We start from the raw sequence: 139,107 nt of genomic DNA on the forward strand, positions 1-139,107 counted from the left end.
GGGCTGTCCTGCGCTCTGTGGAGTGGCCCGGGGTCTACAGGCCTGTAGTATCGCTCACCCCTCTGTGCAGCCTGCATGTCTCCAGGCCCGGCCAGCATCCTCTGGGGACCTGGTGGAGGCAGACTCACCTGGGGGAGGGACAGAGGTGCTCTCGGATCAGCTGGTCTGCTGCTGATGGAGGCCAGGGCTCGGGGGGAGGCAATGTGAGCTGGGACCAGGCCCCGGGATGCCAACAGCCTGCACAGGCCCTGCGTGCCCAGCGCTCTGGGGATACCAGCTCCAGTCCGAGGCCAACGGGCCAGGATGTCGTCCCTCACATGCAGGGATGAGGTCTCCTCACTAGGATGCCGTGGGACCTATATTGAACAAAGCCGGGACCCCAAGTAGCAGGTGGGGTGTGGCCTGCCCAGGGGGACCCTTCCACCCTGCTACAAGACCCTCCACTCCTGCAGCAAGCGCTGGGTGCCCGCACTGGGCCAGGCGCTGGGCTGGGTGGAGCCGGGACGCTCGCACAGCAGTTGGGAGGAGAAGGCAGTAAAATCTACTGGGAGGATAGGACGTCAGGAGACATTGAGGGCGGGTGTCAGGGGCTCCGATGGCCAGGGAGGCCTCCAGGCAGTGCTGGCTGTAGGACCTGGGGGTGGAGAGGAGTGCTGGCCGAGGGGGCGGGTTCCTGGGCCTGACGGGGCCTGGGGGAGCGGTCAGACAGTCAGCGGGAGCCAGGGCCCGAGGGCTGCTGGGCGGGCGGGAGCTTGGCCTCTGTTCTGAGGGCAGCAGGTAGCCGACCACGTGGAACAGAGGGTTGATGTCTCAAGGTCCCCGTGGCTGGAGGGCGGGGAAGGGCTACGGGGCGTCCGGAGCAGACACCGGACCTGTGAGCAGGAGCCCAGTGGCTCTGCATGGTCCTCCCCATGACGCCGCGTCCCGGGCTGCAGACTCTCCGCCGCCCGACAACGCTCCGCTGGCCACGGCCCCTCAGCCCCGCAGCTGCCCCCGCCCCACCTCGCTGGCGACGGGAGACCCCTCCCAGCAGCCAATGAGCGGCTGTCATCAAGGTTCCCTGTTAGGTTTCAGCAGCGTGTCCCCGTCACCCGGGCAACCGCGGGGGCCTGTCAGTCTCTGCCCGCCGCCTTTCAGAGCCGGCCTCCCGGCTCACCATGTGGCGACGTGGTGAGTTTCCGCTCACGGGGGATTCCGCCGGACGTAACTGACCTGCCACAGAGCCTGGCGCTTCTCATCTGCCCCCGCCCACCTGCAGCCCCCCCATACCTCCCTGGTCCTCCCGTTCTCAGCCACTCCGGGCCAGGCAGGCGGCAGGGCTACTGCCCTTCCAGGTGCCGACGCGGCCACTGGGAGCCGGGGACCCGGCTGGAAGGAGCTTGCGGAGCGGCTGTCAAGAGCCCTGGGCCTCGGGGCCCCCAGGATGACGGGCCGGGGGCCCCCCGCGACTCAGCACAGCCAGGGCTGCCCTCGTTCTGCCTGAGGACCCCCGGGGGAGCCCCGAGGAGCAACAGCCCCCAGCGGCCGCGGCAGCCTGAGTCCGGCTGGGCGAGCCCCGTGGAGGAGTGCCTGGGCTTTTGTGTGCTCCGCTCTTTGTATCTGAGGCTGGCGGGCCGGGCCCTGTGAGCGGGCCCCAGGCGGCCGCGGGGAGCCGGGCGGCCAGTCCTGCAGCTCCGTCAGCCCTCCTGTAAGTCCCGGCGATCGGAAGGCGAAAATGCTCAAGTTCAAGGCCTTTTGCCTGGATTACTGGCAGTTTCTGTGCCTGCAGCCTCTGCACGGAGTCTATAAAAGGTAGGTGCCCAGGAGGGCCTCTGCCACGGGGCAGCGCAGCTGGCAGGACTGTGGGCCCCCGTGGACAGCCGCGGGGCCTCCCTGTCCCAGGGCCGGCCCCCACGGGCATTTGCTGAGGACCTCTGAGGACCACGGGCCAACTTGGCTTGACTGTGCTCCCCTCCCCCTCCAGCCCTGAAACTGGTAGGATTTCTGCAGAGGAGGGGTCACCCCTGAGGCTCTGTGGTTGCGAGCTGAGCGTCATTGTTCTTGCTGCTGGAATAGGTCTGGAGCCGTCCGATCCCACCCTAGGGCCGTCCCTACGCTGGCCCAGCCATGCCGCTGTCCACTTCCTCTGACCTTGCCGACCCCCCATGTGACTCTGGAGTGTGACGGCTGCATCCCGAGCAGAGTTCTGAGACTTATTTGGGGAGTGGGGAGGCACACTGCGGGGTGGGGATCCCTGGTCTGGAAGTAGTCAGAAGACCCTGGAGTTCAAGTTCAGACCCCCGCCTCCCACTCGCTGTGTGACTTTGGGCAGACGGCTTTCCCTCTCTGAGCCTCAGTAGGCCCCGCCTGTAGGGGTTCGGACCTGGTGACGGGGGTGGCACTTGGGGACAGCTCCCTGAGGCGGCGGGGGTGCAGACGTGAGCCTCTGCGGGTGCGTCGCACCCACACACACACACTGGCTGAGGAAGGCCAGTCCCAGGCCAGAGGGCCCCGCGGGGGACAGAGGGAGAGCGCCAGCCCTTCCAAGGGAACTCGTTTCTCCTGATTTCACACTCAGCTATTGGCATGCGAGCAGTTCTGGGAAAGTGTGGGAGCCTTTCTTCTCTCTCCCAGGGCTTTCTGCGAAGGCGGCGGGTCTGAGGGTCTCACAGCAGCCTCAGAAAGGAGGTCCCTGCTGTTGGGTGGGTGCCAGGGAGGGCGGCCCGCCGTGCGTCTGACCTGTGCGTCCTCCACATGTGCAGGTGGGCCCACCCTTCCCGCAAGCCGGGGAGCTTGTTCTTAGGGGCCTGGGGCTCCTGGAACATTCCAGCTATTAGTGATTAGGTGTCTGCAAGGCTGCACTTCAAGCTGTGGTCCGTCCTCCTCCCCACTACAACAGGGGTCCTGAAGCTCCCCTTTGAGCAGCTGAGACCCGAGGGCAGGCAGCCAGGTAAGTGTGACCACGGGGTTTGGACCCAGGCCTCTCTGTTCCAAGGTGGACTCTGTCTCAAGTGCTCTGCAGCTCCGACGAGGAGGGTGCCAAGGTCCTGGGGCGGGAGGGATGATGGATCCCGGCCCCACCCCGCCGGGGTCAGGCAGACACCGTGGGAGGACTGGATCTGGGTGTGGGGCTGCATGGAGGAGGTGACAGCTGAGCAGATGGTGACGTGTCTGTGGGAGTTGGCCGGGCCCAGAGGGGCGGACGGGTGTTCTGGGCAGAGGGAAAGGCTCGTGGGAAACCCCAGGGGCTTCCAGGGGGCAGGGGTCTTTGTGGGGGTCAGTGAGAAGCCATGGAGCTGAGAGGGGCGCCAGGGACCCGAGTCCAGGCCCGGGGCTGGGCCTCCCGCTCTGCACAGTGGGGAGCCCAGGAAGGCGCTGAGGGTGGAGTCGTACGCTTGTGAGAGGCACCCCTGGGAGTCACGTGGTCCCCATGAGAGGCCCGGCTCGGCCTCCAGGGCCAACCACTGAGAGCCCTCTTGGCCCCGCCCACCATGGGAGGGTCTTAGAGCAGGTGCGGTCTTCTCGAGGCGCAAAGACAAACAGGACATCGTCCTCAAGGAGCTCCCAGCCTGCAAGGAGAAAGAGACCCACTCACAAGCCATGACGGTTAAGGAAGGGGATAAATAGCGGGAGCACAAAAATACCCACAGCATGATGGAGACATCCAGGAAGGCTTCCCACAGGAGGTGTCATCTGAGCTGGGTCTGAACGTAGGAGTAGGATTTTTCAAGACAGGGGAGGGCGCAGTAGGTGGAGAGCACAGCGCAAGCAGCCATGTGGAGGTGGGACGCAGCCTGGCATGGTTAAGAAATGGTCAGGGCCTGGCGTCAGCGGGGAGGTCGGGCGATGCGGCTAGAAAGGCAGGCAGGCTGGGCCACGATCTGAGACTCATGGCGCGCCTGCTGCACGGGAGGCGTAGTTCTAAGCCCAGCAACCCCAAGAAGGGGAGGATGCCATTGTCCCATTCTCCAGGTGAAGAAATCGAGACTCGGGGCAGACGTCGCAGGCCCAGAGTCATACGGCCCGTCTCGGGCCCGAGGGACTTCACAGGCTGCACGCAGCCATCCAAGGAGATGCTCAGGCCGGGGCCGGTCCTCTCTCCACCGGTTCATGTCCATAAATAATGGTGACCCATCAGTCAGGGACGAGAGTCTTCGTGGCCAGACCGCGTCCTGGCGGGGTGCTCACTGCTCCCCAAGGGTGGGGGAGGGGCTCGCCCACCTGCCATGGCTCCTGGGGGATTGGCAGGGCCAGTGCCAGGGGAGCACTTAAGATGCCTCACTTAGGGGGCTTCGGGAGCCGTGGTCGTCCCTGCCCAAACAGAGCCAATCCCAGGAACTTGGCACACGGAGCCTCTTGGCGTTTTTCCTGGTGCCATATCCCGGTGTTTAAAACAGCGACCCAAAACTGTGGAGTATGAAAAGGCTGTTTTGCAGACAATGCATAATTAACCACTTCTAAACACAGGGTGTGCCAGGCTCCCTTGAAGCTGTTAATTATTCTTCATTAGTGATCTTAAATTCATGTAAAATAATCCTGGAGCCCTGCCAGAGGCTGGGGCTGCGGCAGAGCGGAGATTCTCATTCCAGCGAGAAAGCACAGCAGAGCGTTCTCGGCACCTGTGCCTTCTGCCTGGGCGATGACCATCCTGCAGAGCCCCTAGCTGTGACTCAGAGGCCATCGTGAGAGGCACGGGGCCCCGTCCACAGGCACCAGGGCCTGGCGGACCTCAGGGGACTCTCGGCAATGGGACAGTTCAGGTGGGCAGAAAAACGAGACGCGTAGAGTGGTATACCCACCACCTGGCTTTAGAAATTACCTGTTTGGATGTGGTGGGAGGCCCTGTGCACCCCCTCAAATCCCGCCCCGATTCCCCAGAGCTAAGCCTCAGCAGCAGCCCCTCCCTTGCCCGTTTGGTGTGTTTATTTCAGTTAATTTCAGTCGCTCAGTCGTGTCCGACTCTTTGCAACCGCGTGGACTGCAGCACACCAGGCACACTCACATTTTTATACTTTTGCTAACACAGAGCATCGTTCTACAAGCTCTGCAAGTTTACACGCATGATGTCGTAATCTGCAACTTACTGTTCCTAGCTTTTTAATTGTAGTGAAATACGCATAACGTAAAATTCACCGTCTTCCACGTTTTGCCGTGTCCTGTTCAGTGGCATTAAGCCCATTCACAGTTATTGTAACCATCACCACGCCATCGCCAGGACTTCTTCCCAAACTGAAATGTGGTCCCCAGGAAACGCTAACTCCCCGCCCCCTCCCCAAACCCTGCGCGCCCCTGATCCTCCTGTCTGTGTGGCTTTGACTCCTTTCAGGGCCTCATGGGCTTCCCAGATTATGCTAGTGGTAAAGAACCCGCCTGCCGGTGCGGGAGAGATAAGAGACAGGGTTTGATCCCTGGGCCGCGAAGAGCCCTTGGAGTAGGAAATGGCAACCCACTCCAGTATTCTTGCCTGGAAGACTTCCATGGACAGAGGAGCCTGGCCGGCTACCATGCAACCATGCGGTTGCAAAGAGTTGGCCACGACTGGGCACTCCTCAGCAGCAGGACCTCATCTGAGTGGAGTCATTCAGGGTCTGGCCTTTCGTGGCTGGCTTGTTTCACGTGGCTCAGTGTCCTCAAGGTTCATCCCTACCGTAGCTTGTGTCAGAATTTGCTTTCTTTTCAAGGCTGTGTAATATTCCACTGTCTGCATACATCACGTTTGGTTTGTCTCTTCATCTGTTGATGGGCTCACGTTGCTTCCACCCTGTGGCTGCTCTGAGTGATGCCGCGGTGAACGTCGTGCAGGTATGTTCGAGACACATCTTGCTCTTTTCGCTCCGCTCGTCACTGGTGAGTCACCGCTCGGCCATGTACAGCCCTCACGTTTGTGTTCGTTGGTGTGGAGCATGCGGTCCATTGTCCTGCGGTTGATATGGAGTTTGGTGGTTTCTCACTGCTGATGCTCCAGGCAGGGCTGCAGTACGTGTTCCTGCACACTCTCCTTGCACACGTGTGTGAGTGTGTAGGGTCCTTGCACACATGTGTGAGTGTGTAGGGTTTGTCCCCGGGGCGGTGCGTGAGTCTCTTCAGCTCTGCCAGGCTTTGCAGAGTTGCTCTCCCAAGGCGGTGTTGCAGGGCGTATCCTCAACAGCGGGCGGTGAAGGCCTGAGCCTCTACATCCTGATCTACCCTTGATGTCGAAAGCCGGCTGATGTTTTTCATAATTAAAGGAGAGAAGGAGACTGTGAGTGGTGTGGGCCTCCACCCCAGCTCTGCGCAGCATCAGGTATCCTGGAGCAGAAGCTGAGACACGCGCGGCTGTTCCCTCGGTCTCTGTAGTCCCAGGCCCTCCGAGGTTAGGGACTTTCAAGGGCGGCGACACGTGTGGGTTTCCTCTCCCCACAACCTGACTTCGGAGCCTTCCCTCCGAGCGCACGCTGATGCCACCACTGGCTTTCAGATGTAGGACTAACTCCAGTTAGACCTGCTGCCCGATGGGCAGGTTTACCATCCCCTTGTGCCAGATGTGATGGCGGCCAGGTGTGTGGAAAGCAGTGTGCAGACACTGACTCTGGAGAGAGGTTTCCACCCGCGGCCGCAGGCCGTGAACGCCGCGACCTGGCGGCTCCAAGCTCCCAACCCGGGAAGCTGGTTCAGCACCCGAGCCTTTGCGACTGGAGGGCACAGTGTGGGCTCTGCCGTCTGGCGGGCTGGGGGTCCGATCCGGCCAGGCCTTCGCTCATCATTACTGTCACTTCCTTGGCTGCTTGTTTAGGGGCTGGATGCCACCTGCGTGGTGCCTCCAGGAATCTTCGCGGCAACCTCGCAGAACAGAACCTGTTTTTCGTCATGTTTCAGTCCAGGAAACGGCGGCCCCGAGAGGGCAAGTGACCCTCTTAAGGTGACGGAGATGGGGTGTGGTTGTTGCAGTCCACGTGACCAACTCCGCGCAGCGGCAGCCACACCCGTGGTCACCCCGGGCAGCCCATCTTGACCCTGTGCAGCTGCTCCGCCTACCGTGGCTGTCACAGACCACCCCCACTCGCCACGGCTTCCTTCCCTCAGGGCCAGTGTGCATTTTCCCATCTGGTCTCCTGATTGATGTCAGACGGGGCTCCTTGAAGATGAGGGACTGGATCCTCAGGGTCCTCACCCACTCACCTCGCAGCTGCTGCAGACTGAGAGCTGGGCACTTAGATGGGGCCTCCCCATGTGGCCTGGGCTTCCCCACAGCTCGGTGGCGGGGTTCCCAGACCAAGTGTCGGGAGAAGAGGGGAGTTGTTGTTCAGTCGCTCAGTCGTGTCCGACTATTTGCGGCCCCGTGGACTGCAGCACGCCAGGCCTCCCTGTCCTTCACTAGCTCCCTGAGTTTGCTGAAACTCATGTCCATCGAGTCGATGATGTCATCCAACCATCTCATCCTCTGTTGTCCCCTTCTCCTCCTGCCTTCAATCTTTCCCAGCATCAGGGTCTTTTCAAATGAGTTGGTTCTTCCCATCAGGTGACCAAAGTACTGGAGCTTCAGCTTCAGCATCAGTCCTTCCAGTGAATATTCAGGACTGCTTTCCTTTAGGATGGACTGGTTGAATCTCCTTACAGTCCAGGGGACTCTCACGAGTCTCCTTCAGCAGCACACAGTTTGAAAGCATCAATTCTTGGGCGCACCAGAGCAAGTGACCCAGGGAAAAGGGAGTGGGGGCAGACAGAGCCAAGTAGAAGGTGCTGACTTTTATGATCAGGCCTCAGAAGTCCCTTGGCTTGCCTGCATTCTGTTCACAATTGTGAGCGTCTCGGAACACCATGATTCCCAATCATCACCTCTGCTCTCTGAGCTGAAATGGACTTAGGAAGAGGACCTAATGGGCATGAGGGCGCCCGGGACACAGTTGGCTCTCAGCAAATAGTGGGTTTTCTTTTTATGTATTTATTTTTTTATTCATGAAGTAAGTTCAGAGAAAGCGTGGACGTGACTCAGGAGAGGGAGCGGTTATTTCATCTGGGAGAACCTGTAAGAGCAGACACGGGCCTTGAGGGCTGAAGAGGGTTTTCCCACCTCCGCAGGGGAGGTGAGGCTCTCAGCAGAACAGGCACGGAGCAGAAGTGAGGATGTCGGAGCATGAGCGTTGATCCCGTGGAGGCTTTGCTGATGAGCCGCAGAGGTCCCCTGAGGCCAGAGTTGCAACGCACCCTGTGCAGAGAGGCAGTCCCCGGGGGACACGGACAGGCAGCAGGAGCGGGTGTGTGTGCCAGGCGGGTGCGAGTGTGCCCACTCGCCACCCCCTGCACCCCCCACACCCCACCTAGGTGCTTCTGCCGGACCGGTGAGAGGCAGGAGCGAGAAACGCCAAAGGCTCACTTTGTCCCCATCACCGGAGGCCTTGAGAAGCTTGTCCCTGGCTGAATAATAGGCACAGATTCAAGAATCCAGCAGCCAGAGCTGAACCCGGCCCAAGGCTCGAGAGAAGAATGAGTGTTGTTGGATGGACGCCAGTGTGTCCTTGCTGGGCATCCGGAGGGCGTTTAAAGCACAGCCTCGCTGCAGGGCTTCCCTGCTGGCCCAGTGGCTAAGGATCCACCTGCCCATGCAGGGGACACAGGTTCAAACCCTGCTCCAGGAAGATCCCCCTTGCCGCAGAGCAGCTAAGCCCGCGCACCACAGCTGCTGAGGCCGGCAAACCCTGGAGCTGTGCCCCGCAACAAGAGAAGCCACACCAACGAGAAACCCCCCACCGCAGCCGGAGAGTAGCCCCCCTCGCCGCAACTCAAGAAAGCCCACGTGCAGCGGCAAACGGCCAGTGCAACCAAAAACAAAGACACAGCCTCAGAGAAAAGGCAGACGCTGCAGGGTCGTGGGCTCCGGGGCTCCTGGCCTTCGAATGGCCGCTTCTCCCCACTGGTGGCCTTAGTGAGGCCCCGCTGGCGGCCGGAGGCTGGGGGAGACGGGTGTTAGAGTCACACAGATTACTCAGGGAAGTGTTGCTGCTGGGACAAGACCCACTGGGCTCTCCTGACAGACACCGCCTGCCTCCAGCGTGGCTCCTGGACTTAGCACGTGAGATTAATCTGTACTGAGCCGCGGTCTGCACCTCAGCCGGGCCTTGGCGGCCACTGATGGATGGGTCAGCCTGCCCGAGGGGCTCCAGGAGCCCAGGCGACTCAGAGGAGGGGAGAACTGGGCCCACGTGCTTCTGAGCTGAGACCCTTGTCCTGTCAGGGCCTGCTACGGGCAAGGTCAGTGGTGAAGCTCTAACCCCGTGTCTCTGAGTGTGCCTGTGTTTTTAGATGGGGCCTCTAAAGAGGCGATTCAGGTGACATGAGGTCACTAGGGTGACCCTTCTCCAGTGGGACAGCTGTCCCTGTGGGAGGCGGAGATCAGGACTCACACAGACACACAAAGACGCCTGGGTCTGATAGTTAATTTCACGCGTCAGCTTTCCCGGCCGTGGGGTGCCCAGATACTTGGCTCAGCGTTATTCTGGGTGTGTCTGTGAGGGTGTTTCTGGATCAGATTAACACTGAATTCAGTAGAGCAAAACAGACTGCCCTCCCCGATGTGGTGGGCCCCGTCCAATCCGCCGAAAGCCCGAACAAGACCGAAGAGCTGCGTGAGCGTGAACTATGACGCCTGCCTGGTGGCCCTCGAGCTGGGACACCGTGTTTTCCTGCATCGGGGACTCACACGGAAGCTTGGGCTCTTCCTGGACATCAAGCCTCCCAGCATCGGGACGGAAAGCATTCTATCAGCTTTCCTGGCAGTTCTGAAGTTCCAGGTCTCCAGCTCTCCAGCTGCAGATCTTCTGGCTGGTCAGCCTCCACAGCAGTGCGGGCCAGTTCTCCCTGTAATAGGTAAATGTATTACGTGTTTACGTGTGTGTGTGTGGATAATAAATATACACGTTGCGTATGCACGCACACCCTGATGGCTCTCCTTCTCTCGAGAACCCTGACTAGTGCACCTCCTGGGACGCGCTGAGAAGGGGGCCGTGTGCAGGCCGAGGATGGCGCCCTCGGGAGAAGCCAGCCTTGCCGGCACCTTGGCCGCAGAGCCCTGGCCGCTGGGACCGGGAGGCGATGAGATCTGTCGTGTGAGCCCCCGGCCTGGGGCGTCTGTGATTGCAGCCTTAGCCGACTTCCCTAGGGCCTCCCCTTCTTCATCCGTGCAGCGGGTACAAGGACCCAGTCTCAGGTTTACCGTGTCTTGTTGGGCACAGAACGCGTGCCCAGCAGCAGAGCCCATGTGTGTGGCGTGTGGTGGGCAGGGCTGGGACCTGGGCGAGGCCAGTGAGGCGTTGGCTCGGGTGTGAAATGTAAATGGGCAGCAAAGAAACGCAGCAAACAGGTAAACAAAACGTCAGAATTGCATGTCAAGACGGGCTGGCGTTGGTTTCACGACCCTGTGTTGCTATGCGGCCTTTTCCAAGGGGCTGTGCCGTGTGCCCTGCAGGGTGAGTTATGGGGGCTGATGGCAGCATGAGCTGTCTTATAATCATCTTTTCCATGTAAAGTGTTATTCACTTCTCCCCTTGGGTCTAAAATAGGGAGGCTGTTTTGGTGTATATAAGGTGCTCGTTTCCTATTGGCTTCATTCAGGATCCAACGCGCACGCCCTGAGCGGGCCAATCCAAGGGCTGCACGGTCCGGCTGCAAAGGGCCAGACAGGTCTCCCCTCGAAGGTCGTCTGGGAAACACAGTGCCCTCTGTGTGTCTGAGAGGAGCTTAAGATCAGGGACCGCTGGCGACTCGGAGTAAGATCTAAGGATTAGGTGTTAGTGTTGAACTGACGCTGGACTGGACTTTGGTTATGTCGGGGAGCATCCTTGTTTTGAGGGGAGACGCGACGTAGCAAGGACTCGAGGGGGCAGCTTCCTCTCAGGCAGCTCTGACTGTAAGCGTGTGTGCATGTGTGTGCACGCCCACAGGTACCGCGAGGAGTACGATAGTAGACAGGACACAGTCTTAACGTGAGGAGTCTGCATGAAGGGCGTGCAGGACACTCGTCTTGCAACTTCAAGTCTGAAATTAACTCAGAATACAAAGTGGGGGGAAAGAAAAAAGCAGCGTCAGGGGTCGCTGAGGCCCTCGCCGCTCCTGGGCCCCTGCCTCCTCCTGGTGCTTCAGATCGCAGCCTGAGGGACACCTCCCCCGGGAAGTCCTCCGGCTCCTGGCCCAGCGCAGCCCCGCCTCCCGGTGCCCTGCCGCTTGGTTTCCTCAGCGCCCTCACCGGCGCTGGAAATGACCCCTTCGCTGGCTGAGCGTTCGCCCTCTGGACCCTGCCTCCAAGGGTCAGCTCTGCGGGACTTTGTCTTGTTCACCCCTGCACCACATCCCCAGTGCCTTGCATACAGTCGGTGCTCAATAAACACCTGTAAACAAGGGAAGATTGGACGATCATGGGTTGTAGGTCAGAAATCCAGGAGTCTTGTCACTCCTGGTTCCCCCGCTCAAGACGTTCCACATGACCTTGGGCGGCGGCCACCCCACCTGGGCCTTGGCTTCCTCATCTCTGCCGGGCGCTGAGGCTGCGGATCGCGTGACGCAGGGCGGCCCTCACTGCCCCCACGGCCATGTCCCGGCCGAGCCCCTCTGTGCCGGCCCCCATGCCTGCTGCCACTCCCCACTGGTGGAGAAAAAGGGGAAGGTGAGGAAGCGTGGCTCTCGCACCCACCGCGGCCCAGTGTCTGCCTGCAGGAGGGCCTGGGACCAGCGTGCGGGCATTCAGCTCTCTCCCAGGCTCCTTGGAACAGGGCCGGGCGGGTGAGCAGACAGCCTTGGCAGGACACAGGATCTCCCTGAAACTGGATCACACTGTCTTGTTTTCATGGCAGCCTTCTACTCACGGCGAGTGATACTAGTTTTCCATGTAGGGGGGTGATCTAAAGTTTCCTTTCAAAATACTCGTGTTCGGGGCGAACGCCAGCTTCTTCACTTGGTGTTGTGTCCTCGTCGCAGACTTTTCATGCTTGCAGACTTAAACCTAGTTGGAAGCAGGTTCAAAGCCCGCCCCCCGTGAGCCACGGGCCTGCGCCAAGCGCTGCTGCCTCGCCATCCGGCCAGCTCCCTTCCGCCCGCCGCATGCTGGTTGTCGTGTCCAGCTTTCCCAAGTGATCTCCAGCAGCGTCTTTTTATCGTCACTTGGCTCAGATCGGGAGCCTGTCGAGACCCACGCACCGCAGGGGCCGCTCGAGCCTCTCTCCCTCTGGAAGCGCCCGGCCTCCGTCAGCCCGCAGGTTGCTTGTTAGAGACGGCAGCCTGCTTGCCTCTCGCCCGCCCCCACTCAGAGCCCTGTGGTCACTGCCCCACGTCCCCTTTCACCTGTTCCTCTGTCTCCTGTACTAACTGGGAGTTAGACCTGGAAGCTTCTTCAGACTGTTGTTGTTCTTCAGTCGTGACCCCGTGGACTGCAGCACGCCGGGCCTCCCTGTCCATCACCAACTCCCGGAGTTTACTCAAACTCACATCCATCGAGTCGGTTATGCCATCCAGCCATCGCATCGTCTCTCGTCCCCTTCTCCTCCCGCCTTCAATCTTCCCCAGCATCAAAGTCTTTTCCAATAAGTCAGCTCTTCACATCAGGTGGCCAAAGCATTGTAACTTCAACTTCAGCAACCGTCCTTCCAATATAGGGTCCAGCTTTTTAAACCAGTTGATCTTAAAAGCAAACATTAGCTAGTATTCAATGAAAACGCTGTAAGGGCCTTGGGAACTGTTTGTGACTAGAGGCGGGTGACGGAGAAGGTTCAGGCCCTGCCCAGACAGGTCTGGGTGTTGGGAAGCAGGTGAGGAGGTGAGGGCCTGGCCCGGGGTGAAGCGGTCCTCACCAGGCCTCTGCACACATGTGCGTGCGTGCACACACACACACACACACAGTTAAGGGAAGGGTTCCTGACTTGACCTGCATGCTGGGACCCAGGGAGCTGGGAGCCAGCTAAATAAGGCCTTTCAGCACCGAATGGGGCTTGAATGTGCAGCTGTTCTCCTTTGCCTAAGAAGGAGCTGGGGAAGGGCACAGCCTGCAGGGAAAAGGGTTCAGGATAGACCTTGGGAAGGACTTCCGTGCCAGCCCAGTGTCGCGAGGTGGTTGTAACGGGTGCTTGCGGGCAGAGCCGGTTCAAATCCGGGCGCTCCCATTTCCCGTCTGTGTCGCCCTGTCTGTCTGCAAGCCTGTCTGTGCCTTGGCTTCCCCGCCCTGCAGATGAAGTCACAGTAGAATCTGCCTCTCTGTGGAGACCCCAGGGCTAGTATAGCTCAGCCGTCTGGACAGAATACTGGACTCAGAGCCAGGCGCCCAGACCCACCGCCCCTATGCGTGACCTGAGCTGGCCGCTGCACACCCCGAGACTCGGCTTCTCCATCTCCCAGAACTGGGGCCCGGGCCTCCGGCCCGTCCGTCTTCTGAGTTCCCTGCGTGGCAGAGCTGGGCACACACCCTGAGGGTCCCTGGCATTTTCTGCCCTCCCAGCGCCCCGGGGAACGGGGTCGGGACTCTCAGGAGAGAGCCCCGGGGGGCTGGCTGTCGTCTGAGTGACCGCCGGCATCAGGCCCTGTCCTCGGGGCTCCCCCTGCCCGTGGCCAGAGCACCTGCAGCCACGTCCAGGCCTCGGGGTCTGGCACTGCCCTGACCCCAGTTGGTGGCCCCCGTCGCCCTGGAATGGGCTCCCTGGACACTCCGGAGCAGCCTGGGACCCCGTTTTTTCCCTCAGGCGGCGGAACTTGGTAAGACCGCACAGTCATCTCCATGCTTCCTGCTCGCCCGGCCTGGGGGCAGCTGACACACAGGCTGGACCGTCAGCAGCCCCAGAGCCCACCGTGGACAGGTCACCTCCCTTCTCTGGGCCTTACTGTCCTTATTTGCAAAACGAAAGGCCGGAGGACCAAGGGAGGGAGAAGTTCGTTCATTCAGTAGGTGTCCGGTCGTTAACACTCCCTGTTGGCCTGAGTGTCTGCCGGGGGCACGAGACGTTGACGAGCAAACCCACACCCACGCTCAGGTCACTGCTAGTCTGGTGGTGTTGGTGCCGTGAGGAGGCACACGCCTCGCTGGAGCTGGACCACTCACGGCGGCTTCCTGGAGGAGGGGGCAGCTCAGTGAATCTTGACGGGGGAGAAGCAGCAAAGGGTACAAGGGGCCCCGGGGCCGGACAGCCACGGCTCCGCTTTATTTGCTGTGCCCAGAAAGAGCCTGGGCTTCCCCGGTGGTTCAGCTGGTAAAGAATCTGCCTGCAATGCGGGAGACCTGGGTTCAATCCCCGGTTGGGAAGATCCCCTGGAGAAGGGAGAGGCTACCCACTCCAGTGTTCTGGCCTGGAGAATCCCATGGACTGTATGGTCCATGGGGTTGCAGAGAGTCGGACACAACTGAGCGACTTTCACTTCACTTCACTGAAATAGCCCACATGGCCTTTTAGATTTGAACTTATTGGCAACATCTAAAATCCAAGAGTCTTTATGAAAAAAATCTGGATTTCTGACTAGTGAAAATCCAGAGCCCTCGTTCCTACAGAGCAACAGTTTTCCCTTTGGACAGAGTGTGGTCCTCCCCACCCTGTCCCACCAATCGCCCCTGCCTGCTCCCCCGCGCTGTCCCACGTCCACTGTCTGTGAATGGGACGTCAATCTGCCCGCGGTTCAGCCCCCGTCAGGCCTGTGCCCCCCACCCCCCACATCTGACCAGCAGCCGTCCCTGCTGCTCTGGGGGATGAATGGCTGTAGAATCTATCACACGTTCCTGCAACCGGAGCCGCCCCCTGGGCCCCGCAGTGTCTCCTGGCTCTGCACTCGTCCCCTCCAGCCTGCTGTGTGCGCGGTAAGCAGGGCCAGGCCCTGCACACACGGGCGGGGCTTGCATGCTGGCCTACGTGCCCTTCCCCACCCAAAACCACGGTCTTGGTGAAGTTCTTCTCTGGCTGCCCCCAAGCGACCCCCCAGGGCCCAGGAGGAGAAGGCGGAACTCAGGTTCCCAGTTGACCCGGGCCACGGAGCAGCCTTGGACCTCCACTTTCCCATCTGGGAAATAGGCGCATCCAGGGCTCCCTCCCTGCAGGGCACCGCTGCTGGGGGTGTGCAGGATGGTCAGGGGACTGGAGGCGGCTTGATTTTCAGCCCGCTGCATGCGGGGCGCTGCTCCAGGCCTCGCTGGGAGAGGCTGCAGAGACAGAAGGCGGGGCTGTGCTCACCTCGCTCTCAGCCTGTGCGCGCCCAGCCGTGGGTCAGGCTGGCGGCACGGGGCTTGGGTGTCGTCCGGCCCAGGTGTCGGAACCCTCATGTGTCTGTAGGAAACGGACGAGGTGAGGACACGACTTGTGTGGTTGACGTGGGGCCGACTCGGTGATGTGCAAAGCGCAGAGCCGCGTGGACGTCCTCCCTGCCCCTGCGGGCTCTCCGAGCAGAGACCACAGACTCAGGACCACAGACACCAGACCGCAGGGTGAGAGAGGCCGCAGCTGGCTCACAGGACGGTGGATGGAAGTGGGAGAGGTGGGCCAGGGCCGGTCATTCCTCTTCAGCCAGCCCCCGCCACTGCCAGAAGGCATCTGAATTTTCTTCTTCCTTGGTGCTGGTCGGCACTCCCACCAGAGAGCCTGCCACGCTGCGAGGCTCCCCAAGTCCCCACGTGGCATCTGGTGATGAAAGCGTGTCACGTGGATGGAGCAAACACACAAATAACTGGCTTCCTGGAGGCGGTGGCCTGTGAGTTGCGCCTGGAAGGGCAGCGTATCAAGTCCTGGCAGAAAGAAGGGGTTTGCTGGGTTTGCTGCAGCGTGCTGGGCCGTGAGCAGTTGGGGGCCAGGTTCAGGGAGGTTGCAGGGGGCAGCCTGGCCCCTGTGCTGGCAGTGGTTGGGGGGTGGGGGGCGCTTACTTGGGCCCAAGGTGGTGGGGGGAGCCGTTACATGAATCCAGAAATAGAGAGCTGTGGGCAGAGGTGCCCACCAGGCCCCATGCCTGCAGAGACGGGGCAGTGAACCCCTGCTGGGGTCTCCCCCTGTCCTCACCCACGGGAAACAGGGCCCTGGGGAATCAGCCCCTGGCCCTGATCAGAGTGGAGGCTCTGCCTGCAGCCCAAGGGTGCAGAGTTCCCAGCCCAGGGTGGGTGGGCCTGGGGGTGTGGCTGGAGTGGGGGCCGCTCGCAGGCACCAGGAAGCTCCGTGGAGGTGGCGGGGGGAGAAGGTCTTGCCCGCCTGGCCGAGGTCAGCCGCGGGGCGGGAGCCAGGTGTTCAGAAAGATGCTGGGGGTGCTGGGGAAGGCTGGCCAAGCGAGCGCTGGAGAGGCCGTGCAGGGGCCTGGCCGGGGCGGGGGGCTGATCACCCCAGCTCACCGCCAGGGAGCAGGTGGGCACCCGTTTGCTGAATGAGACAGGGGTGGGAGTTGGGGTGTTCGGAGCCTGAGGAGCACAGGCGCTCCTCAGCAGGCCCGTAGAGGGGTCAAAGCCCACTGGGCCTGAGGCTGGCCTGGGGTTCCTAGACCCTCCCTCGGGCCCCAGAGGTAAGGCCCCTCACCCATCCTGTTCCTGACCTGCTCCTCGCACACTGCCCTCCCCACCCAGCTGCTGCCTCCCACAAGCGGGCACACACCCCCGCAGGCCCAGTTCCCCGTGGCGTCGGCATCTCCCAGGAACAGATGCATCCTTCCCTCCACCGGGGCGGCAGTGACCTCACCCCCAGGGGGCGGGCTGAGTCACAGACTGAGGGCGGCCGGCCGGCCAGCTCTCCGCAGAGCCTGGCTTTGGCCGCTGGTGAGAGAGACCGCGGAGGGCGTGAAGGCTTCCATGCCCCTTCCCTCACCTCCCGCAGCCCCGGGTCCACGGGGTGGGAGGGGGACAGCAGTCACTGGGCACCCACACTGCCCAGCGTGCCAGGGGCTCTCGATAAGACACGCGCGCCCCGTCCTAGAGGAGATGGCCCTGAGAGCCTGAGTCCCGCGCCCAGGGTCACACAGCTCATCCCCCATCACAGCGCAGAGGGGAGGGAGGCCTGATCCGTTTTGCAGAGGAGCAAACAGACTCAGAGACAATGAGTGTGGGGACAGGGGAGTCAGGGATGGACCAGGCCTCTGGCCCCTGTACTCGAGCACAAGCCACCGAAAACATTCAGGAGACCTCAGGGCACTTGGAGCCTCAGTTTCCTCATCCATAAAATGGGGGCAGTGACACCCACCCCTTGGGGATGGGGGCGGCGTGAGAGAGGACAGGATGGGGCAGTGTGGGGATGGTGGGGCGGCCCCCGCACCCCCAGGCACCCCCCCGGGCACTCTGCTGTGTGACAGCCTCTACCCCCGCCAGCCCGAGGCCAGGGTCGGGTGAGTGCAAGGCTGGATCCCCATGGTGGCCGTGGACTGGGGCTGCGGGGCTTCAAAAGGCAGGTCGTCAGGAGGCTCATGGGAGACGGCTCCTGGCTTGGCCCACTGGGTGCGGTCACCCCAGGGGCTCCCCACACCCTCAGACAGCCACTCCAGCCCATCCTTGCCAAGGAGCAGACCTCCAAGCATGTGATGCCCTGGGCGCTGAGAAAGCCTGGCCTCAGTTTCCTCTCGGTAAGGCCAAGGGAGGGAAGCCCCGCCTCGGGACAGCGTGTCCTCCAGGACGAGCGGAGCTGGGGAAGGCCCCCCACGGGTCCTTGGCACAGGGCGCATGTGTGAGGGGCGCGAGACAGATGCTCCTTCAGCTGGGGGTCTGGAGGTCTGCACCAGAGCTGGGGTGGCAGGACCTGGGGGACATGGGAACCCAGGAGACATAAGAACCCAGAGCCTGGGGCTGTGGGACCAGGAGCCGCAGGGACCCAGACCTGCTGGGCCACCCAAGCGGTGGGGGGCAGGACTAGACGAGGCTCCAAGTTGCCAAGGATGCGACACATCGAGCATGGAGACCTGGGGACCTAGTGAGAAGCGAGGGGCTGACCGGGAGGGTGGGCGGAGGGTTCAGGATGAGGGGAGCTCGTTGCTGCCGCCTCTCACAGCTCTTGACCCTGCAGGGACGCAGGACGCCCAGGCCGGGGGTGGGGTGGTAACTGAGGCGGTGGTGACTGAGGGGATCAGTGACGGATGGATGGATGGTTGGCAGAGAGGTTGGGGGAGGTGTGTGGCCATGTGGATGGATGGATGGGTCTGTGGATGGTTCATGGGTGGATCTGTGAGCACAAGGGTGGGTCGAGATGTGTAAACAGGCTCTACCGTGCCCACAGCAGGTGTTGAGAAAACTCCCACCCGTAGGATGGACCAGATAAGCCCCTGAATGGAGAGCTTGCTTGCTGTGGGGAGCAGCAGCGGGGCTCGCCCCAAGGGAGAGTTTCCTTAGGGCGCTGGAATGCCCAACTTTGAGAGGTAGTGAGGTTCCTGTCGCTGGGGGCATCCAAGGGCATTCAAGCAGAGAATGGGCCGCCACTTCCTCAGAGTGCCGTGGAAGACTCCTGGGGCAGGTCGGGGCCTGCTGTGGTGGTGTCTGATAACAAGGAGAGAGAATTTGGATTCTGAGGCCCGCAGGAGGCCGTGGCCTCTGTCGAAGCCCAGCTTCCTTTCGGAGAGAAAGTTCTTTGCTTGTGTAGGGGCCAGACGAGCATGCAGCTGCTGTCCCCACTGTGGGAATCGGGCTGGAATCCGCAGCAAAATTCCCCATCCTGCACAGGCCAGGGCCAGGGCGGGCGGGGGGCCAGGCCCAGAACAAGGCTTTGACCCGGAGACCTTGGCAGGTCTGGCCCCAGCCTCCCTGACCTTCTGTGGGCAGGTGAGGCCCTCCCTGAGCCTTGGGCCCCTTGAGGAGGAGATGGGAGCCCCGGCGGCTGCTAGGCAGCAGCTGTGTGTGGGATCTGGGCCCACCTGCTCTTGGGGGCTCCCTGGGGGCCGTGGGTGGGAAGAAGCCGTGAGTCACAGCTTCGCCTGGGAAGCCCCCACTGACCGCTGTGGGCTGGACCTGGGAGCAGCTGGCAGGGGGCGAGGGCGGGGCACTGCATCCAGCGGGGGTCCCTTCCGGAAACAGCTGGGACCCGACCAGACCCCACAGCGGCTGAGGGGAGCCCGCCCTGCGTCCCTTCTCCGGCCCACGGGGGCCAGGAGAGCTGGTGATAAAATCGCCTCCGTCGGGCAGACGGGAGAATGAGTGAGTGAGTCCTGGACCCGTGCTCAGGGCTCCGTGAGGCTGGGGTGGGGTGGCTGGGGGACTGAGGCCAAGGAGGGGCCAGGCACCCCCGGGTCATCTCACGGCGAGGGGTGGGCTGGCCGGGGCTGGCAACCCCGTCTCCCCGGCCAGACGGAGACCCCCGGGGCGGCTGCGCACCCGGGCCAGCCGCGTCTTTGTTCCCCGTTCACCCAGGCTTCCTCTGGGAGCCGGGGCAGACAGCCCCCTCATCCTGGCCGCGGTGGGCAGGGCCGCAGCGGGCGGGTGTTGGGTTGAGGCCTCTGGGGAGCTGACGAAGGATGCGAACCGCCCTCGCCTCCCGCCCTCCTCCCTCCCCGTCCCAGGCCGGCCTCTGGACCGAGGGCCAGCCCGGGGCCCTGGGTGGACGCCCCTCACCCGGCCCGCCCAGTGACTCACTGCTCCCCTGGCCCAGGGCCACCGCCGGCTCCTGGCGGGAGGCGAGGAGAGCGAGGTTGTGCCGGCGGAGCCGCGGGGTCGGGTGCGCGAGCCCCGTTCGGCCGGGAGGGGCTGGAGCCGCGCAAGGCGGAAGGCTGGGACCTGCGGGGGTCCGAGACGGCCGCCCCCTCCCCGCGCTCCGGGCCTTTTCTGTCTCCCTCCCACCATGGAGAAGAAAGTGACCTGAGAGCCAGCCCCCCGGCCGGAGCCGCCCGGGGCCGGAGGGCAGCGCGGTGGGCCCCAGCTGCCCGCTCCCCACTCGCCAGGCATGAAGGGCGGCGGCGGCGTGTGGGGCCTCATGTGGAAATACTGCATCTCCGTGAGGACCCTCAGGTACCGGGGGACGGGCAAGTGGACGCAGCTGAGCCCGGCCGTGGTCGGCGGGCGGGGGCGAGTGGGCACCGGCTGGCCCGCTTCTGTTGGCTCCGGGAGGTCCAGGGCAGCCCAGCCCGAGGGCTGGAGGCAGGACGGGTCCCCCGGCGCCCTCCTCTGGGGCTCTGGGGTGCCCGGGTGCCCTGCAGGATGCCAGGCAGGCTCGGTGTGGCTGGCAGCCTCCCCGGCGGGCACTTGCCACAGCACACTGGGCGCAGTGGGGGACCCGGGCCCTGTCCCCAGCCCCCTTGACTGTCTCCCCGGGTGAGATGCGCTCAGCACTCAGCGGAGGACTGTTTGCCCCCGTGGGCCACGTGCGGGCCCCCGCGCTGAGCCTGCACTCGGGCCCCAGGCCCCCGTTTCACTGGCCTTGGTAGGTGACGAGGCCTCACCTCTCCAGCCAAAGGTTTCCACCTGCAGATCCTAGAGGCTTAGCGGGAGGGCTGAGGGAGGGAGCAGTGGCGGGGCTTGGCTCCCAGCCAGCACGGGGTAAGCTGACTCCCCCCTCCGCCAGCTGCGGGGTGCCCCCGGAACCAGGTGTGATGGGGGTGGAGACTGCGGTGCAGCAGAGCTGGCCCGGGGCGTGGGCGCCCCCCTCCCCAGCCTGTCCTGGCCCCACCCCGCCCCCGGGGCTTGGTTCCAGCCACCACAGCTGCTGAAGGGGCTCAGAGCTGGAGCAGCCAGGGAGCTCGTGTGACCTCAGACAAGGCTGGGCTCCTTGGCTATAGGGGTTGGGCAAGACTTTGAGACCCCACCTATTTGGATAACACCTTGGGGCATATTTTTTACTGTAAGGGGAGGTTTTAGGAAGAATAAGGGGTGGGAAGATCCTCCGTCTTTCTTCCCACCCTCATTACCTGGCATGTAAACAATATAAACTCTCCCTTGCTTCCTCCCTCTCTTCCTGCCTTCTTTCCTTCCCCAAATACTCGTGACCACTTAGATGAAATGCCTACAATAAAATAAACAATAAAATGTCAGGATCAAGAAAATCACGGTTTAGGATATCATGACTTGGCAGGGGAAAAAAAAGCAGAGCAGGAGAGAGATGTGCAGGATCCTGGGGTCCTTTTGTGGAGATGAAAATGGTTGAGCTTCCCAGCAGCCAAGGGGAAAAGGGAAAGCCAGCCTCCCCGGTCTCTCTCATCGTGAGAAGCCAGCGTGTCAAGGACCTTGGTTGTCTCTGCTGCTAGGGGAGAGTGTGTGGGAGCCCTGGGCTTCACCCTGAGTGGACGGGAGGGTGAGAGCCATTGCAGGGCCAGGCTGAGGGCAGACAGTGAGGGCTGAGACTTCTCTTGGGTGGGGAGGCCGGCTGGCTGTGGGAGCAGAGCGAGGAAAGCTCCCCCCAGTATGAGTCAGCAGCTGCCTGTGCCTCCTCAGCCCCTGGGACAGACCTCCCCGGGCGGGCACCTTGGAGGCCGGGCCGGGCAGAGGGCGAGTCCCTGCGCGCCCTTCCCTGTGGCCACAGCGGGGTTTTCCTATGTCCTGTTCTCTCCCGTGGTTTCCGGGGACTGGCACTTGGGAAAACTCAGGGCTTGTTTACAGGATGCGGTGGGCCCAGGCCTTGCGGTGGGTACTGCCTGCCAGGGCCTCACCCCTGGAGAGGAGCGGCCCCTCCTCAGTCCCTCGTCTTCCAGGTGGGGGTCATTGCACAGCCACCCGAGGCTTGGGGGGCTCGGTCAGTGCCCCTGGTGTTTGTGGGCCGTATAGCGGCGATGGCCGGCAGTGACAGAGGACCAGCTCTAGCGGGGTGTGGGCACCACAGTTGGCACTGGGTTTGCTCCAAAGCCCCACTGAGCGCCTGTACGTACAGGGTGCTGTGTGGTTACTTGGGAGGATAGGCCTGGAGGCTGGGGGGCAACGGGGGGCTTCAGGCTCCAGCAGACGCGCTCTGGTCTCTGGGCCCACACCCCACTTGTTTGGGGAGCCCCCAAGAGAGCCAAGACCATTCCCCGAGATAGACAGACGGACAGAGGGGGCCATCCCGCACTGGGGTGGGGGGATCCCAGCCCCCGGGCCGCAGGGGAAGAGCTGAATCAGCAGGCGGGCGGGGTGGGCGGCGGCCACAGGGACAGACTGCGGTGCTGCGATGGACGCGCATACTTTCCCACTTGCGTCTTCAGATTCCGCGCCTCGTGCGCCTGTCGCCCTGGCTGGGCAGCTCACATCTGGAGAAGCGCGAGGTGTGTGGGGAGCAGGCTGCCCAGCCAGGCCTGGCCCCCCGCCAGCGCTTCGGGGGCCGCAGGCAGGGTCCCGGAGCCTCGGGCTGAGGTCGCTGAGCGGGGCCCCCAGGCTCGGGGCGAGACAGACATAACTCCGGGGAGCGGGGTGCAGAGCCCCCCCGGCCCGCGGTGGTGGGCGTCAGATGCCAGCTGCTGAGCGTCTCTGGCCCGTTTCCTCGCCTGTTAGATGGCGGGGTGGTTCCAGCAGGGCAGGCTTCTTGGGGCGATCCTGAGGGGGTCCCCGTCAGCACCGGAGGCCGGTGACACGGTGTGGGAAGTCCAGGCTCGTAACTCGGGGCACCCCCCGCCCTGCCACCGCAGAGTCTGGAAGCAGCTCAGCCCATTCTATCGCGTAAGTGACTTACGGTTGTTCTGAGATTAAATGGGTCGGAGCCTGTGGGCCTGCAGGCGGGGTAGGGGTGTGTGTGTGTGTGTGTGGGTGTGTGTGCGCGCGCGCGCGCGTGTGTGTCACAGGTCAGGCAGGAAAATCACTTGTGCATCTGGCATTACTTGGGGAGCGAGAGATCGGTTTCTGCCCTGGGGGAGCCGGTGGGGCATTTGAGCTGCTGTGGAGGTGGGCGGTGTTGGAGCTGCCGGTTGGGGGGCGGAAAACAGGGCAGCCCCTTTGGGGCGCAGGCTGAGGATGGGGCAGTGAGGAGCCTGGCTGAGCAGACCCCGCCCCTGGCATCTGGGATGGAGTGCTGGGGCGCAGCTGGCAGCCGGGCCCCGGGGGCGTCCAGGGAGCGTCCCCGACAGTGAGCTGTCCAAGGCCCCTGCGCGGGGCCTGTGTGGACACCTCACGGGCGGGGGCTCGCAGCCTACACTCCAGCCCCTCCTGACCCCCCTTCTCTGGGCAGCCGGGGCGGGAGATCTGAGCTGCCCCTCCGAGCTCACGCAGACCCTCAGGCTTCAGAGCCCCTGAGCTTCAGCCCCGCCTTCTTCCCTCCCCTTCCCGTTTCCCCCACGGAGTCTCTGTGCAGGACTTGAAGACCTACTCAGTGCCTGGCGTCTACCCTGGGAGGGGCACTGTCTGCTCCCCCAACCACCACCGAGGGCAGAGGAGGTGCCAGGGCCCTGAGGATCTCCCGTTGTTAGTTTCCTGTGGGGTCACTGGGGGCCCTTCTTGGTGGGGCAGCTCTCACCCTCAGGGAGCTGAGTGGGGAGGTGGCAGAGGGGGGCACAGGCCTCCCCAGCAGGTGCGGAAAACTGGAACACCTACTGTGCGCTGGGCCCCCAGCAGTGAGGACTCAGATGGCCGGGTCTCACGGGGCTAGAGCTGAACAATAAATAAACAGATGAAGACGTCTTCAGACAGGGACTCGGGGAAGAGGGTGAGACTGGGGGGAGTGATGGAGCAGCCGGGCAGAAGGGGCCACGTGACCTGGTGGTCCAGAGAGGCCTCCCCAGGTGCCCTTCAGCTGAAGAGCAGGCCCGTCCCTGCAGCGGAACGTCAGCCGTAAAAAGGGAGGACACGCTGGTACACGCTGTGACACGGACGAACCTTGAGAATCGCAGACGGGGTACAGGGGCCGGTCGCGCGAGGCCACAAGCGTCTGGTCCACTTACACGAACGTCCACAGGAGGCGAGTCCGCTGATCCAAGAATACACGGGCGCTTGTCCAGGCTGGGGTGGGACGCAGAGGGACTGCCTAACGGGTGTTTCTTTCTGGGATGATGAAAACATTCCAGCCTCAGATGGTCGTGATGTTTGCACAACTCTAAAATACACTGAAAGCATTGACTTGCTCGCTTTATTTTTTGAATTTTTATTTTGGCTGCACCGCGAGGCATGTGCCCTCCTAGTTCTCTGGCCAGGGATTGAAGCCTCGAGGTGCTGAGCCTAGCCCTGGGGCCCCCCAGGGAAGGCCTGTGAACAGCACACTTTAAATGGGCGAATGTTACGGAACGTGAGTTCTATCTCAGCGAAACTGTTTTTAAAACAAGACAGAGGAAAGAAACACTTGGGTTAGGGGGTGGCCTAGACCTGAGAGTGGCAGGAAGGAGCGAACTCAGCAAGTGCCAACACCCTGAGCGGGAGCAGGGCGGGGAGGGGACGGAGTTGGGGATGGATGTGCCGTCTGCAGGGCCCCAGGTCAGGTCGAGGACTTCAGAGTCGGCTGAGACAAGGCAGGGCACGAAGCAGGATAAAGCTGCAACTGTGCTTTCTGTGTCAAAACAAGCAGGCTGCCGCGAGGAAACGAGATTGGGGGGGTGGGTGGCACGGTGTGGGCTGGGGGGACTGGCGAGAGCAGTCAGAGATGGCCAGGGGGCTGCCCCAGGGGACAGACTGCCCCACGGGGGACGACCTCCTGGAGGAGGGGATCTGGGCATGGCCTCCAGGAGTGGGGGATGGGCCGGGCAGTGACCGGGGGTGGCCAGAGGCTCTGCAGGTGGGGGACCGGGAGCTGAGTGCGAGGAGGCCTCGGGGGGCCCACCCGACCACAAGGAGGCCAGCTGACCGCCCCACGCCTGGTCCCCTGTGGGCCAGAGCAGCTTTGAGACTAAGCAGGGCAGAGTCCGCCAGGCCGCCTGTCGTCTGCCTTTGTCCTGCCTGCCCAGGCTGGCCCGCAGCGAGAGGGTCAGTGCCGAGTGGCTGAAGACCCAGCCGGGCCCCTGTGCTTCTGAACAAAGCGGCCTCGAGGAAGCTCGAGTGGCCCCTGAAACGCGATCGCCCGGCCAGCAGGAAGCTGTATTATTCATTGAGCGGAGTCCCTGGGGCCTGTCTGGTCTCCGGCCACCTGCAGGGCCCAGACCTGGACGGAGCACCCCCAGGGCAGTGTCCGGCCGGGCTGAGGGCGCCGGGGCCGAGGGTGCCCGGGGCGTGGTTTCCTGGATGCGGGCTGAGCCAGGAGGAAGTGGGACTTCAGACGGAGGCAGGCGGCCTGCAGCTGGCGCCCCGGGGCCACGGACGCAGGCAGGGCACAGGAAGACCCCCGCCCTCTCCCCAGGGACTGTGAGTACACCCCCGCCCGCCCCAGGGGGCAGGGACAGGGGCTCCGGCGCCCAGGGGACCCGCGGGGGCGCCGGCCGTCCTGGGGCAGCGGCCGGGAGGAGGGCCTCTCGCGCCCCCCACCAGGGCTTTGGGCTGCTTCCTGGGACTGTTTGCTGCCCCCGCTTCCCCACACCTGGACAGGGTGGCATGGTCGGTGGCCCTGGTGCTTCCCACAGCGGCCCGGAAGGGCGGTCACAGCTGCAGGAGGGAAGTTCGCTGGCTTCCCCGGCGTTGAGACCGCCCCATGGCCTGGAGAGGGGCGATGGCCAGAGCCCCTCAGCTCACCCAGGCCAGGGTTCTCTGCCTGGGGCCCCACGACCCCCCCTAAGAGAGAGAGAGAGACTCTGGGCCGTGCCCATTTCACAGCCCAGTCAACTGAGACCCCAGAGGCCCCGTGTGTGGTGGGTGGAGCCCCCATCCCCTGGGGAACACACGCTCGGGGCACTCGTAGGCTGCGGCAAGGGGGCAGAGGACGTCCCCAGGCTCCGGGACCTGGGTTTCCTGTCCACCCATAAGTCCACTGGGGTCCAGTTTGTCCTGAGTGGGCTCTGCCCCGGGGAAGCCCCGCCCGCCCCACCGACAACCGTGGCTTCTTTCTGAACTGGTCCAGCGTGGAGCCGTGAGGCTGGAGGGACTGGGGACAGTCCCAGTTGGGAGGGCTGCTCTGTGCGCGCGGAACAGCAACTCGGCGAGCCACGGGTGCGGTCCCTCAGGAAATCCCCGGGTGAGGTGGGACTGGCCACCTGCCCTCAGGGAGATTCCCCGCCCCGTGCAGCCGTCCCCCCTGGTGACCTGAGAATGTGTGTGCAGCATCCCGGGCCGGTGTGTGAGGTGGACCTGGGGTTTGGACCCAGAGCGAACCCCAGCCCCCAGTGCGTGGCACCGCCGTCTGCAGGGGGCAGGGGTCAGTGCTCCCGTGATGACCCCATCACTGGGTCCGCTTCTTCCTTTGCAGGCGGTTGGACTCCAGTCCTAAGGAGGGGGTCTCCACCCCACAGGCCCCCTGGAGCCCGCACTGGGGTGGGGGACGCACGGCTGAGGGGTGAGCTCCATCCAGGGCTGCCCTCTGAGCCAGGGCGGACAAAGGCTCCCCCTGACGCAGCCACAGGGCTGCCCGCTGACCCCCTGGGCCAGGGGCCGCGGCAGGATCCCGGTGGTCAGGCTGCTCAGGGCCCAGGGCTCCAGCCGCAGCTTGTCAGGCACGACCTGCCTTTGCCGGGTGCCAAGGTACAGTGGGGGGGCCTGGCCAGGCAGATGGACCCCAGCTGGCAGAAGATCAACGTCCCGAGGGCAGGCAGGAGGGGGTGATCCGGGCCGGGACAGCAGGGCCTGGGTGGGCACTGCGGTTGGCTCTCGGGGAGGACCCTGGGCAGGCGCTGTGGTTAGCTCTCGGGAAGCCTCGGACAAGCTGCTTCCCCTTCCGAACCGCCCATCCTCGCCTGCCCCGCAGGCCCCAGAGTCGTGAGCTGAGGCCCCTGCAGCTCCACACTCTCTCAGCACCTTGCGCGTCCCTAAACCCAAGCATTCCACAAACACTTATTGAGCACCTACTGTGAGCCAAGCACTGTGTCGTCTCTGGGCGTCAGAAAGGGTCGAACAAACCGGATTAAAAGGCACAGGAGGGGGTGAATGGCAGGGGAGGGGGGCGGCCACTGAGGCTCATGTGGCTTAGTTTCACAGATGCGTGGGGCCCGTTTGACACAAAGCCACCGGCAGGCCCAATTCACGACCTCACGGGTGTCAGAGCTCAGGGACAAGTGGAGCTGAAGCATCACGAAGTAGGTAGACCGAGGGCGATTGGAAGAGCGGGCGGCAGGCAGAGGGCCACAGCGGAGCAGGCCTGTGGGGGCCCGGGGCCCTGAGCTGCGCGGCGCAGGCTGTGGGGAGCCATGCGGGACGTCCCGCCGTTCCCTCTCCTGAAAGTTCCCCAAGTCCCCAGACCGAGTCCCCTCTGTCACGTGACCTCCTCAGCCCAGTTCTGCTAAAACAGGGGCTCGGGCTCAGCCCTCCTTCCTGCTGACCCTCTGAGGCAGCGGGTCACTGCTGTGTAGACGCCTGGGTCTGTCAGCCCTGGCTCTGCACCCCGCCCACGCGGGCCTGGTCCACTCCGCTTTCTCTGCTTCGCAGTCACCAGAAAAGTTCAGGTCGGTGGGGGTACCTTCCGTGCACACCCTGAAGAGTCCGAACCCTTGGGGAGTTTTTCCCCGGGGGCCTGGACACTCATTTGCAAGTGACACTTTCCCCTAAGGGCTTCCCCGATAGCTCAGTTGGCAAAGAATCCGCCTGCAATGCAGGAGACCCCGTTCGATTCCTGGGTCGGGAAGATCTGCTGTAAAGGGATAGGCTACCCCCTCCAGTATTCTTGGGCTTCCCTGGTGGCTCAGCTGGTAAAGAATACTCCAGCAATGTGGGAGACCTGGGTTTGATCCCTGGATTGGGAAGATCCCCTGGAGAAGGGGACAAGGCTACCCACTCCAATATTCTGGCCTGGAGAATTCCATGGACTGTATAGTCCATGGGGTGGCAAAGAGTCAGACACAACTGAGCAACTTTCACTTCACTTCAGTTTCTCCTGGAGTGTGGCCTGGGTGGGACACAGAGACCATGGAGCTGCCAGGCCCCCACCCGACACTGTCCCCTGGATACCTGCCAGCCTCATTGTGTTTGGAACCCCTTCTGTTTGGAAAGAGCCAGGGCTACGTAGAACCCCAGCATCAGAGAGCTGGAGCATGTGGGCCTTCAGACCCCTGCTCAGAAACAAGGCCACAGTCACAGCAGGAAGACCGGCCAGGCGTGGGCACGCTGTGTCTGGAGCTCCAGGTGGCCCCCAGGCTGGGACCCAGGTCCACTGGGCAGCGTATCTGCAGACCATCGGCCAGGTGCAGGCAGGAAGGAGGGTCCACACGGCTGCCTTCACTCCCTGAGTCCCGTGAGTGTGGGCCAGGCCACCCTGAGGCGCCCTCTGACCTTCACCAGGAGTCTGTGGAGGAGTGGTCATCAGCCCCCTTCAATGGATGAGCATAGCAGCACCCAGAAATCAGTGTAACATCGCCCGCCTCTAGCACAGCGGTGAGACACCAGGGCCGGCAGAGCAGAGTGCCTGGGCTGCACCCAGAGGGCTGCGCCAGGCGCTGGGCTGTGGCCAGGCAGCAGAAGCAGGCTGAGGGCCCAGACGTCCGTGTGAGCCCCTCTCTGTGGCTTTCTCGGGCATGTGCCCATGGGTGTCTCGGGTCAGCTCACCAGGCTTCCCGGTAGAGGCACTCTCGTTGCAGGTGACAGAAAAATTGGGGTCAAACAGGCTTATCTCAAAAGAGGCTTCTCCAACTCATGGAACTGAAAAGTCTGGGGTAATGGCTTCAGGAATGGCTGGACCCAGGAGTTCAGTTTATGGATGGGATTTGGACTTTTCCTCTCTCTCTTTGCTTTCCTCTCTGCTGGCTTCGCGTTGGCCTTCTCCACGTGGGTGCCTGGCACGTGTGGGGAGTGCTGTCCGACCCCGTGATGGGCCAGCTGCAGGGCCAGGCGGTGGTGGCCTCACGCTGCTTCTGGCACGTTGTTGAGAGTGCCCTGGGGCAGAGGGGCCAGGAAAGAGGAAGTTAGGACACCGGCAGTCAGAGTCGACCAGGGGTGAGCTCCAAGGCCTGTGGGAGCCCCAGGGAGCAGCGGTAGAGTTTATATCCAGACAGCTTCCCCCGAGGCTTCCTGGAGGAGGCGGCAGCTGAGCTAAACTTTGAGGGCCTGGAGTTGGACTGGGGAGTGAGACGCGAGAGAGCAGGAGCCCTGTGGCTCATCCTGGGGCTCAGGCCAGCTCAGGACCTGCACGCAGCAGGGCGAGCGGGCTGTGCCCGGCTCCTGGGGCACCTGCTCAGGGCCCAGAGGTCAGGACAGCTCCCTGAGGGTGAGACGACGGGGTGCCAGGGCCTACGAGTGGGTGAAAGGTGGCCCGGCTTCCAGGCCGTGAGGACAGGGAGGAGAAGAGCACCGAGTGAGCACCTACTGCGTGCCCATAACTTTCTGTTACCCCGTCCCGGCCACACCACGGTCCTGGAGGTTCCCTGTCCCCTCTTTGCAGAGGAGGAGCGGCTGCTGGATCGGAACAAGGCTTTTCCAAGTCAGCCATCTTTCCCCACAAAGGCAGAAGGTGCACCTTGCCCGTCAGCCAGGATCAGCAGCCTCTGCTCTACCGGCAAGAGACTGCGGGCTGTCCCCGGCCGCGGCGCATGGGGAAGTCACCAGGTTCAAAACAGCTGTGTGTTGAAACAGCTTCCCGGCAGCAGGCTGACCACCAGGCCTCCCATCACACCAGCAGCAAACAGTCAACGTGAAACCCAGGGCGTCAGAGCCGGGCACGGTGGCGACTCATGAACCCAGAGGCCCGCACGCCACAGTGGCTACGGACGGCCACCTGCTCCGAGCAGCCAGGACACCAGCTTGGCTCTGAATCTTAAAAGTGATTTTTTTTTGGCCAGGCTGAGTCGTCGTTGCTTTGCGCAGGTTTCTCTACCTGCAGCCGGCGGGGGCTACTCTTGGCTGTGGGTGCGGGCTTCTCAGTGCCGCGGTTTCTCTTGTTGCGGAGCGTGGGTGCGGGCTTCTCAGTGCCGAGGTTTCTCTTCTTGCGGAGCGTGGGTTCTGGGCGCTCCGGCTTCAGTGGGTGCGGCTCGCGGGCTCCGGAGCACAGGCTCAGTCGCAGTGGCTCATGGGCTTAGCTGCTCCGAAACATCTGGAATCTTCCTGGAACAGGGATCAGACCAGTGTCCCCTGCGTTGGCAGGAGGATTCTTATCCACTGTTCCACCAGGGAAGTCTTTCAGCAGCGAATTTTTAAAGCCCTTCTCAGTTCGGTTCAGTTCAGTCGCTCAGTCGTGTCCAGCTCTTTGCGACCCCCATGAATCGCAGCACACCAGGCCTCTCTGTCCATCACCAGCTCCCGGAGTTCACTCAAACTCACATCCACGGAGTCAGTGATGCCATCCAGCCATCTCATCCTCCGTCGTCCCCTTCTCCTCCTGCCCCCAATCCCTCTCAGCATCAGAGTCTTTTCCAATGAGTTAACTCTTCGCATGAGGTGGCCAAAGTATTGGAATTTCAGCTTTAGCATCAGTCCTTCCCATGAACACCCAGGGCTGATCTCCTTTAGGATGGACTGGTTGGATCTCCTTGCAGTCCAAGGGACTCTCAAGAGTCTTCTCCAACACCGCAGTTCAAAAGCATCAATTCTTTGGTGCTCAGCCTTCTTCACAGTCCAACTCTCACATCCATACATGACCACTGGAAAAACCATAGCCTTGACTAGATGGACCTTTGTTGGCAAAGTAATGTCTCTGCTTTTGAATATGCTATCTAGGTTGGTCATAACTTTCCTTCCAAGGAGTAAGCGTCTTTTAATTTCATGGCTGCAATCACCATCTGCAGTGATTTTGGAGCTCCCAAAAATAAAGTCTGACACTGTTTCCACTGTTTCCCCATCTATTTCCCATGAAGTGATGGGACCAGATGCCATGATCTTAGTTTTCTGAATGTTGACCTTTAAACCAACTTTTTCACTCTCCACTTTCACTTTCATCAAGAGGCTTTTTAGTTCCTCTTCACTTTCTGCCATAAGGGTGGTGTCATCTGCATATCTGAGGTTATTGATATTTCTCCCAGCAATCTTGATTCCAGCTTGTGCTTCTTCCAGCCCAGCGTTTCTTATGATGTACTCTGCGTATAAGTTAAATAAGCAGGGTGACAACGTACAGCCTTGACGTACTCCTTTTCCTATTTGGAACCGGTCTGTTGTTCCATAGCTGCCCCTAAAGCGTGTTCACTTGGCAGAGATAAGCCAGGGTAGGGGCAGGGAGGGGGTGGGTCGGTGCCCAGCCCCCATGTGGGTGGCTGTGACTCCCTGGGCAGCCCCCTGTGCCTCTCTGAGCCTCAGTTTCCTCCTCTGCAAACTGTGGATCGCATTTCCCAAGGTGAGGGTTAAATCACACTGTACGTGGGCGTGTCCACGTGTCGTGACGCTGCAGTGGCTCCATGAATGTCAGTGGTTACGTGGAGTAAAACGGCTGTTCTCAGTGTGATTATAATATTGTTATTTCTTAATTTTTAGTAGTCCTTTGGCCGCGACAGATCCCAGCTGTGGCACACAGGGTCTTCCATCTTCCTTGTGGCACGCGGGACCTTTAATTGCGAGATCTTCCCTGTAGCTCAGATGGTAAAGAATCTACCTGAAATGTGGGAGACCCCAGGTTCGATCCCTGGGTCGGGAAGATCCTCTGGAGAAGTGGAATGGCTACCCACTCCAGTGTTCTTGCCTGGAGAATTCCATGGACAGAGGAGCCTGGCAGGCCGCAGTCCATGGGGTCGCAGAGTCGGACACGACTGAGCGGCTGACAGGCCAGCGCTGCCCCAGCTGTAGCAGGTGAGCTGTTGGTTGCTGCGCGTGGCTGCTAGTTCCCTGACCAGGGGTCGAACCCAGGTCTCCCGCACTGCAGGGGGATTCTTCACCATCTGAGGCACCCGGGAAGAAGCTTTGTTCTGCAGAAAGGGGAGTATTTAGGAGAGGGTTCCAGGGAGAGGGTTCCAGAGCAGCGTCTGAGCCTGGTCTGGAGTGTGTGTAGAGCCAGGCGGGTGGAGAAGGCCAGACGACGGGCGGGATCTGTCGGTGTGTCCGGGGAGCCGCAGTCAGTGTTGGGTGGCGTGGGGTCTGGTCGGGATGAGGGCCGCATCGGGGCCAAAAAGGCAGGCGGGGGGCCAGAGCCCCCAGGGCTGTGCTGCCTGTGAGCGGGGAGGTTGGAGTAACCAGTGTTCTTTTGGTTGCAAGTGATGAAAGCAAACGAAAAACCCAGGCTGGCTTGAGCAGAAGGGCAGCTTTCTTGCCTTCACTTTCTAAAACAGACGGGGCTTCAGGTACAGTTTGATTCAGGAGCTCAAAGCGTGTGTCAGAGACACGGGTGTCTTTCTGCCTTCTTTCACAGCTTCACCCTCAGGCAGTCTCTGCTCGTGGGGCCCCGGGTTCCAGGTTTCCAGTAGTCTGTTAATGATCCCTGCAGAAATGGTTCCAACAAGTCGCAGAGGAGCCTTGGGTCGCAGGCTCATGCCTGGGCCAGTCGCTTTGGCAAAAGGGCGGAGTACTCAAGTTAGGGATGGAGTCCACGGACACGAGATGGACTTAAGAGTGGAGGACGGGATCCCCAGAGAAAACGGGGGCCCCCCAGCTGGGCTGGGCAGGCGCAGTCTCCCAGCATCCCCGCTGTGATCTGATAAGACGCCCCAGGCGCTGTGCTCGGCAACTTGACCTGCGTCACCCCTTCCTGTCGGCCCCGTTAAGATCCCCATTCTGCAGGTGAGAAAACCAAGGCCCGGGGATTCACAGCCACCTGCCCAAGTTCACACCATGAACAAAGGGCCCTCGAATCACCGTGACCCCAAAGCCCAGGCCCTTAACCATCTGGCACACTGCCTCACGGTAATGAGACCTCGGGTGGAAGAGGACGCCTGGCGACCTTGTATGGAGGACGGGGTGCAGGGGGCAGGCAGGAGGCGGGGCCACACAGGCGGAGGGGAGGGCGGCCCTGGGGGTCGCAGCTGTGGTGGGGTCCAGACGCTGGCAGCCTGGCTGGCCCGTGGGAAACCACGCAGCCCTGTGTGAGTAGCTGTCCCTCCTGCTTTCTGCTCCGGGCGTCTTAGCAGGAGGATGTGAGGCATGAGGTTGCATTCATGCTCCCACTGTGGGCACAAGGGCACTTCCGGGGAATTTCCGGAGGAAGTGGTTGAAGGGAGGTGACCACCTGCCTGGCACAGGGCCAGGGAGGGGAGCGGGCCAGATGGGGAAACAGCGGCTCTCCACTTCCCTTTTCAGCCCTGAGACTTGCCAGGCGAGAGGCCCGCCTCCCTGGTGACATCACAGCAAGTCAGAGGTCAACCCACGCACAGCCTCCTTGCACAGAGGGGAAACCGAGGCGGTGTGGGCACAGCGGTCAGCCCCTGGAGAAGTCTGGCAGCCTGAGTGCCAGTCCTCAGTGCCGCTGCCTTGCTGTGTGACCTCGTCAAGCCTCAGGACTCAGTTTTACTATCTGCAGAGTGGGCCTAAGATGGCCTCCCACAGAGGACAAGAGAAAAGGGCTTGAAGGCCTGGCACCTGTAGCTGCCAGTGAATAGCAGCCGCGACGACTCCTTCCTGCGCCTGCTGAGCTCAGGGGGAGAGCAGCTGAGACCCCGTGGCCCCGCTCTCCGCGGGCCAAGATGTGAGGCCTTGGGCGAGTCCCCGCACTTCTCTGGGCCTCGGTTGCCTTATCTGGGAAATGGGATCTTCCCTGGTGTCTCTTTCCCGCTGGGCGGTGGGGCGTCCCCTCCCCTCACAGCTTCCCTTCCTGCCGGCCCAGCACCCGCAGCATGCAGGCTCTGCTCACGCCCTGAGCGGTCAGGCCAAGGTCCCCGGTGCCCCCTCTCAGGTGGCAAGTGGCTGCCAGCAGGCGCCCCCACGCTCTGTCATCTGGGTGATCAAGCGGCCATGGGCGTCATGGGAGGAGGGCCAGCGGTGTCTCTGGAGGCTGAGCCTTTGCTGACCGCCCTGGCCCTCTTCTGGGGGTCCACCTGCCGCCGTCCTCACTGCGGTGGGCGCTGGGTCAGCACCCCCCATGGTGTGGCCATCTCCTGCCACCTGCCCCTCGAGCCAGGCGGGGAGCGTCTGCAGGGTGTCACTGCCCACAGGGTGAGGGCCTGCAGAAGCTGGATCCGGAGGACGGCAGTCAGGCCAGGCGACTCGGACAGGCGTCTTTGCTCCTGAGTCTGTCGTCGCCGCTCAGCCGCTCAGTCGTGCCCGCCTTTTGGACCCCGTGGACTAAAGCACGGCAGGCCTCCGTGCCCATCACTGTCTCCTGGAGTCTGCCCAAGTTCACGTCCGTCGAACTGGTGACGCCATCCAACCGTCTCATCCTCGGTCGCCCCGAGTCTGCCTGCTCCCCTGTAAGAGGGGAAAAAGACGCCCACCCACAGTGTGGGCTTTGTAACCCTGAACCGAAGCACAACAGGGAGAGTCTGGGCTGCGGTGGGGTGGGTCCAGCCGGGTCAGAGCCCAGCTCCATGCAGGCCGCGGGCTCTCCCGAAGGCTGCCTCCCTCCCACCCGCTCAGGCCTCTGCTCTTTTTAAAGGGCAGATCAGTTCCCTGGGGCCCCGGACCCTGCTGGTGGGGCCCCCACCCCTCCAGAGAATGCTTGAGGGCTGGGTTCTGCCTCCCGTGGCGCATGCTGGGCCCCAAGCTCTGACAGCCCGGGGCAGCCGCCCTAGGGATCAGTGTGCTGATTCGTGTTTCGTTTCATGACTGCTGTGTGACAGGCCACCCCAAAGGCTGTAGCCCCAGTGGCATGGGCGACCGTGCCCAGGCTGGCCCGCTGGGGCCCCTGGGCTCCCTGGAAAGTCCCAGATGGCCCCACTCACTCGGCTGTGGTTATTAGGCTGGGGCATCTTGCTGCCCACCCGTCAGTGGCCTTCGGTGGGCAGCTGGAGTATTTGGCTTCCAAGAGGGCAGAGGTGGAGCCCAGGTGTGCTGATGTAGGGGATTTATGGCCATGCCTTGCAGTCGCAGAGTATGCGTCCTTAGGATTTTGCCGGTTTCTTGCTTACAAGGGTAGGGGTCACGGCTTCAAGTTCTAAAGCCATTGTTTATAGAGTCAGAAACTAGCTGGTAAAACTCTCCCGGAACACCCCTTACGTTGCTGTGGCTTGCAGAGCCCCTGGTTCGGTGCCCGCCCTGCGGGGAGCTCAGTGCCCACGGTGGGGTGAATCCCTGGGCCACACCGGACGGGGGACCCCCCATCCCAGCTGGGGATAGAGGGGTTCCCAGCTGACCTGCTCACCTCCTGCGTTGGGTCCGTTCCGTGTTTCCCGTAAACCTCTAGAAGTCACACTGCCCAGCACAGTGGCCGCTGGCCATGGGTGGCTACTCAAGTCTCAGCTAGTGAAAATGAAATTGTTAAAGAAGTCAGCCCCCTAGCTAGCCCTGTTCCGAGTGCCCAGTGGCCTTGTGGCTAGGAAGTCCCCTTGGCCCAGCCCCCACCTTCGAGGTCACCCTGGCCCCATGCTGGCCGCTCGGGACTCAGCGCCATCCCTGTCACCTCAAGAAGCTCCTGATCTGTTGGGGGCAGAAGGGCCGGAAGCACCCAGTCCCAGAGTGGGAACATGGCCCCTGGAGACTGCTGAGGGGCGAGCCCTAGGGCCCCCTCACCCCCCAGCCCTGTCCTCCCCGCAGGAGCAGGTGCAGCCAGGGAGGGGGCAAGGGGGGAGGGGTGGGAGCCAGGGGGGACTCCATGTGCACTTCCCAGCTTTTCTAGCACAGGGAGCGTGCCTTTTCATCACCCCAGTGCCCACATACTCCCCACTTCTGCACAGGAGGGTGAGTGTCCGTGGCTGAAAACCCACATCTAGCCTCGAGAACCCGCCTTAGAGGAGCGTGACGTCTGTGAGTTTTACTCACGGCACAGCATCTGTTTTGGTTTGAAAGGTGTTAGCGTGTGAAGCGCAGTGTTTGGCCCACCGGTGGTGCTGGGTGTGTATATGGGATGCAAGACCCCCTGAAATAGCTCAGCCCCGCCCGCTGCCTGAGAAGTGATGGAGCCTCCAGGAACGGGCCTCCCTGGGCAGCGCCCCGGGAGCAGGGGTGGGGGGCCACCTGATGGGGTCTCCACGCGGCAGCATGTTTGGGTTTTGTGGTGGGAGGAGAGCGAGGTGCCCCCTTCATGTCCTGGCCCCCATCCCTGCCTCCCGGCACACAGGCAGCCTGCAGGTCCCCAAGCCACCCAGTCTGCTGCTCGGAGGGGGCCCGGCCCGTCTGCTGCTCCGTCCAGGCCCCGGGCCCCAGCGTTCAGGAGCCTCTTTGCTGTGTGGGGACAGAGACGGCGTGGGGGACAGAGAAGATTCACACCCTTCCCCTGCTACAGACCCCCGCCCTCCCTGGCGCACAGAAGGTTCTCAGTAAGCACATATCACTGGGTGGGCAGATGCCCCCGACAGCCCCTGGGCTCTGGCTGTGTCTTCTCTCTGGGGATTCCCCAGGAGTGCAAGGAGACGGACACCGCCGTGGGAGGCGTGTTCACAGCATTGTCCGGGCCTTTTCTCCTCTGGGGGCCACGGCTTTATTCTCAGTGGTATTCAAGTCCCACTCAATATTTTTACGTGTAGATTCATTGAGTTATTTTGAAACAATTTCAGTCCTGAAGACACTCGCAAGAATTGAAAAAAAACAAAAAAAATCTTCCATGCACCTTTCACCCAGCTTCATCATAAGTAACATTTCACCAAATTTCACTCTTTCGCAAAGACTTTTTTCTCTCAGAACTATTTGAGAGGTCATCACAAACTTGCAGCCCAATGACCTTTACTCCTAAATAAGGCTTCAGCTCGTGTTTCCTAAGAGCAAGGACATTCTCTTATGTAACTGCGATCCAGTAGCCAAATTCATGAGACACAGTTTTAGGATCTAAAATACACTTTAAAGGGAGTTCCCTGGTGGTTCAGTGGTTAGGACTGCACTGCAGGGCGGTGTGTTCTATCCCTGGTTGGGTAGCTAAGATCCCACATACTGCACGCAGTGCCGCCAAAAAGATTTGTAAAAATACAATTCACAGTCGTGTTTCACCAGTCATCCAAGTGATGGCAAGGCTTTTTTTCCAATCTCCGATCTTGCATCTCTGATCTTGCACTGTATTTTGTCATCGTGGGATTTTTTTTTTTAAGCTTTGCCAAGGTTTAATTTATGCACCATAAAATTCACTCGTGTGAAGTGTACAATGTAATGATTATTAGTATATTTACAGAGCTGTGTAACTGTCGGCACAATTTCATTTTAAATAATTTTCAAATCGTCTTGAAAAGAAACCTCGTGTCTTTTTTTCATCACTGTCTTGTCCCGCTCCGGTCCCCAAAAATCACTAAGCCTTCTGTCTATAAATTAACCTTTCTGAGCGTTTCATATGATGGCGTCACACAGTAAATGGCCTTTTGTGACTGGCTTCTTTCGCTGAGCCTGTCCAGGTTCCAGCCTTGCTGTAGCAGGGGTCAGGACGTCACCCCTTCTTAGCCATGCTCTTGTAGAGACAGACCGCATGTAGTTTATCTGCTGACCACAGCTGAAGAACATTTGGGTTGCTTCCACTTTTTGAGTATTGTGAATATACTGCTGGGGACATTATCGTACGTTTTTATACTCTAAATACAAGTCTCTGTCTGGTTTTAATGATTTGCAGATATTTTCCTCCAGTCTGTGGCTTGTCTTTTGTTGTGTTAGTTTCAGATATACAGCAAAGTGATTCATATATATATATATACTTTTTCAGATTCTTTTCCATTGTAGGTCATTACAAGGTATTGAGTATCGTTTCCTGTGCTTTATAGTAGGTCCTTGTTGGTTATCTGTTTTATATTGGTCGTGCCTTTTGAAGTGAAGTGCAAAAATCTTGGAGAAAAGTCCAAATTATCATGTTTCTGTTTTACATCTTACGTCTTTGAGGTCACGTCTGAGAATCATTGCCTAATTCAAGGTCAGAAAGATTTCCGCCCCTGTTTTCTTCTAGGAGTTTATAACTGTAACGCTCACATTCAGATCTTTGATCATTTTGAGGTAATGTTTGTGTATAATGGGAAGCGAGGGACCACACGCAGCACTTTCTCCGGGTGGATCACCGGCTGTCTCAGTGCTCTCTAATGCAGAAACTGTTCTGTCCTATGAATTGTCTTGTCAAAAACCCTTTGACCATAGAGAGTAGCAGTGGGGAGAAAAATTTTTTAAAAACCCTTTGGCCATAATACGATACTGTTTTAAATGTTATTTGTAAAAATTCATTTGGCTGCATCGGGTCTTAATTGCAGCACGCAGGACCATTGTATCGTCATGAGGGATCTCTCACCAGGGTGCACAGACGTTCTAAGTCACTCCGTGGCACGCGGGATCTTAGTTCCCCAGCCAGGGATCGAACCGGTGTCCCCTGCTTTGGAAGGCGGATTCTCAACCACTGTCAGGGAAGCCCCCTAAATGTTACCTTCGTGAAGATGAGGACCTTCCCCCATTTAACAAAAGTGTATGCAGACCACTGGGGTGACTCTGAACGCTGAGCTCTGCTGTCTGGGTTCTGCGGCTGCTTTTCCTGCTGTGTTTTTGGACTCATGGCCAAAGGGCCCCTGTGGTGAATTTACACGCTGAATTGTCATCATGGAGCTCTGGCTGCAGTCCATGGGGTCGCTAAGGGTTGGACACAACTGAATGTCTTCACTTTCACTTTTCACTTTCATGCATTGGAGAAGGCAATGGCAACCCACTCCAGGACTCTTGCCTGGAAAATCCCATGGATGGAGGAGCCTGGTGGGCTGCAGTCCGTGGGGTAGCTAAGAGTCGGACACGACTGAGTGACTTCACTTTCACTTTTTACTTTCATGCGTTGGAGAAGGAAATGGCAACCCACTCCAGTGTTCTTGCCTGGAGAATCCCAGGGACGGGGGAGCCTGCTGGGCTGCCGTCTGTGGGGTCGCACAGAGTCGGACACGACTGAAGTGACTTAGCAGTAGTAGCAGCAGCTCTGGGTGCGGTGTTCCTCCAAGTGTGCTCTGACGAACCTTGCAAACTGCCTTCTTAGGTGTCCACCTGTTCTTTTTTTTTTTGGAAAGATATTTACCTATTTGGTCATGCCAGGTCTTGGTTGCAGGACGGGGACCCTCGATCTGCACTGCCGCACATGGACTCTCGAGCTGTAGCGTGTGGACTCTTAGCCACTGGACCGCCAGGGAAGTCCCTCCACTGGTTCTGAAGTTTGAGAAGCCCTTAATATAGAGCCATTTCTCAGACAGGAAAGTAGAGGCCCGTAGAGGGAAAGGGATGTGTCCAAAGCCGTGCAACTGGGAGAGCCTACAAGCCCACACAGAGGCCGCGAGGAGCAAGTAAGAGCCACTTCGGAAGTCATTCAGACCCCAGCCTCCCTTGTAAGATGGACAGAGCATCACGCCTCTCAGAACACAAGCAGTAGGCACAGTGGGCAGAGGGTCCAGCTCAGAGCCTGCCTGACTCAGCGTGGGCACCATGTGTGAGGCTGTGCCCGCCACCTGGCCCTGCGCCCGGGTCCCCGTCCTCCGGGGCACACCCTCTGCCCAGCAGAGCAGCCGTCAAGGGCCCCTCCCAGCTCCAGCCATCCCCCACCGAACCCGCCTCACTGTCCCCAGCGCTTAGCCACTGGCTGGGCACAGCTCTGTCGCAGGCCCTGTGCCAGTCGACGCTGGCAACACAGAGATCCCACCGCCATCCGCGCCGTCAGGAACTGTGGCAGCAAACAGACTCGCTAACTGATGCTTAGCAGACAGCGTGGCAGTGGTCATTTGTATTGTTAATAGCCAACGGTTCTTGAATTGCTCTGTGTGTGAGCCAAGATGTGTGACATTTTTGCAGCTGGATCTAAAGGCTGGGTTCTGACTTCAGCTAACAGGCAAAAAGCATTCATTAGGGATTTTGGCCAATTTGGCTTGGGGAGGGCTAGAAGGATGAATAGAGGCCAGAAAGTGCGGAACCGTGACTGTCCAGCCGAAGAGCGTCATCATGGTTCGGTGGGTGACAGGGTCACAGATTACTGGGTGAGTGGCTCAGTCTCCCCGCAGGAAGCATTGCTCCACCAACCTTCCCCCGCCCCCTGCCATCTCCACCCTACACACGGGCCGGGTGCCTGGTCCTCTGTCCGTGCCCCTAGGAACAGATCTCCAACCCCGACCCGTGGGCCTGTCGCCAGGGCTGATCTGGAGAGGAAATGTGAACCCGGAGTTTCCGGCAGGGCACCGCAGGTGGGAGAAGGAGCAGGGAAGGGCACAGCGGCCAGCCTGGAGGGGCTGCGGGCCGAGGCGGCGGACCCCCGGCCCCCGCTCCCACAGCCCACGGCCAGGGGCCCCACCTCCCGGCAGCATTCCACGTCAGGCTGGCTCTTCCAGCCAGAAGGTTCTCGGGCTGACGTGACATCAGAGCTGCAAGGAGCCTGGGCACTTGCCTTGCCCTGGGCTTCCTGTCTGCTCCATGAAGGGGCCCTCAAGGCTCAGAGGACGACGATCGTCCCCAGGGAGTCAGCCGCAGCCTGGGTCAGAGCAAGACTCTCGACTCCCTGTGCAGTCTCAGAAATGATTCTTCTTAGAACATTCTGTTTTAGTTGCATGTAGTCCATGCAGAAGAAGGAAATGGCAACCCACTCCAGTGTTCTTGCCTGGAGAATCCCAGGGACGGGGGAGCCTGGTGGGCTGCCGTCTATGAGTCGCACAGAGTCAGACACGACTGAAGCAACTTAGCAGCAGCAGCAGCCCATGCAGAGAGGCTTCCCAGGTAGAGCCAGTGGTAAAGAACCCGCCTGCCAATGCAGGTGGATGTAAGAGACTCAGGCTCGATCCCTGGGTCAGGAAGATCCCCTGGAGGAGAGGGAAGCAACCCACTCCAGTGTCCTTGCCTGGAGAATCCTGTGGACGGAGGAGCCTGGCGGGCTATGGTCCATAGGGTTGCACAGAGTTGGACACGACTAAAGTCACCACTAACGCAGCACACACGAGCAGAGAGCACAAAAGGTATTTAAAAGGAACATTTCAGTGAAAAACCAGTTTCTTTCCTGCTCAGCCCCCAATGCCCCACGCTCTTTCCCAGGACACCGGTGTACCAGTGTCTGGAGCATCTTGGCCAGAGATAACATGTCCACACGGCAGCATGCACTCTGTACCCCCTTTCTTATGAGAAACAGCCACGCGTCACACCCTGTAGTGCTCCTTGCTTTTTCCACGTACAGAAAAGTCTGACACTTGGAGACTGTTCCTTGTCAGTCAGGTACAGAAGGGCATGTGCTTTGACTGATGCGCAGGTTTCTGCCACCCGGATGTATCGAAGCAGTCGTCTGTCGAGCAACCCTTCAGTGGTGCCGTCAGTTCAGTTCAGTCGCTCAGTCGTGTCCGACTCTTTGCGACCCCATGGACTGCAGCACCGTGTCCATCCCTGTCCCTCAGCAACTCCTGGAGCTTGTCAGACTCACAGCCATCGCATCGCTGAGGCCGTCCAACCACGGCGCCCTCTGCGTCCCCCCCTCCTACCTTCAGTCTCTCCCAGCATCAGGGTCTTTCATTGGTACGCTTGTAGGTAATAAGATTCCGATGACTTGTATTCACTTTAAAGGCAGTTGCTTAATTTTTTAAAGGCGTGTAAAGAAGATTTAATTAGCCCATGCGCCTGCGCCTACGTGCAGATAATCCCTGGTGACTTTTTAAAAATCAACTAACCCTCAGTTGTTGCTATCGTTTAGTTTCTCAGTCGTGTCCAACTCTTTGCGACCCCATCAACTGTAGCCCGGCAGCCTCCTCTGTCCATGGGATTTTCCAGGCATGAATACTAGAGTGGGTTGCCATTTCCTTCTCCAGAGGATCTTCCTGACCCAGGGATCGAACCTGCATCTCCTGCCTTGGCAGGCAGATTTTTTACCAGTGAGCCATCAGGGAAGCCCTCAGGATAAAGATATAAAAATGAAAAGGAAAAGCTCCTCCCTCTCCCATTCCACACATCCTCCCAAAAGGCTGCCATCAATAACAGGTTGTTTGGGTGTGTGGGTATCCTTTCAGGAAGGAGAAGTAGGAAACGTCAGTACACATATGTGTCTAACCTTTCACAGTGTACACTAGAGGGACTGCAGCATGCAGCCTTCTGTCCCTTGCACTTCTCAGCAGAAATGCGTCCTGGAGCTCTTCCTGGGAAGTCAGCCTGTGGGTGCCGTCATGCCGGCTCCCTGTCCGCCAGGGCTGGACACCAGAGGTGTTTCTCCTCTCTGTTTGCTCACTCTGACAGCGTGCTGTGTGCAACTGCCCTTGTGTCTTTATGCCAGCCTGCTGGATGCCTTTCCAGGCCACCCTGCAAAAAAGCTTGCGCCATCTTGCACCTCAGCCGCCAGTGCCGGGGTGCACTCATCTCCTCCCACCTGCCACAGCAAAAGCATCATCAAACTTGTTCTTTTTCTTTTTTTTGCCAGCCTGGTAGAAACACACGATGACAAACATGTTGTATTTCAGTTTGTATTTTTTTAATGTGCATTTAATTACAAGTGAAATTGAATGTCTTTCCATGAACTGCTTGTTTGTATCCTCTGCCCTCTTTTTTCTAATTGGTTAGTCATCTTTTTCCCATCTCTTTGAAAGAGCTCTTTATGTATTAGGGAAATTAACTTTCATTTCATTCTCCTCAATGAACTTCTGTCATCCGTTCTGCAGATATCCTTTTTAAGTGAACCCTTTGTCTTTTTTTGCTTTGCGGTATGTGTTATTCCATGTAGAAGTTCTCATTTTTATATAGTTAGATTGATCCGGATTTTCTGCCACGGCTCCTGGGAATACAAATATTTACACAGCACATCTTACACAACCTCTGACACATTATCACAGTTGATCCTCAGACCAGCCTTTGAAGGCGGGCAGGCTGAGGGGTTTTATCATCGGGTCTGTTTTGCAGATGCATTCAAAGGAGGCTTAGAAAGGTGGTCGCTGAACAGATTCTAAGACCCTAGTTCTTCCCAGGCCCCTCCCCTGACTCCCCGCCAGCCAGGTAACTCATTCCTGGCATTGACAACAAAAGGAGATAGCTTCTCTGTGAAAGCATTTTTAATGATTAAAACGACAAGAATCTTTTCTTCAAGATCTCTTTTTTTAAAAAAAAGTTGCTGAAAGTATACAAATAGCTTTTAAAAACAAAACTTCCAACGATGACATGGGGTTTGGGGTGGGGGCTCATGCGATGCCCTGAAGCCCATCCCCCAGGGAGATCATCAGGGGTGAGGGGGACCCCCCAGGAGCTGGGCCGTTCCTGGCCCATCTCTGCCATCACCAGGGCCTTGTTTATTCCTGGAAGAGCTCAGGTGCTTATCTGTGTGCAAGACAAGAGACTGAGGTGGTCCCGCACCCCACCTAGCTGAGGCCCTGCACTTGGCGGGCTGTGTGAGTGTGGCCAGTACACTTACCTTCTCTGCGCCGCCCTTGGCTGTGAAACCCGGATCATAGTTTCCAGCTTAAGTAAATGAACAAAGTGTCCACCTCTCACCTCTGATCTGCCTATTCCTTCCAGCATCCACGGCCTACTCCCCACCTGGCCCCGGTATCCAGAGCCACAAGCTGTCAGGGGGCACAGTCAGGCTCCCCGCACCTTGCCCCAGAAGCCCAGAGAGGGAGGTGCCTTGCCCAAGGTCACACAGCCCGGAGTGGCAGCGCAGCCGAGCCGCCTGTCTCCTGACTCAACCACTCACGGGCCTTCTGCCCTCTGGACCACAGCAGCCCGGCCCGGCCTCCTGTCTCGCCGATTCCGGCCACCAGGGCGCGCGACCGGCCGCCCGGGCTCCCACGTGGTCCGGGGCTGCCCGCTGCCCACCAAAGGAAGCCCTCCTGAACCTGGGGTCAGAGAGCTCAGAACCGCCCTACACACCAGGCAGCGCGCCTCTGGGCTGCTTGTTCCCGGGGTACAGCCCTCCTGGAGCGCCCTGCTCCTTGCAGTCCGCCTGCGCCACTCCGTCCCCACGGCCTGTCCGTCTCCGAGGCCGGCCGCCCCCCGAGGCCCGCCCCCAGCAGTCGTGGGTGCCCAGGCCATGTTTGCTGTGGGGTAGGGGGCGCCGCCAGTAGGCCCGTACCCTCGTCCCCAAACCTGCCGGCCGGGTACAGAGCACCCCCCGCCCCCCGCCCCCAGCACTCTGCGCGACCCTGCGCCCGTGGCTGACCCTCTGGGCCTCGGTCTTCTCACCCGAGAACTGGGCGGCTGCGGGGAGAGGGTTGGGCATGGCCGGCGGGGACCGCGGTCCTCCGTGGGAGGGGCCTGCGGCTGCGACTCCGGGGTGCTTATCTGGGGGGTCTCGGCGAGTCGGAGTGAACGGCCGGGGCCACCCAGCGCCCCCGCACCCCCGCCCCGCCGCGCCTGGGCTGTGCGAGACCCGCTCCCGGCCCGGCCCCGCCGACTCTAGCGGCCTCGACTGGCCGGGCTCGGGTGACGTCGGCGGCCGGGGCGGCACCCGGCCCCCGCCCCCCAACCGCTGCCGGGGAAACTGAGGCCGCGCACGCCAAGGTCACGGCGCGGAGGCCGGCCGGCCGGCGGCGCTCGGGCTGGGGCTCCGCGCTCCCGCCCGCGCTCCTGCGGCCGCGGGGACTGCGGGGACGGCAGGGACGGCGCGGCGGCGCGCGCTCGGAGGCTGCGGGCGGCCCCGCGAGGTAGGAGGCGGGCCGGCGGGGGGCGCGCGCGGCGGCGGGCGGGGCCGGGGGCCGGGGGCCGGGGGTCCGCGGGGGCCGAGTCTGCAGCAACGCGCGAGCGGCGCCCGGGAGTCGGGCGGGGGCCAGGGGCGGCAGTGCGGAGCCGGGCCCGGGGGGAGGACCGAGGCCGCAGGCGTGGGGCCGCAGCGGGCCCGGGCTGGCCGCAGGCCTGGCGGGGATGAGGCGGGGGCGCCGGGCTTTCGGAACCGGGCTCTGCGGTGTCGCTCCCGGGGGGCCATAGGCGGCGGAGCCTCCCGGCTCTGCGGATCGCTCCTCCGAAACCCCCGCGGAAGGCGCGATCTGGGGGAGGGGGCTCAGGGCGTTCTTCCCCGCGTCTGCACCGTTGGGGGTCTCGCCTGGGCTGGGAAACGTGACCCCAGACCCGCAGGGTCGCGGGGTAGGGGGGAGATGTGGCCCCCTCCACGGCCTCCCTTCCCCACCCCCCCTCCTCTCTGCGCCGCCTCTCCGCGGAGAAACCCGGCCGCGGATCCAGGGTCCGGAGCCTGCGGGCGGGGAGGTTGAGGCATCTCAGGAATTCGTTGGGAACCAGATGGACGCTCCAGGGCTGGGCTGGAGGCGCTGGCCCCGCATTCAGCCCTGCCCCTGACCCTCTTGTGACCTTGGGCAGTCCCTCCCCTGACCACGTGAGTCAGACGCTGGTCCCTAGCCTTGGGGGTCCTTCGGGTCAGACCACCCAGCAGGCAAGGAGTCGGATTAAAGGACTGCTGGGGGCTGGAACAGCCACAGCCCAGATGGGGCAGGAGAGAGCAGGGTGTCTGGGAAGTGACCATGCGCTGTTGTGAGTATCAGGACACTCTGTCTCACCTGCCAGCCTAGGGGGGAGCCCTTGTGGACTAAGGGGCTCTGATTGCGGGTAAACCCCTCCTCTGCCCAGCTAGCTGGCCCTGTGAGGAGGCAGGGCTGGATGGCAGAGATGTGATCAGGCTGTCCCCTTGTCCCCACAGTCACGGGGAAACACCCCCTGCCAAGTGTCTGCCAGGCAGTTGTCACTTTAAATCGATAAGCTCTCCACTGTCATAGCTGATCTGTTCCCGGAGCCAACAGAGTGGAAAGATGGCAGTGGGTGTCCCCTCCCCTGGGCCTGTCCAGGAGCTTCAGCCCCTGGGCGGGCGGTCTGCTTGCCTGGTCAGCTTTGTGTGCTCTACTCTGAGCATGAGCGTTGGGTGGGGGTGGGGCCCTTGCTCCACACTTTGGGGAGCCCCTGCTCTGGCTCTGCGGTCAGTCCCCAGCAGACAGGGTGCAAACCCTGGGAGCCGGGCTCTCGACCAAGATGACCTCTGGTCACCCTCTGCTGCCCCCAGCTTTAGGCCTGGCTCGTCACTTGGGCTGGCCCAGCGGCCAAGCCTCTGCAGCCGTGAATGACCAGAGAGCTGGTGTGCAGTGGGGTTTGAAACGAGGGAAGAGAAGTGGCCCCGGGACCCCCCGGAGGCCAGAAAGGACATGCTGGGAGGTGTCCAGGGTGCCACATCGCCACGGCCCAGCCCCTGAGCATCAGTGCTGCAGGGAGCTCGTGAGGGCCCGCCTCCGCTTAGAGCTGGGGAAACTGAGGCCAGAGAGGGGCAGGGACGTGCCCAAGGTCACACAGCACCCCCAGGCACCCAGCTCTCCAGCAGTCCGGCCATCCTCAGGGAGCTGCAGCCTGGGGGAGGCTCAGAGGACTCGGCGTCTCCCCCCGGAGGTCCCCGCAGTGGAGGGACGAGGACAGGGACTCTGGCTCCGCACAATTCACGAGCATTAAGTCATCTTGAGTCTCGTGACTGGAGTCGCCACCCTTCCCTGTGGTGCCTGCCCTTCCAGCCACTTCTCTGTCCACCCCACTCCTGCCGGCCCCACAATGACACCCATGATCTGAGTCAGGCCCCTGCCCCGTTGTGCAGACAGGGTGCCCAGGCCAAGGCAGCTCTGGGACCCCCGAGTCCTCAGCTGTCCTTCGACCCACGTTCTGACTCAGGGTGCCGAGTTCCCAAGCAGCCCTGGAAGAGCACGGCCATCCTTTGTTCTTGCAGGGAGCTCCCATCACGGGGGTGTGCAGGCTGCAGTGGAACACTAACTGGGCAGGGGAGGTTGACCAGATGTCTCATCACCCCACCCACCTTGTCCACCATGAACAGAGGGTTGGGACTGGGCTTGCTTACCCCTGTCAGGAGGTGTTTCTGATACGAAAGAAACAGCATGTGGTCAGGTCCCTGTAGAGGCCGGGGCTCCCACCTCCTACCGTTGCTCAGACCCGGTGTTCATGGCCACCATAAAGTGTAACTCAGACTCACATCTAGGGGCAGCATCTTCCAGTGCCCACGGCCTGCCCACTGGAGGCAGCCTTCGGCCCTCCCGTTTTGATGCCTGCCGGGCCCACCCCACCGATGCCACCCAAAAACCTTTGCTGGCCTCCAGGCATCCATGTCACCTCAGGCGGAATCTGTGTCCTCCTCCCCTGGGGTCCCATCGTCCCTGAACTGGGGAGGGGTCAGTGTGCAGGGCCAGATGCGGGCCTGACCTCAGGACACCCACCGCCCCACCCCACCCCTGCCGCCTGGACTCCGCAGTGGAGTGCCACACAAGCGCCGGCTTAGAAAGGCAGGGTTCGGGCAGCCAAGTTCTCGGTGGCTTTTCAGAGCTGGGTGCGTGTGGCCTTCTGACCCAGCACAGTCGTGGCTCAAACCCAGCAAACGTCTTTCCAGCCTCGTCACGGGGTCTCGCTCATTCCCATTTCATCTGGGAAGCCGCAGACCCGTCTGCTAACGTGTCTGAAGGCTCTGGAATCGTAAGATCAGAACAGGCCAGCAGCATCCACGGGAGATGCCGCCCCCTCTTGCCCACTGCAGGCTGGAGTCCCTTCTGTGACTCAGGCCCTCGCGCCTGGACAGCTGGGCAGTTTGCACACTCAGACGGCCTGGGGGAGGCGCTCAGAGGGGGCCTGACCCTGAGAATCCCCTCGGGCTCTGCAGACTGAGACAGAGAGGATCTCCATGGGACCCTGTCATTCCGGCTACGAGTTTGGGCCTGGGCCACTGCAATCCTGCTGGACGACAGAATCCCCAGACTGAATCCCCCGAGGGCAGGACAGTGACCCAGGCACCTGCTGGTCCCCAGAGCCAGGGCCTACTGCAAATCTTTGTTGTGCTCAGCTGAGTTGGAGCCAAACAAGAAAAAAAGCAGTGAGTTCTCCTGGCTGGAGGTCTGCACGCTGAGGTGGTCCAGAAGAGTCCTGTGTCTTGGCTGAGACGCCCTGGAGGGCCATTTTAGCTCCAGGACTCCCAGAGCCAGTGACTTTAAAAAAAGAAAATTATCTAAGGACTTAGTGAAAGCTATCAGGATGGTAATGTAGATTTGGAAAAGCGCTCAGCGCCAGGCTGTTCTAATAAAGACAGTCGCCCCGGGGTGTTATGGCGACGCTTCATTATTCTGCTTCTCCAGATTTGGGACTAGGATCAGGTCTTGGACTTGGTCAAGGGGCCTAAGTGGAAGTGAAAGTGTTAGTCGCTCAGTCGTGTCCAGCTCTTTACGACCGCATGGGCTGTAGCCCACCAGGCTCCTCTGTCCATGGGATTCTCCAGGCGAGAATACTAGAGTGGGTAGCCATTCCCTTCTCCAGGGGATCTTCCTGACCCAGGGGTTGAACCAAGGTCTCCCACACTCCAGGCAGGTTCTTTACCATCTGAACCACCAGTGAAGTCAGTCCTAAAGGAAATCAGTCCTGAATATTCACTGGAAGGACAGATGCTACAGCTGAAGCTCCAGGACTTTGGCCACCTGATGTGAAGAGCTGACTTATTGGAAAAGACCCTGATGCTAGGAAAGACTGAAGGCAGGAGAAGGGGGATGACAGAGGATGCTATGGTTGGATGGCATCACCGACACGATGGACATGAGTCTGAGCAAACTCCGGGAGTTGGTGAAGGACAGGGAGGCCTGGCGTGCTGCAGTCCGTGGGAGTCGGACACGACTGAGCGAGTGCACAACATCAGGGACCTAAGGACTAGCAGCGGGTTGCCATGCCCTTCTCCAGGGGATCTTCCCCACCCAGGGACTGAACCTGGGTCTCCCACGTTGCGGGCAGATACTTTACCGTCCGAGCCACGAGGGAAGCCTGTGCACAGATCCCTCTGAGCCTCAGTCTCCTCCGCTTTAGAGTGGGAGTGATGGCAGGCCCCCTCCCCAGGCGGCTATGAAAGTAATTCTGGAAAGTATGTCAATGTCACGGGGCTAGCTTCCGTTTTCTCCTTTGAGGATATTGAAAAGCTACTGAGTATTTCTAAGGCCTCAAAGTCCCCATCAAAACGCCAGCTCCATTGATTTTCTCATTCAACACATATTTCTGGAGCACCTACACACCAAACACCCTGCCTTCTGGGAGCTTTGATTGCAGCATCAGGAGACCCACAACAGATGAGGGATCAAACCAAGAAGAGCGTTTCAGCTGCTGCTAAGGGCTAAGAGGAGTGCGTCTGCCCTGGTCAGTGTTAAAGGGGCTTCGCTGCGGAAGAGCCCTTCCAGAAGGGAGAGGACAGAAGCCCCCTTCACCCTTCCTTGGGCTCTGGGAGACGGACTCCAGTTCCGGCCCTGCAGGCTTCCCACTTGCTGTGCAAACTTGGGCAGGTTCCTTGCTGTCTCTGATCCTTGGCCCTGGTTTGAAATAGCAGATTAGCCCCTCTCCAGCTCAGCTGCCCTGTGTGGCCGGGCTGCCTGTCTTGTCGGGGTGTCTGTCGTGCCTGGGGCGCTGCCGTCACAGTGGGGGTCCCTGCCTATCCCCTGTATCCCACACCACACAGGATCTCCATCTCAAACCGTCATGCGCAAAGATGGAAGGAAAGACAGGCCCAGGAGCAGCACCCCGGCCCAGAGACGCAGGGCAGCTGAAGCCCACGCCCGACTCCTGAGGGCTCTGCCTGCAACCGTGGCCCCTCAGAGACCGCCCCACCCTGAGTTCTGTACTAACACCATCTTGCTCTCACCGTCTTCCCACCTATCTGAGCAACTCTGTACAACGTGCTGCTGCTGCTAAGTCACTTCAGTCGTGTCCGACTCTGTGGGACCCCATAGACGGCAGCCCACCAGGCTCCCCCGTCCCTGGGGTTCTCCAGGCAAGAACACTGGAGTGGGTTACCATTTCCTTCTCCAATGCATGAAAGTGAAAAGTGAAAGTGAAATCGCTCAGTCGTGTCCGACTGCAACCCCACGGACCGCGGCCTACCAGGCTCCTCCATCCACGGGATTTTCCAGGCGGGAGTCCTGGAGTGGGTGCCAGTGCCTTCTCCACTGTACAACGTGGCCTTGTTTCTGTTCTGAGCTATCTGTGCATATGGCTTCCCAGGTGGCGCTAGAGGTCAAGAACCTGCCTGCCAACGCAGGAGACGTCAGAGACCCAGGTTCAATCCCTGGGTCAAGAAGATCCCCTGGAGGAGGGCTCGCCACCCGCTCCAGTATTCTTGTTGAGAATCCCACAGACAGAGGAGCTGGTGGGCTACCGTCCACAGGGTCGCAAAGAGGGGGACGGGACTGAAGAGACGCAGCCTGCAGCACGGACGTGGATTTGGGCCGGAGATGTTTGCTCGGGCCTGGCTTCTTCTCAGAGTCACGGGGAGCTGTCACTCGGCCTCGTCACGGCTAGGTAGTACTCCACTGCACCGCCAGCCACACTTAATTTTCCGTCTGTGTCTTCAGTTCGGGGCTGTGTTCTTGAGCATGCCCACCTCCCAGTGCGTGTTCGGCCTCCTCTCTGCTGTTTATCTTGAACCGGGCCAGGTGGTACGCGCTGCTCAGCGTCGTCCCAGAGCCGACCGACCCTGTAGTCCTTCCCGCCCATCGCCCCCCGACCCCACCTGCAACCCCTGTTGTCAGTCTTGGCCATTTTTGCTCTCCTGGCCGCTGTGGAATGGCTCTACTCTGCATCTTCCTGGTTGCTGGTGGGGCTGAGCCGTATTCATACGTTTATCGGCTGTTTGGTTCTCCTCGTTGATGGGACTGTTGAAGCTTCCTGCCTACCTTGGGCTGTCTTCTTGGTTTTTCTGTTGTTGTTGTGGATTTTGAGGATTCTTTAGGTATTCCAGATTCCAGTCCTTTGTCAGTTATACATGTTGTAAATATCTTGCATTTTTTCAGTCTTCCTGGAGTCTTGGAATGAACGTTTCACTTTCAGAGGTCTTAATTTGAGTGATTTCACATCATTTGTGTGAGTGTGTTTTAAGAATCCTTTCCTACCCTGCAGTCATGAATTCACCTTTTACGTTAGATCTGTAATTGGTGTTGGTAAATGGTGTGAGATCAGGGTTCCATTTCACACACAGGCACACGTGCGCACACACAGGCACACATGCGTGCACACCCCGTTTCCCAGCCTGCCCAGCAGTTTGGTGACACGAATCCCTTCACCTCCCTGCTCCGCCCGTCCCCTCCTCCTGCATGCATACCTCTCCCAGCGGGCAGGAGCCAGGACCGCAGGCTGCGGTCCGGAGCCACGGCAGGGACAGCCCCCAGGCCGGGAGGACGGCCCTCCCCCGCTGCCTGCCCGCTCCTGCCGAACAGGTCTGCGGGCCGTCACGTGTCCGCTGGCGCTGAGTCGGGCTCTGGCGGATTAGGCCGGGGCTCAGGGCTTATGACCCACACCGGCCGCTGCACGGGCCCCGGGGAGAGCGGACGGAGCTCAGCTCTGGTGGCTGCAGAGGAGACCCCCGGGGGCCAGCGAGGCTGTGCTGAGGAGGCAGGAGGTCCCCAGCCCCGGCGCTGGAGCGAGGTGAGAGCGGGTGGGGCGGCCCGGCTGTGTCTCTCCCGCCCGGCTCCCGGAGCCTCTGCCTGGAGAACTAAACATCCCCCCACCGCCGCCCCTACCCCCGCCAGACCTTTCCATCTGGAGGGGCCCAGAGCCAGGAGGTGGGGGCGGAAGCCCACAGAAAGACCTACCAGGGTTCTGGCCGCTGTTCAGGCTCACCTGAACACACACACACACACACACAGACACACACACACAGACCCACACACACACACACACAGACACACACACATACACACAGACACACACACAGACCCACACACACACACAGACCCACACACACACATAGACCCACACACAGACACACACACACACAGACACACACACAAAGACCCACACACACACAGAGACACACACACACACAGACCCACACACACAGAGACCCACACACAGACCCACCCACACACACACAGACCCACACACCTGCCCACTGGCTCCCATAAACACACACACACACACACACACACACACACCTGCCCGCTGGCTCCCGAGGAGCTCTGCATCCTCTGCAGTGATGAGGGCTGCCCTCTGGACGGGGAGGTCACTGCTGCCCCTCAGTCCGCCCTCTAGATCCCAGTGCCTTTCCCCTGGCAATGGCCAGGACCCTCCCCTTGGGTGACCTTTACTCCTGTCCCGCAAGGTTGGGGGATTCGCCCATTTAACAGATGAGGAGACCGAGGCTCGGCGAGGGGCTGTGGTCCAGCTGGGGCCGGGCTGGGAGGCGGCTCCCAGCACCTCGGCAGCCTGCCTACGTGAGCCCAGAGAAGGCTCTGCCCACGGCCTGCTGGAAGACACAGCCCCAGGGCCTCTGGCAGCTCTGGGTGCCTGGGAGCGGGGCGCTGGCCTGGGGGCAGCGCTGACCTGGGCTGTCCCTCGCTGGTGCCTGGGCGGGGTGACAGTACGAGGCCCCACCCCTCCAGGTCGCTCTGAAGTGCGCTGTGCGTGAAAGGGCCTCCACACGCGGCCGCTCCCAGCAGGCCCTGCGGACTTAGCATTCGTTCGCACAGGGAAGGTCAGTACCTGAGTTCACTGCGTCCTCTGAAGTCCTGGGCTTCCGTCCCCTTCTTTTCGTCCTGGGCTTTATCTACGCGTTTTTTCCTCTGTGTTTCCTGTTTGCTTAGGAAACACAAGCACACGGTCTGATCGCTCGGCCTTCTGAGAGTGTACGATGCGGTGACACGCGCCCCCGCCGCGCCCCAGAGCAAACCCGGGCGTTGGAGGCGTGATGGTCAGCGGGGCTCCTGTGTGTGCTTGTCTACCGCCGTGTTTTAAAGGGAACACCGGCCCGGGCTCTGCCCCGTCCTGTGACTGCCCTCTGGGCCTTTAAATCCACCCACTTGGTTAGAGAGCCCGGGACGGCCTCCCCACAGAAGCCGCGCGTATTTGTGGGTGCTGGCACCAGTTCCTCCTCGTCAGCAGGCCTTGAGGGAGGCTGCAGCCTGGCACGGGGCAAACAGGGGGACTGTTGAGCCACAAAGAACGGTCCCTCTGTGCCCTGAGAAGGCCCCAGTCGGGGCCCAGCTCCCCCTCCGGCCCACCCCGGCGGCGCTGGGTCTGGAGCCCGGGTGGAGCCTGGGGAGCTGGCCGAGGCCCCGCCAGTGGCCAGCTGTCCACCAGGCGACCTTGAGCCTCCTCTGGCCTCCTGACTCAGTGCAGAAGCCCAGGGCGCGGGGTGGCCCCAGTGAGAGGACCGAGGGGCTGTCTCCTCAGGAACCCCAACACGCCACCCCTCACCCATCCCGGCTGAGCAGAAACCCATGATGTGGGCCAGAGTTTCCATTCTGCCTCTTACAGTTTGACCGGGCTCCGGAGGCAGCCCAAGCCCCACTGCTGCGTTCCCTGTGGGCCTTGTGACTCCTGGACCTGCCGGCGTCTTATCTCTGCCGTGGAAATCTCCCAGAGGGCAGTGGGCAGGGCTTTATCTCTCCCAGCCTCAGAAAGAAAGGCAGCGGGCAGCACCGCGTGGCAGCATACCCCGTGTGTGACTACACGCCCTCGTCAAAAGGGCTCCCTGCCCCCTTGAAGGAAGAGCGGGACCCACCGCTGCTGTCGGGGGTGGCGGGGCCTGGGGTCACGGTCGCCCAGCGGGGCCGAGCTCCAGGCGCTGCCAGTGTGCAGTGGCTCAGGTTGTGCCCTGTGCAGGAGCAGCTGGCAAAGCACTGCTGCCAGGCTGCAAGCTGGTGAGACACTGTGTCCACCACAAGAGGGAGCCGTTTCTGAATTCATGCACAGACCCGGCAGCTCACTGGCAGAGAGGTACCTGGTGAGGTGTCTCCTCTCCTCTGAGACGGGCTTCCTCCGCTCAGTTCTCTAGAATCTCCCTCCAGGATTCTGCTGGTAACCGGGGCAGAGGCACCTCCAAACACCCTCCTGCATCGGTGGGAGCAGCTTGAGTAGACCCAGCCCAGAGAATCTTCAGAGGGAACGCAGCCCTGGCTCAGGGCAGACCTGGGTCCGCGTCTCAGCTCCTGCCGCTCCTGGGCAGAGCTCCTCAGCCAAGCCTTCCACTCGAGCACCTATTACTATCACCCGGCGATGCAGTGGTAAAGTATCCAACTGCCAAGCAGGAAACATGGGTTCAATCCCTGGTCCGGGAAGATCCTCTGGAGGAGGAAACGGCAACCCACTTCAGTGTTCTTGTCTGGGAAATCCCCATGGACAGAGGAGCCTGGCGGGCTACAGTCCACGGGGTCACAAAGAGTCAGACACAACCGAGCCACTAACAACCACAACAATATGCCCCCGAAGCTCAAGTATGAAGGACCCTCACGTCTGGGCCTGGCCCCTGAGCAGGACCTCTTTATCTGTGAAGGCACATTGACTCGAGGACACAGACTCACGTGAACTAGACGTACTATCTCATCCACAAGGTTTTCTCCAGCACCTAGTACCTGCCAGGCTGGAAATACACAGTGAGACCCACAGACATGACTTTTATCCTTTTGGAGCTGAGTCATGAAGGTGGAGTCGGGAATACGTAGCTGAAAGAGAGCACCAGGCAGAGGGGACGGGGTGTGCAAAGGCCCAGGGGCAGGAGCCAGCTCACTGGGTGTGAGGCTGGAGCCAAGTGGGAGGGTGTGTGTGCTAATCACTTCAGTTGTGTCTAACTCTTTGCAACCCCATGAACTACACCGCTCCAGGCTCCTCTGCCCATGGGATTCTCCAAGCAAGAATACTCAGGTGGGGTGCCGTGCCCCCCTCCAGGGGATCTTCCCGACCCAGGGATCGAACCCGCGTCTCTCACGCCTCCTGCATTCGCAGGCGGGTTCTTTACCACTAGCGCCACCCGGGGTGGGTGAGTGGGAGGGGCGAGGCGGGCAGAGGCCGAAACCGCAAGGGTTTATGGGCATGGGAAGAGTCCGGTGCCAATCTCTCTCTCTCGCTCTCGCTAAAGATGTTTATTTATCCGTGTAGCTGCACTGGGTCTTAGTCACGGCGGGCAGGACCTTCGATCTTCACTGTGGCATGTGGGGTCCTTCGTTGTGGCGTGTGGGGTCTAGCTCCCTGACCAGGGGATTGAACCCGGCCCCTGCATTGGGAACACGGAGTCCTAACCACCGGGCCACCAGGCAAGTCCCTGGTGCTTATTTCTTAAGCAGCGAGGAGCCAGGGTTTCAGCCTCCTTAGATCAGTGACTCAGATTGAAACGTCAGTGACGTTGTGTTTGAGTCCTGGCTCTGCTTCCTGACCCAGCCGCCCCCCTGCTGTGTGACGGTGGGGGAGGTTGTGTTCGGTGGTGCAGAAAGGAGGAGATCTGAAGGGGAAGCTTAACGGGGTGTCCAGAGGTTGGCACAGCTGCCCCTGTGGGCACCACACTGTGCAGTCCGCTTGGGGCTGGAGGGCCAGACTGCAGTTCTCCAGCGGGACGGCAGGGGGCGCGGGCCCCTCGGCGGTGGCGGGTGGGCTGCCCGGTCCGCTTGGGGCCGGAGGGCAGACTGCAGTTCTCCAGGGGGACGGCAGGGGGCGCGGGCCCTTCGGCCGTGGCGGGTGGGCTGGCCCCGCGGGGCCCGCGGGGGACTGGCGGGGTCGGGGTGGGGCCACGCCCCCCTCCGCCCTCCCGAGCACCCCAAGTGGCTCCCGGACCGCCGGTTCAGGGGCTCCCGCCCGCAGTTGCCGGCTCTCCGTCTTTCATCCCTCCGGGACCATCCATCAGCTGTGACCTGAGCTGACGTTTTAAGCCGATCTAAATTTGCCACCCAGCCCGACCAGGGGACAGCTGGGCGAAACCAGCCCCTGCAGGAGAGCGCTGGTGTCCAGACCTCCACTCCGCCGCCTCGGCCAGTGTGGTGCGGATGACGAGACGCCCCCTCGCAGGCGGGCGGGCGGGCGGGCACCGGCACACTGTGAGTGCCCAGGGGCGGTTGGTCCAGCCAGGCCGGGGCCCCCAGGAGGCCTGCAGGGCCTGGCAGTGCTTCCCCGGGGTCCCCGCACCTGGCAATGGGCTGGAAGCACAGGGGAGCCGATGTGCGTTCAGTGAAGACGTGTCCTTCCGACCAGGGGATGCGTTCCAGAGCGGGATCGCTCACACTTGGGCCATCACTGTCCGTGCTTGGGTGCCCACGAGCAGGGCCGAGCCCCGGGACAGGCCCCCCGGGAGCCCCCGGGACCGGGCACCGCGGGAGGGGAAGGAGGAGTCCTGGGAGAGGTCCCCGCGCTGCGCTCCGTGTGGTCACCCTTCACCAGGGTGATAATTACTGCAGACGTGCCTGAAAGGGAACAAATTGCTGTGCGCTTGTAATTACAAATTGCGTTTCTGACACTCCAGGGGTTTCCAAACCTTGATATCTGTGTTGTTTACATATACATTACAGTCATTTATGGAAAACACCAGTGAGGCCAGAGCTGTCTGTGGGTCGTGCTTCCTAAGAGATGCTCAGGGTGGCTGTGCTCTGGGAGTCCCCCGGGGGACCCGGGCTGGGCCTCGAGCTCTACTCCTCTGTCGTGGGCTCAGGTTCTCTCTGCAGCCCAAGACTTTTCACACGTGGACCCCCGGGCTGGAATCCCGGCTCTGCGCCGACCAGCTCAGGGGCCACCAGCCACAAAGCCCTCCGTGTCCCGGTTTCCTTACCTGGACTAAGTAACTGGGACTCGATAACTGGCTCAGAGACCGCGGCATCCGGCGGCAGGCCCTCAGCCTCCGTGCCCAAGGCGCTCCCTGGGGCTGTCCCTCTGTTCAGGATGCAGGGAGACCCACATCCAGAGGAGGGGACGCGGGCCCTGGAACCCCGCCTCCCGTCCCCCTGGCAACCAGGCAGCCCTCCCCCGCCTTTGGGGCCATGACCTCAACTGGGTGTTATGTCTTGCTGCAGAGTATATTCTCAGATCCCTGGGTTTCTGTTAGTGTGAGATGCAGGCCACAAGTGGGCATGGGACGATTCCAGGTGAGCCACGGATGCTACATTCAGTGACGTGGAACTGTCAGATGAACCTTGCCCCAGGAGAAAGCTGTTCCCCTCCAGGCTCTTTCAGCCCCCCAGATTAGATTACAGATTACACATTACACCGACTGTCTCTTTCACGGCTCTTTATCACTCCAAAAACGCTTAACTATAGGTCCTTCTTTTGTAGGAAGTAATATATTTTATAGAAACTGGTATATAAAAGAGGCTGCAAGACAGAAAGTGAGCGCCCCCCGCCCCAGCCCCCAGAGGTAGTCATCACCCAGAGATATGTCTGTCAGAGTGCGTGTGTGTCTCTGTGTGTGTGTCTGTGTGTGTGTCTCTGCGTGTGTGTCTGTGTGTGTGTTTACCCCTTCCTTGTAATATATCTTGTATCTCCTTCCGTATCAGAATACAGCAAGCATCCTTCTGTTTTATAGCTGCCGTCTGTAACATGGATTTTCTATACTTTTAATCTCTGTTTTAAACAAAGAGCAAGCCTCAAGCACCGGCCTTCTGCTGATAACAAGCTCTGCGCGGGGTTTTGTAACAGTGTTCGGTTGGGGTGATTTATGACAAAATTCAATATATGCTGGGCACGAATGACTTTTCACTGATGGAGCAGATATAATGTGTGCTGATATACAGAATACTATTAAGTAATTGGCACACAGGTGCTGTGTGGTTGCTTGGAAAACTAACCTGAGGATAAATCCAGGCCACTTCTGCCAGCTCCCGCGGCCCTCCAACACCCTCCTATAAAATGAAGCCCCTGCCCTGTCCTCCAGCCTCATTCCTCACAGCTCACCCATCCCCACACTTCACGCCCCTGTATAGGCGGTTCCTGTACCCGGAGTGCCCTGCAGTGAGTTCCCATTTGTGCCGCAGATCCCAGTCCAGGCTTCACCTGCTCCAGGAAGCCCTCCCTGATGGCCGTCCCTCTGCCCACAGTTGTTCCTGCCCCTGTGCCAGGTCAATCGCATGATTGCACTGATCACCCACCTTAGTTCCCTGGAGCAGCGCAGGGATCCTCGACTCCTGCAGACATCAGAATCACTGCAGGGTGAGAATGAGCATCGCTCGGAATTCCCCCCAGGACTGCAGCTGCTGCTGGGGCCACACTCTTGAGTCTCTCCCTGGTGGAGGCAAGTCTCGGGCGGAGCGTCAGTGCCCCCGTTCTCAGCTCAGTGCCGTCATTAGCAGGCTGTGCATCTTTGCAGAAATTACTTACCTTCTCTGGGCTTTGGGGCCTCCGTGAGAAACTGAGATGTGAGCCCGCCTTGTTGGGCGAGTATCGAGATCGTGTGAACATGTGTGTGGAAACTGGGCTGGCACCAGCCAGTGTGGGCTGCTTCCTTCCAGCCCCCAGCCACCCAACTTCCCAAGGGCAGGGCCCGCATCTGCTGTGTCTCGGACCCTCTGCGGCGCCCGGCCTGTGCCTGGCGGGCGCTCACTGACCACTCCGCATCTGTTATGTCTTGGACCCTCTGTGGCGCCCAGCCTATGCCTGGCGGGCACTCACTGACCACATTCAGGAAGGCACCTGTGCCCAGTTATCCGTTTATTCAACTAGTGAGTCAGACATCGCACCTGCCCTATGCCTGCTGACTCCGAGTCCGTGGAGCTGGGTCAAGCTGGATGAAGTCTTCCTCCCGCTGGGACCAGTGAGAGTGCAGGTCGCTCAGTCGTGTCCAGCTCTTTGTGACCCCACGGACTACACAGTCCACGGGATTCTCCAGGCCGGGATACTGCAGTGGGTAGCCGTTCCCTTCTCCAGGGGATCTTCCCAACCCAGGGATCAAACTCAGGTCTTCCGCATTGCAGGCAGATTCTTTACCAGCTGAGCCACAGGGGAAGCCCAAGGACCAGGGAAGGGGTTGGTTAAATCAATAACATAAAGCAGATTGCAGCGGGGAATGTTTAACCCACTTAAGAGAAGCTGTCGTTTTAGCAGCACTTACTGGCGTCCGCTTGCAAACCAGGCAGCGGAGCACTTGCTGTTGTAACAAATGAACGCATCTATTCATTAAAGCAGAGGGCCGCTGGGGCTCGCTTGGCTGGCCCTTGGTGGCCGAGTGGATGCAACGGATAGGAATCCGTGCTGCCAGCAGGGTTGGCCACGCGGGGCAAGGCCTTGCCACCCCCTCTACCCTCCTGGTGCAGGTGGCCCCCAGTGAAGCGCAGCTGCTGGGAAAGAAACCCACATATGTCAGGGACGGTGGTTTGCTTTGCCTCCGGGGGTTCCTCTTTTTAGAGACGCTTTAGCTCACAGGTTCCTTAAGTTATAGAATCACCCTGGTTATGAGAATCAGTTTTTCTGAAGATCAGTTTCACGTGAAAAGGGGCGTTGGCTTAGATCAAATGGGACCAGACTGGCCTCGTGCTGGCCCTGAACCAGAGTGAACCTGGTTCAACACGATCCTTCAGCTCATCACAGATCTCCTGAGCACCTACTGTCCACCAGGCACCTTCCGGATGCTGGGGACATCCTGGTGATGGAGGAGGGACAGTAAACCAGGGAGCAAGTAACTGAGCCAGATAACCAGGCGGAGGTGAACTTTAAGGGGGATTAGACCAGATGGAGGGGCTTCCCCAGTGGCTCAGATAAAAATCCTCCTGCAATGCAGGACTCACAGGTGCCGGGGGTTCGATCCCTGGGTCGGGAAGATCCCCTGGAGGAGGGCATGGCAACCCACTCCAATAGTCTTGCCTGGAGTATCCCACAGACAGAGGAGCCTGGTGAGCTACAGTCTAGAGTGTTATAAAGAGTTGGACATGACTGAAGTGACTTAGCACGCACGCACGCAGACAGGATGGGGAGAATGAGGCTGTGCTTTATCTGGGGGCGGCCTGGGCTGTTCTCAGGCAGAGTGGGCTCAGGCCAGTCCTGGACAGACCGGAGCGTTTCCTAGAGATTGTCCCCAGGGGAGGGACTCGGTGCAAATGCTGTGGGTCACACCCCCCACTCCCGAGGATCTGGCGTCCTTGCACCACCAGCCAGGAGGAGAGGGCTGAGCGTGACGGGCTGCGGTGGGGGTGCCGGTGATCATGTCCTGGGGCTGGCGGGGCACCTGGCGGGGAGAGGGTGGCGAGCAGTGTCCTTCTGGTGCTGACGGGGGTCAGGGAAGAGGCCGTCACTGGTGAAAGCAGTTCAACTTCTTGCTTCTAATTTTCTTCCTGACATTGTCAGGCCCCTTGAATCTGCAAGAAATCCAGCCAATGGCCATTTCCCACCCACTTGTACAGACTCCTGACTCAAGTGGCTGCAGCACTTGGTAGCCATAGGCCTTTTGCGCACGGACCCTGTCTCCAGGGCTTCAGGACAAGCAGTCCGTATCACCTGGCTGGACTCAGCAGAGGGACAGGGAGAGGGTGTGCCCCCAGGAGCAGCCAGCCTGGGGAGGGATGCAGTGAGCGTGTTCTCATCTGTGGCCACCACTCCCATCTTCCTTTACTTCTGCAACAAACCGACATCTGCTGTGCCAGGGGGGTGGTGGGGGAGGCAAGTGCTCCAGGGACCCCGGCTCGGAGGGCTTCTTGGAGGAAGTGATCGTTGCTGGCTGTTTGGTCCACTTCATCAGTCACCGAGCACCACTGGGCATCACGCAGTTGCTCCGTGGAGCGGGGTTTCCTCTTCCTTGCCCCTGGGTCCCACCATGTGGTTCTGATGTCCGCAGCCCTCCTCGAGGAGCTCTCCCAGGCCCTTACGGGGCCATTCATCCATTTGTCACCTGTTGGCATCATAACAACTGCATCCAACGTTTACTGTTCATTTAAGTGCTCCTTATACCTCCAGCCGTGACGGTTCCCTCCGTCTGGGGCGTCCTTTGCCCGAGCACTGGGAAGGAGGCGCTAAGGAAAAGATGCCCAGTTCGTGGCTGCACCCCGCACTGACCTGGGGACTCAGGTTCCTCATCTGAACAGTGGGCAGCAGCACCAGGTCACCATGGCCCCTTCTGGCTCTCAGGTTCTAGGGTGTGCTCACATTAAGGCCGGTTTCATCTCACTGTCGTGGTCTGGTCTTGGCCAACCCAAGTCCCAGTGAGCTTTTTGTGGTTGGACTTAAAATTCCTCTGGCGTGGCGACAGGTGTCTGAGACCAGGCCAGTTATGTGCAGCAATGGCCACATCTGAGCCCCATCGCCGGGAAAATGATGGAGAGCCGCTTGAGGCCTGCGAGCCATAATAAGTCTCTTTCAACTTTGTTGTGACGCAAAAGTATCCGTAGATAGTGCAGAGTTGAGTGAGTCTGACTGTGTTCCAATAAAACTTTATTTAAAACAGCAGACAGGGGGCAAGACTTGCCTCCCAGGCCTAAATTTGCCTCTGACTTATTCAGCTGAGCACCTCGGTGTTCCAGGCCCATAGCAGGCACAGGGAATGCTATAGAGAAGGACGCAGGCCCAGCTCTGCCCGGCAAGGACAGCACAGCTCTTGGCTGTGATGGGAGAGCAGGGACAGGGGAATGGGACAGCGTGAAAGGGGAGTTTCTGACTTTGATGGCGGGCAAGTCTGGGTGAGTTTCTGGGGGACGTCGCGTCAAAAGCTGAAATCCAAATCCTAGCTGTGAGCCAGCACCATGGAGGGTGTTGCTGGAAGGCTGACGAGGGCTGGAGATTGGAGCCAGACAAGACGATGCAGGAGGAGGTCTGTGGGAGAGGGACTGCGTGGTCAGCCTTTGGGGGCGTAGGTGCCACAGGTCTGGAGAGCAGGAAGGCTGTGGAAGGTGGGGAAGGGGGGACTGTCACAAGTCCAGGGAGGGGGTGAGGTCAAGTTGTGGGTGGGCGTGTGACATGGGCCAAGGCAAGTAGATCAGGACTGAAGCCTAGGACGATACAGTGAAATGAAACATTTTCATTCCTTTGTTGCCTTGTAGGCGGGCTCCTACTCACCCCTCAAGGCCCCAGCCTAAATGTCCCTTCATCTTTGGAGCCTCTTGTCGGGCAGAGTGACAAGCTACTTTCTCCAGACTATCATAACATCATACACAGGGCAGTGTCTCCCCAACTGCGCCTCAAAGCGCAGGAATGGAGTGAGCACTAACGTGTGTTTGCTAAATTAAACGAAAGGGCAAGGAGAATTAATTAGCCAGGGGAGAGGTGGGTGATGAGCCTCCCTTTACAGTTGAGGAAACAGAGGCTCAGAAGCCTAAACACTTTGCCCAGACGGCACGTGTAAGATTTCTTGCCCGGTCTGGTCATTTCCACTCCGCAGAAAAACTGGCTTTCTCCACCTCTCCAGGCTGGAACTTCTCTCACTCGCCTCACGATTCCTTGAATTATTCATCTCTGAGGCAGTTGACAGCAGAAGCAAAAGGCACACTCTGCAGGAAGAGAAAACAAGAGAATGAAGAAGCGGCTGGTTTCCCGGGACTCCATCCTTTGTAGTCCAAACGCTAACAGGGAAATTCAATGCCCTTTCCCCAAATCCGAGACGGAACTCTGTCGCCAAGACTGTCCTGGCGGGCGGCGAGGCCCTGGGCCTGGAGAAGCGCCTGGAGTCCTTGGAGAATCCGGGTTGTGAGCCGTGTGTGGAGAGCTCCACAGCTGAGGGGAACTCTCTTGGCCCCATTTATTACAGCCTATTTTTAGAGGGCAGGCCAGGCTGGAGTGGGAGTTCTCCACCCACCTCCCTAACTGGACTATTTCAACCCTGCCAACTGTGTCCCCACCCATCTCCCCACCCCCAGCCAGGCTGCCGGAAGGTCTTCTTCCAGAGCCCTGGGTGGCGGGGCTCAGCCCTCCTAGTGGTGGTCGGCTGATTCGCCTCACTGCGGTTTTGATTCGCATTCCCCTAATGATCAGTGATGCTGAGCCTCTTTTCATGTGGTTATTTGCCGTTCATATATCTTCTCTGGAGAAAATCCTGCTTGGATCCTTTGCCCATTGCTAACAATTCTTATTTATTTATTTGGCTGCCCTGGGTCCTCACAGCTGATGTGTGGGCTTTCTCTAGCTGCGGCGCGGGGGCTCCTCTCCGCTGCGGTGTGCACACTTCTCATGGAGGTGGCGTCTCCTGTTGCAGAGCACAGGCTCTCCACACACAGGCTCAGTGGCTGCAGCTTGCGGGCTTAGAGCACAGGCTCAGTAGCTGTGCTGCACGGGCTTGGTTGCCATGAGGTATGCGAAATCTTCCTGGACCAGGGATTGAACCTGTGTCTCCTGTCTTGGCAGGCGGATTCTTATCCACTGCACCACCAGGGAAATCCCCTTTGCCCATTTTTTAAATTGGGTTATTTGCCATTTTATTGTTGAGTTGTAACCATCCTTTATCTAACATGGATTGTTGTTGCTGTTGTTCAGTCGCTAAGTCATGTCCAGCTCTTTGTGACCCCGTGGACTGCAGCCCGCCAGGCTCCTCTGTCCTCCACTATCTCCCTGAGTTTGCTCAAATTTATTGAACAAATGAATTCATTGTTCATTGAGTCGGTGATGCTATCTAACCATCTCATCCTCTGCCGCCCTCTTTTCCTTCTGTCTTCAATCTTTCCCAGAATCAGGGTCTTTTCCAATGAGTCGGCTCTTCCCATTAGGTGGCCAAATTATTGAAGCTTCAGCTTCAGCATCAGTCCTTCCTATGAATATTCAGGGTTGACTTCCTTTAGGATTGACTGATCTGATCTCCTTACAGTCCAAGGGACTCTCAAGAGTCTTCTCCAGCACTATAGCTGGAAAGCATAATTCTTCAGCACTCAGCCTTCTTCGTGGTCCAACTCTCACATCTATACATGACTACTGGAAAAACCATAGCTCTGACTGTATGGACCTTTGTCAGCAAAGTGATGTCTCTGCTTTGTAATATGCTCTCTAGGTTTGTCATAGCTTTTCTTCCAGGGAGCAAGCGTCTTTTAACTTCATGGCTGCAGTCACCGTCTGCAGTGATTTTGAAGCCCAAGAAAATAAAGTCTGCCACTGCTTCCACATTTCCCCTTTTTATTTGCCATGAAGTGATAGGATTGGATGCCATGATGTTAGTTTTTTGAATGTTGAGTTTCAAGCCAGCCTTTTCACATACTAGACCTTATCAGATGCATAATTTGAAAACAGTTTCTCCCATTCTGTCTTCATTTATTTTTAATGTATCAAAGAAAACATCAGAAGTGAAGAGGAGGGGTGTGGAGATGGGCTGTGCACTGCTGCCCAGCCTCTTGCCCGGAGCCCTGGGGCCTGCCCCTTGCCGAGCTGCAGGCTGAGCCAGCCCAGCCCTCCTCCTCCACTTCCTCACCCGCCCCAGGTCCCCATCTGGGAATAACGCTCCTCGTTGGCCCCCCTGCAAATGCAAGATTCAAAAGGGCACGTGAAGAAGCCCCTGCAAGCGTGGCTTCCCACGGCTTCCGCCCCTGCAGGCCTGCCAGCTGCCTGGCCCTCCAGGAGAGGCACCTGAGGATGGGGCGGCCCTGGGGAGGTGGGGCTCTGCTCCTGTCTGTCTGCTTGAGGAGTCTCCCAACCACATCTGAGCATTCCACAAGTGCCAGGGCCACGCACTGTGCCTGCCTTAAGGTGCCCAAGGACAGAGAACAGAGATGTGCCAACTGAGAACGACATGCCACACGGCTCATCGAAGAGAGCCATGAGGGGGAGGGAGAGCCTCTTCTTTAACCCATTAGGGTTAAACTGAGCCTCAGTTTCCCCTTTTGACAAGTGGGACCAGTAGTAACTGCATCACAGTGTTGCAACTGAGGACCAAATATCAGTAAAAACCTCTAAAATCCTAGTTAGGATCACTTTAAGTTTGCCTGGGGGTCTGGACGTTGTTCTGTGGGTGGGGGGAGGGCAGAGGGTCTGGAGGGCTTAGGGAGAAAGAAGCTGCTTCCATCAGATCCTCATCAGAAAGCCCCCCAAAGGGTGTCCTCAGACTGGGGGGGGGGGGCACCCACTCTCTTGTCTCTGGGGCAGGGGAGTTAGAGCCCAGAGCCACACCATCTGGGAAAGCGCGAGCCCCGTTTTATAAACCGAGGCCAGAGTCAGGATTGGCAGGGCTTGGCGCCGTTGGCAGAGTAGGCTACAGTTGGCTGGTTTGGGGATTTTGTATCTGTTGTGCTCACACGCTCGGAAGGGACATATGTCTGCTAGTGGGCCGCGTCTTGGAGCCAGTGAATAGTCCTCCCAGGGGAGGGCCCATGGCTAGGGCGGGGAATGCGAATCCCGCCCCTGCTCAGGCCCCGCCCCCTGCTGCTTCGCCCCGCCCCCGGCGCGCCGCCTCGCCCCTCCCCCGCGGCCCCGCCCCTCACCCCTCACCCCTCCCCCACAGCCCCGCCCCCCGCGGCCCCTCCCGCGCCCCGGCCACATTCCTCCGGCCCGGCCTAGCGCTGCGCCTGGCGGGCGGCGGCGGGGCGGGCTCTGCCGGCCTGGGGCTCGGACCTGGGGCCGGGAGCGGCGGGGACCTGCGGGCGCTGGGCCGGGCGACCCAAGCTGGTCGCGTGGCGGGCAGGCCGGGCGCGGGCGATCGGGTTTCGGCCCGGGTCCCGCGCGCCCGGCCCCGCCAGCTCCCGCCGCGGCCGCCATGTGGTGCCTGCACTGCAACTCGGAGCGGACGCAGTCCCTGCTGGAGCTGGAGCTTGACAGCGGGTGAGGACCGGGCCGGGAGGGTGCGAGCGGGCGTGCGGGGCCCGGGACCGCGGGGCAAGGTGAGCTCGCGCGCCCCCGTGACTGTCGGACGGGAGCCCGCGCGGGCGAGTGCCGTGAGGGACCGCTGGGAGTGGGTGTCCGGTGCTGCCTGGGGAAGTGCGGCCAGCGGGGGTCTGTGCCGCGCCTGGCTGCAGGCCTGTTGCTGCCGGACCGGGGCCTGTGTCGGGCGGACCCCGGGGGAGAGCCCTCGGGGCTGCGCAGGTGCGCTGGGGCGCTCTGGCCAGGCACCTGGGCGTGCGCCGGGGCGGCTGGAGCCCGGAGGTGGGGTTCTGCGTGGCCGTGACTGAGCCACGGGGTTGGGGGTTTCTGTCGACGTGTGTCTGGTGTGGTCAGCGATGGAGTCAGAGGGGATGAGTGTGTGTCCCAGAGACCATCCCTGATCTGCTCCGGGGGCCTGTGGGTGGGTGGCTGGCTGAGCATCTGCCGGCCTGTGTTTACGGAGAGAGGGGGAGAGTGTGTATGTGTGCTGGGAATATTGATTTCTTCGCTCTGCCCGCCAGCACAGCTGTCCCGGAGCTGTCTGCAGGCCCCTCGAGGAGCAGGGCTTGGGGGCGGAGGGGACTTGTTGACAAACGGTCCTGGCTTGTGTCAGGCATCCTGGGAGGGGGGACCCACCTGCAGCCGTCTGATCTCTGAGTTCAGAAATTCTGCAGCTCGTGTCTGGCAGTTGCACTGAGAATGCACATGTGTCCCCCTCCGCCCCCCGCGCCCCCCCCACCAGTCCCTGGGCTGGAGGCTCTACGTGGGGTTGTGGGGGTGCGGTTCCCAAGGACCCATCGCTCCTTGCGTCTGGGGCGGAGACCGGGCCGGCTGCAGCTGCAGGGCCAGCTGTCTGGAGTCGGTGGCAGCAGTCCGAGAAGCGGGGGAGGTCCATGATATTCACATCCTACACGTGCGGCTGCCACACACAGCTGTCCGCCCCGCACTCGTATGCATCGCTCTCCTTGCTGTCCCATGTCCCCGTATCGCCCGGCAGCACGCTGGGGGTGCGCCTCCTGTGGTCAGCATCACGGCTCCGCGGTTTGTTGAGTGCCAGCCGCGTACAGGCCCTGCTCTGGGTCATTGAGCACAGCCTGGAGCCACTGTCCTTGTGGGAGCACAGGCCAGGGGACACAGCCATGAGCACAGCTCAGAGTCGTTGTCCTGAGGGGTCTGCCTGTCTGCAAGGACTTGTCCAGCCTCGCCCTTCCTGCTGGGATGCAACACCACCTCTCCTGCATGTCTCCCGGTCCCTTCCCTTCTCACTGGCAGGCCCTCCTCACAGCCAGTCTGAATCTTCCAGCTGCAGGGAGGCCCGCTGGGGCCCATTTGCGGTCAGAGCTGGTGACAAGCAGCTGCTCCTAGGCCTCTGCTCAGGCCCAGAGCACAGCACCTCCTTGGGCCTCTGAGCAGGTGGGGCCCATTTGCTGCTGAGTGCCCGGGGGGAGGGTGGGAGAGGGTCAGCTCTGCCCTGGCCTGGGGAGGCTTAGCCAGCTTGCCCCCGACCCAGAGTCCTTCCCAGTGGCCCAGAGGGGACCCAGCAGGCTCCAGAGGCCTCGGGACACCCCCAGTGTGTAACAGGTCCAAGACCACCCATCCTGGAATGGCCGTGATCACGGCCATGGGATGACCACCATCCCGGCCAGCAGCACGCCGGGAACCTGTCCTGGGCACTCTGTGCTCTAAGCCTCTCCTGCCCTCCCTTTCTACATGGACACAGTGAGGCAGCGGGCCAGGGTCCTGACCAGAGTCTTCCAGGGTGAGCCCAGAGTAAACCCGCAGGTTCTGATGGTGGCCTGCGCAGCATCCCTGCCCGCCGTGCCGCTGTTCTCGGGCCTTTACTCAGGGAAGTCGGACTCTGAGCTGGTTGTGCTAATATTTACACAGCTTTGGTTCAGAAACATGGACAGGCTGCTGGCTGCACAGTCAGACGGTGTGAGGCTGGACAAATAGGTCTTTCTCGAGGAGTTTGGACTGGGCCCCGAGAGCTCCGGGTGCATGTGTGTGCGGTGTTACCTGGCTGGGCTCTGTGGAGCGTGGGATTGCGGTTTGCCGGGCGAATCCGTGAGTCCAGGGCAGCTCAGGGCATTAGGAAAGAGGGGCTCAGAGAGGCAGACAGACTTGATTGCAAACCCCAGCTCAGCTCTGTGAAGTCACGCAAGTTTCCATACCCCGTGAGCCTCAGTTTCCCCGGCCGTGACAGGAGATGGTGCCGCTGCTTCACGGAGGGGCCCGAGGCCCTCCCAGCGGGTCTGGGAGCCCTCGCCGGGCTGGCCACCCTGGCCTCCGTCAGACGCACGGTCACCCGGCTCAGCGCCCGGATCTTCCAACCACCCGGGACCTGCGGGCTTTTCTTCCTTCCTCTTTTGTAAATTTCCTCTGCATTGTGATGACATGTGGAAAATCCACCTGGTAATAAGCCCAGAGGCAACACAGGGGTCACGGACTTGGAGGTGGCCTGGGTCCCCTGGACTGTGTGTGTGTGTCTGTCCAGAGGCTGTTGAGTGGGATTGGTCACTGGTCCTCAAAAGCAAACGGTAACGAGTTTAAAGGTCGTTACGGCTCTTGAAGAATTAATTGGTCTGGCCTTAGAGTATCTGGCTGTTCCCACTGCGTGAGGGGAAGCTGGCGGTGATCGTGGAGGAGGATGTGGCCTGGTGCCTTCCGTCTGCCGTGGCTGCACCTGAGTTGAGCATGTGCCCCCCAAGCCTGGGGCCAAAGCTCTTGCAGGGCACCGACCACGTGCCGGTGGACACACACTCTCCCAGGCCCCCGGGGGCTTGTTCTCTGGAGAGACGTGTGCAGCCTTGGGACAGCCACGTCGCGCTTCCTGTGATCCTTTATTTACTCACCAAACCGTTACCGAGACCTGCCTCTGCCAGGCCCCGGGCTCAGCGTAGGGGAACTGATGACTGGCATGAAGCCGTGCGGCCCAGCGCCCAGGCCTCCAGGTTTCACAGAACCTGACTCTTTCCAGCCGCATGGCTTTCGGAGTGTCACCTCCCCTGTCTGAGCCTTGCCTTCTCACCCGTGACGTGGGCCCGGATGCCTCGTGGGGCTTGGGCGGCTCGGCCTGCTGGCAACCTTCCGCCCCATCGCCACGTGCTCCCCTCTGCTCGCTCTCTTGCTCGTGTCTGGGCTGAAGGCTGGTTTCTGGAGTCTGCATGGGGGCTGAACCACCTAGTTGCTCTCTTTGCTGTTGCTCAGTCGCTCAGTGAGTCTGACTCCTTGCAACCCCACGGACTGCAGCACGCCAGGCTTCCCTGTTCTTCACTGCTTCCCGGAGTCTGCTCAGATTCACGTCCATTGAGTCCGTGATGCTGTCTAACTATCTCATCCCCTGTCGCCCGCTTCTCCTCCTGCTTTCCATCTTTCCTATCATCAGGGTCTTTTCCAGTGAGTCGGCTCTTCTCATCAGGTGGCTGAAGTATTGGAGCTTCAGCATCAGTCTTTCCAATGAATATTCAGGGTTGATTTCCTTTAGGATTGACTGGTTTGCTCTTGTTGCAATCCGAGTCTTTTCCAGCACCACAGTTTGAAAGTGTCAATTCTTTGGTGCTCATCCTTTATGGTCCAGCTCTCACATCCGTACACGACGACTGGAGAAAACCACAGCTCTGACTAGATGTGGACCTTTGTGGGCAAAGTGATGTCTCTGCTTTTTAATACACTGTCTAGGTTGGTCATAGCTTTTCTCCCAAGGAGCAAGCGTCTTTTAATTTCATGGCTGCAGTCACCATCTGCAGTGATTTTGGAGCCCAAGGAAATAAAATCTGTCACTGCTTCCACTTCTCCCCCTTCTGTTTGCCATGAAGTGATGACTCTAATAGCTTTTAATGCCTTCTTCGTACTTGGCTGGAGCTTCTCTGCTCCTTGATGGGAAGAACTGTTCTTTCCATTTTATTTCCTTGGTTTGCAGCTTCCTGACATGGAGATAGTTCATTGTGAACTTCAGGCCCAGGTGTGGAGCCACAGCCAGGGTCCCCTCCCTCCGTATATAGATGGGGAAGCTATGACGGCCTTGTTTTTTCCTCTTTGTTCCAAGGTTGTTGTAATAATAATAAAAACAACAGCAACGGTTGCCGTTTGGTGAACTCAGAGAAGGACTTAGTTCTCAAAGCAGTTTTTGAGAAAGAGCATCTTCTGTGCCTCTTTTTCAGTTGGGGGAGGGTTACGTGACTTGCCCAGGTCACCAGCCAGTAAGTCCAGCAGCTGAGATGTGGTCTCTGCCTGCCTGACCCCAAGGTCTGCGCTCTTCACAGCCAGGCTGTGCTTCCTCTGGGACTCAGTAATCTTCAGCAAAACAAGTCACATCGCAAATGGAACCTTTCGTGTGTTCCCGGCAGCACAGAACAGGAGTCTAGTAGCCCCTGCTCTGGGGATTCCCAAGGCGTTCCCGAACGTGCCAGCTGGCTGGCAGGCAGATAACAAACTCTGTCTGTCCTCCTGGTGTCTTGCCGGACACCGCAGACCCCAGACACTCCAGCGGGATGCCAGCCAGACGAGGCCCTTGCTCCCTATGACTTGCCGCTCTCTGCGGGTAGCACACTTGCCCCAGGCCAGTCTCAGTGTGGCGTGGGGTCTCGGGGACAAAAGCTGACTGTCCCCCAACGTGCCGAGGGATCAATGTAAACACAGTCGGCCTCCGCGTGGTGAGGAAGCCCAGGCCCACAGCCTTCGAGGTCACTGGGGGACACACGTGCGTGTGGGCTGCTGAGTTCCATCCCGTGGGAGGAGACAAGGGCCAGTAAGAAAACCGGAAACTTTGAAAAAAGCCTCAGCGGGGAGCCTCCTGGTTCGGGTTCCCCGGAACGGCCCGTGGTCTGGGCAACGTGGGTGTCTGTCTGCATGCCAAAGTGAGCACTTCCTCCCTGTGCCTGACCCTGTCTCTGGCTGGGAGGCATGGTGGTGTGAGAACTGGACGCATTTCTCCGAGGGAAACCTTGAAAACGGTGCCTTATCATATCATAGTAAGAGCTCAGTACGTGTGAGCTACGGCCACGGTCAGGGCCGTTCTTGACCCTGACTATTTCAGAGAAGGGGGCTTCCCCGGGAGCTGGGTGTCGCGTCACATCCCCTTTCTGGGCCTGGGCATCCCCCTCTGTGGGTGAAGAGCCGCGGGACACAGGGTCGTTTGTTGAGGGAGGGGGCTGGGGCCAGCAGCTAGGAGGCAGATGCTGTAGACTCTGTGATCGGGGGCACGTTCCTTAGCCTTGCTGTGCCTCGGTTCCCCCATTTGTAAAAGGTGCGTGCCGGGAGGCACTCCTTAGATGAGTTAGTCTGCACAGAGTGGTGGGCGGTCGCCTCTGGGTCTCTGCAGAGCCCGGGGCTCCAGGACGCTGTTCCCAGCCGGGAACGGGTGGCCCCTCGTTTTGGCCGCGGGCCGACCCGGGGCTGCTCGTGCTGCGCAGCGGCATTGACTGGGGGCCCCGAGGGCAGCCCGGGTGAGGAGGGCCCGGTCGTGGGCTGTGGCGTGTGTGCTCGCCCTCCCGCTCGCAGCTGAGGGCTGCACCTCCCACACAGGCTGGACCGTGTTGTGTCCAGGGCCTCAGCAGAGTTAGGTGACGTTGGCCATGGGACGGGGAAGCGGCCCCTCGAGGCTGGGCAAAGCCCCACCGGTGCCCAGGACTTGCAGTCAGGGAGGGCACCCTCACCTGGCTCTGGTGGGTCTGGAATTAACAGAGGTTTGAGCCACGCTTGAAACCAGCTACAGGATACAAAGGACAGTGTCTGACGTTCGGGTGGCCTTTGAACCTTGCACACCCCTGGCCTCTCTGACCGTCCAAGAGCCTTGTGAAGTGGCTGGTATTGGTTCCATTTCACAGACGAGGAGACTGAGGTGAGGAAAATGAAAATCACGTAGTCAGGCTTTGCACTGCATAGGTCTGGTCTTCTGGTTAGGGTGTATCTTCCTCCCTCTCTGACGTGGTTGGGGGAGACGGGGCTTGAGCTCTCTACAGTGGGGAGAGGGGAGACGCAGGAAGGGGGTGTGGGCGAGGAGCAGGACCCGCCACCTGGGGCTCGGACACCGGCCCAGCCGCCGCACGGGGACGCGCGGAGAGCCCGCTCTGCGGACATGGCACCCTCGAAGCTCTGGCCAGAGTGGCCTTGTGTCTCAAAAGCATGTTTGCCACACCATGAGGTCACCTGGGGGTGAGACGTGTCCTCTGGATCCCCGGGGCCGTAGGAGTGGGGGTGTTGGGCGTGCTGGGCTGGTAGCCTGCGATTAGGAAAGGCCAGCTGCTTCCAGGTTCTTATTACCTGGTCTGACTTCCCCGTGTAGGCCCCAGTCAGGCCCAGGGGGAAATGCGTCCAGTTCTCACACCACCACGCCTCCCAGCCAGAGACAGGGCCAGGCACAGGGAGGAAGTGACCGGGAAGTGCTTTCCCCCTGTGCTGTGCGCCCGCCCGGGGCAGGCTCAGCCGTGCAGACCCAGGCTCTGTGTTCCCTCTGGCCCTCAACTTTCTCAGAGTCATAAATTAAACGTGCTGGGTTTGTTACTTTTTTTTCTTCCTCAGTAAAAATGGCCAAATGGCCCAGAAAGTTAGACAGGCCTCGATGTGGACAGCAGATTCCTAGCACTGTGTTAAAGTCTTCACCATGGAAACCCCCCAAGCGTATGCAAAGGGCGTCATGGCCCCCAGGGGCGCTTTTGCTTCCTCGCCCCTGGATTAGGCAGATCCCAGATGCCTTGCGGATGTTAACTCGAGGGGCTGTTGTGTGTTCGGCCTCGTCTCTGGCGGCGGAGCTATGTTCCCCGGGCGGGTCCCTCCAGTGGCCCAGCCTGGGGACCCAGAGCCTGGCTGGCATCCCCGCCTTGGGGCCCGAGTGACGCCCACCCCGCGGGGCAGAGCCAGCCCTCCGGTCAGGCCTCAGACAGGACCGGGGCTCTCTGTTCCCTGTCCCCGCGGGGCCCTGCCTGCTGCCCCGAGGCCCCCTGCGCCCCTGTCTCTCCCCAGACACATGGGCCCCTCCTCTCGCCCGGCCCCTGGGCTGCCTGACCCACGGCCTCCAAGCACCCTCTGTCTGGCGTGGGAGACCAGGCTCCCCTGGGTGCTGCCTGGGCGGCCTTTGCGCGTTCTGTCCATCTGTCCTGCAGCTCCTGCCCTGGCACCTGCATCCGTCCCCCTCCCCACCTGCCCACCCCAGAGGCGGGGGTCAGCCCGGACCCCCCTACGCACATACACACGACCCCCTTCCTGAGTCCATCCCCCTCCCCACACTCCCACCCCAGAGGCGGCGGTCAGCCCGGACCCCACCACACACACAACCCAGCCAGAGAGCCGCGCGGTCAGCGCCCCCTCCCCTCCGCAGGTCGTGGGTTCCCTGCTCCGACGCCTGTCTCTGAGGCTTGCAAGGGCCTCTGGGTGTTGCCGTGTGGCCCTCAGGGCGGCCGTGCGGACTGCCCGACACCCCGTCTCATGGCTGAGAAGCTGAGGCACAGAGGGGCCTACCCGCCTGCCTCAGGGCACGCAGCTCCTGCCTGCCAGGCGCCAGACGGGCGGGGCTCTGTGCTGCTGTGGGAGGTCGAGGGGCAGCGTCCTGACCCCCCAGGCCCTCGCCGGGGGACTGCATATGGCAGGCCCGTCGCCACACCGCAGATTCAGGTCCTGGGAGGCAGGCGGGAGGGGGTCAGGGTCAGACAAGGCAGGCGGGCCCCTCCCCCACCGCAGTGGAGACGGGGGCGTCAAGCGCTGTGACCGGGGGCGTTCTCGGTCTGCTCCCCTCTCCCCCGCTAAGTTACATCCCCTCAGTGCCTCAGTTTCTCCATCAAGTAAACGGGCAGGCAAGAGGGCCCCTGCCTCGGGCGGGTGTCACCTCCAGCTCTGAGCATGAGCTCTTGCTGACCGCTGGCCCCTGGGGTATGATGACAGGGTGTCCGCGCAGTCCTGCCCCAGGGAGTGTCAGAGGGGAGGCAGGTGTACGGGAGCCCTGAGCGTCGTGCTCGCCTGTGCCTAGTTTCCAAGCTGCCCTCCAGGGTGACAGACGTGCGCCTCCCAGGGTCAGTGGGGTCCTGAGGCCTCTTGCTGGCAATGCCCCCTCCACTGTGGGCACCCAGCCTCCCAGGAGGGCCGTGGACACCTCCAGAGGCCACAACACATGGGGGACAGGGCCCTGTGGGGGCGGGTGTGGGTGCCAGCCCCCAGGAGTCGCGACCATGACAAAGATTTTAAGTTGGCAAGGACCTGGAGGATTTGCGGGTTGACAGGGCTTTGTGGTGGTGGGGGGCTGGTAAGGCAGCTCGGGGGCCCCGTCTGGCTGGGCCGACAGTGTCCCGGGCCCTGAGCGGGCCCCACGCCGGGTCCCGGCCGACAGGGTGGGCCGCCTGCGTGACGGGGCTGCTCTCCGCCCGCCCGCTCTCCCGAAGCCCGTCTTCCCAGCCGGTGCCTCCTCCCTGCCCTGTCGGGCGTCCCTGGGGCCCGGCCCAGCCCTGTCTGCCGGAGCCTGCCACAGAGAGCTGCTTTCTTTAAGTCCCTTCTGCGTGTATGGAAATAACTAGAGGCCTCTGTATTTAATTTGGCTCAGCCGGGAGGATTTTTGGCCGTGCGTATATGTGTGTGTGTATTTGGAAAACTCTTTCCAAGTGTGCCCTGGCGTCGGAAGCTCGAGTCCTTCTGATGCAAAGAGTCAGAATCAACAAGGGCCGCCCTGGCTTCGCCGGGGGCCGAGGGTCTTGGCAGAGAGCGGGCGGGAAGCAGTGGCTGGTGAGACACACGGACAGGGAGGGGTGATGCCATCTGCACTTGAGACGTGGCGAGGGGAGCAGAGGTCCCAGCGCTCAGGCGAGCCGAGGGCAGGCTGAAAGGACGGGGCTCTGTGCATGACACCGGGGTCCTGGCTCCCCGCACGTGCCGAGGCTGGGCCTGGCCTGGAATCACGTGTCCCACGTCTCTTTCTGGCCTCGACAGACCCTCACAGGCTGTCCGCCGAGCCCTCGTCTCCCATGTGCAGAGCCGAAACAGCGCCACGCTCACCTGGGCGCTAGCAGTTGGCACAGTGGATCCTCATGCGGTCCCCATGTGCCTGCTGAGTGGTTGGTGGCAGGACTGATGTCCATTGCTTCAAGGAGGCCGTGGAGGCCCAGAGCAGGGAGGCCACCTTCCCGGGGTCGCTCAGCCCAGCAGTGGGGCGGCTGGAGCTTGACCCCATCCGGCCTACCCCCGAGCCCGGGCCCCACGCTCCATGCGGCACTTCCTGAGCTTCAGAGCAGCATTCCCCACACGAAGGGGTGCAGGGGGCTGTCCTGGGTGGGCACACCCCAGGGTGTCCTGGGCGTCTGGGGTCAGATGGATGCTTTTTAGGACTTCCCTCATAGCTCAGTCAGTAAAGAATCTGCCTGCAAGGCAAGAGACCCGGGTTCGATTCCTGGATCTGGAAGATCCCCTGGAGAAGGGAATGGCAACCCACTCAGTATCCTTGCCTGGAGAATCCCACAGACAGAGGAGCCTGGCGGGCTACAGTCCATGGGGTCGCAAGAGTCGGACACGAGTGAGTGACGAAACCTCCACTCTCCCTGTGAAACGGAGGAGGGAGCGTGTCTGGTGAGTCGAAGCTCGGTGGCCATGACGACCACGGCGTTGTGGTCATCATCCGTGTGATGGCGCCACGTCGGGGACCCTCAAATTCTAGCTGTTGGAGGGCGCGGCAGGGCGGAAGGCAGGGCCACACGGAGCTGTGGGAATTCCGGGGCCCTGCCCCGGGGACTTGGTGTCCTAAGTCAGGCTCCCTGAGGACGGCCGGCCCCCGGCTGCAGACCTGACTTCTGCTCTGAGTCGGTCGCGGGTGCTGGTCCTCGGCAAGCCCGTGAAACGGACGCGACCGGCAGGAGGGTGGCGTAAGGCCCGGAGCCCGTGGGTGTGGTCGGGCCGCAGGGAGCGGTGGGACTGTGACCAGCGGAGAGGGAGCCCCTGTGGGCGTGGCCATCCCCACGCGGGAATGTGCGCCCACAGGGCCTGATCCTCGGGGGCCCATCTGGAGCTTTGTGCTGAGACCCTGTGAGCCCCCTCATGGGGAGCCCCGTCCCCCCGAGAGCTCTGCCTTCTCATCGGTCCATGAGGAGACGCCGAGTGGGCGCCAGGCCTCCGGGGCTGACGCCAGGGTCCCAGCTGGCTGGGCCCCACCCTTGCTTCGGTCCCGGCCCAGATGGCACTGGGGAGGATAAAGGGCTTTCTCACAGCCCGTCTCCACGCTTGGCCGCAGGGCTGGCGTCAGAAGCCCGGTTCTCCCGGGATGCAGGCCTGGCCCCTGGCCTGCTGCTCGGCCCCCCGGTGTGTGGGGTGGGAGCCCCAGGCTGATCGGGGCCCCCGGGACTGATGGTGATGCTGTGTGCGCAGCACCGCGCCAGCAGAGGCCCTGGCCAGGCTCGACGGCAGGCTGTGTGCGCCAGCTCCCACCCAGAGCCCCGGGGCTCCCCCGCCAGCTGGCATCTGGCCCGCCTGAACACACACAGGTTTGCCGCCTTGGAGGGAGTCGGCTCCCACCTCCTGGCGGGGCCCCAGTTGGTGCCCGCCCGCGGGCCTCCCAGGGCTGGGCGGGGGCCCCCAGGGAGCCGTGCCAGGGTGTCCCCGCAGAGGCTTTGTGACTCGAGGCCTGGAGAGCAGTGTTCTGGGTGCAGAACACGCGTCTGTCCCTCTGAGACCTGCAGCCGTTTGGGGTGGCGAGCGCAGACACGGGCCAGAGCAGTAGACCATAGAGGCCCTACCTGCCGGCTGGGACCCAGAGAGCCTGTCTGCCCACAGGGCCCTGTGCCCCTGCTTGCTGTGAACAGGCAAGGAGGGAGCCTGGCTGTGGGTAAGAGCAGCGAGGTGACCTGGGTGCCGTGCCAGGGATGGGGTTGCTGCCCAAGGATCCTAGAGGTCGGGTGTTCGGGGTCCCAGGCCCTGCCCTGGGAGGGAGGGTGGGAGTGTCCCGGGCCAGCTCCGGACCCCACTCGCCTGTGGGCCTCATCCTTAGCATTTCGGCATGCGCTGAGTGGACAGACGGGTCCATCGAGCCCCTGGTCACGGGCAGCATCGCTCGCGTAGCATCGCCGTTCACTCGTGCAGCGAGGGCTCTCTGAGCTCGCTGAGCCCTGTCCCCAGCCCCGGGGGCCTGAGCAGGGTGTGTGCACCCTTCCGCCTGCTACTGGAGCCGGCTTTCCGAGGTGGAGATGCAGCAGAGCAGACCTTCAGGCTCCCAGCCCACAGTGCAGAGCGGGGGGCGGCGGTGGAGGCGCGGGGAGATGGCGTGGTAGCTGCAGGACCCCCTTCCCCACCCCTCCTGCCAGGGTGACCCTCACGCCCCATGCTGGCCACGCTCCGGGCCCCGGGCCCCGCCATGCGTGTCCTGACTGTGGCCTCTCGGGGCTGACCTCTGACCCTCCGGCTGTCAGGGCTATTTTGATGGGAGTGACTCAACACGAGCCGCAGGAAGGTCCGGCCTGGCTCTAGCAGGCGGACAGACAGACCTTTATGTTCTGAGCAAGGCCTGTGCCAGAGACGCTGGAGCCGCCCCCTCCCAGGGGCCGGAAGGGTGACTTGGAAGCAGGCTGGCAGGCCGGGGCAAGGGCCTGGAGGCCCAGCGGACGCGTGTTCCTCCCCTCTGGCCGTGCACTGGAGAGAACAGGCCTGTCTGAGGAAGGGCGCGGCCCCAGCCCCCTGGAAGGGTTCCCGGCCGTCTGCAGGACTCCTCGCCCTGGCGCCCTGTCCCCTGATCCATGCCCCGCGGTGGCAAAGCTGAGGCTCAGGCAGGGGGCCAGACCCCCCATGCAGTCTCTCACCGGCTCACATTGGGACTCTGTGGGGTGGTGACTGCCCTACGGGCCCCTGGGACCCGGGGCGGCGCCCCACGCCACACGGCACGGGCATCCCAACATTGTACTTCTCACGGTAGGCTTGCGGCCCGTCTTGCCAGCAGCAGCTGACAAACGAGGAATTGCTGGATGCTAGTGCAGGGAGCGGGGCTCTAAAAATAGTCTCTCACTCAGAAGAGTCCATTGTTCTAAGTCCTGTATTTTTATACGTGTACAAAAGCCGCTCCTGGAGGCCTCTGTGCCCGTAATTAGCACTGGTGCCGAAGCCCAGGAGGCGGAGTGGGGCTGGGCCTCGTCCCCAGCAGGACAGACCTCGGGGCAGCGGCCGCAGTCCTCGCCCCAGAGCAGATGGGGCAGTCAGGCCAGCGAGCTGTGCCTGCGTGGCATGGAGGGCAGTGGCTGGACGGCTGCGGGGGTGCCCTTCCGCTTCCCGCTGCCCCGCCTTCCTCCCCCGACCCCACCAGCCAGCGTTCCCCTCCCACCAGCACCCCCATTCTTGGCCTTCCCAGCTACTCAGTGGCCTCTGCCCCTCCCAGCCCCCCAGGGTGTCTTCCAGGACCCACGGACAGGCATCGGCATGTCCCTGCTCCGGCCTGTCACTGGCCCGCGGTCCAGCCGCTCTCCCCTTCCCCCGTCACAGCCAGCACAGGCCTCTTGTCACCGAAGGTTGCTGAGGGTCGCTGCAAGGAAGGATGGAAGTGCCTTTCCAGAACACCACTGCTGTCCCCCCCGACCACCGCCCCAGCTGAACCCAGGACCCTTCCCTGGCCTTGCCCCAGTGCTGGGGTCCAGCACCCCCTCCTCATCGAGCCTTTTGGGGTCCCAAACCCTTGGGTTCCTGCAGCCCCAGGCATGGCCCACTGGCCTTGTGCCACGGTGGACCCCACCTCCTCTGCTCAGCCTCAAGAAACGGGGGTCCTGAGCAGAGAAGAGCCCTCCATCACTGCCCAGGGTCCCTCCCGGGGCCCAGACAGCACTTCCCGCCTCAGGCGCTGGGGCCTGGGCTCTGCACGCCAGCCATCGACGTAGCGTCCCCTGCATCTCTGTTACTGTTCCTGATACCAGCCGTCGACATAGCGTCCCCCGCGTCTCTGGCCCTGACCTGGCTGTGCCACAGAGCTGGCTTCAGTGAACATTCACGGACCGGAGTGGCCAGCCTGGGGGAGAGGGGTTGTCAGGGGGCTCCTGGGGAGGTCAGATCTCCCAGTGGGCTCCCGGGTTTCGTGTCTCCACGGTGGTCCCTGTGCAGCCCGCCGCCCGCGACTGTGGTTTGGTGAATGAGACTGTGCAGGTCCTGAGAAAACCTCGAGCGACGATAAAACTGGCGGGCCTCTTCAGTCACTCTCCTCTTTAAACGCTTTGTTTGTTACTTTCGGCCGTCCCAGTCTCGGCTGTGGAGCCCGGCTTCCATAGAGGTGGTGTTTCTTGCGAATCGCGGGCCGTTGCGGCAGGACCCTGGCCGGGCCTGGGTTTGCAGGCCGAGCACTTGCTATATGCACAGCCCTGGGGCGGTGAGGACCATTCGCTGGTGTGAAACCGGGCTCAGCCCGGGGGGCGGCACCCCTGGGGACTTGGACTGTGGCTGAGGCTCTGCACCCTTGGCATCGGTGAAGCAGGCCCGGCCCCGGTGCCCACGGGACAGGCAGGTGGGTGTCCACCCAGGGCTGGCGACCACCACTCAGCTCAGCAATGGATGCCGCCCGGAAATATGTTCTCTACTCATTTTATCAAAGAGAAGCCAGAATCGGGATGAACGAGCATTCCTGGCACCTAGTTCTAACGTAAGGAATGAGATGAAGACAGTGACCACCGCTCTATGTAGACCCAACGGAGCCACGTGGGCAGGACTCAGGGGGGTGAGTGTCCAGAGGCGGGACTTGGGGGCGGCGGGCGGGGGGGGGCTGGCTGGCCTCTCCTGCCGGGCCTCAGTTTCCTCTGCATCCAACGGGAGGTGCCTGTCCAGGTCATTGGGATTCCAGACGGCCCACAGGTCACGACTGGCCAGGACTCTTTTAGAAGTCCAGTTTCTGGGGCCATAGTGCTGGCTGACCCTTTGAATTCCGGGGAGCTCCTGAGTCAGGCAGGAATCGGCTGCCGAATCTCCCCGAAGAGTCTGGGGAACAGCCCGGGTTGGGGGCCACTCTCCAGGTACCTTGATTCTGCCCGCTGGGCACCCTGAGGGAGGGGTGGCAGTGCCCGGCCAGAGGGTCCTTGTCCTTCTAGACCCTGAAGGTTATGCTGGGGAGGTAGAAAAGCTTCCGGTTGCCTTTAGAAACCCTGTTTCTAGACAATTCTGAGTCGTGTTTGTGTGGGTTTTCTGCATAGAGGTGTAAGTTCGGGTGGGTTCCAGTTTCTGTGGCTCCGAAACCCCACCATCCCCTGGCCCAGGGCCGAGACCATCTCCCATAAGTCCGTGCCCGCCCGGCCCGGGTCCCGCTGCACAGACCTGGGGTCCGTGTGGCAGACAGCACAGTCCCTGGGAGTCTGGGCCCTTCTAACACGGTTCGCAGCGGCTGGGAGTGTGCGTGCCTCCGGGTGCCAGACCAGACAGCGGCTGGCACTGCAGAGGTGCAGCCGGGAGGGAGGCGGGGCTGGGGCTCCCTGACACTCGGGTGGCCTTTGAGCAGAGAGCGGGAGGAGGCGAGGGGCGAGCCGGGCAGCCGTCTGGGAAGAGCCCAGCAGAGCGGAAGCATGTGCAAAGGCCTTGTGGTGGGAGCGCGTCAGGGCGTGGGGGCCATCCCGCAGAGCTTCCGGCTCACGGGAGGACTTGGTGGGAGCACGTCAGGGCGTGGGGGCCGTCCTGCAGAGCCTTCCGGCTCACGGGAGGACTTGGCCCTGAGCCCCGGGAGGGCAGCAAGCGGGCGAGGGACCCGGTCCAAGTTGTGTCTCGACAGGTCCCAGCTGCTGAATGGGGGAGGTGGGGGTGTGGTGGGCGGGGCCGGAACCCAGCAATGAGGCAGGGGCCGCATGGGCCAAGCTGGCCCCAACATGGTGAGGGGGTCACCGAGTGGTCTGATGCTGGCTCTCTCGAGGGTGGCAGAGCCTGCTTTGCTGACAGATGATATGCAGAGTGTGAGCAAGACAGTTGCCAAGAGCGGCCCGAGAGGAACTGGAGCGGCTGGAAGGATGGAGTCACTGTCGGCCAAGAGGGGGTGGCGGGCAGGGGTGGGGGCTCGCATTCCAGGGGCCCACCAGGCAGCAGAGACAGCGTGCCCGGGCCGGACACGGGTTCTTTCGGCTCCTGTCTGATCGCTGTGTATCCCCATTAAAGCCATCTGGGGACCTGGGTGAAAGCCAGACCCTCCCGACCCCCACCAAGCCCTTAGGGCGGCCTCAACTGTCCAGAAGTCTCGTCCGCTCCCTCAGCTTTGAGACAGTGCTCCTCGCTGGCTGAGCAGAAATCACGCTGGTGTTCAGGTGGCTGTTTGGACGGCTGCGGCTCCAGCCTCCCCCAGTCCCTCAGCAGGGCCTGGAGGCCCTGAGCCCTCACCAGAGGCCCTTGTTGCCTCTGCATCCACCCATGCTGAGGTCCTTCTACCGGACCTGCCCACCAGCGAAGGTGCCCAGCATCTCCCTGAGGACATGAGGTCCGCAGTTCCTCCCCCCCCAGGATGGCCAGGGTTCAGTGTCCCCTGGGGCCCATCAGTCCCTTCGGTAGCCAGCCAGGCGTCCATCCTGAGGACCACTTACCAGCTGCAGTCCCGGCTGTGATGTCTTAGGCCTCCCTGGAGGCAGGTGTGGGTGACTGATGCAGGAGCAGCCTCCGGGGTCCCCGGGGAAGCCCGCTCCGCCCCCTCCTTGATGGCACACCAGCTCTGTGTCCCTTTACACACTCACCTCTCCCTTCAGATCAGCCCTCTGTGTCCTTGTCCACTGGTTCTCGGGGCCAGGCCAGCCCTCGGGGAGGGGGCTGCCTCCAGGCCCAGGCACGTCTCACAGAGTCGAAAGCCTGGGAAGGTGACCTGCCCTTGAAACCTGGCTGTGGTCTGAGCTCTGCGACCTTGGGCACACCCCGAACCCAAGTCTCCGTTCTCTCATCAGCAGAGGGCGGGGGAGCCAGGTCTTCTCAATGGGGTCACGTCAGGGATTATAAATGTGAATTTAGCTTGCGTTGTGGCACGCCGGCTGACTGTACGTGGGGCGTGACCCACCACAAGCCAGCTCGGTCCCTGAGGACTGGTTTTCCAGACCCTGCGGGAATGCCCGCAATCCCTGAGGCAGCCCCCCACCACCGCCAGGCGCTGAGCGGCTGACGCTCTGCCTCCTGAAGCCACGCTACCTTCACCGCATCTCTGCTCCTGTGGCCCCTCGATGGGGGACACGGCCACCAGTCCCTTCCCACCCTCCCTCCCCTTCAAACCCTGCCCTGGTCTGTCTGCATCTGTCACCCAGAACCTAGTGCAGAGCAGGACCCGTCCCCTCCCCATCCTGGGCGATAGACCTCTGCTAATGTGACCACAGAGCCGCAGGAGCCCCAGCAGGGGGTTGGGAGGGAAGGCTTGTGAAGTCTCCTGTTGACTCTGGCTTGAACCTCCCTTTCTGGGAATCAGAAACCCTGATCAGAGTGTGGTGGAGGTGTGAGGGAGCGCATGTGTCTGGGAGGCTGTGTTGCTCGGGCCTGGGCACTCTGCTGGGAGTGTGGAGGCGGCTCTGGTGTGGACATCTGACCACAGACAGGCCTGCAGATGGCTCTCCCTCCGCGTGGGGCTGGCCCACTCAGAAGACAGTGGCTTTTCCAGACGATGTGACCACCGCTGGCGCCACGTACCCCAGGCTGGTTTATGTCATGACCACACACGACCCCAGGATCCCAGGCCCTGGACCCCAGCCCTGCCCCCAGGGGCACACGCTTCCTCTCTGCTGCCAGGTGGCAGGTGCGTCCGATGGGGATCCAGTCCCCTGCACCCGTGACCCAGCGGCTCAGCTTCACACCCCACGCTCCTCGTCTGTGGAAGGGACAGTGGCCCAGCGCGCCCTGGTCCCAGGGTGGCGGTTGGGTCACAGGCCATGTAGGTTAATCGCCCAATACAGCACCCGCACACCCCGAGGCTTTACAGGGAGCGTTGCTGTGCATGTGTGTGTGTGTGTGTGTGTGTGTGTGTGTGAGAGAGAGAGAGAGAGAGCGAGCTATTCAGGCACAGCGGGTGTGAGTGTGGGCTCTGACCTCACTTGTGAGCTGCGTGTCTCGGGGCAGGCTAGCCTCTCTGTGCCTGGGAGGTGTGTCAGCGGTCGCGGGGAGTAAGCAGCCCTGACTCTGTAAACATTATTTCTGTTATCGGCATCGTCAGTGCTGGGGGTGAGCAGCGGGTCTCTGCTTCTGCCCACAGCTGCCTCAGACTAGCGTTTTTCCTAAGAAAAGTCATTCATGACCTCACAGGCCACAATTAGAGACGTCCGTGTGGCCGAGGGCCCCCTGCCTGACTCACCCACCAGCTGGAGTGGGGATGTGGCATCTCAGCCTTGGAGCCGGGCCCCTTCCCCCGGGCCCAGAAGCCCCTTCCCCCGGGCCCAGAAGCCCCTTCAGGAGCGTTTACAGCTCGGCCATGGGTGGTGTCCGCAGGGGGCCCCTCCAGCAGGCAGGGCGGGTGACCCTGACCCCCCTGCCCCTCCCACCTCTCACTGCCGGGACCTGCAGGCGGGGCCCTCTCGGTCAGAGAACTGGAGACCGCGCTTAGAAAGCGCTTTTCACGAGCCGATGGCGTTTTGAAGGCGGTCTCCGTGTACCGACTGTGCAGACGACACCGGTCAGTGGCAGGGGTCCTTCTGCCCCGCCTCCAGCAGGTGTCTGCCCTGCTGCGGCTTGTACACCTCCAGGGACGGGCAGTTTGGCCACGCGAGAGCATCCTTTCTTGAGCTGGGCGACGCGGGCTGTGAGCCTGACAGAGGCTTGGCCGCCGGCCTCAGGTCGTCCCTGGCCGTGCGCTCCAGCCCTCGGTGGGAGGCGGCCCCGTGCCGTCGTGGGTGTTGGCACGCGCCCCCAGCCTCGTGGTCCTGTGGGAGGGTGCTCGAGGGCCTGCAGGAGCGAGTCAGGGACGGGTGGGTGCTGTCTGCCCAGGCTCACGGGAGAAGGTGGGGGCGAGCGCCCCAGCCTTCGGAATCCACCTGGAGCTCCGGACAGTCTTCCCCTGTGAGCCGATACCTGCGGTGGACGGCAGGGCTGGGGCTGTTCCGGCTTCTCACTCCGCGTCACTGACTGGCTTCGCAGCCTGTATTAAACTCCCGTCAGCCGGAAAGGTCCCCCCACTGTTTATCACAAGAACTTCCATCGGGCCAGACCTTCCCCCCCCTTAGCGTTGTTTCCATTAGTTTCCATTATATTGATGTGTGATTTATGTAAATCAGTCCCTTGCTGACAGGCATTTAGATTATTTCCAAGTTTCTACAATCAGATACAACACAGCCGTGGAATTCCTTGCACGCACCTCTGCGTATTGGCCTTGCTTCCTTCGTGAGAATCTCTGGGAGAGGGAGGCCGGATCAGGAGCGTCTGCCCAGAGCACTGGCCGCACTCCTGATTCTCACGGAACGTCCCGGGAACTCTGAACGGTCGGGGAGCAGCAGTGGTGTGCATGGGGCCCGCCCGACCCTTGATCTGCACGTGGCCCAGGGTCTGCGCGTGCTCTCGAATCCCCGTGTGCAGCTGAGGGCTGACTCTGGAGTGTCCGATCCTGGCTGATGGACAGAAGCTTCCCCGAGAGAGGGGGTTCCTGGGTGGTGGGACTTGGAGCTCCCACTGGGCGAGCACTGTGGTGAGGAAGAGGTGTTCGGGGCTGCTGGGGGCTGGGCCAGTGCCCTGTGTCCCTGGGGCAGGCCGCCCTGGGCATCCAGAGCTGAGGGCTGGCCAGGACAGAGCTCTAGCATCTGCAGGGTTGCACTTCGATGACCAGGTCTAGCTGGTGCCCTGAAAACCTGAGGCCAGCGTGCCTGTCAGCGCTGTCAGCCGTAAACGTGCCTTTGTGCTCACCAGGGCTCTGGCTCGGATGAGGAAGACCCCCTTGGGGTCTGGCGTGTGTCGCTTCTCTTCAGGACCAGGAAGGAGTGATGTTCTCTGGCTCAGGACGGTGCATGCTCTGCTTGCTTTTGTCCAGTCGTTCACTGGAGGACGGTGTATCGTGTTGGTCGCAATGGTTTGGTCTGGCCACTTCTTATCAGGACGCTTTGAGGGTTTGATTTTTGGGGTATGCAGAGGCTGCCACATCACACAACTCAAGTGGATACCATTCACGTGGAGTCGGCAGGACTTGGGGACAAATAGAGGGCATGGGTGCCACAGAGCGGACTAGGGGAGGGACTGGCCGGTGACTCAGCTCAGGACTCTGGCTCGGCCTCCTCGAAGGGATGGGGGCCATCGAGGGTTAGGTGTGGGGCAGGCGGGGTGTTCATTGGGGGTGGCGCATGTCAGAAGCCCCACTCCAGGGCCGGCAGGCCTCACCAACCCTGTTGGTCTGGTGCACGTGTCGGCATTCGGGGAGCATAGCCAGCAAAGCAGCCAAGTACCCTGTGCGCTCACAGAGCCTGGGCACCGACATGGGAGGAAGGCAGCACAGGGAAAGCCGCGGCAGGTTGGCGCTGCGAAAGCGCTGAGTAAGGGGTTAGGAATGCTGTGCGGAGGGGGGCGTGGTTTTAATTTGGTGGAGCGGTGGGGGCCTCCTTGGAAGGTGGCATTGAGCAAAGACCCTGGAGTGGTGAAGGCAGGGAGCGGGCTGAGATGTAAGACGGGAACAGCGGTCCAGGCAGGGGAACAGCCAGTGCAAAGGCCCCGAGGCAGGGAGTGCCTGATGCCTTTGAGAAGAGCGGAATGTCCCTGCGGGCCAGACCCCAGTGAGGCTGGAACAGCGTGAGCGAGGGGAGGGGGCCATGGCGAGGTCAGGCCTTGAGGGCTGTGTCTCCACACTCGGTGTGACGGGCAGGGGGCCCTTGGTGTGCCCCCTCCTTTGTTGGGATTGGTCTGGCTGCTGTGGGAGGAGAGGCGGGGTGCTGGGTGAGAGTCCAGGGACCCGCCCTGGCGGCCTGGATGTGCTGAGAGGCGGGCAGGTGGGTGTGTCTCGGAGGTCGGGCTCACAGGTGCCTGCCACGCATCCGTTTGGCCGTGACAGAGGCCTGGCCCTCTCCCCAGAGCACCTTCTGGAACCTGCTGGCGTGAGACGGTCAGGAGCTGACTTAGGGACCGAGCGGGAACCCTGGGCTGGCCCAGCCCCGCAAAGGCCTCTTGCATCCGTGGCAGATTGGAGTGCCCCTCCCACGGGGGCTCCAGCCTCATCCAGCCAGGGCGCCACGGGCATGCATGTTGCGCCCGTGAGCCCAGCCGGACAGGAGGCCCGTGCCCTGCACAGGGTCCAGGGGCAGCCGCCTGCCCCTCCCTCCTCAGCACCCTCTGCCTCAAACAGGCGGGAGGAATGCCCTTCCACCCATGCAGATCGCTCGAGACCAAGTGAGTGCAGGCTGGGGAAGGGGCTGAGTCCCTTGCCCCGTGAGGGTGGACACCCTTCTTTGCCTGGGGGGTGTCGGTGCTGGGGGCGGGTCCCAGCCCCCGCCTGGCCCTGTGCAGCACCTGCCCGTCACCGCCGTGGCTTTTGCAGCCTCGGGGCTCAGGGACTATTTAAAATCCTGGCGAGCTGAGCCCTGGCTGCTTCGCTGCGAGGACACGATTGCATTTGCTGTCTCCCTCTTCTCTGGAGACAGAGCGGCCCTGATGGAAGGCTGTCCAGTGGGGGCACATGTGCAGCGGGTCCTGGGGTCTCAGGGAGGAGGGCAGACAGAGTCTCCCTTCAGCCACGTGCACTCAGGGGGGCCCGTTGCCTGAGGCCCCCCGACCTTCTGCCCCCGCCCCTCCCGCTGTCCGTCCAGGGCTGTCTTGGGGAGCACCTGGCCCCGCCCCACACGGGCCCACGAGGCCCCGAGGAAGCTCTTGCCAGTGACTGCCGGACAGCAGGGGTGCTGGGCCTGGGGCCAGGGCTTGGGCGGGCGGGAGTCCCTGACTCACAGCCACATCAGGGGCTGGCACCCGGGGCTCTTCCCCAGGAGAGGACCCTCATCACCCTCCACTGCTGGGCTGCAGGCTCTGCCGTAGGAGACCCACCGAGCGTCCCCGCGGGCCAGAGCGGAAGGCTGGCACTATTCTTAGACGGCCGGCCTGCCAGCACGTGCCAGCTTGGCAGCGGGCAGGAGAGGCGCCCCGGGCATGGGTGCCTGTGGCTGGGCCCTGCTGGCCCTTCCCCCGGGAGGCAGCTGATGGCCTCACGTTCCGTGGCGGGCAGAGCTGGGCGGGTGGGCCGGGCACACGCTGCTGATTGCATTGCTGTGAAGATGGGACCCTAGAGAAAGGAGCACTTGCAGCCGTGGGGCTCTGCGCCCTTCCCTCCCCCAGGCCACTTTCGGAGGGACTGCCACGCCGGCCCCAGGGATGCTAGGATGCCCTGAGGGGCGGGAGTGGCCGGCACTGCTGGAGAGGCTGCCCGAAGGTCCCAGAACCTTGGCTGCACGTTCGTCGCCGCCTCTGGGCTCACATCTTCTGGGGCCGCGAGTGTGGGGTGAGTAACCACCCCACCCCACGCCCTCCCGGACACTTGGAAGGTTGAGGGGTGCACACAGGCCCGGGGACCAGGGCTGTGGGATGGCAGGAGCCCCCATCCTGGGCTGTAATCCCGACGCATCCATGCTCAACCTGCGTGACCTCGGGCAGAGCCGGCGCCACGCGGGTGTCAGTCTGCTCTCCCAGAGATGGAGTGAGCAATCGGTCCTCGTAGACTGGCTTTAAGAGTTCGAGAAGACGCTCTGTGTCCGCCTCCAGGCCGGTGGTCACCAGCAGCACGGACGGGGTGGGCGGCTTCAGCACTTTCTTGCCTGTGGCTCACGAGCGCGATGCTGAGAGCTGGGTGCAGGGTGGCCGTGTGTGTGTCCTGACCTTGGATCAGGCCCCGTGACCTCGTTTTACCTCCATCGCGTCCTGAAAGCCTGTCTCTAGATACACGCTGAGCGGTTAGGGCTTGCAGCTTGCGGGTGTTGGTGGGGAGGGACAAGCTCAGCCCAAAACAGATGCCTGCACGCCTGACCCTGCGGGCATGCGGCAAGGAGTCACTCTGTTCATTGTTGATCAAAAAGGAAAAAAAGGACTTAATCCTGGCAGTGGGAGTACAGGAGCGAGGGGGTGGGACCCGCAGGCTGTCAGTGGGCATCCCAGGCACAGCCTGCTCCATGGGGGCCCGTCATGGGGGTCAGTGGAAGGGGAGCAGGTCCATCAGGGCGGGGTGTCGGTTGTAGGGGGTGCGGGGCATGTTGTACAGCCAAAGCAGGGCCTCCGTGAGAGGAGGGGAGCCTTAGGGAGGCGTGAGGCAGGGGTGGCCGTGGGCCCCGGGGGTCCACCCAGGGGAGGGCGGGGTGTGGGCTGGACGCCGGCCTGCGGGGCCCAGGGCTGCGGTCTCCCCCTCACCTCCAGTCTGTGCTTTCTCCGCAGCGTTGAGGGCGAGGCCCCCAGCAGCGAGCCCGGCACGTCGCTGGACAGCCCCTCCGCCTACCACCAGGGGCCCTTGGCACCCGGCTCGGGCCTGAGCCCGGAGCCCTACGAGCACGCGCCGAGCGGCGCCTATGGGCTGTACGCAGGGCCGCCCGGGCAGCAGCAGCGCGCACGCAGGCCCCGGCTGCAGCACTCGACGTCCATCCTGCGCAAGCAGGCCGAGGAGGAGGCCAAAGCGCTCGCGGTCCCTCTCCGAGAGCTATGAGCTCTCCTCCGACCTGCAGGACAAGCAGGTGGGCAGCTGGCCACGTGGGGGCGGGGCGGGGTGGGGTGGGGCGGGGGCCCCCAAGCACTCAAGGCTGGGTGCCAGGCAAGGGTCGTTCCCCACGATGGAAGCCTCAGTCTCTCCTCCCGACTCCCGGAGGAAGCGGAGGGCGTGGGTGGGCATGGGGTGCTCTGTCCAACCTCGGCCTCTGCCCACTTCCTGCTCCCCCTGCGGCTGGGCTCCAGGCGGTGCTGGGCGTCAGGGCCTGACTCTGCCAGTGCACAGCTTGCACAGTGGGGGCCACTGAGGTCCCGGGGTCCAGGAGAGGCCTGGACCTTCCGGGGTCTGCGGGAGGGGGAGGGGGAGGTCAGTCCACAACAGAAACAGCACGTCCTCTGGACAGCAGGAAGGCCAGGCCACTCATCCCACCCCTCGGTTTGCAGTTCCGTGTTCTGGAGGAGCACTGTCTCCTCAGGCTGCGCCTCCTCCCCAGGGACTCGGCCCAGACCCCCCACGGGGTCGACACCCGTGTGTAAAACGAGGGCGTGCCCGGCCTGCCCGCGTGGCCTCCCGGCCCCCTCGCCCCGTGGCGTTTGGCCCTGGGATCAGGTCCACAGCAGGGGGTCTCTGTTCCATTTCTCAGCTGCACCCAGATCTAAAGTGGATCAGAACAGTTCATAGCAACAGCCATCTATAGCAGGACCGTTAGAAGGGAGAACGGTTAAGCAGAGGCAGTGGAGGTAATAACAAGCCTCGCGTGGCCTTAGCGTGGCCACAGCTGCTCGTTTTCTCCCTCGCACGTTAGCCCAGTGCCCGCTGTATGCCACCCCGTGCTGGTGGCTGGGGAGTCCCCGGGGAACGGGTGTGGCCACAGCCCTCAGGCGGACGCTGTGGTCCAGGAGGCAGGGTAGCTGTGGACACACGGGCTGGCTGCAGAGCAAGGATGATGTGAACCCCAGGACGAAGGAATGGGAGGCTAGCCGGTGCCTGTGGGAGGAGGCGGCTCGGGTGGCTGGGGGAGCCTCGCCAAGGCCCCTTGGAGCCAAGTAACCGAGGCCAGGACCTTCCAGGAGAAGCTGGCAGCAGGTGCAGAGGCCCTAGGCGGGCAAGCTTGCTGGAAAGGGCAGCCAGGATGAGGTGGGGCCAGGGGGGCGACACTGAGGGCCACTGAGCATTCGGCTCCCTGCTGAGCCTCCTGGCAGTCGAGGCGAAAATAGTAACGGGGCGGCGGGGGGATTACACGGCAATTTCCAGATGGAAGCAAGGTGCCTGGTTCCATGGGGGCTTGGAGCGTGGGCAGCACAGAGCCATGTTTCAGTGGCAGGAGCCCAGCGCAAGGCCTTATTGTGGCCGCTGGCCCCCGGCCTCCACATCTCCTGTGGTTCCCCTTCATGGGAGGCCCAGCCTTGGGGCTCCTTGTCCTGTCTCGTCTCAGAGCCTCTGTCCCCCTGCACAGCGGGCAGCTTCTGGGGCCCGTCTGCAGCTGGACACGGGGTTGGATGAAGGTGACACCTGTTAGGCGAGTGCAGACGGCTTGGGTCCCCCCTGTGCCCCAGTCAGCACTCAGACGGGGCCTCGGGGCAGCTCTGGCCCAGAAGGGGAACGACCCCGGTGGGCTGCATGAGCACAGGCCCGGGTCGGTGCGTCCCCAGGGGAGGCCGGTAGGAGGGCCAGGGGGCTTTGAGGAGCAGCGTAGAGCCCACGCCTGCCCCCTAACACCACTTCTGCCCCTGCCCCGACCTAGGGGGCTGGCTCAGGCCAAGAGCGTCGCTGCTGGGTTCGCGAGGTCTAGAGTCAGCGGGACAGGAGGGGCCATGGATCATGCTCTGGCCTGTGCGGGGCCCCCACCCCCAGCCGAGCAGACCCGAGGGACCCAGAACCCAGATCTCGGGGGGCGCAGGAGAGAGGGCTCCCTGGAGCCCAGGCATGGGCCTCCGTCGGCCCTGAGCGCTCTCGGAGCTGTGCTCCAAACCCAGGAAACAGACGCTGCTGGCAGATGTGGAAGTGAGGTCATCCGTTTGGACGCGGTTCAGTGGCTCCAGGGCGAGAGAAAACACAGACGCTCCCTGGCTGCCTCCAGGCCCGGCCGGGCTCGCCCCGCCCCTCCGCTCCCGACTCCTCTCCTGAGGGGAGCCCCTCTGCCACCCCCCCTTTCTGGAGGGCTGGCACATCCGCGTCTGGGGGAGCTGGTGTCCCTCACGGCGACTGGGACCCACATGCACCCCCAGCAAGGCTCCGAGCCCTCCCCCCCCGCCCGCACCCCCCCCTCCCCCGGGGCTCCGGACAGCCGTCGCCTCCCCTTGGCTGAAGCCTGGTTCCCTCGGCATCTGCCTGGCTTTGTGCCCTGAGCTGGGGCTCCGTCTACTCTGCACAGACCTCGCCTCTCGAGGGCGCAGCCCTGCTGTTCACACGGAGGGGACTGGGGCTCTGACCCTGGGGTGTGAGCACCTCCTGCGGAGGACAGGGCCTTCCCCCCGCCACGGCAGGGGCTCGGTGGGCCAGCCCACTCCTCATCCTGGGTCTTGTTTGCTTTTGGAAAGTGGGCTCCAGCCTCACCCCAGAGCGAGGCATGGGGAGCGGCCCTCGGGACCGTTCTCAGGCCTGGGGCTGGCAGGCTCCGGAGGCGCACACACCTCGCGGTAGAGTCCCACCGCCCTGCCCACCTATGGCGTGGGCCCGCCATCAGCCTCCCGGAGGGCGCCCTGGGGTCTGGAGGCCTGCAGGGGTGTGTTGGGTCTCTTCTCTGAGGCTCAGTTTCCCCATCTGTACAGGAGTGGGTGTGGGGTCCCCACAAGCTGTCCACTCTCCCAGGAGTGCAGTGGAGTGTCCAACACCTCCTCCGCCCCGTGCTGAGGGTCTGTCTCACCTGTGCCCGCCGCTGGCCCGTGAGGCCGGTCTGACAGGCCCGAGGGGCCACGGGTCCAGGCTTCTCAGAGTCAGTCTGCGGATGAGGGCCCAGGCCCGCGGCCAGTGCTCAGTGCTCAGGGCCGACGCGGGTCTCGCGCTGGTCTCTTAGCCTGCCCCCGCCACAGTCTCCTTGTCTCCCGAGGGGCGGCCTGCAACCTCCTGCAGCAGCTCCAAGTTTCATTAAACTGCACAGCCCCGGTGCCCAGGGCAAAGGCTGCTGCGGACAGAGAAGTCTGGGAAACCACCTCCCTTGAAAGGCTCTGAGGAGTCCTGCAGGGAGCACCTGCTGTAACCACAGCTCACCGCTCCTCTGCCTCCCTGGGTCTAGGAGCCTGTGGCACAGCCCCCGGCGGGTTCCTGGGTCTAGGAGCCTGTGGGCACAGCCCCCGGCGGGTTCCTGGGTCTAGGAGCCTGTGGGCACAGCCCCCGGCGGGTTCCTGGGTCTAGGAGCCTGTGGGCACGGCGCCCGGCGGGTTCCTGGGTCTGGGAGCCCTGTGGGCACGGTCTGCCCTCCAGGCCAGGCCGGGCCATCCTCACACTCCTCTCCATCACCCGCAGGTGGAGATGCTAGAACGGAAGTATGGGGGCCGCCTCGTGACCCGGCATGCGGCCCGCACCATCCAGACAGCCTTCCGCCAGTACCAGATGAACAAGAACTTCGAGCGGCTGCGCAGCTCCATGTCTGAGAAGCGCCTGTCCCGCCGCATCGTGTTGTCCAACATGCGGGTGCAGCTGTCCTTCGAGGGGCCTGAGAAGGCACACAGCTCCTTCTTCGAGGGCAAGCAGGTCTCGGTGACCGATGGGGACTCCCCGCTGGGCTCCCTGGGGCCGGCCGAGTGCGGGGACCTGGGCCCGCCGCCCCCGCCCGCCCTGCAGGCCCCTGCACCCGCCAGCGACTTTGCTGACGCCATCACGGAGCTGGAGGACGCCTTCTCGCGGCAGGTGAAGTCGCTGGCCGAGTCCATTGATGACGCGCTGAACTGCCGCAGCCTGCACGCCGTGGAGGGGGCGCCCACGCCTGCCTCCGAGCCCTCGTCGGGCCTGCACAGTGCGGCCGAGCAGCGCCGGCTGGACGAGATGACCGCCTCGTACAGCGACGTCACCCTGTACATCGACGAGGACGAGCTGTCGCCGCCGCTGCCTGCGGCACAGGCTGGGTGCCGGCCGTCCAGCGGCGAGTCGGACCTGCGGCTGCGGGCCGGAGCCGCCGCCCAGGACTACTGGGCGCTGGCCCACAAGGACGACAAGGGGGACACGGACACCAGCTGCCGGAGCACGCCGTCGCTGGAGCCGCGGGCGCGCGTGGAGCACCTGCCCCTGCTCACCATCGAGCCGCCCAGTGACAGCTCCGCCGACCTCAGCGACCGCTCTGACCGCAGCTCGCTCAAGAGGCAGAGCGCCTACGAGCGCGGCCTGGGCGGGCCACAGGGCAGCCCCAAGCACGGCCCCCACGGGCCCCCCAGGGGCCTCCCCCGGGAGGAGCCGGAGCCGCGGGCCCGGCCGCCGCGGCCCCTGGACGCCCACCTGGCCATCAACGGCTCAGCCAACCGGCAGAGCAAGTCCGAGTCGGACTACTCCGACGGCGACAATGACAGTCTCAACAGCACGTCCAACTCCAACGACACCATCAACTGCAGCTCGGAGTCGTCGTCCCGCGACAGCCTGCGCGAGCAGACGCTCAGCAAGCAGACCTACCACAAGGAGACACGCAACAGCTGGGACTCGCCCGCCTTCAGCAACGACGTCATCCGCAAGCGGCTCTACCGCATTGGCCTCAACCTCTTCAACAAGTGAGCGCCTGGCGCCGCGGGGCCGGGGTCGTTGGGCTCCGGGTGGCGGGCAACCTCTTCAACAAGTGAGCGCCTGGCGCCGCAGGGCCGGGGTCGTCGGGCCCCGGGTGGCGGGCAACCTCTTCAACAAGTGAGCGCCTGGCGCCGCGGGGCCGGGGGTCGCCGGGCCCCTGAGGGGGGCGTCCCTGGCCCTAGATCGGCTGAGGACCGCGCATCCCGGAGCCATCGTGGGCACCCAGGGAGCCCTCGAGACTCTTGTCTGCCCCCAGGCTGCGGCCGGAACACTGCGTGAGCAGGGAGGCTGTCCTGTACTCTGTCCCTGGAGCCCGCCTGCCTGCTCTGGGCCCCGCCAGTCCCAAGGCGTCTCAGACCCTCCTGGGGGAGGCTGGGGGGACTTGGGGGCCCCCGAGCTCCCCTCATCCCCGGCAGGCGTCGTGTCCTGACCCGGAAGTCCCAGCCGGGTGGATAGGTGGGGGCCAGAAGAGCTGCCTGCCTGGACCAAGCACCTTGGTCTCTGGACTCTTCCTGGCGCTGCCGGCCCTCTGCCGTGGGCCACATACCAGCCTCCCTTCGCATGTCTGGATGCGTGACTCTGGTCCTCACACTTCCTCTCTGTGTGTCCCCCGTGGGTGCGACCCCCGCAGCGGCCTCATCTGTGTGAGTCACGGGGTGTGAGCTGGAGATGAGCCCGTGTGGAAGGAGCTCAGAGAGTGCCGGGCCCAGAGTCCAGCCCGTTCCTCCCTGCCGTCCCCTTGGCCCCTGCGGACATCCCCTGGGCGTGGGCCACGCACACTGTCCTGTTCTCACGCTGCCACGCAGTTCACTGCTGGTGGCTGGACCCAGGGACGTCCAGTGGCTGTTCGTTGAAGTAGAGCCTGCAGCTGGACATGGGGACCCGTTTCCCCACATCCTGGACGGCACTCAGCCTTGTCTCCCACCCTAGTCCAAGCGTAGAGATGGTGTCTCCTGTTTCACTTTGGATTTGCCTGCCTGCTGCTTAGGTGGAGTATCCGTATTTGTGTCTTTTGGCTGTTTTGGTTTTTCCTTCTACAGGATGCCTGTTCTTATTTTTTGCCTATTTTTCTGTTATTTCTCTTTTTGATTTCCTTAATTCATTTCAGTTTAGTTCAGTTGCTCAGTCATGTCTGACTCTTTGCAACCCCACGGACTGCAGCACGCCAGGCCTCCCTGTCCATCACCAACTCCCAAAGTTTACTCAAACTCATGTCCATTGAGTCCATGATGCCATCCAACCATCTCATCCTCTGTTGTCCCCTTCTCTCCCCTTCAATCTTTCCCAGCATCAGAGTCTTTTCAAATGAGTCAGCTCTTTGCATCAGGTATCCAAAGAATCGGAATGTCAGTTTCAGCATCAGTCCTTCCAATGAACACCCAGGACTGATCTCCTTTAGGATGGACTGGTGGGATCTCCTTGCAGTCCAAGGGACTCTCAAGAGTCTTCTCCAACACCACAGTTGAAAAGCATCAATTCTTCAGTGCTCAGCTTTCTTCACAGTCCAAATCTCACATCCATACGTGACCACTGGAAAAACCATAGCTTTGACTAGACGGACCTTTATTGGCAAAGTAACGTCTCTGCTTTTTGATATGCTGTCCAGGTTGGTTTGATTTCCTAGTGGCTCTTTATATGTGGTGGATGCTGACTCTTTGGAATTACAGAAATGTCTTCCTGTCACTGGCTGCCCGTTTGGTAAACTTCTAAAGTGGAATCCACACACTATAAGATCTGTCCTTGTGAAGTGTCTAGTTCAGTGGTTTTTAAGTATACATCTTTTAACTTTGTTTATGCTTTGCTCGTTTAACAGAAGTTACCAGTTCTTTTTTACATTTTTTCTTATTGAGATGTGGTTGACACATAACCTAGCTGCAAGCACACACAGGATGATTCCCCGTCTGTCTGTATACATGGTCCGTTTATCGGCGTTCCCTTTGGGTGCTGCTTTGTTTTTTTATGTTTTAAGAGACCCCACCCCAGGTCATCACGTTGGTTCACAATATTTTCTCAGGACTGTCGTGGTTTTGTTTTATATCCTTTGGTACGTCTGCCTGATGTTTGGTTTGGAGAGTGGTACCCGGTGAGGAGTGGAGCTTTTATTATCGGTGGAAGTTAGCTGGTCGTTCGCAGACAGTTTATTGAGTCGTCTGTCCTTTCTCTGTTGACTTGAAGTCCCGCGTGAGTCCTCCGGAGCGGGGCCTGTGCTGGGATCCTGTCGCTTCCTTGGCAGATACTCACGGAACACCTCGTGCAGGCCGGCCCTGTGCGGGGGCCTGGCCGCGTCTGTGAACAGGATCAAAGATCCTCGTGAGGCTCCCTCCACACTCGTGGTCGGGGGCTCTGTTTTTTCCTGTGCCCACATCAGGCTTTGGGTTTTACATGCTTTCTTAGGGCAGAAAACCCTCTTTTGTCCTTTTAAACAGCGGTCTTGGCTCTTGTTGGCAGTTACTCGTCCACACTGATCGTGGAATCAGCTCGTTAAGACTGTGGAAACCCCTGGAGGACTTTTCACTGCAGCCCCTGTGACTGGGGGGCCTCAGCCCTTTACAGGTCGAGGGGCAGAGGTGAGGCCGGGCCTCAGGCGCTGTTTTAGTTCAGATTGCTGGTGGCCACAGTCCGTGCAGCTGCCCGCTGGGCCCAGTGCAGGGGCTCAGCGGCCAGTCCCAGGACGGGCCCGCAGCTGCAGAGCGCGCTGTCGGAGGTGCGGCCTCGCCCACAGGGAGGTGGTGTCACCCGTCCGCGCATCAGCACCTGTGGCCGGGCGGGAACGGGGACCCTGGGTCACCCCTTCTGCACCAGGACCCAGCAGGTCACTCCCTGCCAAGCTCGGGCACAAGGCTGGGGCGTGTGGCCAGCCGGGGTACAGATAGCGGGGTCCCCTCGCAGCCGGAGGCCGGCCCACACGTAGAAACACGAAGTGAGCAGGGCCTGCCATCAGCACGCGGCCGCAGGGAGCCCCGGCTCTGACCGCCACGCCCCAGAGTGCCCCTCGGGCTCCAGGCCCGTCCAAGGCTCCTGCTCTCCTGCCCTATTTCTTCTGATCACGGGCACCTTTCCGTGAGGTCGGCCAAGCCGGCACCAGGCCCCGAGGTCCGGTCCGAGGGAGCGGCCTGCTGGCTCACTGCCTGGGTCCCTGGCCGCAGCGGGAGCCAGCTCTGGGCCTCCGTGTCCTCTGGTGTCTTGGAGGTTTGTCGTAATCCCTCAGGTGCTCACCTGCTGTGCACCAAATTCCAGGCGCCGCCCGTGTTAACACACCCGTCCCACAAGGGTGGTCCTGGCCCTGGGAGGCCACGCGGCTCACGTCAGGCGCCTGGGCAGCGGGGGTGGTGTGGGGGCTGAGCTGGCGTGGGGGTCCTCGGGGTGCCAGCCATCCAGCCTGTCCTCGGGCGGCCAATGCGTGCTTGGTGGGGCCGCTGTGTGCGCCCCTCACTGGCCCAGGCTGGGCGCGGGGCCTGGACAGTCCTGGTGCCCCGGGTGGTGGACTCAGGCTGGGAAAGGACCAAGTGCCATGGAGGCGGAGGCGGGCAGGGGCAGACGCGCCCAGCTGAGCCTGTCTCTCGTCCGCCAGGAAGCCCGAGAAGGGCGTCCAGTACCTCATCGAGCGCGGCTTCGTGCCCGACACACCGGTGGGGGTGGCCCACTTCCTGCTGCAGCGCAAGGGCCTGAGCCGGCAGATGATCGGCGAGTTCCTGGGCAACCGACAGAAGCAGTTCAACCGCGACGTGCTCGAGTGAGTGGCCCCTCCCCTGACGCATGCGGCCCCACGCACCTCCAGTCGGGCGGGGGTCCCGCCACCTCTCCCCTGACGCATGCAGCCCCGGGCACCTCCACTGGGGCGGGGGTCCCGCCACCTCTCCCCCAGATGCACGGAGACCCCGGGCACCTCCAGCCCCGTCCAGCAGGGCCGGCCCCAGCCCTGGTCCCGCGGCCTCCGTGCTGCCATCCTGGGTGCGGCGCCGGCAGCCAGCCGAGCTTGGGCCCTGTCCTCCTCCCTCTCCTGCTGGGAGATGGGCTGATGGTCCACCAGGCTAGCGGCCCCAGACCCCGCAGAAGAAGGGGTTTCTGGTCCCTGGGAACTGCTGGCAGCTTTGAGAAGGCTTGCCTGCATGTGCCTGCACCGCCCCCCGCCGCCCTCCCCGACTGTCCTGAGAGAAACGGCTCCATGTCTGGGGCCCGTGGTTGCTGGGTGGGCGCTGTTCCAGGCCCTGTCCCCACTTCACCCTCAGGGGGTGTTGGGGGTCCATAGCCCCCTCCACAGACGAGAAGCCAGAGCCAGCAGTAGATGGCTCAGAGCGGGTGTCCTTGGCCGGGACCTGGGGCATGGCTCCAGGCCTGCCGTGGGCACGGTGCCCACCCAGGCCCTGCACAGGATGGATGACCCAGCTGGTGGGCCAGGCACAGGGTCAAAGCACACACACAGCTTTGCACTCGGTGACACGCCGACACCCTGGAGAGGCAGCCTGTGCCCCCAGGCTGCTCCCCCCACAGCCCCTCTGCTCCAGCGCCCCCCACCATAGTGTGGTTGTTGCCCCTCTCCTTTGAAACCAGGGAGGGCCCGTCCAAGGAGAGCTGATTAGCTACCCCGTGAGTGGGGCCCAAGATGACCGTCCAGCCCAGCTCCTGGCCTGCGGCCGGCCCTTAGCCCACCCCCCACCCCCACTCCTCCAAGCCGCTGCTGGTCCGTAGGAAATCCGGGCATTGTTCTCCTTAGATTAGAAAATAGCGGCGGCCTCAGGAAGTAGCGAGACCCCCTCCCCTGCCCCCAGGCATCCTCCTCGAATACTGGTCAGCAGACTTCCCTGTGGGGCCCCACCTGCCCCTTGCCCCGATGGCTGAGAGTGCTCGGAGCATCACCTCAGTGGACGGGGTCCCTGGGAGTGGACACTGGGACCTCTGCAGCCCCCCTGGGTGGTTGCTCGAGGGTCCCTGGTGCAGACCCAGTTTCTCTACTCAGGTCCCAGTCAGGCTGGGGCAGGGCCGTGGCCAGAGTCCCCTGCCCCCCGCGGCCTCCCCATCTCTGCCCTCCTTGCGGGTCAGCGGGTGGGAATGGCACCGCCCCTCTGGACGCCCCTTGGAAATGCCTAGGAGAGCCTCCCTCCGGGCCTCCCTGCTCCGAGCCCTTGGCCCCCAGCGGGAGGGGGCAGGGTCGCTGACCCGCCACGGGCTCTCATTCCAGCTGCGTGGTGGACGAGATGGACTTCTCCGCCATGGAGCTGGACGAGGCCCTGAGGAAGTTCCAGGCACACATCCGGGTGCAGGGAGAGGCGCAGAAGGTGGAGCGGCTGATCGAGGCCTTCAGGTGCGGGCCGGGCCGGCGGGGAAGGGGCCCCACTCAGAGGCCGGGGCCCCGAGGGCAGAATCCCCCTTCAGGGGCAGGGGGCCCCTTCTGGGTGCCAGGCACCGTGCGGCCCAGTGCTGGAGCTGGGGCCTCGGATGCTGGCTCCCGAATCCATCAGCATCGTTGCAGGGCAGACTCTCAGAGACACAGAGAGCCTGGTTCTGATACACACGCCCCGTGCCGGCTGTGTGACCTTGTGCTGGTTACTTAACCTCTCTGTGCTTCAGTCCTCACCGGCAGAGGGGGATGATGACGGCACCTACCCTGGGGTGGTTGGGCAGGTAAACCACTCGGGATGTGTGGGCGCGTTTAGCCCAGCGCCTGGCACCCCAGAGAGCCTGTGATCGAGGCTAGCTGTCCCTGCAGCCCTCCTGCACACTGGGACTGTGCACATTGCATGTAGGGGCTCCGGGCCCCATGCTGGGTGTGGGAGACCCAGCCCCCTGGTCTCTGCATGGGTGGTGGGGCCGCAGAAGAAGAGACCCCAGGCCCTGGGAGGGGAGCATTCAGACACTTCCATCCAGGAGGGCTTCCTGGAAAGGGCAGCTCTTGACAGGGAAGAGAAAATTGAAGCCCACGTTGTCTAAGCTCTGATGGCTGCAGCCTGCGAGCTCAAATTGCCATGCTCCTCTTGATTCCTCTTCTCCATCCCTGCCCCAACCACCCAGCCCTCCACAAGGGCGCCAGTGGAGGGGGCTTTGGGAAGGCGTGTGGGCGTATTGGAGGCCGTGTGTTAGTGAGGCTGTTAGTTCAGCTGCCACAGCAAAGGCGCCGCAGCAGCAGGGGCTGAAACCAGCCGGAGCTGGGCCGCCCTCTGAACTGCAGCCCTAGGCTCCTGTCACCTGAGGGCCCCGGGGCGGGTCCATCCCCACTCTGGCGGGGCAGAGGGCACACCATGCCTTTAGGGCACAGCCTCCCAGCAGCCAGCACTCTGAGGGGGCCCGAACAGCCGCCATCCAGCTGGGGGGCAGAGGGGACTTGACTCCCATGGCAAGCAGATGGGCAGATGGTCAGGGCCAGCTCTGCTAGTTGGGAGTCCTCGCCATGTACCTGATGCAGACACAGAGGCTCTGAGACGAGTGACCAGCCTCGGGTGTTTGGGACCACTGGGGGGCGAGGGGTGGGCTGGCCTCCTGCCCTGGCTGAAGTCCCCCCCGCCCCACCCCAGCCAGCGGTACTGTATCTGCAACCCCGGGGTGGTGCGGCAGTTCCGGAACCCCGACACCATCTTCATCCTGGCCTTCGCCATCATCCTGCTCAACACCGACATGTACAGCCCCAACGTCAAGCCCGAGCGCAAGATGAAGCTGGAGGACTTCGTCAAGAACCTCCGTGGTGAGCCGCCCTGGCCTCGCCAGCGCAGGGTGGGGGTGGCCCGTCCCGAGGGCGATGTGAGGCCTGGTCTCAGAACGACTGCAGGGTTTGGGCCCAGGCCCGTTGCAGGGCCAGAGGGCGGAGGGACCACAGGCCGGGTGCTCCCGGGGCCTCTGAGCATGCCCCTCCCTAGCCTCTGGTCTGGCCTCCACGGTGGCCCCGTGGCCCTGTTGCCCATGGGAAAGCTGGCTGTGAGCTGTGTGCTCCTGGTGACCCAGGAGCTTCAGGGGCTCCGGTTCCTCCTCTGGTTTAGCGCCTCAGCCATGGGACTGGGGCCTCTGCTGTGTGTGAAACGAGCCCAGAGGGCGGAGGCTCGAGGAAAACAGGGCTGCCGGGACACACACCTGCCGGCCTGCCACCCTCACATCCGTGACCTCGCAGTTCGTGCACCTGTTTGCTCCACCATCCCAGGACAACGGCGAGGAGTGGCTGTGTCTCCCTAGTTCCCAGGGTGGGAGCCGAGCACCCCAGAACCAGGAGAGCAAGCTGCTTGGCTCTGTCTCAGGAGCCTGGGCCCTTCCCACTGATGACCTCTTGTCTTCAAGCCAGGGACCCCAGGGTTTCTGCCCCACCTTCCTTGAGCTTCGAAGGTTCAGAGGAGGGGGGGCCCACCCGAGGTCACGCAGCAAGTGAGAGTCGGAGGAGGCAGGAGTTCCAAGGCCAGGCCAGCGCTTCTGCATGAAGTGCATGCCCAGCTCGTTCGTCTTAGGGGAGGGTGCCCCCACCCCAGCACACACACTGGACATGCCTTTTCTCTGGAATCGCTCAGCTGCCCAGCAGGACCAGCAGCCAGTGGCTCTGGGAGTCCAGGGAGAGGCAGGAGGGGAGCCTGGACACCTGGCAAGCAGTGTTTTGCTTTTACTGATATTTGTCTTTGAATTTCTTTTTGTAAGTATGTGTGTGTGTACACAGGTTTACTTTTTCACGCGTTTCGGTTCTGGCTGTGCTGGGTCTTTGCTGCTCTGCGTGGGCGTGCTCTGGCTGCAGTGCATGGGCTCCTCATCGTGGTGGCCTCGCTGTGGCCGCTCACGGGCTGTAGGCACATGGGCCTCCGCAGTTGCGGCTCACAGGCTCTAGAGCCTGGACTCAGGAGTTGGGGTACACGGGCTTTGCTGCTCAGCAGCACATGGCATCTTCCAGGACTAGGGATCGAACCTGTGTCTCCTACATGAGCAGACGGATTCTTATCCATTGCACCACCAGGAAAGTTCCTTATGTTTATATTTTGCGTGGGTCCTATCGTCACATGGTTTAGAAGCCAGAGAGTCACATGACCCAGCAGTCACCCTGCTTGGAATTTACCTGAATGAGTCAGAAACCCCCCTCTGCACAGAAACCCACGATTCACAGTTGCCCAAACCAGAAAGCCCCAAGCTGCCCTTCAGTAGGTGCACGAGCCCTGGTCCATCCCGACTGTGGACTGTTACTCAGAGCTGCAAAAAATGAACTGCCGAGTCTGGAAAAGATGCAGAGGACCCTTAAGTGAACACTGCCAAGAGAAAGCGGCGCTTCTGCAAAGCCTGCACGTGGTCCGGCTCCAGCCACGCCACGTCCTGCGGGGGCGAGGCTGCGGAGACAGGGCTCCGGTGGTGGGCGGGGGGCGGCAGGGGTGCAGAGGGGAGCCCAGAGGGTGTTCAGGGCGGGAGAAAGTCTCTGTGTGGTGGTGTCACAGTGAACACGAGTCACTGCACGTTTGTCCAGACCCACGGGATGGACACCGCCACGCGGGAACTCGCGCGTGACCTGTGGCCTCTGGCGACTGGGGCACGTCCAAGTAGGTTTCTCCAGTTGTAGCAAACACACCGCTCTGGTGGGGCTGCTGACTGTGGGGGAGCTGGGATGTGCTTTCCGCTTAATTTTGCTATGAACTGGAAACTGTCCGAAAAGACCCAGAAAGGGCAGAAGGTCCGCCGCGGGGCCCCTCCCAGCCCCAGAGGTCGTGTGTCGGCACTGAGTCCCGCTGTGCCTCCAGAGCTTCCCCGAGAGGCGGACACGCGCAGTTGGCTTCCCCGCTTCCACTCGGCACCTCGCTCTTGGGTTGAGGCCCAGCCGTAAACCTAAGGGCCTTTGCCGCGTCTGCTCACCTCGATTCTGCGGACACAGTCCTCACTGCCCTGGCATCCCCACAAGGACTGCTCGGACAGTCCCCCACCAGGCACACGGGTTTGTTCCCTTCTCCTGCAATCTGGAGGCAGAACCGAGATGCGTATCGCGCCCCAGGGGCCAGACCCTCGAAGGCACTCAGTGCACCTGAGGTGCGTGGCATCAGGCTGGGGACAGGCGGGTCCGAACAGCCCCCAGAGGGCCGAGCCGTCCCACTGCCGCACGCCACCCCAGGAGCCTGCGGACCGAGGCCTGGGGCTCGCATCTCTCCTGAGCTGGGCTGGGTTTTTCTGGCACCACTTCCAGGGCCGTGTAGCAGAAAAGGCTTGAGAGTGTCATCAGAGCGACCAGGGTTCGAGTCCCAGAAATGGGACAGCAGCCACTCAGACCCACTGAGCTGTCCAAGAGGGTGGAGGCTAGAGCTGCCCTTGTCCCTGTGAGGTCGCTGCGCTCTGGGGGCCCTGTGTCGTGGGGGAGGGCTCCTGGCTCAGAGAGGCTCGGTGTCAGGCTGACAAGGGGCCAGATGAGGACGTGGGCCCGCCCCCCAGCGCTGCGGCCGGGATCGAGCGAGGCAGTGTTTACAGAGCCGCCCGAGCGTGGCTGGAAGGCCCCTCCTCGCTAAGCGGGGGCAGAGCTGGCCTGGCGCTGGAGCTGCGGTTCCGTCACGGGGGAGCCGCCCAGCAGCTGTGGGCCAGATGCGGTGCCTTGAGTGAGCCGGCCACTGTCCCCTCCCAGGCGTGGACGACGGGGAGGACATCCCGCGCGAGCTGCTTGTCGGGATCTACGAGCGCATCCGGAGGCGGGAGCTGAAGACCAGCGAGGACCACGTGTCGCAGGTGCAGAAGGTGGAGAAGCTCATCGTGGGCAAGAAGCCGGTAGGTGGCCTCGCGCCCGCCACGGGGCAGCACCACCCGGCACCCAGGAGCCCCCGCCCTGTGACCCCGGACCAGTCCCCGATGCCGCTGGAGCCTGGTTCCTCCAGTCAGGACTGGTGAATTACACCACCTTTAGGGCCGTCTAAGCGGCTTCCCTCTGGGTCCCTCAAGAAGAGAGCCTGAGGCCTTGCTTGCGCCAGCGGCCCGGACTGTGCAGGGGCTCCCTGGTGCCCTGGGCTCCCCTCGAGCCCGCTAGGGGCGCTGGGGAGGTGCCACGGGAGAGGTGTCCCGCGGGGTCTCCACCAGGGCCCGGAGCGTGTGTGGGGCATTAACCTCTTTCGTCGTTTGTTCACTGTTTTCCCCCTAGATCGGATCCCTGCACCACGGGCTCGGCTGTGTGAGTGCCCTCCACTTCCCCTTCCGTGGTCCCCGCAAGCCCCCAGCCCCCGGCCCCCCAGACCCACCACTCTGGCTGCACGAGTCACTGTCCATAGCGATGAGAAATTTGCTTGTCACAATTCTCCCCACCTCGGATCTCGGCGGCCCTACGGGGAGGGCTGTGCTGTCAGGCCCAAAGCAGATGGTCTCCGTGTATCTCGTCTGGGCCTGGTCGAGCTTGTCCCCAGGCCCCGAGACCCTGCGCCTGAACTGATGGTCTTGGGGTGGCGTTGAGGCCTCCCGCCCTCCCCCTGCCCACCTGGCCCGGGTCTGCCTCCCCAGTCCCTTCTGCTGGCCGCCAGGTCAGGGCCCAGGACCCCCGTGACTCGTGTGACCCGGCCCCCCGGCCTCCCCCCGGCCCCACTCTCTGCCGTCCTGTCTCCCGCCCCTCACGGCGTCAGGCTGGGCCCACGTTCCCCTCCCGTGCCCTGCGGCTAGCCGAACTCAGCCCTGGAGAGCTGTGCGTGCGGAGGGCGGGGATCACCCCCTTGGGGTGGCGACCACTGGCTCGGGTCCCCACACGGCTCCCCAGACTCGGACGCCGGGGCTGAGATTCTTCAGGACGGAGGGCCCGGGGTCTGGGGGGCTCAGGCCGTACGTGACAGGCTCTTCGGAGGCTCCCCTGGGCACCTGGGCCCCACACCCTGCTCTCAGCGCTGGGAAGGCAGTCTCCCTGGAGCAGGGCCCGGGGCGGGCGGCGGGCGTCCCCAGCCGGGGTGCAGGCTGACGTGGCCCCTCCACACAGGTGCTGTCGCTGCCGCACCGCCGGCTCGTCTGCTACTGCCGACTCTTCGAGGTTCCAGACCCGAACAAGCCCCAGAAGCTTGGGCTGCACCAGCGCGAAATCTTCCTGTTCAACGACCTCCTGGTGGTACGTGGGCCCATGGGTGCGGGGCTGGGTGCGCAGACCCCCGGCGCCTTGGGCCGTCTCCTCCAGGATGGAGCGTTTGGCCTCCGCAGCTCCTGTCCCGGCCCCTCGGCCTCTGGGGAGCCTCTTCCTGACGCTGCTAGCAGAGGCCTCGCGGCTCCCTGAGCTGGGGCAGGCGGGTGTGGTGCCACCCCGTTGGCCTGAGTCTCAGCCCCAGGACTGGAGGGCTGGACGCGGCAGAGAGGGGCTCCCCAAGAGGACGGTTAGCTCTTGCCCCCAAAACAGGCAGCCTGGGGGTGAAGATGGTCCTGCAGCCGCCTTCTGCCCCAGGACCCCCAGCCCCTGTCCCCGCCCGATGAAGGAGCAGCCGCTGAGCTCAGGCCCCCGAGCCTGGAGTCCAGACACGCGGCTTCCAGTCCTTTAAGAGCCCCTGACCTTGAGCAAGTCGCTGCAGCCCTCTGGGCCTGGTGTCCTCCGCTGTTCGACTCATCCGTCAGCGGGTTTTGCTGGGCTTGCGTGGGGCCTGCAGGCATGAGTGTCCCTCCTACCGGCCCTTCGCTGCCCTAGGAGCCTGCTGGCCTCAGAGCTGCGGGGCGGCGGGGGAGGGGGAGGGGTCCTCACACAGGAGAACACAGCCCCGGGGGCTGCGAGAACCGATTCCCCGGGGTGCCCCCGCAGTGCGGGCCTGGGGCTCAGCCTCTGTGTCTGCCTGCCCCCAGGTCACCAAGATCTTCCAGAAGAAGAAGAACTCAGTGACGTACAGCTTCCGGCAGTCCTTCTCCCTGTACGGCATGCAGGTCCTGCTCTTCGAAAACCAGTGTAAGTGGGTCCCAGCGCCTGGCGTTCGGGTTCCCTCTTTTATCAACAGAGGGCCGGTTGCAGGCTCAGAGTAACCAGGGAGCATTTCATATCATCAGACGTGGGGCTGCTCACGTTGACTTTCGCCGTTAACTTCTTGCAGGGGATAAGATGTTTACATCTAGGGCAGAGTGAAAGTGAAAGACAGTGAAAGTGAAGTCGCTCAGTCGTGTCCGACTCTTTGCGACCCCGTGGCCTGTAGCCCACCAGGCTCCTCCTTCTCCAGGCGAGAGCACTGGAGTGGGTGAAAGACATCCAGCAAAACGGCCCTGGTGACGTGTGGGTTTCACCAGTCGGGCGAGGGTCGTGCCTGAGGGGCTGCCGAGGTTCCCATCAGGGCCCCGGGTCCACATGCTCTGGCCTTGGCGGCCGTGTGGCCTGGCTGTTTGACATCTCGGGCCATCGCACGCCCCCAGGCTGGAAGGCTGCCCCCGCCTTGCTTTCCCCCAGGGAGCCTGGTGCCACATGCTCTGTTGTGTCCAGCAGGCCCCCCAGGGAAGGGGTGGGGATGGCAGGGACCCCCTGGGAACAGCCCGACTAGACGAGGTCCTCAGGCGGAGGGTCACCTCAGGCACCCGGGTCTCACACAGGCAGCTCCTGGTCAGTCCCAGCCCACTCACGTTAGACTCGGCTTGAACTTCGTTTTCTGTTTTATTGAACTGGTTCTGAGATCGTCACGCAGGGCTCAGCTGTCCTTGGCTTCTCCTGAAAGCTACGTTTGGGTGCATGAGGCCCGTGTCCTCACACGGTGGACAGGCTCTCCAAGCTGCTCAGTCTCCCCTGGCCCACTTCCCGATTTTAGGAAACCTGCTCAGGCCTCTAAGCGTTGGAGCTCGCGGCCCTGAAGCAGGTCTGAGCTGTGATGGGATTGTCCTCTGGGCCGAGAACTGTTGCATGCTGGGCGATGGGTGCTTGATTCCCACTGATGAGAGAGGGGGCACCAGGACCCCACAGCCCCGAGAGCTTGGAGGCGGCCCCGGGCAGGAAGGAGTGGGCGATGCTGTTGGCCGTGGGGCACCCACAGTGTCCCCCGAGGGAGCTGGGCGGGGTAGGCACAGAGGCCAGGCAGGAGAGAGCAGGGTCCCCCGAGGTGACCAGACAGGTGAGTGGGAACACGGCCTCCGTCTCCTCCCAGACTCAGCACCCGGCCAGCCTCATGTCCCAGGCAGAGTGACCGAGGACCCTGATGTTCAGGGTCCAGGCTGCAGGCCCGTCCGGTGAGGAGGACCAGGGCCGGGCCCTGCCTCCACTCAGCCAGATCTGAGCCCGGCTTGAAAACGGAGCAGTGTGGATCCCGGTCGGGAGCCCGGGGGCTGTCTGGTGGTCCCCGCGGCCTGCACCGTGGGGCCCGTCCTCCTCGTGGGGGGCGCGTCTGGGGAGCCCCATGGAACGCCAGGCCCGAGGGGAGGTGGGGAGCCCGCGCACAGGCCCGTGCTCTCACTTCCCCTGCAGACTACCCCAACGGCATCCGGCTCACGTCCGCTGTCCCAGGGGCCGACATCAAAGTGCTGATCAACTTCAACGCTCCCAACCCTCAAGACCGCAAGAAGTTCACCGACGACCTGCGGGAGTCCATCGCGGAGGTGCAGGAGATGGAGAAGCACAGGATAGAGGGTAGGTCAAGGTCGTGGCCACTGGGGGGTGGCGGGGGAGGCGGGTGGGCACTGCCTCCCGTCTGCGGCAGTGCAGGAGATGGAGAAGCACAGGATAGAGAGTAGGTCAAGGTCGTGGCTGCCGGGTGGGGCGGGCGGTGGGCGGCGCAGGCACTCCCTCCCGTCTGCGGCCGAGACTGTGGGCAGACGCCGGGGTGCCACCATGACTCTGGAGCCTCGGCCCCTCTGGCTTCCCACAGCCACGTGCCCAGACAGCACCCACCGACCACCCCTCCCCCCGCCACCCAGACCACAGGAGGAGCATGGGAGTGGGGGGATTGCGGGGGTGGGCAGGGGTCTCCAGGTGAGAGCCTGTCCTGCCCAGGGAACCACATCACAGGCCCCAAGGAGGCTGCGGCGTTCCTGGTCCCCCCGCCCCTCCATGTCCGGAGCCCTGGAGCTGAGCTCTCTGCACCGGAGCGTGGCCAGCATTGGTGTCCTCTGGGCCCGAGCACCGGGTGGACTCAGGGCTGAGGCCATCCCCGGCTCCCCTGAAAGCTGGCGATGCCCACCCCCGCCACCGCTCGGCTCTGAGCCTCGTTCCTGCAGTGTTCACGTTCCGGGGGACACAGGAGCGGCCCCTGCTCCCCAGCCTCCATCCACGGCCAGGCCGGGCTACCCTGGCTCCACTCTAGACCCAGGAATTCAGTCTTCCCCCAAGTCGCTGAGCTCCCTGCAGGCCTCGGTGCTCTGGCATCTGCAGCCTCCCTGCAGGGTCTCCCTCGGTTGCCGGGGGGGAGGGGGGGGGGTCACTCCAGTTCCTCCCCAGATGACCTCACCCCTCCATCTCCCCGCCAACCCTGGAGGTGGCGGCTTGGCCTGTGCCGCCCAGAGCACACCCCTCCCCCCAGACCCCCTTTGCTCAGCGTCGCCCTCCTGGGGGTTGCCCGGCCCCGCTGCCGCCCCCCACCTGCCCTGGGCCAGGGCCCTGCTGCTCACTGCCCGGTGCTCTGTCGCAGCGGAGCTGGAGAAGCAGAAGGGCGTCGTGCGGCCCAGCATGTCCCAGTGCCCCAGCCTCAAGAAGGAGCCGGGCGCCGGGACGCTGAGCCGGGCCTGCCTGGACGACAGCTATGCCGGAGGCGAGGGGCTCAAGCGCAGTGCCCTCAGCAGCTCCCTGCGCGACCTCTCGGAAGCGGGTAAGAGCCAGGCCGGACCACCCCCTGCCCAGCACACATGGAGGGGCTCCGCCGCGCGCAGCACATCGGCCAGGGGGGTGGGGGGCACCGCAGCGGAGGGGCTCGGACTGAGCTGGTCTGGGTGGCCGCCCGCAAGCCACCACAGCATCTGAGCAGGCAGGGAGGGTGTCCCCCGGAGGCCCCAGGGAACGGTCACAGGCAGGACAGCTGGGCGGGTACCCCGTCTCCCCCGCTTTTTATTTGCCCTTCCGTTTTCTGAGCCCAGCTCTCGCACAGGGAAAGCTAGGCCCCGTCGCTCTGCGCTGCCTGTGCCCGCGCTTCACACTGACGAGGGCAGGGGGGTGATGCCCGCTGTGCCGTGTCCGGGGCCCCATCGTTGCCCGCAGTCCCAGGGCCTGCTCTCCCGGCAGAGGTCCCCTTCCTAGGAACTCCGGGCCTCCGTCCAGCCCAGAGGCGACAGAGGAGAAAGCCTTGGCGGGAGCGTCTTTCAGTGTTGTTTCCTCGTTTCTGTGCGTGTGTGGTTTGCCGCCAGCCTTGTAACCTGCAAGCCACCCGGGTCTCCCGGGCTGGGGGCTGTGCTTGGAGCATCAGGGGGCGCCGGGCGGTGGCGGGGGCGGGGAGCCTGCTGCCCCAGCCTGCTTTGCCTGCCAGTGCTGTCAGGGAGGCCATAGGCACGAGGCGTGTCTGGCCAGGCAGCTCCTCCCCGGAAGAGGCTGGCTCAGCGTGGAGCGGAGGCAGCCAGGCACGTGGACATGTGGCCATCCCAATGCTGTAGGCTCCTGGGACCCTCGACTTGCACCCTGGTCCCAGGAGCCCGATATGACCCAGGTTTGCTGTGGGGAGACCCTCTTGGGGTGAGATCAGCCCCCTCCCCGTTCCCCAGGGCCCAGCGGCCCCTCTACCACCAGGCGCTCGCCCAGCCCAGCCCAGCGGCCTCAAGCATCACTGCGTGGCCAACTCTGGGCCCCCAGAGAGAGCTGCTCGAGGCTGCATCCCATCCCTACCCGCCCACACCCAGCAGCGCTTCGTCCCTTCAGCATGTTCGTTTCTCAGAAGTTTTCCCCTTTTTTCTTTATTTTTGAGTTGGATTTTTTTCCTTTGCTTCTGTCTTATCATTTTTGAATTTTCTTTCCATCATGAAAACGCGAAGTGCATGGCCAGCGTGAGAGTCAAGCAGGGCTTCTCAACCCGGCTCTGCTGACTTTTGGGGCCGGACCATCCCTGCCGTGGGGTTGCTCTGTGCAGGACGCCTCTGCCCACTAGATGCCAATAGCATCCCAGTCACGACAATCGGGAACCTCCCTCCAGATTGCCGGGTGCCCTCGGCAGGGAGAGGGCAGAGTCTGGCTGACAGCGTGGCCATGGTTGAGAACCACTGTTTTCCCATGGCTCATGACACCCAGCTAGACGTAACCAAATTGCTCTGGGGCCCTGCAGGCTGGGGCCCGGGGCCCGGGTTTGGGTTTGTGCAGTGGGGCCGCCTCGGGCCTCTAGGGGCCCCGTCCAGCCCCCCTGGGTAGGAGCGGCCTCAGCGCAGCTGGCCAATTACTCTGGCTGCTGACAGTCAGGCATCCGCTCTCTGTAGACGGAGCCGTGTGCCGGGCACGTGGCTGTGTGAGGGGCCAAGCTCTGAGCTCTGGCTGGTTTCTGTCGGGGATTCTCAGCCAAGAAGGACTGCAGGGGGCCAGAGTCCTTGGACCCTACGCTGAAGAGGGTCCCCAGGAAGATGCCGCCTGCTCTTGATGGTGGGAGGTGAGGTTCGGCGGGTGTTTCAGTCGCCGCCTGGGACAGGCGCCCCCGCGACCTCCACAGGAAGACAGGCCAGCGTCAGCCACCTCCTGGCAGAGGCCACAGGCGTGCACCCTTTGCTGGACGGGGTCAGGGAGAATCGCTTCGAGGCAGTGATGTCTCCGCCTGCGTGCCCGGCCAAGAGGGACTTGCAGGGGATGGCCCAGGTGGAGGGCCAGTGACGCCCAGCGACGGGCTCGTCCTTGCCCCCAGAGCGGCTGCCCCAGACCTGCGACCACCCGGCCGTCCAAGAGCCAGGACCCCAGGGACGGGGCCTCAGACCGCAGTGGACCTCGGGGGCCCGGGAGGCAGGCATGGTTTGACTGCCCAGAAGGACCCAGGCAGCCGGCTTGTGCGAGCTGCGAGGCCTCGTCCAGTTTCCATCCCTGTGGTCTCCCTTCCGCCTCCGCCGGGCCCTGCTCGTTCCGGGGCGCCAGAGCTGTGCCAGCCCACAATCAAGGACCCCAAGGGCCTCCAGGCAGAGCCTCGCTGGGCCCACGCACCAGGCCGATTTGGGGACTTTGGCTCCAGCTCTAGGCCGAGTCACCCCTGTGGGCCTCGTTCCCCGGCTGCAGTGGGGACAAGCGCTGCCCCCAGGGTCTGTGAGCGTCGCTGCCCGCAAAGTGTTGGTGGGGCGCCTGGCCCAGCATGCCAACTGTGCCACCCTCACCATTGAGAGGACCACAGCCTGAAACCTGGGGCGGGGCCCTGCCGGCCTGCTGGCCCGCCCTGAGAAGCCAGCAGGCTGTGAAGAGCCACGCCAGCTGTCCATCCAGATGCGGCTTCCGAGCTGGCCGTGGCCAGGCTGACCAGGCCTGCTCTGGCCTTCAAGAGGCACCAGCTAGGATGGGGCGCTCCCTGAGGCTCGCGCAGGGTTCCAAGATGGGGGCCCCAGGGCTGCGCTGTCCCGGCCTGTCCCCCTCCATCAGTAGACGGGGTGTGTGTGTGCACACGCCTGCATGTGGCCCCCAGGGGGCAGGTGCCCACGGGCGTGCCCGGGACTGGAGTGCAGACACGCGCAGGGACATCCCGCAGCTCCTGTTGACCTGCAAAGTCCAAGAGATGAGTTCTAAGAAACTCAGATTCCCTCCTGGACATCCGAGTAAGAGCCCTCCTGAGTCTTGGCCCACGCTGGGCAGGAGGGGTTCTGTTTAGCTCCAGGGGGCAGCCTTTGATGCCCCCACACCAAGCCTGGGCCTGGCCCAGTCCTGGTGGGAGAAGCAGGCTGGCAGAGGGCAGAGCAGGACACCAAGGCGGAGAGTCAGCAGGGTGCCAGGGGGGCCATCCCTCCCTCTGCAGGGCCCCCCTCTGGCGGCTGGGGACTCTGTTTCCGCCCCATGCCCCTGTGCTGCTGTGTTGAGACAAAGCAGGAAGGGGAGGTCGACCCTCGTCTCACACCAGCTGAAAGGCGAGGAGGGACAGGTCACCTTCAGCTGGGGACGAGGGCCGCGTCCACGCAGTTGTCCGTGGTCCTCAGCACCGCATCCACTGTGTGGCCCAGTCCTGTGGGCTCTGGGGCCGGGACGCGGCACCACCTTCAGGGGACTCCAGGCTCCCAGCTGGACTCAAGTTTGGGGGTCAGCAGGTGAAGACCCAGGCCCTGGATACCCCCCTCAGCCTGCTGTTGGGGGCAGGTGCATCTGCCACCGTTTCAACCCAAAGGGTCCAGACACACCCTGTCTACCCAACGCAGGTCGGGGCGTGAGCCACACCACGGTACAAGGCCGCCCCTTCCGTCTCCCGGGCACCTGGGCTGGTCCAGCTCGGAGGCAGCACGGCCAAGGTCTCCCACCTCACATGGACAGGTGGATGTGGTGTAAACCGCTCGCCGTGGGAACGAAGTCACTCAGTCCATTGGCCAGAGCTTCCATCTCCTCCTGGCGTGGACAGAGGACACCTGTCCCGCGCTGCGGGGCTTGTGGAAGCCGGAAGAACGTCTGGAGTCCCTTCTCTGCTCCCAAGAGCTGGCTGGAGGCTGGACCCGGCCAAGCCCTCAAGCTGTGGCACCATTGTCCCCAACAGCCTCGGTGTCCTGCAGGAACCCCCGGAGAAGTCGTCTGGAGGACCCCGTGGAGGGTGGGGCGGGCTCTGGGCCTCCAGAACCAAGAGGAAGACTCAGCCTCCTCGGACACAGCCAACGAAGATCGCATGCCTGCCCCGTGCCATGTGCGGGGCACTCAGAGGCGTTGTCAGTGAGGGCTCATGGCCCGGAAGGCGTGTGGCCTCCCAAGGGGCTGGCGGCCACAGCGGGGAGAGCTGGTCTGCGGGCCCGTCCATGCCCCCGGCCAGACACTGCACAAAGCAAACACGGCCCCAGGGAGAGGGGACCTGGAGCTCATCTCCTGAGAGTCCCCTCGCCCTGCAGGCAGCAGCGTGCGTGCGTGTGCGCGTATGTGTGACATACGCCCGTGAAATCCACCGAAGGGCAGTGCAGGATCACGTGTGGCTCGTTGCAGCTGCTGGAGGAGCTGAGGGTTCCCGCCCCACCCTCCCCGGCACCCACCCCACAGGCTTCCGGTCCACGAGATGGGGATAAAGTTGGGCTGATTGGAAAAGATTTTTTTTTTTTGGTCTTTTTGTCTTTCTTTTTTTTTTTTTGCTTTTTAAGAACCGCGTTGTCTTTTTAAGTCGTCAGCGCCCTGCCCCCGGCTCCGCCGGGCCGTGGGTGGCAGCGCAGGCCCGTGTCGCGTCTAACCTCTGGTATTGCATGTTCTGGGCAGGGAAGCGAGGGCGTCGCAGCAGTGCGGGATCGCTAGAGAGCAATGTGGAAGTAAGTAGGAGCCCGTCCGGCTGGCTGTCGTGTGTCGCCTCCCGTCCTCAGTTTTTGCCTCGTCTTTTTTTTTTTTTTTTTTTTTTTTTTGCTCCTCCTTCCCTCCTCCACAGAGGCCAGATCCACCCCGCCTGCCTGGCACGTGCATGCCGCCCGCCTAGACGCGCCCGCGCCCCTCACCGCTTGTGGGGGCTGGAACGGTGGGGGCGGGTCCGGGTCTGTATGTCACGGTTTAGTCTCCGCTTAACCCGCGCCCCGCGGCCCTGAGCATGGTTAACACCCCGGCTCCCCGCACTCCCCGCGGCCCCGCCCCCTCGCTGTCGGCCCCGCCCTCTCGGGCTTCCACGCTCGGCCATCCCCATCGCTTCTCCTTCCTGGAGGTTCGATTGCTGTGTGTCTGCAGTCAGGGCGCCTCGGAATTGCTCAGCCAGCTCGGGGGCGGAGAGCCGGGAGAGAGAGGAGTTCAGTGTGGATTTCATGAGGTTCCATTCATCCTCCAGCCATCTCGACATTCCTGTTCTCATCTCCGCTCAGCTTACAGGCCTCTCTGTCTCCTCTCTTCCCGCGTTTGGTTGGCGTGAGGTAGTTAGGTAGCCGCAGTGAGACGCCTAGGCGGTGCCCACCCGCAGGGGGAAGCTCCCCCAGCCCCTCCTGCGGCCCTCAGCACCCCTCCCCCGCCCCAGGCAGAGCACACGCCCTCGGACACTGAGGACCCAGGAGAGCTCAGAGCAGGGTGTGGGCGGGGGCGAGCCCCTCTCCGCCCCGCCCCGCACACGCCGCTCACAGACACCCGCAGACACACGGTTCTGATCTGTAGGCGCGGGCCACCCCCCAGGCAGGGTGCTCGGCAGGACTGCGTTACCCCCACGCGTCTCTCCCCCAAGGCCCACTCGTGGGCCGCCACCTCCCCAGCTGACCTGCACGGCAGTGTCCGGAGGTGGCCCCCGAGTCCAGCCTCCCGCGGCCTGACCTCTGCGGCCAGCACGTTGAACTAAGGCTTAGCAGTCACTGGGGGAGACATTTTAACCTTCTTTTTTTCTGAGAAGCATTCTGCCGCAAGTGCGCTAAGCTCTTTTAATTTTGGTTTCTATGAATTTCCTTTTTAGGGGTCCATCATTAGCAGCCCTCACATGCGCCGGAGAGCTACATCAACACGAGACTGCCCATCTCGCCCACACCAGGCCACGCCCAACTCCTCCTCCCTCCTGGGCTCCCTGTTTGGGAGTAAGAGAGGGAAGCCCCCTCCCCAGGCCCACCTGCCCCCAGCCCCGGCCCCGCCGCGCCCCGCGACCGGCCACCCCCAGGGGCCTGTGGAGGGCCCCCTTGCGGGCCCAGTGCATGGGCACCACGGCCAGTACTGCTGCCTGCAGCAGAACCCGCCCCCCTACCACCACCACCACCACCACCACCCCCCACCGCACATCCAGCACGCACACCAGCACCACCACGGCCCCCACGGGGGGCACCCTGCATACGGGGCCCACGCGCACGGCCACCCGCCGCTGCCCGCGGGCCACGCGGGCCACGCGGCGCACCACCACGGGCAGCCGCCCGCCCCGCCGCCCCCCACCAGCAGCAAGGCCAAGCCCAGCGGCATCAGCACAATTGTATAGACCGCCGGGGTGGGGTCCCGGACCCCCGGAACACGTGCACACCACACAGGCGCGCCCAGGGCCGCGGCCCAACCAGACCCAGGCACCTCCTGTTTGTACCTCCCCTCCGCCCCCGGCCTGGACGGAGCCCCCGCGCCCCGGGGCTCAAGTCACAGGGAACACAGCCCCCGGTTTGAGTTGGCAGGGGCGCCCCTCGGCCCGAGAGGTGGGCCTTGGCCACCGACGGTGCCGCCGGCCGGGCAGACGTTGAACCGAGTCCCGGCCCCGATCCCCACCCAGCTCCCAGCTCCCTGCCCCCTCACTGTACCTGGGGGGAACCGAGTCCCGGCCCGATCCCCACCCAGCTCCCAGCTCCCTGCCCCCTCACTGTACCTGGGGGGAACCGAGTCCCGGCCCGATCCCCACCCAGCTCCCAGCTCCCTGCCCCCTCACTGTACCTGGGGGGAACCGAGTCCCGGCCCGATCCCCACCCAGCTCCCAGCTCCCTGCCCCCTCACTGTACCTGGGGGGAACCGAGTCCCGGCCCCGATCCCCACCCAGCTCCCAGTTCTCTGCCCCCTCACTGTACCTGGGGGTGATGACCCAGCCTAGGAAAAGAAGAGATGACACAAAAGACCAGAGGCAGAACCAAACACACAACCCAAAACTTGCTGCATTATTGCTCTTTTATTGACAATGGGCAAAAGCTAAGTAGACCTGATATGGTTGATGAAAATACGTAAGTAAACTTTATATAATATAAATATATAAATATATAAATACATATATACATATATATATATATACTGTATAGGTAGTGTTTGTGTGTGAAAGGCAAGCGTTTCAGTCCACAGAATTAGCAATAGAGACTTTACAAGGAGCCCCACTTACCTGATAGGAAGACAGAACCTTAGACAAACGTGTGAGAGATTAGACCAAAAATTTAAACGCTAGGGACAAACTCAGATACTTCCATATTTTCGTAAGAAGAGATGCCCCACCCCCAGGACTGGCTGAAATCTTTACGCGATCACTACTAACCGTGCCAAGTAACATAGCATCTAAGTGTTTTCAAAGTCCGATAATTGCTTTGTATAAATCCTTATTTTATTAACAGATGACTATCATAAGTAATCAGTATTATAACTGCTCTGTTATTTCAGGTAAGCAAATAGATTTTAAAAATGCAGTAAACTCTACCGTAGCAACTCGGGAGCACTAGTTCAGAACTGGTTGTCCCGCACTGTTGGTTACCCAGACTCTTAGACACTTTAAATGGCTGCAATAACTGTGAATTTCCATGATCCATATTTCTTTCGTACGCATCCGGTTTACTGCACACTCATTCAGAGCCCTCCGCGGGCGCCCCACCCCCGGCAGGGAGGTGTTCATCTCCCACATGAAAGCGACCAACTCATGCTCGTCTCCCCAGCACCATAGCCCCTCATCCTGTCTCCAGCCGCAGCAGGCAGACGCCCGGAGAACCGAAGGCTGCTGCTCTTGGCGTTTAGCGACGCAGGGCGGTGTGTGTGTTTCCCGTTTTGTTTTGAGTGGTGGCCGTGACCATCGTGAGTCCGTGTGGCCGTGTGCTCGCGCCCCCCGTGTTACGTCTCCGCGGCCAGCCCGAGCCCGGCGAGGAGCGCCCGCCCCCGCCTCCCGCCGGGGCGCGCCCGGCTCTCCCGCTGTGCTCTGTCGCTTCCGTGTGTGGGGGCCCCGTCCGCCCCCTCGGGGCCGGAGTCACCCACGGGCCGTCCTTTGTAGTTTCAGCCCTTCGAGCCACTGCAGCCGCCCGTGCTGTGCTCCTAGGCCGAGGACCGGAGGACTGCCCCCGGGCCCTGCCGGGCGGGAGCCCCCGCAGGAAGGGCGAAGCTGGCGCGGGACTGCACGGGCGCGGGGCCCTGGACTGCGGCGGGACAGCCCCGGGGAGCCCACCCTGGCTGCGGCCGGGGCTCTGCCCTCCCCACCCCACCCCACCCCTTTCTCGCATCATCCAGGTCTCCAAACCAGCAATTCTGCAAACCGAGCACTTTGTTAATCTCCACAGAGAGCAAATACAGCAATCTAGAGTTGAGCCTTTTCTTTTTTTTTTCTTTTTTGAAAGAAGTGTGACTTTAACCTGCCCGCCTTTATCTTCCCATCCGTGTGGTCCTCCTCCCTCGGGCATCGCTCAGAGAGGTGGGAAGCACGGCGTGTCTGTTCCGGTCCGGGCTGGGCTGGGGGGTGGGAGAGGCTCCCCAGTTCCGTGGACCCGGAACTCCCGGTCAGCCCTCAGAGCCCGCCCCCGAGGCGTCCTGTCCTGCGGTTCCAAGGGCAGCGGGTGACTGGGAGCAGTCGGCGTGTACTGCATGTCCTCCGGCGTCAGGCGCGTGAGGCCACACTGTGTATCGTGTATTTGCAAAACTCTCAGTGTTCCTGTTGACAAATAGTTGAAGTAAAGTGGTAACATATTAAATATGTCGGCTTTTCTTCACCGTCTGTACCAATCGTAGGCTCTAACTGTAAACTCCAGGTTGTTCCAGAAAAGATGCAGGCGCGCTGGCTGGCAGCAGGCTGCCCTTTCTGGAGGGCCATCACTGATGGGGCAGAGCCCAGTGGGGTGGAGCTGGGGCACAGGGCACCCTCTCTCTGTGCGCCATTTGGAACCCCCACCTCCGACCTCTTGGGTCCACAGGGCTGGGCACTTCCAGCTTTCTGCTGGTGGGTTCCAGTCAGTGAGGTTTCATCAGCGTTTCGGGGACAAACGTATCACGGGATGAGTGTCTCCAGAAGGCACACTGTTCCGTGGAGGAGGCTGGAGCCCGGCCGCCCCGACCTCGTGGGGAAGCAGGTGTTCCTGATGGGCTGGTGGTCCCAGGCAGCTCTCTCAGGACCCCAGCCCACCCCAAGGTCCGCCTGCCCGCACAGGAGGCAGAGGCGGGCATCACCAGGCCGCGTGTCCTCCGTCCTCACTGTCAGGACGCGTGTGGGGTGTTTTGCTCACAGATTATCTCAGCAGGAGACCCTTAGAGGAAGCAAGCTGGTACCATCACCCAACATCTTTTCTGGGACAACAATGAAGTCGTGTATTTTTATTTTTTTTTAAGTTTATGAATGGATTGTATAACAATGTAAAAATAAAGTTCATCCTAATAAGACGTGCGCCTCTTACTTAAAAACGTCCTCAGTCGTCCTGTGTAAAGTGATTTTTCCATCCCCCACCGCATGCCCCAGGAGCCTCTCGGTTTTAAGATGAGCTGAAGTGACAGCAGGTAGCACACGTGACCCTAGATCTGACTCGGCACCGCACGAAGCCGTGTCGCCACAGGTAAGCATGCACCTTACCGTCCGCTGTAAAACACCACCACCCTCCTTATCTGAAAAACAAATCCTTCCGTAAGTATCTTAAACACGGCAATGAAGATCCAGGAAGCAGTTTGCGAGTGAGTTGGCGTGGGGCTGGAATGGGGGCGGGGGGCCTGATCTCCGCGTGACCCCCGTTGCGGTCACAGGGCACACTCAGGCAGCACCGTCTCCTCTGGGGCACTGTAACTCACCTTCGAGTTGTCTCCCACAATTAGAACCAGGACTTGAGTGCAGGCTGTTGAGACCTCAGGGGTGCCCTGGCTCACGGGAAGCCCAGCACCCACCGTGTAACTTTGGGGAGACAGAGTGGTTTTGTTTCTCTGTGTGTTCTGTTTGTAAGTAACAGACTCTACTGATGTAAAACCATAGCTGTGATCAATGTGGAGAAAGCAAATAAATCCTTCGAAACACTTGTGTTCTCACTTTTTCTGGGAAGACTGGCCATTTCCCTGTTGGCCGGACACAGAGATCCCCAGGTGGAGAGGTGGCCCTTCCCTGGTTGTGACTGCGGTGGGCTGCAGCCTCCGGGAAGACGCGAATTTGAGGATGCTGACAGACGACTTAAGGGTACTCATCGCAACATAGGCGCTGGTAGAAGATTCCCAAGGTATTTATAATTTCTAGCAGCTTTGAACAAAATTTTGTGCTTTCATTGAGTTAGAGGAGATGGACCCTATGAAGCATGGGGCTGGGCAGGGTTGACTTGTGGGCAGAAAGACACCCAAGGGCCCAGCCCCCATCACTCGATGGGTAACATCACCCGGAAGCCAGGAAGGTGGATTCTGTTCCCCTGGAAGCAGGGGTTCTGCAAGAATGTGCTTGGCTGGTCCTGTTTCTCCTTTCCTTAAACCCAGATCAGCTCCAAAGAACACCCCCTTGAAAGCTTCACTACATACAAAACGAGGTAAAACCGGTTCATCTAATTTGTGGGCAGCATCAGAGGTTCATGTCAGTGGCCACGATCGGCGGGGGCCCGCCCTCCACAGAGGGGGACGTTCCCACGGGAAGGCGTCCCCAGGTTTCTGCAGCTGGATGACGGCCCTGGTTTGGGGGGGCCCTCCAAGGGAGGGGAGCTGGTTCCTGGAATTCGCAGAGACCCTTCAGCCTGTGATGTCACCTTGCACGGAGCTGCCGCCACCTGCCACTCAGCCAGCGCTGTGGTTTCAGGTTTTGTCTCCCGGGGATGGACGCCGGGCTCCCGGGGCAGAGGGTGCCTCCGGCCAGCTTCTCTGTGCACAGTGCCCCGCCCAGGACCGCTGCGGTCAAGATGCATCTGAAAGCGCGCTGCTGGTTGGAAGGGGGCGGGGGTCACGGCGCAACCACTGGCTGATCCTAGGGTGTGTGAGTTGCCAGCTGTCTGCAGCTCCTGCCCCTGAGAGTCGAGCTGGGGACACAGAGGGCGTGGTTGGACTCCTCCGAGAGCAGTTCCTGCTCAGGGGCTGTGTTCAGTAGCTCGCGTTGTGCTTGATCTCTCAGCAGCTTTCAACACTGTTCACACGCCCCGTGGTGAGACACGAAGCATCTTTGGTTGTAGTCTCGCCTTAGTCTCGGGAGTGGCAGGAGCCGGTGCGGGGACACCCCCTCTGTCTCCTCTGCTGGCTGACACCCCTCCCCGGAGCCTTGAGTGCTGGCCTCGGGGTCACAGAAAGCCGTCTCCCTTCCTCCTCTCGGCACACAGACCGCCGTCTGTTTTCCTGGAGAAATCCCTGGGTTCATATCTCCAGCCCAGAGCTCTCCTCTCAACACCCACCTCCCTGGGGTCCTCCAGTAGCACCTCAGATGCTTTGTCCAGGACCAAATCCATGATCGCACACAGAGCTGGGCCCCCCGGCCCCCTCCTACCCCGTTGGTGAACAGCATCCCTGCGAGGGGTGCAGATTAGAGCTAGGGAGCGTTCTGGACGCCTGTCCTCATCCTGACTCCAAGTCTGTGCTGCCACCAGGCCCTTTTGACTTTGACCTCCCTGTGCCTCTTCACGGCTCACCTGCCCTCAGGCTTGTTCCCTGGACTAGAGCCCCGGTACCTGGGCTCCCGGCCGCCATGGTGGGCCCCTCAGCCCCTCTGCACTGCCGCCAGGGGAGTCTCTAAAGGTGCTGCCTGCTTGAAGCCACGTCAAAGACTTCCTGCTGCCCTCAGTGTTCAATATAAACCTGCAGAACCTCCTGGACACGGACTGCGTGTCTGTCCCCTGCCCTCCCCCCTTCACCCTCGCTGTCCCCTTTCACTCCAGCAGGGCATCCCCTTCAGATGCCCAGGGAAGCCGTGTTCCCTTGCCTCCGGGCCTGTGCAAGCGTGACCCCTGCCATTCCCCAAACGTAGGATGATGCTCGCGCCTTTGTTGAGTTAGCGTCTGTGTCCTGCAGCCAGTTTCAGCCACTACCTGCTCTGTGGCGCGTTTGCATCATATATTCAGGGGCGTGATCATCAGTTGCTCTAAGTGTGACAGGGTCAGGTCCTTGCACAACTGTGAGCCCAGCAACATGTGGCCGGAAGTAGGGCTTTCGTAAACGCTTGTTGAATGCACAGGTGACCACCACTGCCGGAAGAAGGACGCTTAATGCGCGATGGGCCTCGGTGCTTCACCGTGAGGGCAGAGACCCGGGGGGCGCAGCTGGGTCCCGCGCTCCCTGTTAATTCAAGGAATGGTCTGGGCGAGAGCTGGAGGCTTTTGCTCATTGTGTTTTAGCTTCATCAAATATGGCTTAATATTCGGAGCGTTTGGAGAGAATAGACTCACAACAAGCATGGGGAGAACTCACAGTCCCGCTCCCTACAACAGTTACCACTGAGGGCTTGGCCTCCCCGCCTCCCGCCCTGCTCTCTGGGCGTGTTGCCTGGTTCCCTGGTTCAGGTCTTTGGGGTGCGTCCCAAACAGGCTGCAAGTGTTGTTCAGTGCCCCTTGTGAAGAAAGGGTTTCACCATGGAAACCGTCTAGGAGACGCTGGATCAGAGTTAACCATTAGTCCTGCAGAGCCTCTTAGAAGGGTGACGTGCTGTGAATCCCTCAGAGGTAGTCTGTGCCGAGTTTCCCAGACGTCCGTAGCGGTGGAACTCTGTCGTGTACCACAGCGTCCAGTTCAGAGGCGTGTATGTGCAAGTTGTCCTTCCTTTTTTCCCCTAATGTATCCTGATGTTACAGAAGATGCAACGCTCTGAAATTTACATGCCAGCCCGTCATATGGACGGGCCCTGATGGGCTTGCCATCAGCTAGTATCTGGGTGAATAAGGAACAGATGGGTGGACACTGTAGTGTTTCTGAGCAGATGTGGTGGCTCCAGTAGGAAGTAGGGGCCTGGGGGAGTGGGGTGCCCGAGGCTGACTTTAGGGCAGAGTTCCTGGGGTGGAGAGTGACACCACTCTGGTGGCCCAGGGTGGCATGCGTCCCCCCGAGTTGCCTCCAGTCGGGTGTAGTCAATTCAGCCCTCACTGCCTCGGGAACGCACCCCACCTTCCAGCACACAGTGGGTCTGCAAGAAAGAGGGGCCAGCCATGGGCAGGTGTGCCGTGAAGGAGCTCGTTTCTACTCCCGATTCTGACCCTTCAAGACTTTCAGGGGTTTAAGTGATGTGTGCTGTGAATCTCTGAAAGATGGTCTGTGCTGAGTTTCCCAGACTTTCTTGTACTCCTGGCCACACTCCCCACATACCTCCACAACGTGACCAGTGTCCCATACGGGAGAAGCCCTGTTTAAACCCAAAAGGTGGAGGCCACAGCTCTGGAGGCGTCACCAGCCATGGGACTAATAGGCAAGAAAACATTCTGGGATAAAAATTGCCAAAAGATCATGGAGGCCACTGGAATTGGAATCCCTTCCCACATCCTGAGAACAGGTCAGAAAAAGAAGAAATAAAACCTCTCTAGCCCAGACCGACAGCGTAACCAGGAGAGGGCAAACGTCACAGGTTGCAGCGAGCGGCCACCGGGGGCATGAACGTCTTGGACGAGCAGAGCTGCCTGGACCCCAGAACACAGAGCCCGGGGAGGCCCGCGCAGAACAGAGGCGGCGTGGTGTCAACTTGGGCTCCACCCGTGAGGGCAGACCACCCACAGGGCAGCAGCAGAGACCCTGCTTCCAGAGGCGAGGGGGCGCCTTAAAAAAGGCAGGTTTCCTGATGGCCTGGTAACGAAGGACAGGAAGGGGCAGTAAGATGAGGGCCCTGTTCAGACAAGGCGCTGTCAGAGAATCAAAGTTGACGGGCCTGTAGCTAACCAAATCAACAGGAAAAGAAAACTCACTGAGTAAGACGCGCCGATGGGGAAGAAACTGCTGCAATGAAGGAAAAAGTTGAAAGCGATGCTCCCTGGAACAACTCCGCGGAAATAAATTCTGAAAAACCTAGATAAAACTGATAATGAGGCAAAACTGATCCCTGGAAAGACAGACATTTAAAACACAAATTCCCATAAGAGAATTAGAAAGAAAAAAAAAGTAATCCAGGGCCAGGTCCAACTGCTTTCTTAGAGGAATTCTTTCAAACTTTCAAGATTAACATAATCTCAATGTTACTCAAACGGCTTCAGATCACAGCAATGGAAGGAAAACTTAGAAAAAAATTTTTATGATACGACTATAGCAGTGTTTTCTAAACCTGGTAAAAGTTGCATAAATACAAAACCACAGACAACCAAAGAAGTATGAATAAAACAATAGTGAGCATCTAACAGTGCATTAAATATAAACAAATACACAGTTATCCGTTATACAATGTGGGGCTTAATCCACCCATGCTTTGTAGTTGGCCCTCCACACCCCAGATTCAACCAGCTTCAGATTGTGTTCTCCTATACTGGTGGGCTTCTTTTTCTTTTTCCTCTGGTTTTAATTTTTTTATATTGGAGTTTGGCTTCCCCAGTGGCTCAGCAGATAAAGGATCCACTTGCAATGCAGGAGACGCAGATTCAGTCCCTGAGGTGGGAAGGTCCCCTGGAGGAGGAAATGGCAACCCACTCCAGTATTCTTGCTGGAGAATCCCATGGACAGAGGAGCCTGGCGGCTACAGTCCACAAAGTCGCAGAGAGTGGACACGACTGAGCGCGCATGCATAGTTTCATGGCTGTGTTTGTTTTGAGCGTACAGCAACCTCATTCCGATTCTTTTCCCATATAGGTTATTACAGAAACATGAATTCCCCGTGCTGTACAGTTGGTCCTTGTTGATTATCTACTTTATGTATAGTAGTGTGGCCAGTCGCTCCGTCCAACTCTTTGTGACCCCATGGACTGCAGCACGCCCAGCTTCCTTTCACTATCTCCCTGAGTTTGCTCAAATTCCTGTCCATTGAGTCGATGATGCCATCCAAGCATCTCATCCTCTGTCGCCCCCTTCTCTTACCCTCTTTCCCAGCATCAGGGTTTTTTCCAGTGAGTCAGCTCTTTGCATCAGGTGGACAAAGGATTGGAGCTTCAGTTTTAGCATCAGTCCTTCCAATGAATATTCAGGGTTGATTTCCTTTAGGATGGACTGGTCTGATCTCCTTGCTGTCTAAGGGACTCTTGGGAGTCTTCTCCACACCACAGTTCCAAAGCATCATTTCTATGGCGCTTGGCCTTCATTATGGTCCAACTCTCACATCCATACATGACTGCTGGGAAAACCATAGCTTTGACTGTATGGACCTTTGTCGTCAAAGTGCTGTCTCTGCTTTTTAATATGCTGTCTGGGTTTGTCATAGCTTTCCTTCCAAGGAGCAAGTGTCTTAACTTAGTGGCTGCAGTCACTGTCTGCATTGATTTTGGGGCCCCAGAAAATAACATCTGTCAGTGTTTCCAATTTTTCCCCATCTATTTGCCATGAAGTGTTGGGACTGGATGCCATGATCTTAGTTTTTTGAATGTTTAAATATTGAGTTTTCACTCTCCTCTTTCACCTTCCTCAAGAGGCTCTTTAGTTCCTCTTCACTTTCTGTCTTTAGAGTGGTGTCATCTGCATATCTGAAGTTGCTGATATTTCTCCCAGCAGTCTTGATTCCAGCTTATGCTTCATCCAGCCTGGCATTTCGCATGATGAACTCTGTATGCAAGTTAAATAAGCAGGGTGACAGCATGCATCCTTAGTACTGAATCCTCTCTAAATAGTTTAAAAGTCTTCGTATTATACCTCCCCTGGTCAAATGACCCTGAGGTTTCTGTCCCCTGGAGTCTGACAGATGCGAAACGGCGCCGGGAGAGGTACCAGAACAGAGCCCACAGTGACGATGGGAATCGGAAGCTGGTGTGGGGAGCCCTGGACTTGAGTGCTTCCCGTGGGAAAAGGGTGCTGGAGGTCCAGGCACGCAGTGGCTATCACCTCTAATGACTGGATGAAATGCCACTGAATGGGCACCTTTGGAGCCCCAGAAGGGCTTCCCCTTGAGGCTGAATACAGTAATGATGATGACTCATTATAGGAAAATGCAGCATTTACTGCAGGTGCCAAGCAAGGATCCAGGTAGCCAGTGCCTAAAAGGCCTGAGCTCCCACAAGGCTTTGAGGAAAAGGTTTATAAAGACAGGGTGAGGGAGGGGGGTCGTGGCGTGTGCAGTCTGCTTGTGGACATTCTTCTGATTGGTCGGGGGTGAGGTCATCAGGATTTAGCATTATCAGCCTTCTGGTTCCAGCCAGTCCAAGGTCTATGTGCTTGTGGACAGCAGGCAGTTAAATTCTGCCCCTTGGTGGGGATTTCAGGATCTGCAGAAAGGCTCAGAGAGCGCGGCTCAGAACATCCTCTATTGCCCTTGCCGTGCGCTCAGCCGTGTCTGACTCTGCGACCCTGTGGACTGCAGCCGCCAGGCTCCTCTGTCCATGGGATTCTCCAGGCAAGAATAGTGGAGTGGGTTGCCATTCCCTCCTCCAGGGGATCTTCCTGATCCAGGAATCAAACCAGTGTCTCCTGCATCTCCTGCACTGCAGGCGAAGCCCTTCTATTGCCTTTGAAGAGGAACTAAAGGTCCTTGACTTTGTTTAATGGCTAAACTATTATTATTTTGTCTTGCTTGACTGTCTTCCTTCCTTGCTTCAATTTCTCACTTTCTGATTAAATGTATTCTTTGACTAAGGTTTTCTACAGACAGAAGGCAGGCGGAGGACATGGGGGGAGAGTCCTGTTCTAGAAAAACCCCAGAGGGTCCCTTTTGTGGTTGTTCAGTCACTCGGTCCTGTCTGACTCTCTGTGACAGCCCCCCACCCGCCATGGACCGCATGGACCCCATAGGGTCCTTCTCGGTCACAGCAGTATTCCTTTAGAGCCTGTAGGCTTACCTGGTGTCACAGCTGTAACCAGTGAAAGGTTTTAAAGGAGAAATACCTTGGCATCAGCTTTGGGTCTGAAAGCCGTCCTTTACCCCATGGTCTTCCCTCTCTCTTTGCTTTTTAAAACCCATCTTGCCTGTCTGGAAATCAAGCTAAGCTCATTGTCTTTAACACCCACAAGGAGCTAACGTAGGCTAACTAGAATGTATGGTGAGCATTTATTCCCTGAAACATTCTTCCATCCACAGAAGAAGTGTTTGTGACCAAAGGCTGCTTTATCTCACAAGCCAGATTCATACACTTAAGTGGACTTTGCGTCCAAGTCAGGGAAGTCCTTACTCATCCGCGTTTGGGGGCCATCCTTCATTTTAGGGCGTACATCTTAGTAAATGGCACCCCGAAGGATCCTTTTCTTGTAACCTAGAGTCCAGACCCAAATCTGGACTAGATGTCTTGAAAACCCACTGCGGTCAGCGCCCAGAAGGGGAGTGCTGGGCACTTACTACAGTCTGGCCAGTGAGAATATTGGGTCTTCAGGAGAAAAAGGAAAAACAAAAACTATGAATTACATTACATTACAGGGGGAAATGCTTCCCCGGTGGCTCAGTGGTAAATCTATGGTGCCAGTGCGGGAGACACTGGTTTGATCCCTGGGTGGGGAAGGTTCCCCTGGAGAAGGAAATGGCAACCCACTCCAGTGTTCTTACCTGGAGAATTTCATGGACAGAGGAGCCTGGTGGGCTTCAGTCCACGGGGTTGCAAAGAGTTGGACACGACTGAGCCTGCACACACAGGGAAAAATATAAAATGAGGTCCTTAGGTGAGTTTCATTTGGTTATTTCTCCTACAAATTACAACTGGGGGAAAAATGAATTCATGTGAATGCCAAGTTCTGTGAAGTAATTAAGAGGAGCAATTTTTCCTTGAAAGAGAACAGACACATCAATTAGCAGTAGTTTTTGACTTAGTGCCCACTCTCCATGGTCCCGTAATCGGCATTTACGACAGAGGATTTTGTTCACTTCATTCTCAGGACCGTGTGTGAATCTACAGGCCAGGCCCTTCTCGGAGGCAGGCGGGGTAGAAATACAGAAGGGATGCAGAGAACACAACTGATCACCTCTACCTGGGAGTCACAGTGTAGCATGCTGCTGCTGCTGCTGCTGCTGCTGCTGCTGCTAAGTACCTTCATTCGTGTCCGACTCTGTGCAACCCCATAGACGGCAGCCCACCAGGCTCGAGCTTTAATGGTGAGCCAAGTTTATTCTTTATCAGCTCCTGCTGAATGAGCATTGAAAGCTTTTTGAAATGCAGGGACTGACTTGGGGCCTGAGCTGCCTCTACCTCCCCAGCTCAGTGGGTGAACCATTAAGATGAATTTCCACACCCCCACCTACCCCCATCATGCTCCATTATCCGGTTTGCAGTCTCACAGTCTCTGACTTGAAGGATCACAAAACAAATGTTGTTGCTGATGTCAAAGAAATGTTAGCGCTGATGCCAGAAGCCTTTGCTAGAGCCCCCAGGGTTTTCTGGCCAGAGGCTGGCTGCAGTGCTTCCTGACAATGACCCTGCCGGACCTCGTGGTGGGCTAGGATTCCACTCCTGCAGGTGTTGGGGTGACGGACTGTGCTTCCCTAAGTAGGTTTCCTGGGAGTTATTTGTTCAAGTTGCAAGAGGAATAGTCTGCGGTAAATCCCTTTTGCAAGAACCGGCACTGCATCTTCTTCTAGGGCATTTCCCACGCATTAAGATGGCCACCTGGCCATCTTCAGATAAGATTTCAGGCTCTGCTGGCTTTTGTGCAAACAGGTAAGGCCCCGGTGAGTCAATAAAGTTATTCAGCTCTTACGTTACAGCAGTTGCTTTGCAAGTTCTGGTGGTTTCAACAGAGCGTTTGTGTTATTTTAACATGCTTTTCATAGCATAATAGTGGGGGAATACATGCCTGGTTGGATCTTAGGCTATTTGGACTTTTGAAACATAAGGAAAAATCAAAGGTGTGTTGTTTTTGTCATTGTTAATGCTGTTACTGTTTCAACTCTCCTGAGATTTTGAAAGACTGTTATCACTGTGACCAAGTTTAAACTGAAGAGCCTCTATTTTTCGATTTTCTTATTGCTGTTCTTTAGTGGCTAAGTTGTGTCCAACTCTTTTGCAACCTCATGGACTGTAGCCCACCAGGCTCCTCTGTCCATGGGATTTCCCAGGCAAGAATACTGGAATGCCTTGCAGGTGGATTCTTTACCTACTGAGCCACCTGCGAAGTCTAGACTTTTTTTTTAACCCCCTCTCCCGGGATTGCTAGACCCTGAAATTTACAGTGTGTGGAGTGGGAGGAGCATTAAACATTAGCCACTAAATTTGCATAGGAATCCATGTTTGTGTTGATTTTATCGTTTGATAGTGTTGAAACTGAGATTCTGAAATAGGTCGTGACTTGCCTGGTGGAGGAGGAAGGGGAGGATGGGGGCTGGTGAAGACGCATCACCAGGCAGAAGGACTTAGACGAGTCAATCCAAAATGCTCAGGCTGACGATCATGCGTAGGAAGGAGGGAGCAGAACGCCTAAGAACTGGGCACCTGAACGCCAAGGGCTGTGCTTGGCCCTCAGTGCAACTTGGACTCAGGGTGTGTCCCTCCCACATTGCTGGCAGAGGCGGAGAGGGAGAGCAAGGCGTGATGGGGCTTCCAACCTCCAGCAGAATGATTTCATCCGATTTCGGATCAGCCAGTAACAGGAGTGAAAGAGGACAAAGCCAGAGATCTTTAAGTCGCACCAGTGTGTGCGTGAGTGCTTGGCTGTGTCCGACTCTTTTGCAACTTCATGGGCTGCAGCCCCACAGCCTCCTCTGTGGCTGGCCTTCCTCTTTTGGAGGAAAAGACCAATGTTGGGGAAGCTAGGCTCCTCCTGCCTTGTCCTGCCAACCGGGGGCAGAGTCCTCTGCTTCCAGCTGGTGGAAGAGGAGGCAGCAGAGGATGACCACTCATGCTTCAATTCTGGCCTCTTAAAACCGGGGGGACGTCATACAGATCCCAGACCACAGCCGGGGCTCGGGGTGTGTTGGCGCTGAGACTGCCCGGCCCTGGCATCACTTTTGGCCCTACTCAGTTCTGTGTGCCCAGAGCCACACGTCCTCCTGTCTGAGTCTGCCAGGCTCTAACAAAGAACCACAGACTGAGGAGCTTAGATGATCAGTCGGCTCACACTTGCGGGCACTAAGAGTCCAAGGTCACGGTGTGGGCAGGATTGGTTCCTCATGAGGGCTGAGACGCCGATCCAGGCCTTGCTCTCAGCTTCTGGGGTTGGCTGGCCCTCTTAGCCTTCCTTTACTTGTAGAAGCATGATCTTGAGCTCCGTTTTCATCTCCACACACAACATCCCCCTGGGTGCATGTCTGTGTCCACATTTCTCCTGCTTACAAGGGCACCGGTTGTGTTGGAGTAGGGATCCACCCCAGCCCACTGTGACCTCTTCCTCAGTTAGCTCCTTACACAGCTGCAGCGGAATGTATAGGAAACCCTCTTTTCAGGGAAGGTCACGTTGTCAGGTCCTGGGGTTAGGATTTCGAGTACTGAATCTTGTGGGGTGGGGGGCACACAATTCAGCCAACAACACCTCGTCACCTTTGTGGCTTTCAACAAGCCAGTGACTTCCATGTTCCCGTGATAAAGGGGACAGATGCACATCTGAAAGGGAAGGAAGTACCAGGGACGACATAATCTGTGAGACAAAGTACCCTCTGAAGGACACCTCTCTTCGTGCAGACTTTTGACGTCAGGACAGTGTGGCGTCAGCCAGCTTCTCTCTCAGCAGGAGATGGCACTGCAGATACCTGTGCACGACTCACCTGTGAGCCCATCACTAGGACGCTGAGGGCAGGAACTAGACTCTCTTTTTCCCATGACTGCCTATTGCCCTTGCAGCCTTGGGACAGGAGACAAGGCCACCTCTTTCTCTCCTGTTCTGTGTTAGTAAATTTCTCCACGACCTTCCCATTGTGTGGCTTTCGTGCCGAGGAGGGAGGGAATAGTTTCCTACTCAGACGATGTGCAGAGGTCCGGAGCCAAGCATCCTGATGTGCTAAGACCAACTCCACGGCCGCTCTGGGTTGTTTGGTGACACGCTGCGTACAGGAACCAGTCATGAGACGATCGTATGTCCATGGTGAGTGCTTTAAATATGAACCGTGGAAATTCTATGTGTAGAGCAAACCGTTTACAAATGACATCCTAATTCTCAAAGGCTAGTAGTCAAGTAGAAGATGGAATACTTGAGTGTGTGCCCAGTTTTTAATTTCTATATTATTACAAGAAAAACAATGATCACTTACTGTAATAGATGCCATCATATGGATTTAGCTAATCCTCATGAGAATCCTGTGAGGCCAGTGACATGATATTCATTTTTACAGATGGGGAAACTGAATTTAGACACTGTCAAAAGTAGGAGTACTCCAGAACATTTCCCACCGTACGTGCTATTAGAGTATGTAGAAATTACGCCTTAATTTTTTTCTAATTTTTATTTTGGAAACTGAATTTCTCACTTGGTTAATTCAGGGAGGATCTGGCTGAATTACTGGATAACTTGATTGATTAGACTCCATCTTTTTTGGGGGGGTCCCCAATGTTCACTAGCTCAAAGTTAAAAGCCAGCAGCGTCCGTTTTTTGTTGTTTGCTCGTCTCACCTGCCGAGGTGGTTCACAGGCCGTCGTTACCAAGTGCCTCCTTGAGAAGCTGAGCGCTGACACTGGTGAATATTGACCGCCATGAAGAACCCAAGCGACAAGGCTTCACAAGTTAAAGACAAAAATGGATGACACATTGCCGAAGTCGCTGCAAGGACAGGCATTTTGCAACCAAGGATGTTTCTGAACTCTTTTTTTTTTCCCCCTGATGGTATGTCACTGATAAGGGTAGAGTAGGATAGTCAGTTTAGAAATCTCACTGGAGGATTAAAGACAGAATTTTAAGGGCGTTCGGGAGACTGTTACACGCTAATAACCACTCAAGAAAAGAACCCAGTAACCTAACAAAAATCTCCATTCTACTTTGGAGGAAGATCCAGTGCATCCAAGTGCCAGGCACACTCAGGCCACACCCCCTGAGAGTTAAAACACAAGACAAAAGATCGGGATCTGAATCCTGTTCCATGAAGAGTGAGAGTTAACGTTCCTTTAAGAGTAGCATTTTTGCAATCAGCTGAGACAGAAATACAGGTGAAAGGGGAAAGAAACTAGATGAAGGGGGGCATTCTGCTGAGACCTGAGATGAACTGCCACATTTTAGACTATGTTACCACACTTTTGCTAATATATATATGATTTATTTATAAAATAAATAAATAGCTTCAGTAGCTGTGGCTCAGCAGTTGTGCCTTAGTGGCCCCTAGGCATGTGTGTGTGGGGGGTCTTCCCCGAGCGATCGATCTATTAACCCACGTCCTCTGCGTTGGCAGGAAGAGAACCTTGAGACCACCAGGGAAGCCAGGACAGTCCCGGTTAGACCATGTAGACTCTAAGGAGGAACTAATGATGCTAAGCCTTGATGGCGGCCCAAGAATGAGGAGGAAGGTTGTCCTCCCTCGCCACTTTTTCTTAGGTGATGAAGATGTAGCCCTCCTGTCTCTTGGGGCTGTGCTCCCTTGGGTCTCTCACACGTGTCCTTTGCTAACAGCCTCACTCTTTGCCTATCACTTTGCCTCTCGCTGACTTCTTTCTGTGACCCCGAGCTTCAGTAAGTTCCGACACCAGTTGTGTGGTTTCATGACATGTGGTTTAAATGACAGTGAGTTCCAGTCCCTCCCGAAAAGGAGTATGGCTTCATCATGAAGTGTTTACCCAAACAAGTCCATCTTTTACTGGGCCTGGCACAGCACGTTCAGATGAAAGCACTTCTCCTTATTCTTTGAGTTCTGATGGAGGCAGAAAGCATTTCCAATATAAGGAAGGCCTTTAGGGCATTGCTGGGTGTGTGTGGGGCGCCCCTCCCCCGTCCTGTCCCTCGCCACCTTCAGGCTGGGGTTTTCCAGGGACATAGTAACTACAGGGTCTCGTCCAGGCTTCTTTCTGGTGCAACACCCCTTTCCTTTTCCTCCATCTCCCAAATGTGTGACATACACGTAAGCTATGAAGCAAAACCAAAGGAATCTTTGTGAACAGACCATTGACTTAAAACAAGAACTGTAACCCGTATGCGCACGCCCTTCAGAGAGATAACCAGTATCGTGAATTTCCCCCACCTCCGCTTTTAAAACGGTTTTAAACTTATTTCTATTTAAAACATTGTTTCATATTTATTTTTATGTTATTTATTTTTTGGCTGTGCTGAGCCTCTGTTGTTTCTTGAAAACCTTCTTTAGCTGGGGAGAGCAGGCTACTCTTGCTTGCGTGCCGGGCCTTCTCAGTGCGGCGGCTTCCCTCGTGGCGGAGCACTGGGTGCCAGGCGCAGGGGCTTCAGGAGCTGTGGCTCAGGAGCTGTGCCTCAGTGGCCCCTAGGCTTGTGTGTGTGTGGGGGGGGGATCTTCCCCGAGCCAGCGATCTATTAACCCACGTCCTCTGCGTTGGCAGGAAGAGAACCGCGAGACCACCAGGGAAGCCCCCGTCCCCAACTCTGCAGCCTCACTACGTCGCTGCAGCCCCAGCTTATGACCGCCTTTGGCAAAGGCCGCGGGTGTTTGACTGCGGTGCCCCGCCCCCCGCCGCCGCCGCCGCCGCCGCCGCCGCCGCCGCCGCCGCCGCCGTCCAATTCGCGAGCCGCCCGGGGCCGAGGCCGGAGGCCGCGCAGGCGCATTGGCGGCCGAGGCGGGGGTTGGGGCGGCGCGGGCGGATGGCGTCATCGGCGGCGCGAGATTGAGGCGGCAGGGAGGCGGCAGCAGCAGCAGCAAGAGCGGCTTCGCGGGCAGCATGAGCGGCTGTGGGCTCTTCTTGTGCTCGGTGGCGGCGCGCTTCTGCCGCGCCCCAGCGGCCTTCACCGTGATCCGGCGCCCGCTGCTCACCAGTCCGCCGAGCCGAGCTTTCGCCAAGGAGCTCTTCTTGGGCAAGATCCAGAAGGTGAGGCGGCGCCGGGGTCTCCCTGCCTTCTGCGGTTTTCGCGGAGGGGCGAGTGGACCCCGCTCCAGAGCTCCCACAGGCTGTCAGAAACGCACCTGAGGGCGGGCGTGCCGGCCCCCCGGCTCTGAGGAGCCGCGTGCTCCTGCTTCGGGAGACCCTGGCTGAGGTGGGCGCTCAGTGACCCTCCGCTCAGCGTCCCGGCCCCGAAGTGCCCGCCCGGCGGGAGTGGTAGCCACTTGGTTGCTGAGCACTCACCAGCCTCTTCCAGTCAGAAGACCTGGACTCGACCTCGGCTCTGTGACTTTGAGCCCCAGGTCTTTCAGCCTTAAAGCGGAGCACGCGGTGTGCTCTGCCTTGCACACCGAGACAGAGTGTGTGTGTGTGTCTGTGTGTGTGTGTGTGTGTTGGGAAGCCCCAGTGAGATTGTATGTGCGTGCAAATGCTTGTGTGTGTGTGTGTGTGTGTGTGTTGGGAAGCCCCAGTGAGATTGTATGTGCGTGCAAATGCTTTATTCATCTGCCGCACGTGGGGCAGATGTAAGAGACCGCAGATTGAGGAGTCAGTGCTGGCTGCAACACTGCGCTGTGAGCTTGGGCTGACCAGTCCTGTGAAGTAGCTCCCTGCTCTCACAGGAAATAGTAAAAGCAGTCTTTGTCCCCTCCTACAGGTAGCCAGAAAACCAAAGAGAAATGTCTGAGCTTGGCTGCGATGTTGGCTGATTCCGTACTACTTTAGGAGTTATTCTTTGGTTTCTCTAGAGCGTTCTTTAAGGTTGTCAGGCATTACAGGCGCAGACACCCAGACTGGAATGGTTTGCCCTGCTAAAAAGTGCGAAGCTAGGCTGTTAAAAGTTAGGGAAGCCGTTTCCCCCGAACCTGGGGCTGTGTGGCGCTGTCCTGGGAACTCGTGTGTCCCAGCAGCGCAGGGAAGAAAGAACACGTGTGTTTTATGCTCCCTTTCTCCAAGCGTTTAGCACCATCTCCCCCTTTGCTGTCACCTGCTGGCCTTGCTTCTTGTTTATGGAGAAAATGCACCCATTTAGGTAAGAAGTTCCGCCTCCACACTTACCTCCTTCCCACATGTGGCTACATTCTCTGCATCACAATGGCAGAACCCTCCGCTCTTAGCAAAGGCCAGCTAGACCCCCAGGCCTTCTTAGCTGCTCAAGGGCATCGATCCCTCTTGGCTCTTTGACATCTAAACATTGGCCAGCGTTTCTGAGCAACTCGGCTGGAGTGGGAATTGTGCAGGCTCAGTCTGTGTGTAGTCTTCTCATCTCTAACCATTCGTCTGATGATCTAATTTAGTGCCATGCCATCCGTATCCTGAAGGTGCACATTTATTTCTCCAGGTGCGACTTCTCCCCTGAGCTCCGGTCTCTCTGTTTATCTGCCTTTCCAGTCAAAAGCTGCACTTGGGTGTTACTAGGCATCGCCTGTGTAGCCCATCCAAATCTGAGTTCCTGGTCTCTCCACCCGATCCTGCTTTTCCCTCTGGTCATCTTATTGGAGATGGTGGTGACTCGACCGTTCCACTTGTTCAGGTTGTAACTGAAAGTGAGGTCCGGCTGCTCACCTCTCAGAAGTCAGTAAAGAGCCCAGATGGATGGGAAGGAAAGTTTGCTGTATTTTGGATGCTGACAGCCAGGGTTGGAGGTGCGGGGCCCTGTCCAAAAGCTGACTCTTCCCCTGCCCCAGCTGCAGGCAAGAGCTTTTATAGCCTGAGGGAGGGGATTACGTACAGGAACAGCACGGGCCGCTCTGACAGTCATCTTGAAATTGGTCATGGTGAACTGACCAGCATCTTCTTGATTGTTTTAAGTACAGTTAGTCTTCAGTTCCAGGGTCAGTTCCCATTTCCATGAGGCCAGTTCTCGAAATTATAGCAGCTTATGTCATGGCTATAGTCTAGTCATCATGAAGTTAACTTCTTCCCCCAGGTGGAGGCTTCAATATCTATGAGACAGCCCACAGGATATGGCTCAGAATATTATCTGTAGCCGTTGAGAAGGAACTAAAGGTCTTTGAATATGCTTAGTGACTACTTTATTATTATTTGGTCTCCTTTGACTGTATTCCCTTCTTTCTGCACTTTCTCACTTCTCTGACTAAACTTATTCTTTGGCTTCAGCATTTCCACAGACAAAGGCAGCTGAGGATATGGTAGGGCAAGAGCAGAGGGTCCTGCTGCATTTCAGGGTCAGACCCCTGGGGGTGCCTCTTGTTCTCAGAACCCACTCAGAGTCTAATCTGGCAGCTTCTCTACTTGCAGGCTCCATGTAGAGTCTGACAGCTTTCGGCACTCGGGCTGGCACTGCCTCCTTCAGGCCGACAGCTTTCGGCACTCGGGCTGGCGCTGCCTCCTTCAGGCCGACAGCTTTCGGCACTCGGGCTGGCGCTGCCTCCTTCAGGCCGACAGCTTTCGGCACTCGGGCTGGCACTGCCTCCTTCAGGCCGACAGCTTTCGGCACTCGGGCTGGCACTGCCTCCTTCAGGCCGACAGCTTTTCGGCACTCGGGCTGGCACTGCCTCCTTCAGGCCGACAGCTTTCGGCACTCGGGCTGGCGCTGCCTCCTTCAGGCCGACACGCTCTCTGTCAGCATCGTTGGGGTTCGAGCAGCAACATGGCAGCAGAGCCGCTTGGAGTCTCAAACTGGAAGGAGACCTTCATGATCACGCCGTTGTCCCCCCGCCCTCGGAGTGTTCTGAGAGTGCCCGCGGGTCTCCTGCGGGAACCCGTGGGAGGGATCTGGGTGACTCTTCTCCCCATTCACAGCCGCGGCCAGGAGCAGCTTGGCTTTCATCTGCATTACATATGTGGTTTCTACACATGTAGAATAATTGGAAAAACCAGTTGCACTGGTTTCAAAAACTTGAAAATTGCAAATGGAATTGAACCCAGCACCCAGGAAGCAGCCCATTCAGACTCTGAATATTCCCATCAGAGATTCGTTCTCACATACTCTGAGACCTCTCTCCTGGCGGGTTCTCTTTTGTTTGGAGTTTAGGCCCAACTGGGCCCACTCTGTTCTCTTTTCTCACTTGGCTGCTGACTGATTCCAGAGTCTTCTTCCTCTAATGCAACCGTTGTAGCCAGCCCAGGTGAGCCCATGAGGCTGTGCAGGCCAGTGTAGTGGGCACAGCTTCTGTATTCAGCTAAAGAGCCAGCTTTGTTCTTAGTGGCTGCTGAGTGAGGACAGCTCAGCCTGATTTCCTTCCAGACCCCCTGAGGGGTCAAAGGTGGCCTGGAGGCAGGGATTCCTTTTAAGTCAGCTCTCAGTTTTGGCGTGGAATCCACCCTTCACTTGTACAGGGGGCCCAAGAGGAGAAAACAGACTTGAGAGCCTGTGGGCTGGAGGGAGGAGACAGGACTCCTCTCAAGAATTTTCTCCAGCCACCTGTTGAGAGGTGCTGTGAGGAGAGGCCGGGCTCCTGGGTGCGGCTTTGGGGCTGGGATGTCATTTTTCAGCAGGCGCTGGTCAAATCCAGAAAGTCAGGTCATGCTGGCAGCTGAAGGGGAGGGCGGCGCCCAAAAGCCAGAGGGGCTGAGGTCTCGGTGGGATAATTTCAGGCGACACAGAATGAAGGCCTCAGGAATCCAGGCTCGGGTGGAAGCCCTGGCCGCTCCCCGGTCAGTCACTGCATGTTTAGCACACACCATCTCGATTGAGCCCCACAGCTGCCTTCTGAGGCGTCACCTGTAACGGGAGAAGCTGATGCCGAGCTCCAAAGCGTCAGAGTCAGGGCTGCGTTCAGGCTGATGTGGCTCCTCAGCCGGGCCTCTGGTGGCCCTGCCCACTGGCACGCTCAGCCCAGGCAGCAGGGTCAGGGGTCATCGGACGGGAGGGGCAGGTCTTGGAGCAAGCAGCTGCGTGGCAGCCCGCCAAGAAGTCAGACCTTGCGACCACGGTACGTTTTTGTCAGCGGCAGCATTTTGAAGCTCAGGAAGTAACTAAGGTGACATCTCGCCCATGACCTCCCATGGCCCTCACAGAGACCACCCGCGTGTTCGGGGTGAGAAAATGGCCCTGGGGACGGGTGGAGGGGTCCAACTAAGAACGCCCAGTTAGTAAGCTGCACAGCAGGGGCCACGCGGGGCTGGAACGTTAGCCCAGGTTCCCTGTTCCATAGGACAGTCCTCGTCACTTCTTAGTAAGGAAAGCTGATCAGAATCGGGGGTAATCTGGGTCAGGGAGGAGGCTGGGCCGAGGTGGTGGAGTCTGACACAGGTCTTGTGTCCCGAGCTCCTACTGAAGTTTGCTGTCCGGTCCCTCGGCACGGAAGGCTCGGCCCGCCGATGGGGACGCTGGCGTGTCCTTTCCCTTCCCTGCTGACTGACATGACCGCTGTGGAAGGTCACCCACAGTTACATTTTTACTGTGTGTTCCTCGTTTTCAGAAAGAAGCTTTCCCGTTTCCAGAGGTTAGCCGAGATGAACTTAATGAGATTAATCAGTTTCTGGGACCTGTAGAAAAATTCTTCACCGAAGAAGGTACGTAGGGTTCTTTTTATCTGTACAGCTCTCCATTTTCAGGGTGGTGCTTCGGTGTCTGTGTTTTTAACAAATGTTTGTTTGTGTCCTTCTGGCTGCCTGGCTCTTTGTTGCCTCATGCAGGCCTTCCTGCAGTTGCGGAGCCCGGGACTCCTCCCTGATTGCAGCCTGCAGGCTTCTCACTGCCACGGCTTCTCTGCATTGTGGAGCACAGGCTCAGTAGCTGTGATGGTCCCAGGCCAGGGATCGAACTGGTGTCCCCTGCATCGCAGGGCAGATTCTTACCCACCAGAACACCAGGGAAGCCCTGAGAATGCTTTGATATTTAGTAGGTCGCACAGAGTCGGACACGACTGAAGCGACTTAGCAGCAGCAGTAGAAGCAGTGTACGTTACTCAGAAAAACGCTGCTATTGGCGTGTTTTGCTTAAAAGATCGTTCCAACTGCTCTTTAATCATAAGCTGTCTAGTTCATTGCTTCTGAATGTGTCTGTGGTGAAGGACCACTTTAGCATTTCCACACTGTTGCAGACTGACTGTAAAATACAGTAAAAATGAGCAATTAGAAAAATGAAATAAAAAGCAAAGCAAAACGTGTGACATCCCAGCCCGTCAGTCACACGCTGGGCTGTGGCAGTGTCAGATTGCTGTCGGTGTTTCTGAAGGCTTCCTCTCGATTTCTGTGACTTAGCTTGTTAGGCAGCAGGGAGGATCGGGGGGCCAGACCTCAGATTGGAGGCACCCGTGTGGACCGCAGGGCTCTCGGCCCTCGGCGGGGGCAGCGTCCTCTGCCTATGGGAGCCCCCAAGTGCTTGAGTGAGGACAGATTGACAGCAACATAATATACTTTTAAAGACCCTTTTCCCTCATAACTCGTTACAAAATACTGAGTATAGTCCCCGGGCTGTGTGGTAGGTCGTTGGTTATTTCGTATATAGTGTGTATACGTTAGTCTCAACCTCCTCATTTCTCTCTCCTCCCCGCTCTGGTAACCATAGGATTGTTTCTTGTGTCTGTGAGTCGGCCTGCTCTGTCAGTGACGTCTCTCTCTCTCTGTTTTTTAATTGAAATGTAGTTGATTTCAGTATTGTGCCGGTCTCTGCTATACAGCGAAGTGACTCAGCTGTACACATACAGACGTTCTTTGTAAATATTTTCCCATCATGATTTACCACGGGATACCGACCGTCTCCCTGTGTTACGTGTGAGCACCTTGTGGGCTACCCGTCCTGCATTCCAGCCTGCGTCCACTAGCCCAGCCTCCCCCTCTGCCTCCCACCCTCCCTCTCGCAGCCACGCCTCTGTCTCTGTGTCCGATTCTGTTTCCCTCTCATAGGCAGGTTCCTATGTGTCCTGTTCAGATTCCGCATGTAAGTGATAGCATGCTGTTTGTCTGCCACTCTCTGGCTGACTTAGTATGATAACCTAGTTGCATTCATGTTGTAAATGGCATCGTTTCATTTTTTGTGGCTGAGTAGTATTCCATAGTGTGTGCGGGGGCCACACCTTCTTTATCCACTCATCTGTGGATGGACATTTAGGTTGTTCCCCCGTCTCAGTGGTTGTGAACAGTGCTGCTCTGCAGATAGTGGTGCGTGTATCTTTTTGAATTATACTTTTGTTGAGGTATATCCCCAAGTGTGGGATTGCTAGGTCCTATGGGAATTCTATCTTTAGTTTTCTGAGGAACCTCCATACCATTTCCCCTAGCGGCTGCACCAATTTACATTCCCACCAACAGTGTAGGAGAGTTCCCTTTTCTCCACACCTTCTCCAGGATTTATTATTAGTAGACTATTCGATGAGGCCATTCTGCCCGGTGGGCTTCCCTGATGGCTCAGTGGGTAAAGAGTCTGCCTTCAACGCAAGAGACACAGGTTCAATCCCTGGGTAGGAAAGATCCCCTGGAGAAGGAAATGGCAACCCGGTCCAGTGTTCTTGCTTGGAAAACCCCACGGACAGAGGAGCCTGGTGAGCTGCAGTCCAAAGAGTTGCAAAGACTCAGACATGATTGAGCACAAGCACGCATACACATTCTGACCAGTGAGGTGGTACCTCGTTGTACTTTTGATTTGCATTTCTCTAGTAATTAGTGAGAAGGCAATGGCACCCCACTCCAGTACTCTTGCCTGGAAAACCCCATGGACGGAGGAGCCTGGTGGGCTGTAGTCCATGGGGTCGATAAGAGTCGGACACAGCTGAGCGACTTCACTTTCACTTTTCATTTTCATGCATTGGAGAAGAAAAGGGCAACCCACTCCAGTGTTCTTGCCTGGAGAATCCCAGGGACGGGGGAGCCTGGGGGGCTGCCGTCTATGGGGTCGCACAGAGTCGGACACGACTGAAGTGACTCAGCAGCAGTAATTAGTGATGTTGAGCATCTTCTGATCTGCCTCTTGACCGTCGGATGTCCTCCCTGAAGAAATGTCTATTCAGGTCTTCTGCCCACTTTTCTTTTTTGGCAGTAGTAATAGAGTCACTGTTTATTGGGGTAAAACAAGATCATTTCCAAACTATGCATGAGAAATGTGGTGGTGGTTTAGTCGCCCAGTCGTGTCCGACTCTTGCAACACCATGGACTGCAGCCCGCCAGGCCCTTCTGTCCGTGGGATTCTCCAGGCAAGAATACTGGAGTGGGTTGCCATTTCCTTCTCCAGGGGATCTTCCTAACCCAGGGATCAAACCCAGGTCGCCCGCATTGCGGGCAGATTCTTTACCAACTGAGCTGTCAGGGAAGCCCTAAGAAATGTATCACTTGCCAAGTTTACAACCCTCCATATTTTATCTCTTCTGTTTTAAATGCTTTCTAATACCCAAGATACATATTCTGTTACTACAGTCTAAGTTTTCATAATGTTTTTAAGATAAGAGAATAAGTTGTTTGGGTTTCCCGCATTTCTTTTTAAACAGGAGTATAATGGCTTTACAGTGCTGCGTCAGTCTCTGCTGCACAACGCGATGGACAGCCACAGGTGTGCACACACCCCTCCCTCTTGGACCCGCCCCGCCCCGCCCCGCCCCTCCGAGTCATCAGAGCATCGGCCGGCTGAGCCTCCTGCTCTGGTCAGCAGCTCCCACCAGCTGTTTTCCATGCGGTGTGCGTGTCAATCCTAACCTCCCGGTTTGTCTCACTGTCCTGTCCCCTCTTTGTCCATGCGCCCATTCTCCACGTCTTCATCTCTGCAGTGCTTGGATGCAGTCTCAAAAACGACAGAATGATCTCTGTTCGTTTCCAAGGCAAACCATTCAATATCACAGTAATCCAAGTTTATGCCCCAACCAGTAATGCTGAAGAAGCTGAAGTTGAATGGTTCTATGAAGACCTACAAGACCTTTTAGAACTAACACTCAAAAAAGATGTCCTTTTCATTATAAGGGACTGGAATGCAAAAGTAGGAAATCAAGAAACACCTGGAGTAACAGGCAAATTTGGCCTTGGAATATGGAATGAAGCAGGGCAAAGACTAATAGAGTTTTGCCAAGAAAATGCACTGGTCATAACAAACACCCTCTTCCAACAACACAAGAGAAGACTCTATACATGGACATCACCAGATGGTCAACACCAAAATCAGATTGATTATATTCTTTGCAGCCAAAGATGGAGAAGCTCTATACAGTCAACAAAAACAAGACCAGGAGCTGACTGTGGCTCAGACCATGAACTCCTTATTGCCAAATTCAGACTTAAATTGAAGAAAGTAGGGAAAACCACTAGACCATTCAGGTATGACCTAAATCAAATCCCTTATGGTTGTACGGTGGAAGTGAGAAATAGATTTAAGGGCCTAGATCTGATAGAGTGCCTGATGAACTATGGAATGAGGTTCGTGACATTG

The 139,107-nt window shown here is 60.4% G+C and overlaps 2 protein-coding genes across 5 annotated transcripts in view; both read left to right on the forward strand.

The window, feature by feature from the left end:
- The first annotated feature begins 64,806 nt into the window (after positions 1–64,806).
- On the forward strand, positions 64,807–113,314 carry IQSEC1 (IQ motif and Sec7 domain ArfGEF 1). The gene is given in 15 exon segments (XM_070360123.1): positions 64,807–65,098; positions 87,383–87,613; positions 87,615–87,675; positions 91,113–92,344; positions 95,929–96,090; positions 97,537–97,659; positions 98,867–99,033; positions 101,911–102,050; positions 102,418–102,447; positions 103,234–103,359; positions 104,076–104,175; positions 105,667–105,828; positions 106,826–107,002; positions 111,511–111,560; positions 112,667–113,314. Coding segments are annotated over 15 exon segments (3,333 nt in total). The 5' UTR covers positions 64,807–65,033; the 3' UTR covers positions 113,174–113,314.
- A 17,235-nt stretch (positions 113,315–130,549) lies between these two features.
- Positions 130,550–139,107, forward strand: part of ACAD9 (acyl-CoA dehydrogenase family member 9) — a 47,065-nt gene continuing 38,507 nt past the window's right edge. For all 4 annotated transcript variants that reach the window (XM_005908105.3, XM_070358899.1, XM_070358901.1 and 1 more), the window contains exons 1-2: positions 130,550–130,778; positions 135,176–135,269. In XM_005908105.3, coding sequence (XP_005908167.2) covers positions 130,632–130,778; positions 135,176–135,269 — 241 coding nt within the window. In that variant the 5' untranslated portion in view covers positions 130,550–130,631. The remainder of the gene's footprint in view (positions 130,779–135,175; positions 135,270–139,107) is intronic.

Source organism: Bos mutus, chromosome 22 (genome assembly GCF_027580195.1).
Source record: "Bos mutus isolate GX-2022 chromosome 22, NWIPB_WYAK_1.1, whole genome shotgun sequence".
In the NCBI taxonomy this organism is placed as follows: Eukaryota; Metazoa; Chordata; class Mammalia; order Artiodactyla; family Bovidae; genus Bos; species Bos mutus.